Raw genomic sequence first — 141,357 nt, forward strand, 5'->3', positions numbered from 1 at the left:
TCATCTCTAATCTTCATCCCTATCTCTCTACCTAATCTTCAGTGGCGTCTCTCTCTGAGTCTCTCCATATAGAGCTGTCATGTTAAACCTGGCCTATAATCATTCAAATTAAGAATATTAGAAAGGATGGCCTGTCCCTTGGCGCCCACGGAGCGTTCATTTTGAGAAAACTCCTGGATTTGCTTGTAATCACTAGCTCAGTGACAGTGTCACTTCATAACCCATTCATGCGCAGAAATCCACCACTGGGGGAGGGCCCTGGGATCATTTGTCATCTGGAAGATGATGACCGAGCTGTCACTGAGCCCACGCTAAGTGACCTGCCTTATCTGTTTTGTTATTGCACCCAGTAATTTTTACATTACTTCTAGAGTTCACTCGGCATCCCCGGAGTGGGAAGCAGGATGAGGATCCTGGTATGGTTTGAGCATGGGCCACAAAGTCAGTAGTCCTGAGCTTCATTACCAGCTTTGTTGGCAGCATGTACTAGTGGTTAAAGCAGCCAAGAGGGGGTCTAATGATCAGAACACCTCAGGGTTTTTTTTTTCATTTGTTTTTGTCTTTTACTAGCTGTAGAGGGAATGTGCACAGTGTTTGGAGCAAGGGACTGGGAATCAAAGGACTCCTGGGTTCTCTTCTTGGCTCTACACCTCACTTGCTGGTCATGTCCCTGCTTTGTGTCTCAGTTTCCTCAGCTGTAAATGGGGGTTAAGTTCTTTGCACCCACCTTTTGCAAAGCACTGTGATCTCCAGCTGGAGGTGTGGGATTGTCAAAGAATTCTAAAGAAGTTAGGTACCTGCAACCAGTATTCTGGTTTTTTCCCATCCAAGAGTGGAATACATTTTGTTATGTGCACTAAGGCATGTGCAGATGCGCACCACCAGTAGCAGCCCATGCTGCCCATTGTGGGTGGCTGTGGGCGCTCTGCCAATCAGCTGGGCGGCACCTGAATTGCTCCTGGATGGCCACCCAAAGGCTCAGCTTACAGTTAACACTGCCAGCTACTCCTTCTGGGCTCCTAATTCTCAGAGGCCCACTGCAAAACCCAACTGCAAAGTGCCATATAAGGGCCTGATCCAACCTCCATTGAGGTCAGCATCTGTCATTCTGTTGCCCTTAGTGGGCTGTGGCTCAGAACTGATGTGCGATGCGCTCTTAGGGTGATTTTCATTCATACTTATCCTGAGCAGCCACCAACATTTCAGGGACACACAGAAAGCACGCAAGAAAAAATGAGTCAAGGGACAAAAAGAGGCAATCAGCACTGCAATTCCTGCACATGTTCCCTTCCAGAAAATCCCCTGGCCCCCAGGATACCAAAGAAGATACTGACCAGCAGGACACTTTAAAAACAAGCAGCTCTCTTCTTGCCTCAGTTTCTCTCCTCTGGACCAGGGCGACCACAAGTGTGCAAGCAAGAAAGCATTTGGGGGAACATTTTTGTTCCTCTCTGGAATAACGATGACAACCCCCACCCCAAGTCCCTATTGAGGCCTCCATGAGCATACTAAGGCTGTCAGATTCACCGTTTAAAGCACAGACCCCGATATATAGTTTACATTATTTTTTGTCCTGTTGCTACAGGCCAACCCTGCTATGCTTGGTGCTTTTCCCAGGGGCTGGTTCCTACAAGGCCTCATGGGTGGATGATTGTTCTGTATCTCAGTAGCACTTAGGAGTCCATCACAGCTTAGGGTCCCAAGGTGCTAGGAGATGTACATGCACAGAACAAAAAGCCAGCCCCCGACCCAGAGATCTTACCATTTAAGTGTGCATCATGGACAACTGCAATGTTGATGGCTCCTTTAGAGCCTTTCCAGTGGTGATGTGGAAACCCGGAGGAGTGGGGTGGAGTGCGTGGGTTAGAAATAAAAGGAGATGATGGGAGCCTGACCCCAGGCTGGAGTCAGTGGGTCAGCTCTCCAGCTGGTGTCAATGGGGCAAAGCTGCATTCAGATCGATGGGCCAAATGCTCAGCTGTTGCCAATTAGCGTTGATCCAGGGATGTTCCTGGAGCTGTGCTGATTTACGCCCCCTCTGGATCAGGCCTGCTGCTGTGTTCCCTGTAAGCTGAGCGTTTGGGTGGCCGCCCAGGAGAGATTCGGGTGCTGCCCAGATGATTAGTAGAGCACCCAAAGCTGGCAGTGTGTGGTTCTGTTGGTGGTGCACATCCACCCATGCCTCAGTGCACGTACAAAATTTATTCCATCCACAGATAGAAGAAATTGAAGGGAACCTTGGCCCATTGTGTCACTAGCCTGGGATGCTTTCTCGACCTCCGCACCCACCGCTGATCCTTTGCCAACGGAAACCCCACCCAACCTTTGGGCCCCATCCTGTATGCCTTTACAGACTTGACCCCTATGGGAGCTTGGTTCCAACAAGGTGGGTGGAATTGAGCTCTTGCAGGCTGTATCTGCTATGCTGGGTGTCACCTGGGTAGTCTCAGTCACTTCTATGGATTCCCCAAGTGGCAGCAGGTAGCCGGGGGCCTGATTCACAGGCAGGGCGTTCCTATTGACTGCAGTGGGCTCAGGCTCAGCCCATACTCCTGCGAGTTCCTTCTTATCCTGTCGGGAGTTAGCGGAACTGCTCAGAGTTCAGAGGTTTTTAAGATCACGAAGTCTGGGTCGGACCCATTTCTGCCTTAAACACCCTGGTTCCACTAAGGCACCTTGGTCAGTTTGTTGTTGTGTATCTCAGTAGCACTTAGGAGTCCATCTTCATGGGTCAGGGCCCCAAGGTGCTAGGTGCTGCACATCCAGGATACAATGTTACTCCCCTATATCTATGTAGCTTTTCCCCATCAGCCTTCCCCTGTGCTCGTCACACTCACAAACAGATTTTAGCCTTACCTGCTGAGGTAGAAGTTTATCTCTGTTTTGTACATGGGGAGCTAAAGCCCAGGAGAGATGAAGCAATTTGACCAAGGTCACACTGGGAGTCAGTAGCAGAGCCAGGAATTAAACCCGTGTCTTTTGGATCCTGCTCCAGTGTCCTCCCAGTGAGAGACCACCACCCCCTCCAGCCCAGCTACTGTCTCAGTTTCAAAGCTGTGTTGATACACTGCCTTCCATATTTCTAGGGCTGTGAGAGAATGAAGAAGAAATTACCTCTCTCATTCCTATGCTTTCTTTCCTGAGTTCCACCACAGGAAATCCACGAGAGCCCTATATCATATCAGAAAAATCCATATGTCCTGCTGAGGTGCAATAAAGCAGCCAATTTCCTGTCAAGGATTCTGTAAATCCTTCATCATTTATTGTCCACGAACACAGGCTAAATAAACTACTGTTTGGTAAGATCTTGCTTTGCTTATCCCCGGAGGACCTCTAAGTATAAAAAGCTGTTTTTCTGATGGAATCTTTTAATGACAAGTACCTGGCTTTTGGGTTAAAAAAATAAAAAACAAACAAAAAAAACCCCCACACCTCTTTTCAGAAGATGAAAAAAAAAAAAACCCAAAACCAAAAAAACCCAAATCCCTGAAGAGCAATAAGGCTTCAGGAAACAAAGGATTAAAGCTCTGACAGTGATGCTGGCTATAAAGGCATGCAATGCATGAAAAAAGGAGAAAACACACAGGGAAATGCCAGATTTAGTCTTTGCCGCATCTTTGCAATTTTGGGTCGCAGCTGGGAAAGGAAGGGATTCAGCTATTGGCAAATTGCTACGGAGATGAGCTGGGAATACCTAGCAGATTTCAGTGTAGAAACAGTCTAATGGGAATTGATTGGAATCAAAATTCTTCCAGTGATCTTGGTCTCTGGGGTTTTAGATATAAATGGGGTTTCTTGGGGGAGATGAGATAGAGCAAACGAAAATATTCTGGTCCAAATTAGTAGGAGATTTCACCTACATTAGCTTATATAACCACATAAAAATGAATGCAACCTACTGAGTGGAGAGAGAGAATATATATAGATAGATAGATCTATGCACACATATATGGAATGTAAGGAACATGTGATGCCGAATATTATAGTTCACAATGGATACAATGAGTGAGATACCTTTAAATCAAGGAATAATTCAATTCCTCTTCAATTGCTATTTAAAGCAATGGACAATTCTATTGAACAGGCAGATTTAAAGCAACACATGAGCGAGTGGCAATAAAACGTGATTAGATTTTGGTATAAAACCGATTTCTGGATTGGTTTGGCTCAGCAGATAGCAACGCCAAAGGGATGCGTCTGAGCAGAAAGACACCTGAGTGGACAGCTAGCCCCAGAGAAATGAATTATTCGTATGATGAAAAAGCAACACATTTAATAGTAATAAGAGCTAATCAATTAATCATTAATTACATAAAGGCAACCCAACAATCGCAGAGTTGCAGTGCAAGTCCAGCTGTTGTGGAAACCAGCAACAGCTGAAGAGTGGGATGTTAGGACAAACTGACAAGTTAATGTGACAGACGGACAAGCTCTTCAGACTGGCTTTTTTGCCCATCTCTGAATTTCAGACTAAGCGTTGGACCCAGGTGACCAACCTCAGCCAGAAGCAGGCTAGGGGCTTGCTCCTTTCAGCACCAGCTCCAAGGGACATATAAAGCCACTCTATCACTCCTTGATACCCCGCTCCCGGTAGGAGCTGAGACCACGTCTGCAGGGGACACCCTGGCTGGACGTGCGTTCTTTCCTAGACAGAAGTAACCCTTTGGTTCAAAGGCTCCCAGCCCCCCTTGCTATAGAAATTGGTCCTGCACCCCAGTCGCTCTTTTAAAAGCAGTATCATACCTGGTGTGGTGGGACTCTCCTCCGTCACCTGCTGCCGGCTCTTCCAGGCCTCATGCTTCTTTTTTGGGGAAGCGGAGCAGAGGCCTGCCAAGTTTACCTGGCGTGAGCTCTTTGCCACCCATTTGGGCACTGGGTGTGGGTGAGTGTTTCAAGGTGAGACAGGAAATCAGTCCCATGCCGCTCCAGCCAGGGAATCAAACCAAGCAGAGCTGATTAAGTCAGGCCATCAAAGCCCTTCTCTGCATCAGCAGCATCCCCCACCGGCTCTGGTTGCAGCCCTGCAGAAAGGTGACTGAGCCGGTGTCTTCTCCTTACTGTCACAGCCTGACGGGCTCCTCCTCGCAGAGACAGAGCTGGGCTGCTATTTTTAGCTCCCTTCCCATAGAGCAGAAGTAGCTATTCCATTCAACTACACAGAGCGATAACACTGCACCAAGATACATGGGAAAGGGGCCCGCCTCTTCCACCCCCCCCACCTCTGCCGCCCACCCTCCCTGCCACTGCTTATGAATTATGCTCAGTCCTGGTCTAATCCCTTGAGCCCTTGCTGGAGGAGGTGGGTGGCACCCTCCTGGGGGGTTGGAACAATGTGGAGCAATGTGGATAGTTGGGGTACCGAGAGCTATTTGAAAGACCCTGTATAGGATGGAAACCCCATCAAGCTGCGCCCCTACTTCCAGCACCTACCATCCTATAAATACCATCCCCTTGCTGCTGATGCACCCTTGCTGCCCTGGTCCTTTGGGTTCCCACTAACACCCACGCCAAGTCACCTCCAGCAAGGCCAGAGTGGGGATTGGGGCCCCGTTCAGGGGCAGTATGGGGCCTCAGCAATGGCAAGGGCCCTCCAGTCGGCAAAGGGCCCTCCGGAGGTGGTGATTCAGCTACTTCTGACAAAGCCAAGGGGAAACGCAGCCAGAACCGTAGGCGGAACTGGGGTGGCCACCACAGGCCTCACACTGTTGGGGGCCCCGGAGTGGCCGCCCTGACTGTCCTATGGACAGGAGAGAGGGTAGGTCACCAGCTGCCGTTATCCAGCCCTCAGCCCTAAGGAATCCCAATGCTCCGTTGCCTGGCGGGAGGGAGTAAAGAGGCGGGGGAAGGGTGGGGCCTGTGGCCCTGGGGAGGTTGGCTTGGGCCCCATACCAGTGGCATTGGGGGATGGTTGCCCTGGCTGGCACACTCCACCTCACGACGGCCCTGAGTGCACCTCCCCCACTGCTCCCCAGGATTGATGATGCAGGATGTAAACCCCATACTTTTGGCCCCTCACAAATTGAGCTTTGTGGGGGCCCACTAATGGGGACTGGAGCAATGGGTACAGTGGGGTGCCAAGAGCCATGGCACTGAATGGTAAGCCCTGTATGGCAACCACTTCATGCCAGCAGGCGTTCCCACCAGCCCATCCTGCCCCCTTGCACCCACTAATTCAAAGCCTCTACAGTATAAATGCTCCCACTGGCTCCATCGTGCCAGGCCTTGCATGGACCCCACGTGAGAGATAGTCTTGGCTCCATCAGGGCTTCCACCCCAACTAAATCAGACAATGGGGGAAACTGAGGCACGGAGTGTTGGGGGGAGGGGAGTGACTTGCCTAACATGACCCCAGTCAGGACAGTGACAGAGCCTAGAATGGAGCTCTGGTCTCTCAAATCTCAGACCAGTGCTTTACCCCTTAGGCCACACTCCCTCTCAGCAGCTCTGTCAACAACTTCACAAGCCGCAGCGCAAGAGAGCGGTTTAAGATACTCAGTGCCCTGCCAGGGTCTGTCTCCACTGTGTTGTAAAGCCAGGTCTGTGGCTTCCAGGTGGGGGACTCAGCTGTCCTTGGTGCATTAGAAACCTGTGTTAATAGTCGCTAGCCCCCATGCAACCCAGCTAGGCCAGGTTGCTTCTGACTCAGGTCTATGGCTTGAGATGTGTCCACACTATGCAGTGACAGGGCTTGGATCTCCGTCTCGGTGGCACTCAGGCTCAGACCAGCCATCCCTCTAATTTTTAATTCCATGGGTGGAATAAATTTTGTTCTGTGCACCAAGGCATGTGCGGATGTGCACCACCGACAGAAACACACGCTGCCAGCTGTGGGCACTCAGCTAATCAGCTGGGTGGCACCTCAATCTCTCCTAGGCAGCCACCCAAGCTCTCAGCTTATGGGGAACACTGGCTCAGACACCCCCCTGCTAGAGGGATGCTAGGATCTGGCTCCTGCATGTCTGTTGAACATGTCCTTACAGCTTTGTGTGCAGACAATACTGGGGGTGGGGCTCACACCAGCATCTAAGCCCAGGTTTACAGAGCAGTGCAGACATACTCCCACTTTTCCCATTCCCACCCCTGCCCCAGAGATTCCTCTCAGACCCCATCAAGGCATATGTGGGAAGTGTTGGCTAATGGTTAGATCAGGACTGGCAATTCGGACCTCTGACTTCCATCCCCAGCTCTGTCATGTGCTCCCTACATGCTCTTGGGCAAGTCCCGCACTCTCGCTGTGCCTCGGTTTCCCCCATCTGTAAAAAGGAGGGACAGCCACCACCCTGCTTGCATGACAGACTTTGAGGTGCTCGGGTAGACCAGGCTCTGTGTTTGTGTGGGAAACAGGGTCTCGGGGGCTGTTTGTAGGAACAAGACCTCACAAACTCTGCCAGATTCTTGGTACCTTCTCTGGGGGATTCAGTAGTGCCAAGGGAACACAGGAACAGCATCTAAGTTTGGAGGCCACAGTCCATAATGGGTGGGTGTGCAGGTACGTGTGGTTGGCTCTCCCCTCAGAGGCTGCACCTTTCATAGGCACCTCCTTGGAAGCTTTTGTAATCCCTCGTGCCTGTCCTGCACTGTTGCCATGGTTACCTTGACGAATTGCATTCCTATTGCTCCCTGCCCGGTCCTGGTGTCAGGGAGGAGAGTCCGTTCCCTTCAATCCTTCAGCCCTGGAACACCGCTGACTTCCCTCAAACCCGGGCGGTGGGCTGGTTGGTATAGTGCGGCAACTTTTGTATAGAGAAGGCCTTGGATTGTGGGTTTAAAACTCAGCTGTTACTATTGGAGTAATCAGAGAATGATAGAAGCAGGACCAAGCCCAATTAAATCATCCCAGCCAGGGCTTCATCGAGTCTGGCCTTAAAAACCTCCAGTGGAGATTCCACCACCTCCCCAGGCAAACCATTCCACTCCCCTAGTGAAATATCCAACCGAGACCTCCCCAACTGCGACTTGAGAACATTGCTCCATATTCTGTCATCAGCCACCACTGAGAACAGACTCTCTCCATCCTCTTTGGAACCGCCCCCTCCACTCCCCCCCCTGGCGTAGGCAGTTAAACATTGCTGTCAAATCCCCCCTCACTCTTCTCTTCTGTAGACTAAATAAACCCAGTCCCTCAGCCTCTCCTCATAGGTCACGTGCTCCAGCCCCCTAATCATTTTCATTGCCCTCTGCCGGACTCTCTCCAGTGCATCCACATCCTTTCTGTAGTGGAGAGCCCAGAACTGGGCATGATACTCCAGATGTGACCTCCCCAGTGCCAAATAAAGGGGAATAATCACTTCCCCCAATCTGCTGGCAGCGGTCCTGCTAATGCAGACCAATATGCCATTAGCCTTCTTGGCAAAAGGGCACACTGTTGACTCATATCCAGCCTCTCATCCACTGTAATCCCCAGTTCTTTTTCGGCAGAACTGCTACGTAGCCAGTTGGTCCCCAGCCTGTAACAGTGCATGGGATTTTTCTGTTCTAAAAGCAACACTCTGCACTTCTCCTTATTGAACCTTATCAGATTTCTTTTGGCCCTATCCTTCAGTTTGTCTTGGTCTCTGTGGACCCTGTCCCAACACTCCAGCATGTCTATTTTCCGCACATCTGCATCATCTGTGAACTTTCTGAGAGACAGCATCCCATCACGCAGGGCATTAATGAAAAAACCTGCCCCTGGACTGACCCAGGGCGCACTCTGCTTGATACAAGCTGCCAACGAGGCAGCAAGCCATAGATCCATGGAGCCCAACTATCTAGCCAGTTTTCTATTCTCCTTATAGTCCACTCATCCAGGCCATGCTTCTTTAACTTGCTGGCAAGAATACTGTGGGAGACCATCGAAAGCTTTGCTAAGGTCAAGGTGTATCATGTCTGTCTCTTTCCCCATACCCACAGAGCCAGTTATCTCATCGTAGAAGGCAATCAGGTTGGTCAGGCATGACTTGCCCTTGGTTCCTGATCACCAGCCTCTCAAGTGTTTCAAAACAGATGCCTTAAGGACCTGCTCCAGGGACTGAGGTGAGGCTGAGCAATCTGTAGTACCTTGGATTCTCCTTCATTTTTTAAAAGATGGGCACTATATTTACCCCTTCCCAATTCCATTCTAATATTAGCAGAGATTAGCGCACCATTGTGATAGGTGCTGTACAGACATATATATTGAATTTAGAGTCAAGAGAGAAGGGAAGAGGAGTGACTTGACCAAGGTCTCATAGTCAATAAGTAGCAACGCTAGAGATCAACCCCCCCTCCATGTCTTCTGATTTGTGCTATTGTCTCCAGCAAACAAACCACAGGGTGACATTTAAGAGAGGTCCTGACTTGATAGGCTTGCAGCTTGGAAACTCATTTCCTGCAGATTTCTTGGCTTTGTTCACCCTGTCTGCTGTGTGATTCGGCAGGCTTGGTCAGTGTTATTGGGTTCCTATGACTTCATACAGGATGGGCTGACACCCAGGTCCATGACCCATGGAGTATCTAAAGTGGAGAGACAGTGAAACACATATGGCCAAGATGGTCCAGCAGGACTCATACTCTGTGTTAGCTGATTGCCCTGGTAAGTTACACACAGGCTAACGAGACGGTAGGAGAACTGGCCTGGTGGAGAGGGCACAGAGTAGGATTCAGGAGAACTGAGCTTAAATCACTGCACTACCACAGATCTCCTGTGTCAAGTCATTTTGCACCACCTGTAAAATGGGTACAATCCTTCCCTGCCTCTGAGGGATGCTGTAAGACAGAAACCCATTAATGATCAGGAGACATTAACGGAGGAACACAGGAGTGCCACGTGGACTTTTCCCAGCCATGCTGTGCACCTGGAGAGCAGAACTGCATCATGTAACCGCCAGCATGGCCAAGACCTCAGCCGCAACACAGAACTGATCACCAGTGGCAGAGGTAGCACCACCTCTTCTTTAGTTCCTATAATAACACCCTCTTCTCAGTTGCTCGGTGGAACGTTGCCAGCTTTAACCATCTGGGCTGAAATTTCCCATGCTGCAGTGTTTGCCTCCAGGTGATTCTGTGGAGAGAAACATTATCATCCGAAGCCTCCTGGGATGTTCCGAGAACGACATTAGCTACAGAACGTCGAGGCAGCTATTTTTAGCCTCGCAAGCCAGAGTCAGTTGATCCAGGCCCTGTGGCTTGCGGCCTCGGGGTGGGGATTTTGTTTTTTGCAAGGTAGCTGCTGACCCCACCTGCCTCCCTAACTCCTGAGCGCGTCCTGTGCTGAGGTGGCCGGCATCACACCAGAGTGAGAACAGCGGGTCGGAGACTATGGACTCTGGCCTGGTGCAGGCTTGCTAATATCTGAACCCGTGTCTTCCCCTCCTCTCACAGACACCGTGCCCCCCCCCCCACCCCCTAGCGTTCTTCCATGGCTATTTTTAAAGGCTGAAAGAATTGGGCTTCTTTAGGTTTGGAAAAGAGAAGACTGAGAGGGGACATGATAGCGGTTTACAAGTACCCAAGGAGGAGGGAGAAAGATTGTCCTCCTTGGCCTCAGAGGACAGGACAAAGAGCGGTAGGCTTAAACTACAGCAAGGGAGGTTAAGGTTAGACATTAGGAAAAGCTTCCTAACTGTCAGGGTGGTTAAATACTGAAACAAATCGTCTGGGGAGGTTGTGGAATCTCCATCACTGGAGACATTGAAGAGCAGGTTAGTGAGACATCTAGCAGGGGTGGTCTAGACCTGAGGTGTCCAATACGCTCCCGGTTTGCCACATGTGGTGAACAGGGCAGCAGAGCGTGGGGACTGTGGGGTGCCCCTCCAGCTGCTCTGAGCATGCGCCCCACCACAGGGTGGGACAAGCATGTGGCGGCAGGCGTGGAGGCAGCTCCTCTGGCCCTGGCAGGGTTCAGCCCGGGGTGGCTCATGCGGCACAGCTTCAGCCCCAGGGTGGCTGCAGTGAGTAATCTTGTGGGGAGGGAAGCTGCCTGGCTGGGGGCGTGCCAGACTCGAGAGAGGTGGCCCATGGCAGGGGGGCGATGGGGCTGTGGTGATCCATTACATTTGTTTTGGGCAGCACTGGTCTGCACATGCTTGGTCCTGCCATGAGGGCAGGGGACTGGACTCAGTGATCTCTGAAAGTCCCTTCCAGTTCTAGGGTTCTTTGATTCTATGAAAGGGATCCAGGCGCCTGCCTGCCAGTGAAATCCAAGGGCCATCCCTGGGTCCCTTGGCCCCTTTCACAGGTGATATTCAGCCGGGGCAAAGAGGAATGGGGAATGTGAGGGCCAAAGGGAGAAAATGAACTATAAAACTATAAACCGGCTGCTTCAGGAAACTTTCTTTCTTTCTTTCTTTCTTTTTCTTTCCTTCTTTCTTTGTTGCCAAGGCAACTTCGCAGCTGGGCCTGCAGCATGCAGGCTCTAGAGCCACACTTCTGCTACTGATTGTGACCGGAAACCCAGCTCCCTGGGAGCAGCAGGCAGGAGCCAAGCGCATCTCTCTCTGCTTCTTCTCCCAGCCCCAGCCAGGTGCTGGTGGTTATTTTGGGTTCTCCCCTTCCCCCCTCATTGCTATTTTCGGCAGCCCTGTCGGAATAGGGGGGGAGGAAGGAGATGAGTCACCCCATCTGCAGCACAGCCAACTCGGCAGAAAGCATCATGTGGGTGCAGGGCTGGCGTCAGAGGTATCAGGGATGCTGCATCATGCTGTAAAGAGCAGCACGGCATGGCTGGGATCTTTCAAAGAGGTGCCTGCACCCAGGCCTGGGTCCTCAAAAGCAGTCAGCACCTAGCTGCTCTCCCTCCCCTGGCGAGATATCCCAGCCCATGTGTGCGCCTCGTTGGAAACGCCGACAACTTACCCCACTGTCCAAATGGGAGCTGAGCCCCTGTGAAAAACTGGCCCACTTTCATCGTCCCCCTCCCCTTCTCACACACATGCTCCGACAGACGTGCACGAATAGGCCAAGTCCCTCGTGTGAGCCGGAACCTAGATACATGACCACAGGCAGACCCCCAGATTTAGTGCTAGAGTCTGGTACAGGCATCATTGCAGAAAATTTCATGGGGAAGGGGAACTGTGACAGCTTATAGGATATTACAGAAACATTGGTAGTTTTTTAAAAGCTCTGCTCTAAGTGTTATTTCCAGGCAGATCTTTAGCCTCTGCTCTACAGGAGGGTCAGACAAGATGATCGCAGTGGCCCTGTCTAGCTTTGGAATCAGTCCATGTGTGATGTCCTGCAATGTACCAGTTAGGGATGTTAAGGGGTTAACTGCTAAGCCTCACGCTAAGCAGAGGAGGCTTAGGAGGTACAGTTCACTTGTGGGGACTGAAACAGCCCCCTGCCTGCCATGCTCCAGCCCAGCTGGAACAGCCCTCACTCTTGGCAGGCCCAGCCCAGGAGCACTATGGGTGGGGAGCGCTTTAGCCTGGCCAGAGCAGCCCTGGTCCACGGTGACCCCAGGAGCACTGGCAACAATGGTGCTCCAGGCTGGCTGAAGCAACCCCCACCCCCCCGGTTCTCTCACCCCATCCATGTTTAATTGGGTAACTGATTAAACTTAACATTAACTAATTAAATGGGATTTTACCTCCTTAGCTGGGGTTGGGAGCAAACAATAGAGGGTGTAATGGGGTATACAGACCTATAATAAATGCAGGGGGCCAAAAGGAGGTTGGGGTGCCTGCCCCATTGCATATGATGCCCTTGTAGTCTAGCCAAGGCCAATGGGCACACAAAATGTATCTGTGTACATGCAATGCACACACATACACACACACACACATCTGTGTACACACACACGCTTCTATCAACACATCTGCGTGCACACACAGAGAATCAGGCAAGTCTCAGCTCAAAGACTGCAGATCAGTTTAGCTAGAAGTGGCTCCCCGCACAACCCCCCATCTGCTTCTCAGGGCCAGAGCAATGGAAGAGCCATGGCCCAGGGCAAGGGAGAGCTGCATCGTGTGCAGGTGTGAAAGTTTTAGCCAAGAAGCCCTGGTCCCTGCTCTGCACGCAACCTGCCTTAGCTGCAGTGGGCTTTTCAGAGCAGTGACCCACGCGGGGGTGGATCTTGCTGGGCTGGAATGGGAACAACCAAAGGTACATCCAGGCTTCCTGCAGCTCCCCCTCCAGCCTGGAGCCCCCCTCCTTCACACCATAAAACTGTTAGCAGCCACAGCCTAAGTGCCTGGTGTGAGGAGGCCAAGCCGCAGCATGTGATGGTTTCTTCCCTTGCAGCTTGCCTGTGGAGTCTGACATTTGCCCCCCTTGTCTCTCCCCCACAGACTGCATCGCGTGAGGATGGAAGCTGCAGCAGAGAGAATGGCCTGGTGGGGAGCCATGCAGATCTGCAGGCAAAGGGGATTTTAGCCTCTCCTTGATTCCCCAGATAGAATAGCTGTCACCTTTCTGGGCTGGCCCACTGGAGCTGCCATAAGAGCCACTACCAGCCCTCAGAGTCAGCCTCCTAACCATCATGCCCACCTTCCCCTACCGGCCTTGGAATCATTCCTGCAAAGACAGAATGAGCCGGGGCCTGTTTACATCCACAAGCAAAGCAGCCAGGTTGTGAACGATCAGCGGAAGAAGGGGAGCCAAACTTCATCTCAGAACAAGGAGTACAGAAAAGCTGTTCCTGAAAGCAGCCTGTTCCTTGTGGTGTGGCTTGGAACTGATCTGGCGCCCGAGACAACAGGAGGAGGAAAAATCCTGTGCAGCTCTCTGTACTGCCAGGAAATGGATGGTTTTGTTCTTATAATAGAGGAAACTTCAGGAAGAGCCAAAGAAAGGAACTACAGAAGAGGTACAGCTGCAGTCCTGTATGGCTGGGTCCAGCGAATGCTTGGATGAGAGAGCTACAGTGGGCCACATAATATGTAATAGGCATTTGCCCCTGTGGAAAGCGTAGTAGCTCCCTTACTTCTGATGCCCTCTGTTTCACCATCGGAGGTCGTCGGTCTTTGGGAACCGATGCCTTTGGATTCCGCTCTGGCCGTCTGGGCGGGAGAATGAAGGCCTCTGTGGGGATCTAGGCTGCTTGTGCGAAGCTGAGCTGTTAGCAGTGTTCCCTGTAAGCTGTGTGCTTGGCTGGCCACCCAAGAGAAAGTCAAACGCTGCCTGGCTGATTAGCAGAGTGCCCATAGCCGGCAGCATGTGTTTTTTACAGGTGGTGCACATCCACATGTGCCTTGGTGCAATAATAACATTTATTCTGCACAAGAGTGGAAAAAATTAGAGGGACCATTGGCTGTTAGGATGACAAGCAGGTTAGAAATGCCACAGAGAGATGACTCCAGGTCAGACCGTGATGTCAAACCTGCCACCACAGGGAACCTCTGTTCTAGAGGCTCTAACTACTGGGGTAGGTTTAACAAGGACAGTAGGAATTTAACTCCCCTGCCAACAGGGAATCAGGGGGTTTCTCCCTTTCTGCCTGGCCTAGCTCTGCACATGGCAGCTCCCTAAGCCACCCTAACCCTCTCCCCAGCAAACATATACTCAACAGGAGCATGTAACTCTATGTTCTCTCCTCTCCCATGGGCTGGCAGTCCTCCTGGCTGGGAGGGGAGGGGAGGGGACGGCAGGACAGGACCGAGCAGTGTTGGAAGGAGAAGGATGGTTAAGTAGTAGTACAGCAGAAAAGGACCTGGGGATTACAGGGGGTGAGAGGATGGATATGAGTCAACAGTGTGCCCTTGCAGCAAAGAAGGCTCATGGCATATGGTGGTGCATTAGGAGAAGCATTTCCAGCAGATCTAGAGAAGTTATTATTCCCCTCTGTTTGGCACTGGTGAGGCCACACCTGGAGTATTGCTTCCAATTCTGGGCTCCCAGGTATAGAAAGGATGTGGAACCATTGGAGCAGGTCCAGCAGAGGGCAATGAAAATGGCTGGGGGGCTGGAGCACGTGACCTATGAGGAAGGCTGAGGGATCTAGGCTTATTTAGTTAGCAGAAGTAACAGAGAGGTAGCTGTGTTAGTCTGTATTCTAACAAAACAAACCAGCAGTCATGTAGCGCTTCATCACCTAATTATTTTTTTGTCCGTCTTTAAAGTACTATATGACTGCTGGTTTGCAGAAGAGAAGAGTGAGGGGTGATTTGATAACAGCTTTCAACTTCCTGAAGGGGGTTCTAAAGAGGATGGAGACAGGCTGTTCTCAGTAGTGACAGATGGCAGAACAGTGGTTTCAAGTTGCAGTGGGAGAGGTGTTGGTTACCAAGGAGGAGGGCTAGCTTGGTGGCTTGTGGATTGGCCTGCTAAACCCTAGATGGTGAGCTCAGTCCTTGAGGAGGCCCTTTAGGGGTTAGAGGCAGGTAGATTTAAAAACAAAAAAAAAATTAAGGGATAGTGCTTGACTCTGCCAAGAGGTTGGAGGACTGGACTCAATTATCTTCCACTGTCCTTTCCAGCTGTATGAGATGGTGAAACACTGGAATGTGTTGCCTAGAGAGGTGGTGGATTTTCCATCCCTACAGGTTTTTAAGTCCTGGCTTGACAAGGTCCTGGATGGGATGACTTAGTTGGGGTTGATCCTGCTTTGGGCTGGGGGCTGGACTGGATAACCTCCTGTGGTCCCTTCCAGCCCTCGGATTCTGTGATTCTAGGATTAAGGCAGGACAGAAAAGTGCTGGAGGCTTCCCCACCTCCCTACACTTCTCTCTCCCTGCTTCCCACGCACCCACCCTTCTCCTCCCCCAGCTTTATCTCTCTCTTCCCTCCCCACCTGCCCCTTACTCATCTTTACCTCCCTCTGGTCTCCTCCCAGCAAAAGTCTCTGGCTCCGCCCTTACCCTACGTCCTCTAATTGGCTGCAGCGCGCGCCAATGAGCGGCCGGCAGGCCGCCTGCGGGCCCCGCCCCTTTGGAGCTTTGCGAATGCGATTCGCTTCCGGGCGGAAGGAACCCACGTGGAGGCGGGGAGGCCGGCGTAAGCCCGAGTGGCGCGACCCGGGTAAAGCGCTGATTAAGTTCGGTCCGGTCCGGTCCGCGGCGGCCCAATGGGAGGCGGGGGACGGCCGGCAGCGCCCCGCCCCTACGTAGCCCGTCCCCGGGCCTCGGGGGGTATTTATAGGCGCCGGGCACAGACGTGCGCCACTGGCTTGGGACTGCGCCCGGAGCTTCGGCCTGTGCTCTCCCGTGGGCGCTGCACCGCGGGTCCTGCGTTGCGCCCTGTGCCTTCTTGTGCTGCCTGGGCAAGGGGACCTGCAGTGGGGCCCAGCTCTGTGCACCACGCGGCCTGGGCTCAGCGCCACATGGCCTCAAATCTGAGAAGCGTATCACGCTCCTCGGGCCCTGCGTTCTTTACTCTGAGCCCTGCCTTTTATATCCTGCCTGCTGATTGCCGCTTTCAGCTCCGAGCTGTGTGCCCTGAGTCCCCCCATTGTCCAGGTCCATGTGCAGTTTCTCACATCAGGGCATCTTGGGTGGTTGGCCAGTGTGTGGGTTAGGCGTCATTAAACTCCATCACGTGCTGCTAGGTATTAAGAGCTGGCTGCAGTGGGTTTGCAGGGGTGAGTCCACAGACCAAAATGGCAGGTGTGAAGGGTTGGTTGCGTTGGAAGAAGCATGGGATAGTGGCTTATTCCTTAGCCTGGTATCAGTTTGTTTCATCTGCTAATCAAGCCCTGTTGCGGAGAAGAAATAAATGACAGACTTTGAGATGTGGGAATGAACTCATAATTGTGGCTATGTAAGTACCTAAGCTAGAGAGAGTGGTTAATTGCCTACAGGGTGGCGGTGGTGTAGCTAGCAGGGTGCTCTGTCTAATGGCTTTAGGAAGAGGTGATTCTCTAGTTTCCCAAGGATCACAAAGGGCTCTTTTGTCCCCTGCAGGCCTGGTACATTGGATTATAGCTCTATGTCCGCGTCTTCTCGGCGAGCAAGCCATGGCTGGAAGAGGAGGCAGAGGGAGGGGTCGGGGCCGAATGACCTTCAACGTGGAAGCTGTGGGCATTGGGAAAGGAGAGTCGCTGCCCCCATCCACCCTCCAGCCATCGCCGCTGTTCCCCGTGAGTTCCTGTGAAAGGTGTTGGATTGGCAGCCTTGGAGCAGGGAGGCTACTGTGCACACAGCAGGGAGAGTGGCCGGGCAAGTGTCCTTTATCAGCTACCGCACCTGTGCCCTGGGGATATGGGCATGTGTGTTTTGGGAGTAGAGACCCACTCACTCATTGCACTTGTGTCTTTCCAGGGCATTGTGGGGGAATTGCAGTGACTCTGGGATGCAGAGTCCATAATGCATCTGTAAAGTCTCTGTAACACCCCTCCTCCCACAACCACAGACGCACGTGTGCCTATACTCCCTGATATATGCACATGCCAGTGCATATGCACTGCCCCCACCCATACATGTGTACATCGTCACCCCCATGTTTATATCTCTACATACACATGCACCAGGGTTCCCTCCATCCAGGGGCAGAATACAGATTGTTCTGTGCACTGAGGCAGGAGCAGATGTGCATCACCAGTAGAAAAATACTGCCGGCTGTGGGTGTCTGTGGGCGCTCTGCTAATCAGCTCGGTGGTGCCTGAATCTCTCGAGTGGCCACCCAAGCACTCAGCTTACAGGGAACACTGGTCCGCACCTATGCACATAGAATCATAGAATACTAGGACTGGAAGGGACCTTCAGAGGTCACCATGTCCAGCCCCCTGCCCTCATGGCAGGACCAAATACTGTCTAGACTTTCCCGGATAGACATTTATCTAACCTGTTCTTAAGTATCTCCAGAGATGGAGATTCCACAACCTCCCTTGGCAATGTATTCCACTGTTTGACCACCCTGATAGTTAGGAACTTTTTCCTAATGTCCAACCTAACCCTCCCTTGCTTCAGTTTAAGCCCATTGCTTCTTGTTCTATCTGCAGGGGCCAAGAAGAACAAGTTTTCTCCCTCCTCCTTATGACACCCTTTGAGATACCTGAAAACCGCTATCATGTCCCCCCACTTAATCTTCTTTTTTCCAAACTAAACAAGCCCAATTCTTTCAGCCTTTCTTCATAAGTCATGTTCTCTAGACCTTTGATCATTCTTGTTGTTCTTTTCTGGACCCTTTCCAATTTTTTTGATCATTCTTGTTGCTCTTTTCTGGACCCTTTCCACATCTTTCTTGAAATGCAGTGCCCAGAACTGGAGACAATACTCCAACTGGGGCCTAACCAGCACAGAGTAAAGCGGAAGAATGACTTATCTTGTCTTGTTCCGAACACAGCTGTTAATGCATCCCAGAATCATGTTTGCTTTTTTTGCAACAGCATCACACTGTTGACTCATATTTAACTTGTGGTCCACTATAACTCCTCAATCCCTTTCTGCCATACTCCTTCCTAGACAGTCGCTTCCCATTCTGTATGTGTGAAACTGATTGTTCCTTCCTAAGTGGAGCACTTCACATTTGTCTTTATTAAACTTCATCCTGTTTACTTCAGACCATTTCTCCAATTTGTCCAGATGATTTTGAATTTTGACCCTATCCTCCAAAGCAGTTGCAACCTCTCCTAGCTTGGTATCACCTGCAAACTTAATAAGCGTACTCTCTGTGCCAATATCTAAATCGTTGATGAAGATATTGAACAGAACTGGTCCCAATACAGACCCCTGCGAAACCCCACTTGTTATACCTTTCCAGCAGGATTGAGAATCATTAATAACTACTCTCTCAGTACGGTTACCCAGTCAGTTTTGCACCCACCTTATAGTAGCCCCATCTAAGTTGTATTTGCCTAGTTTATTGATAAGAATATCATGCGAGACTGTGTCAAATGCCTTACTAAGATGTACACATGTTCCTAGATAGTCGTGCTTATACCCACGCATACACTTCTCTGCATATACGTTGGTAATCCGTATACACACCCAGCCACATGTGCATATTTGTCAGAGCTGGTCTTACACCAAATCTCTGGATCCTAGCTCCCTCCCCCAGCTCGAGGGGGTTTGAAATCCCAGTCTGGCTTTCCTAGCTGAGCTCCATCTCACTCATGATGCTGGACTCCTGCCTAGATACCATCATCTTGGCTGCCCCAACCCAGTTCTTCATCAGAAAGGAATAAATGCTTCTGTCATGTCTCTGTAGCCCATGGAGTACAAGCCCGTCCCTCTGCAGACGGGTGAGGAGGTGGAATATGTGTTGGCGTTAAAGCAAGAGCTGAGGGGAGCCATGAAGAACCTGCCGTACTACGTCAAGCCGGCTGTGCCCAAGAAAGGTACCGGAGGCATTGCTGGTTGAGATGAGACCCAATTTTGAGCCCAGTAACGGGAGAGCTGGTGGCCCTGTGCAGGGAAGGCCACAGGCTTGTGTCCCTGGTGCCAGCTCCCTGGCCGGGGCTGGAACCAGCTTCTGAGGGGCCAGTGGCTGGGGCTGTGGCCATGTGGAGTTGCGGCTGGCGGCAGGTAAGGGGGCTGCTAGAGCTGGAAGTGAGGGGACTGAGACATGGAACTACCCTTCATCCAGCAAATTCCCTCATTCTGGACGGATCGGGTCCCAAGGGTGTTGGATGAGGGGGGTGCACTGTACAGGGGTGGGTGGCAGTACTCCACCCAGACAGTGAAGTGTATAAACTCTGTCTGAGTTGAACAGCAAATTCCGAGTCTGTTTCTGTGATGTTTATAACACTGAAGTTTTGACCCTGATTGTATGTTTCTTGCCAGATGTGGAGCGCTACTCCGATAAATATCAGGTGTCCGGTCCCATTGATAACGCTATCGATTGGAACCCAGGTATGCCTGGAAATATGTTACAGTCTTGCTCAGCTTCCTCTTCCGAGTTTTATTCCAGGAAGACTGTGATTCGCAAGAGATAGGGCTAGATCTGTCACCTTTCTGCTAACACCGGAGGCACAGCAGTATGTCGAGGCTGATGGAGGTCTAGTGAAACTGAAAAGCAACACACAGAGAAGTAGTGTGAGAATTGTTACATAGTCTGTGGAATTCAATGCCACCAGATATTGCTGGAGTAAAAAGTTTCGACATGTTGATAACAATCTTCACAGTTACATTAAATAAATAACAAATGATGACAGGTAAATAGATCATAGATCTATGGGTGGATAGATGAGCACAGCGCCTGAGGGGAGTGAATAGACAGAGATTATTAATCCTCGTGCTTCAGGATACATGTTAATCACTAACTATAGGGGACAGGAGGAAACTTCTGTTATTCCATCATTGTCCACTTTCATAATATAGCATCCTCTGCAGCAGCTGGTTGGCCACTCTCCCAGCTGGGCTTTTGGAGTAGTGACCCATAAGTCTGACTCAGTCTGGTGATTCCTCATTTGTCCTTGCAGATTGGCGGCGGTTACCACGGGAGCTAAAGATCCGAGTCCGAAAGCTTCGGAAGGAGAGTGAGTATGAAGGAAAAGAATGGTTTATGCGAGATCAGCCAGCAGAGCCGGGATCAGAGCTGCAGCCCCTGAGCACCTGGCCCATGCCTTAAGCAGTAGGCTACACAGACTGGGGAGGGGTTGTGTTTTATTCCTAACAGAAGGAAAACAAGCAGAAGGCAGCCTGGGCTAACAAGAGTTTCCTCCTAGTCCTCTTCTGGTCCTCTTATGCCCAGACTTGGAGGTGAAGAGCCCCAGCTGCTCTGGCTTCCGTGTGAGTCATCACACTAACCCCACCGGCCCAAATCCAGCCGGGTGACCAAGCACAGAACCCAGCAATGAAACCCAGTCATTATCCAGGGGCCTGTGTCAATGTTGGGACCAGCACTCACCCCAGCAATGGGAGCTGGCCAGGTGCTGTGCAGTGGGGCTTGAAAGGTATCAGGCAATGGCAGCTGTGTTGTGATGCATGAGGGTAGCTAAGGCAGGAATGGCGCAATGTCCGGCCAGGTTCTGACCTTCTCTTCCTCGGGGTAGGGACCACCTTCCTGATTCCCAAGCACAAACAGCGGCTCCCAGTGGACAAGGAGGAAGCCATAAAGAAACTGGAGGTAATGGTGGATTCTCTCAGATTTCCTGGGTGGGGAATCTCTCCGCTCCCCACACCCCTTCCACTCCGTGGCACACTCATTTGGTAGCCAGGTGTGGTGCTGCGTGGGGGAATCAGGCTTGCCATCACTCACAGGGGCACCCTGGGTGCATGGTACAGGTGGCGGGGTGTGCTGGCATGGTGTGGGTAGCTGGCATGGTGTGGTGGGATGCGTCGGGCTCTCAGCTGATGGATATGCAGGATGGGATGGATCCAGCAGGACATGTCAGGGGTGTTAGCTCTCCCGCTGCCTCTCTTGGCATGTCACTGCAGCTTGATCGTCCACTGGGCCTTTGTTTCTTCTGATGCCCCAGACCCTAGAGAAGAAGGAGGAGGAGGTGACGTCAGAGGAAGAAGGGGAGAAGGAGGAGGAGGAGGAAGGCAAGGAAGAGGAGGAAGAAGAGTATGACGAGGAGGAACATGAGGAGGTAAGGCGTCTCTGGAGAGGCCAGCCAGCCAGGCACTCTGCAGAGCTCTGGTGTTCTGGACCCAGTCCTGCACCCATTCATCTCAGTGGGAGTTTGGGCAGGGCAAGGTCTGCAGGCTTGGGGCCCAGGGGACAGCTGGGTTGAGTTAGGCTGGTCTGGTCCTAGTTTCCAGTGGGCAGGTGTCCATGTTGCAAAAGTCACCGTCCTGGTTGGCCCTAATCTTGTCAGACAGGCTGAATGAGAATCCCCCTGGGTCTCTTTCCCCAGTGTTGCACTGCAGTGGCTTTGCCGTATCGGCCAATTCCATTCTGTCTCCCTGACTCCTGACCCTGGTGGCTCCAAAGTGAGGTGCCCTTCTCTTCTCCTTCCTGTCCCAAATGGCAGGGTTGCTGCGCTCTGTTAAACAGCCACCCTGTTCCCACCCAGCAGCGGTTGCATCGTCATGCTAGGCACAGTGTGTGTCAGCCTCTGGGCCTCTCGGGGCCAATGCCATTGCTTGCCCAGCTGGGGCCATCGACCCTGCCCTCCCCAAGACTCATCCTCCTTCTCCCGACTGGTTCCCTAGGAGACCGATTACATCATGTCCTACTTCGACAACGGGGAGGACTTTGGGGCCGACAGCGACGACAACATGGACGAGGCGATATACTGAGGGGAAACGGGCTGTGTGGACAGTGCTCAGTCACCTGGGGCCTCAGAGCCCAGGACCTCTGCCATGGTGGTGGCAGCTGCTCCCCCAGGGAAGGGCAGGCTGTGTCTGGGCTTGCTGGGGACACTTGCATCCTTCCTCCTACTCAGTCCCCATCTCTGCCCCTACGGTGAGAGGCATGGGCACAGATCAGCTGCCAGGATGCAAGCCTCCACCCTGCACCAAGAGGGCCAGCAGGGGGTGCTGATGGGCTCGCACCCTCAAAGAGGCCATCAGCGCTGCAGGGGAAGATCTCTCGCTTCACCCCTAGGTGGTGCCCTTGATCTATTTTTGCACCAGCTGCTTCTTGGAGGAGGATGGACGATTCTGCGGGGATGGAACCAGCCTGTCCAAAGTACACCCTCTATCTTCACATCCCCTGTGACTCCTCCTGGGAGTCCTGCCTGCAGGACACCCTCTGCCTCCAAATACCCCACGACTCCTCCGGGGAATCCTGTCTCACTCCGCTGTGGGAGAAACTGACCAGGACAGCACCACCCTGCAACTGTAACATCCAGCGTTAATCGGCAGCTGCCCTGAAGGAGTGGCTGAAACCAGCACTGAAACAGCAGGGAGTGGTGCGCAGATGCCCTCCGTCGCCCGACCCGCCTCGCTCCCACCCGCCTCATCCTGCTGTTCGGAACTGAGCTCTGTCCCCGCTGTTTTTGCTGGGAACACAGAGTCAGTGTGTGGGTCTATTTCTGAGTTAGTCCAGGTTTTTAATCGGAAACTCCACTGCACCAGCAGACTCATAGGGCTACAAGGAGCAACATGAGTAGAGCTGTTCTCCAGCCCCATGTCTCTTCCCAGTCCTGGGCTTGATTCTCCTGTGCCTGATCCCTTGTGCCCTCCTTAGCCCTGCGCAAAACATGGGGGCAGCCAGGAGTTTGCATCAACGTGAATGGCCTCGTAGGGTGCAAAGCAGGAGGTTGCACCAGCATTTTGCACTGGGGTAAAAAGTTGCACGAGATGCAGGATGGTGGAGAATCAGGTCCTCCCTGGGATTTCACAGATGATTTTAATCCCATTTCAGACCCAGGGCAGCTGCTCACTTCCTTGTGAGGGGAGCCCTCACTTCAGGGGAGTCACCTGCTGACTTTGAGGGATCCCCCCAATCCTGGAGCGGCTCTCCCCTGATTCCCATATGGCTGGAGCCCTGCAGTGCCCCCAGGGCTTGTCTCAGGATGGGCTCTGTCCTTTGCATCAGCCTGGAAGTGACTCGAATCTCCCCAGTTTGCCAAGTTTTAGTAAAGAAGAGAGTTTTTACTGTACTTTAAAATATTTAAATTTAATTAATCACACTCCTCCTTGCCCCCCCTGCTGATTTTATGCTGTTCAGTGGCTGAGGATGGGGGTGTTGTAATGAACTCTCCCCTGCCTCGCTTAGAACCCACACTCTCTGCAGTCCCCTGTCTGGAGCAGAGCCAGGCTGCAGGGACAGGATGGCTGGGTGTGGGGAGGCTCCTTGGTTTGACCCCTATTACATGGAACTGATGAGTTCCCCCAGAACGTATTTAGATGAGTTTTAAAGGAAAACTCTGAACACAGGGTTGTCTCTGTGTGGGGCGGTTGAAGGGGAAGGTGACGGGTTATTTGTATAAAGGGTCTTTGTGCGTACATTGTGTTTTGTTGCGTACACAGGTGTGTTCGTGGCATTCTTGCGTGTGACTTGTGCAGTGGCTGGGTGTGGTGTGGACATGCGTTTCTGCTTGTGGCACTTTTGCACATTTGTGAGGGCAGGTGTGCGTTGTGAATGTCTGCACAGGGTGTGGGTGTGTATGCTGTGTGCTGCAAGGTTTGCTGGTGGGTGTTTCTTCGTTGGGTTGGTGCTCTGCACAGGGGTGTTGGTGCATGTTGTGTGTAGGTGTTGTAGGTGTTTGGATAGGTTTGTATCTTGTGCCTGTTTTTGTGGTTCCACGTGTTGTGTTTTACACAATGGTATGCGTCTCTTGCATGTGTGTGGGTACAGGAAATATGTGTGTCTTGTTTGTGGCAGGGATGTGCATAGATGTGTATGGTGTGAGTGACATGGGTGGTGTGTGTGTGTGAGAGAGAGAGAGGGCATTGAATTGGCGTGAGCAGAATTTGGACCTGTAGATTATTTTGAGGGAAAGAGATGGATTTAGAATGGAAAATAACATAAAATTAATTTACCTAAATTGGAAGCTCTTTGAGGCAGTGGCTGTGCAGCACCTGCTCCATGATTCCAGGGTATGTAGGCCACTGATAATAATAACAACAGGCGCTGATTCTGAGCTTATTCTGGTTAAATCAGGTGTCAGTAAGACTATGCAGGTGTCAATCCAGTGTGAGATCTGCTGTCAGTCTGGCGCGAGATCAGAATCTGAAATTAGGGGAAAACAGAGTCAGACGAGGGACTAGACTCTTGGTGAGGTCAGTCGAAAGTTACCACTGATTCTGCTGGGACCCTGGAACAGCCAAGCACCTGTAAGTGGGAGGAAGTGGCTTGGATTCCTCTTTGTGAATTCGAAAGCAGGGCTGCCCCCTTTGTGTTCAGAGCCGAGCTGTTGGTGTCAGGGAGAGAAGCTGCATGTGCGGGTGTGCGTGGGCATATGACTGTGTTAACTGCAACATCAAAACCCACCCATCTCCACAACAAAACAAAACTCACCAGCTCGAAAGAGGCCTTCATTGCACAGACTCTGCCAGGTGTCTTTTTAGAAGCAAACATTGTTGTCCATCTTTGGCCAGTAGGTGACGTCGTGGCTTAGTCGACTTGTTTGCCAGTTTTAACATGGTCTCTTTTTAAACGCATGGGTTGGAATAAAAAAATTTGTCTGATTCTCAAACCCATTTCTTTATTTGCGGGCCAAGCTGGTGGGATCATCCCCCAACCGCTGCCAAGTGGGATGTGAGCGACACCTAAGCTATTCCTGGCTTTGCTGTGGACCTTGGGCAACTTCTGCCTGCTCCGTGCCTCAGTTTCCCCTTACACCTTTGGTGTGTCTGTGCTAACTTGTTTAAGTTAATGGTATAGCAAAAGCAGCCCAGTCTGCCCCTAGCCTGAGTGTGGTTGTTCCAGTAAAAAAGGTGCTCATATTGTGTGTAAAAGGGAAAGGAAGGGAAGCTATACTGGTATAAGGCCTCAAAGGTGAAAATGGGATAGCAATTAAGATAGAGAATATCTTACTGCCTTTGTATGAATCCCTGGGATGCCCACATCTTGAATACTGCGTACAGATGTGGTCCTCTCAGCTGAAAAAGAGATATCTTGGCACTGGGAAAGGACAACAAAAACAATGAGGGGGTTGGAACAGCTGCCGTAGGAGGAGAGATTAAAAAGACAGCGATGTCTAACTGAGAGAGACTAAGGGGGGGATATGAGAAAGATCTGTAAAATCATGATAATTTTGGAGAAAGTGTACGTTCATTATTTCCTTTTCCCGTAGCATAAGTACTAGGGGTCACCAAATGAAATTAATAGGTAGCAGATTTAAAGCAAAGGGACGTTTTTCTTCTCGCAGCTCACAGTCAGCCTGTGGATCTCCTCACCAGAGGAGGTTGTGAAGACCAGGACTTTTAACAGGGTTCAGAAAAGAGCTAGAGGTTAGGTCCATCAGTGGCTGTTAGCCAGGACGGGTAGGAGGGTGTCCCTGGCCTCTGTCAGTCAGAAGCTGGGAAGAGGTGACAGAGGAGGGATCATTTGCTGATTCCCTGTTCTGTTCACTCCCTTTGGGGCACCTGGCACTGGCCACTGTCAAAAGACAGGACACTGAGCTGGGATGGAGTTTAGGTCTGACCCAGCATGGCCGTTCTTTTGTTCCTAAGGTGGTTGTAACTCCCCCAGCATAGCTAAAGGGGGACTTTTCTGTGCAGAGGCCAATCCTTGGACTGGGACACTTCAGGCTGGGGGTTTTCTCAGCATCTGCTTCTTCCAGAGGGCCACTCCCATGGGTTTGACAGGAGCATTCTGGGTCGCTCTCCAGTCGCAAACCTTACTAGCGGGCGAGCCAGCTTCTCTTTTGCCAAGTGCCTGGCGAAAGAGGCTGTGTTTACTGCCTGTTTCCTCCAGTGTGTCCTCTAATCTTTTCCAGCCGTGCACAGATTGTTTTCCATCCATGTGTGGAATAAAGTTTGTTATATGCACTGAGGCCTGTGCAAACGAGCACCACCAGTAGAAACAGAAAACCTGGCCGTGGGCGTTCTGCTAATCGGCTGGGTGGCGTTCGAATGTCTCCTGAGCAGCCGCACAAGCGCCCAGTTTATGGGGAATAGTGGTCCCTTGCCCTTCCCCCATTGTCTTTAACTCAACCTGCTACCTTGTGGGCCGTACCCAAGTCCATTGTTGGCACTTGGATTGCAGCCGGTGTTGAGAACACAGCTTTTGTTACTTGGGGATGTCCATGTTCAGGCAGGGATGTAATTTCCACCTTGGTGCCCTGCATTAGCTCAGCACAGCCATGAGAGACCAGCTGCCTGGCTATATCCCGAGGGTCTCCGTGGCTAGTGGTTGGTGTCAGTGTAGCTACACTTCTATGGCTAGTGTTCAAGGTGGATCAGAGCTCTGTGCAGATACATCTGCTTGCATGCAGAGTGACTGAGACCCACCCAGCCTTTCCTGCCATTGGCTCCTAGCCCCAAGGCTCAGCCATGGAACCGAGCACACGTGTGAAATTCATCCCCAGTGGTTTGTCTCCCTCTCCGAGAACAAGTCCCCGGACCTGAGCCTGCACTTGATCAGCTGTCAGTGGCTGGATCTCTGGCTGCAGCTGGCTCGCAGGCTCTGTCAAGGCAGGAGCCGGCCCTGGCCACTGGCGCTGGAGAACAGGCGGGTAGGAAACGGGAGTTGTTTACAGAGCTGCAAATGCCTTCCTCTGTCAGTGCCCGCTGGAATGTCCTCTCAGCCCCATTTTCCAGCCACTTTCCAAGAACTTGTATATTTAGCCTCTTCCAAGAAGCAGCAAGGAGGGCAGAAGAGAGAGAGAGAGAGAGGAACAGCCCGTTCGCTGGGGCTTACTCCATCGAGGCAGAGCAGCTGGATGCAAACAGGACGAGGCCAGATTTGCATGGGGCCCAGAAAACACCCAAGCGCTCTGCCTTTGCGCCAGAATCTCAGCTGGTGTCTAGCACTGGTAATATCACTGCCACTGATTTACACCAGCACAGGATCAGGGCCCATTTACCAGCTGGGAATTTGTCCCCTTTTATCCTTTCTTCCCTTTTCTGTTTTTCATTTTTCTCCAACTCAGGTTCCTTTGTTCCCCTTGTTTTGCTCTCTCGTTCTCAGGCCTTGCCTACCCACAAGCTGTGCCCTGCAGCTATACCAAGCTAGTTAAATCAGTATAAACCCTAGCATGGAAGCTGTATTAGCAGTATAGTTTATTCCCCTGGTGTAAGCCAGTGGGATTTAGGCACCTCAGCCCCTTAAGCACATTTGAAATCTTTCCCTCTGCCCACTTAGCACTGGGATAAGTGGCAGCGTTCCTGTAAGTGGCCACCCTGGAAAGATTCAGGTGTCCCCCAGAGGATTAGTCAAGCGCCCTCAGCCGGCAGCGTGTTTCTACTGGTGGTGCACATCCACAGATGCCTCAGGGAACACAACAAAATTTGTTCTGCCCATGCAATAAGTCAGTTTCAGTCTGGCTTGAGCGAAACCGAAACACCTGCAGGAAATTTACAGAGGCGAGAGAAAGCTAAGGGTTAGCTCAAAGAGGAATGAATTACAGATGGGAGGTGTAAACCCAGCTAGGTGAGTGCAATTGTCTCCTCTGGTTTGAACATCTGTGAATCTGCGCCATATGCCTGCTCTGGCTCTCAGTCCACAGTCAATGGCCAGTCGTGCATTGCGCAATGTGATTGCACATCACTCCCATGTTCTCTCATCCTCTCCACAGAGACGGAGAGCGCAAGGAATCTATGCAATGGGGGGAACGGGGTTTCAAGAGAGTGACGAGGCTGTGTACAAATATGCACCAGTAGAGGGGCCTTGGTTTTTTTACACTGGTTTCCATTAATTTAGTGCAATCTCTGTAGGAAATAGCCCCCGGGATATAGATGCATGTGCTGGATTCCCTGTGTTCTCTTAACCCCCTGGGTCCCTCCTCCCTGCCCTTGTGCAAGAAGAGGGGAACTCAGCATCTGTGCACTGCCCAAGAGGGGCCAGCAAGGAAGGGCTGCTAGTGCTGATGGAAGAAGGGCCGCTAGTGCTGATGGTGCTGGTGGTTTTGGGAGGCGGGAGTCCAGCTGAGGCTCCCCAAACTTATTGCGGCGAGAGGGGGACACGCTCGCAAGATGGGGATTTGGCTGCAGAGGCAGTGCCGTTCCCCAGACACGTTGCCTTATCCTCGGCGCAGGTGGCCTTGTTTACGTGCCCTTCTGTCTACGGCGCAGGGAACAGGGAGTCCAACAGGAGCAGCTGAGACTGGTTTGGGATTCCTGGAAAGCTGCCCCACCCATCCAGGGCACATCGCCATTGTTTATCCCAGGCTGCTGAGCAGGAGCCTACGTGCAGGGTGCTGCCAGGCTGGGCGGAGCAAGCAGGAGGGACTAGCAAGAACATGAACTCCAGGTTCACAGTGCAAAGCACAGCTGGTGAGGGGCCTGTGGGTCAGAGCCATTAGCCCCCAGCCTTGGGATCTCAGCTCCCCTCCCCTGCCAGGTCACCTCACTCACTCCCAACCCTAACCACTCCCAGCACTGGTTTGTTATTGTAGGGTTGCTCATGCGCCGTGATCAGCACATGCCAGTTTGTTATTGTTGGGTCTCTTGTGAGCACAACTACACGGCAGCTTGTTAAGTGAGCGAATTCGTGAGCACCGAGTGGCACATACAGTTGGTTATTGTAGGGTCGCTCGTGAGCACCGAGCAGCACGCACCGGTTTGTTATTGTAGGGTCGCTCGTGAGCACCGAGCAGCACGCACCGGTTTGTTATTGTAGGGTCACTCGTGAGCGCCGAGCAGCACACCCCGGTTTGTTACTGTAGGGTCGCTCGTGAGTGCCGAGCGGCACGCACCGGTTTGTTATTGTAGGGTTGCTCATGAGCGCCGAGCGGCACACGCCGGTTTCTTATTGTCGGGTCGCTCATGAGCGCCGAGCGGCACGCACCGGTTTGTTATTGTAGGGTTGCTCGTGAGCGCCGAGCGGCACGCACCGGTTTGTTATTGTAGGGTCGCTCGTGAGCGCCGAGCGGCACGCACCGGTTTGTTATTGTAGGGTTGCTCGTGAGCGCCGAGCGGCACACACCGGTTTGTTATTGTCGGGTCGCTTGTGAGCGCCGAGCGGCACGCACCGGTTTGTTGTTGTAGGGTCGCTCGTGAGCGCCGAGCGGCACGCACCGGTTTGGTATGGTCAGGTCGCTCATGAGTGCTGAGCGGCACGCACCGGTTTGTTATGGTCAGGTCGCTCGTGAGCGCCGAGCGGCACGCACCGGTTTGTTATGGTCAGGTCGCTCATGAGTGCTGAGCGGCATGCACCGGTTTGTTGTTGTAGGGTCGCTCGTGAGCGCCGAGCGGCACGCACCGGTTTGTTATGGTCAGGTCGCTCATGAGTGCTGAGCGGCATGCACCGGTTTGTTGTTGTAGGGTCGCTCGTGAGCGCCGAGCGGCACGCACCGGTTTGTTATGGTCAGGTCGCTCATGAGTGCTGAGCGGCACGCACCGGTTTGTTATGGTCAGGTCGCTCGTGAGCGCCGAGCGGCACGCACCGGTTTGTTATTGTAGGGTCGCTCGTGAGCGCCGAGCGGCACGCACCAGTTTGTTATTGTAGGGTTGCTCGTGAGCGCCGAGCGGCACACGCCGGTCTGTTATTGTAGGGTCGCACATGAGCACTGACCCTCCTCCCACTAGTTTGCTGTAGTGTTAGACGTCACAGCACTTCCCAGTGGGCGCCAGCCCAGCTGTTCCTGGTGAAACCCTGCCGCTTCCCTTCCTCTTCCCTCACAGACCTAAAGACACCATCCCTGTCCTGTTACCACGTCCCTGGAGCAGGCACACTGAGTTTTCCCCGATGCCAACAACCGGGGGACAGACTCCTGGGAATACAAAGGCCAGGTGTGTCTGTGCATCTGACACTACCAACAACTTCTTCCTGCAGGGCAGGGCCGGGAACAGCCCCTGACCTTGATTCCCACAGAGCCAGCTGAGGCCAAGGAAGCACTGCTCCCGAAGCCTGGGTTTGTCCCTGAGCCAAGCAGGGCATTGCCCCTTCCAAACCTGCCTGGTTGAGAGCAGCTAGGAAACCCCATGGAGGGTGGGGTGTAAGCTCAGCAGGGAGTGCTCTCCCTTCTGGGCTGGGCTCATCCCCAGAGATGCCATGCCGCAGGGTGGCAGATATGGGACAGGCTGACGGCATCGGTGCTGAGCTGGGCTGGCTGTTAGAAGGCTCTGCCTGACTGGTGGTGACATAGTCCTTTGAAAGGCCACGACCTTGCAGTGCTGTGACCTGTGGCCTCCAGGCTCGCCCGAACCCCCGTGCGATTTGAACTATGTCAGCATTCAGGGACCCCAAATGGGTCCATGTCACCACTGGTGACAACAGAAGTGATGCTGATGTACAGAGGTCAAGATCCACTCGTGTGGCTAAGGCTGGAGCGGGCACTGGGCGTGAGTGTTTTCACTTACCGCCATGCTCTCCCCTCTTATGGGCGCCCCGCCGGCCTGGAGTCTGGCACAACTTGGGCAGGCTGATGTGTGCTTCAGCTGCTCCACATTCTTGCTCCACCTGGGTGTGACTCACAAGTACCCAGGGCCTGGAAGGTGCTGCCAGGAACTTACAGGGCATGTTGCCTTGCATGCATCCAGCTGGGCCAGTTCCACCTTGCTGGCATCGGTGAAGCTGACGCTAGCCCCAGCCTGTCTGCAGGTCCTTTGTGCTCAAGTGCTGGGCTCTGAGGAAGGAAACCGTGTAATCAGGATTACTAACCAAGGCTCTTTGGCCTGGGGCAGGGGTAGCGGCTGGCACGGAAAGCCAGCCAGGCAATTGGAAAGTGTTTCACATGGACTTCCGTGCCCTTGTGTGTGTGGTGCTGTACAAACAGGTGCACTGTGGGTTTGGCTTATCTGAATGGAAGCATCGGTGTTAACAGCTGCTGGAAAGCAGGTACCTTGTGTGGCAGGCTACAGGCAGTATGCAACAAGAGTTGGGTGGACGGCAGATATACTGGGAGCTGGGTCGGTGCCTTTTTATTCCCCACCTCGGCTCACAGAGTGTGGCCCAGCAGCCAGGGCAGGCAGCTGGGCTCGTTAAGAATCAGTCTGCAGCAGACAGGCTACTCAGACACCTGCGGCCAGTTAGGCCTCCTGGCTCGTTATAAAATGTTTCCCCTAGGCAGTGCTGGGGAGTAGATGAGGAGCGGACCAGGAAGAGAGGCTGGAGGACCGAGGTTCGGAAGAGAGATGCAGCTCAGCCAGGTACAGGGAGAAGGTGCTAGAGGGAAGAGGTGGGAGAAGCGGCCCAGGGAAAGGCTGCTGTGTCTGGCGCAGGGGAAAAGCCCCATCAGTTGCCTCCCTTCTAGGGTCCCTGGCCCAGAGCCCAGAGTAGTGAGTGGGCCTGGGCTCCCACCACTGCCTTGAGAGCCACCCAACAGAAGGATGGGGCATCAGAAGCCTCTGAAGGGGGCTTACTCCCCCTCTTGTGACTTGCCTATGATGAGAGTGGCTCGGTAAGCAGAGGCCCTTGCCTCTGGAAAGACCCAAGGCTGCAGAAGGGCCACCCAGAGCCCCTCTGAGTCTCTGCAGCGCCCAATAAAAATCAGCCAAGAAGTGCAGAACCCCTGGGGGCCTGACAAAGGACTTGTTACACTTGCTCCATGGGACTACTGAGCTAGAAGCAGGGGCAGGGAGGATTAAGCATGGGGACCCTGAGAAAACACAGGCACAAGGGGCCTTCCCTATCTATGAAAATATTAATATAATCTCATTATTTATGCTTTAAAATCTGTTCCTGCTTATTATTACTCATGGTGCGTAAGACAATTACACTTCAATCACGTTTACAAGAAGAATGAGGTGACGCATTTCTTTCGTTCCATTAAAGCAAATTGTTTAAACACAACAGTTATGGAGCCCGGGGGCCCTGGGGCAATGGCCCCTTTTGCTCTTACATTAATCCACCGCTGAGCAGGGTGCAGACTGAGTCACTAAGGGTTTGCGCCAGCCAACTAACCACTGTCGAGATTTTTGCAGTCTGATTGGCAAAGACACCAGCTTATTGGCTGCCTGGAAGCAGAGCCAGAGGGGACTAATAGTGGAATCCCCTGGGCATGCAGGGTCTGCCCCAGAGAGAGCCTCCTGCCAGCGCCCTGGTCTCTTTGGCCTTATGGAGAGATCTGAAGACTTGTCTGGAGAGAATTATGAGATGTAGGCCTTGTTGACTGCCAGCCAAGAGTGCTGCACTTGATCAGTTCCCTGTCGTGGTGGGGGACATTGTGAACCAGGAGGTCCCCCCAACCTTTTGACAAGCGGTAGTTGAGTCTCCTGAGGGCTGTGACCCTTTTGTAGGGCTCGGGTGGCATCTGGTGGCCTGTAATATAGAGAATGTCAGACAGGACAATCTGACCGTAGACTCTCATGTTATGACGAGAGGCTTCCTGAGGACATGGGGAAAGAGGAGGTGTGACAAGACAGGTACTGTGTCTCATTGGTCCTTGCTGTACCCAAACCGGTTGGCTTCCAGGAGAACTAATGGGCAGCACTGGACCCAGCCCAGGGCCACTAGCACCGGGGCTTGCAGCCCGTTATGTGGGTTCTCCTGACCCCTTGCTGTGGGAGAGGACTACTTACGGCCTTCAAGTTCTCCAACAAACTGTTTCAAGTCCCTGAGTTCTCTGGTTACAGCTTGGTGACGCTTCCCAGATGGGATGGCTAATCAGGCTGATTCCACCCAGGGTTCCCTGTTAATCTGGGCAAAAAAAAAAAAAACAAAACAAAATCAGCAAAAAATCCAGAGACAGTGGCACTGAAACATTTCACCAAATCATGTTGGTTTCACCGACTTGTTCCTGTAATCCCCGCACCAAAAACAACAAAAAATCAACTTTCTCCCCAAAAAATCCAAAAGAGGCCCTGAAATTTTGATTTTTTTTTTAAGACTTCTGTTTCAAAATTGAGGTCAATTTTATTTTTTTAACAATGCAATAGTCGATAGAATCCTAGATTGCAAAGCCAGAAGGGATCACTGTGACTCTTTGATCTGCTCTTCTGGAGAACATAGGCCAGAGAAGAGCCTGGAAAAAGACACCGCTCAGAACTCAAAGGGAAAAATTTCATTTGAGCAGATGTGGGAAAAGTACCCCCAAAAGTTACTTGAGTAAAAGTCCAGCTGCTTTAGGGGCAAATGTAATTAAGTAAAAGTTGACCCATCCATCTGGAAAACTACTTGAGTAACAGATCATGCATGCCACAGCTTGATTATGCTCAAGTATCCAGAAGTACCCATCAATGTCCATAGGGTGACTGTTTTTCACTTCTGGATACTTGAGCATAAGCAAGCTGTGACACTGTGAACTTTTACTCAAGTAGTTTTCCAGAAGGACAGTGTGACTTTTACTCAATTACACCCCCAAGCAGATGTATTTTTACTCAAGTAACTTTTTGGCTACTTTCTCCTCCTCTGCATTTGGGGTTGAACAAATGGCTTCCCTTGAGCCGCAGCTGTTTGTTTCTCAACTTTTCGATGTGCCAAATCTTTGCGGGGAAAACAAAAAAGCTTCCTTTGGCATTAACATCAAACAGTTCCCCCGCCCCTGACTTGCGAGGGAGCTAAAAAATCTGCTGCACCCAGCTCTTCCTCCAGGGCTGCGGTCCTAGCTCAGTCCCATGACCGGTGTTTCTCTGCTTCACTCCACCACAGAGCCAGCCTCACTTCCGCATATGTTGTTTCTGCATGTTCTGCTGAGGTGCCTCTTTGCACAGGAAAGAACATGTTGTTCTGGATGGAGCTTTTCTCCGTCTTCCGGAGAAAGGCAGAACTTCGCAGAGGCCAGAGACGGGCTTGTAGGCTGACGCTGCAAAGTGTTGTGTGGGCAGGAGTGTGTTCTCATTCTGAGCTCTGGCGGTTTGCATCCCAACTTGGGAGCGTGCATGGGGAGTGGGCCAGAAGAAATCAGAGGGGAACAGAATGGGGAGGCAGAGTGGATGGAACCTGTCGTTGTCCTGGGAGGAAGACTAATGCCCCTAGTGGTGTAGCTACTGCAGTGATAAACGCCTTATTGACAGCTACAGCTGCATGTGCATTCCTCTTTCGAAAGAGGAATGCAAATAGGGAAACTGAAAATGCAAATCTGGCACTGATTTACATATTATGTGCTTGATTTGCATAATCTTTTTGGAAGAGATTCTTTCTTTCAAAAGAAAAAAAGCAGTGTAGATGGGGCTCTTTCCATAATAAACCCTGTCTTTGAAAAAAGCTTTATTTCTAATTTTTTTTTTTTTTAGGAAAAAGATTATGCAAATTAAGATTGGGATATGTAAATCAATACCTCATTTGCATTTTCAATTTCCCTTATTTACATTCCTCTTTCGAAAGAGGAATGCGAGTGTAGATGTATCTGTCAATAAGGTGTTTATCACTGTGACTGTGTTTAGCCGGTAGCTTCACAAATAACAAGCAGGCCTGTGGGACCTTAGAGACTAACAAATGCATTAAGTTGTCAGCTTTCATGGGTAAAACCCACTTCTTTAAGTGGAAATGGAGGATAAATACAGAATCCAAGGTTTATATAGAGGGGGTGGGGGGGGGAAGTTACTGGTCACTAGAAGGACCTGTTAATGAAGCAAAGTAGGTTGGATATGTCTCATTCCTGAAAATGTCAGAGGTGGGGTAAGTGCCCTTGTCATGCACAAGCCATGTAAGATCTCTATTGAGGGCAAGGTTAAATGTGTTAAACTTGTAGCTGAATTCCAAGTCAGATGTTTCCCACTGTCAGCGTGTGCTAAATCTTTCTGGAGAAGAATGGCTCCTTTTAAATCCTCTATTGAATGTCCAGGGAAGTTAAAATGATCACTTACAGAGTTGTGTGTGAGCATCCCCGATGTCAGACTTAGGTCCATTTATCCTTTGCTGCAGAGACTGTCCGGTTTGTCCGATGTGCAAGGCAGAGGGACATTGCTGGCACATATCACATTAGTGGATGTGCAGGTGTATGGACTCTGCTGGTGTGGCTAATGTGGTTAGATAGTTACTCCATCGCTACATCTACACTTGCATTCCTCTTTCTGAGTCTGTGATTGCTAGGTATCTTCTTAAGCATTCATTTGCTGTCAGTCAGAAAAGCACCAATGTTTGAAGGGTTAACCCATTGTCTTTCTACTACGGACTGAGTGGGTATCTGCCCACTGCTAAGATCTTAGCATATCATGTGGCAGAGAGTTCCACAGCTCAACAGTGTAAGTAAAGTCTTTCCCTGCCTCAGGTATACCAGCCTGCTTCGTTTGCCCTATTGTATACCTCATATCAGGCCCAATATCCACAAGTACAGTGACAGGTCAAGCATCACACAGGTCACCCACTGGCCTGCAAGCAGGGAGTGAAGTTTACCAGTCACTTCCAGCTTGCTGGGCCAGATTCATGCCCATCATTACCAAGTCAGGTTAGGTTTGAACCAGCAACATGAGGGGTCACTTCCTCAGCCAGTGTAAATCAGCCATCGCTTCACAGGGGACACTGTGTAAGCTTTTTAGCTGATGATGCCTATCAACCCCACTTCACTGCAGATAGGGTAAGTGAGACCACCTGAGGATCTGGCCTCTGGAAATGCAACCTTGAAAAGTCTCTGCAACCCACTGGGAGTGCCCATCAGTCAACCATGTGCCACCTAAGCTAGTGAGTGGGCTGCATGAGTGGCTCTCCTTCATCTCCATGGACAGCAAGGCTGTTGTAACCAAGACGGCCTCCCTGGATAGGGCGGTTTTGCTAATGGTGTTTGTGTAACTAGGCTCTGTGGGTGTGCTGACCGACCCGTAGCAGTGCTGTGATTGGCTGCAGAGGGAGCACACAGCTCTCACAATCCCTGTGGTGTGCAGTTAGCACCCACCTCGCTTCACGTGTCCTGGATTTACACGTGTGTGAGTAATGCCGGTAGGAAAAAAACTCTGCGGCCAAGAACCAGCAGAATCTGGCAACCCTGCACATGGGCAACAGTGAACAGAGCATCTCGCAGGCCACTTGTCGAACTCTGAGGATTGCCCACCCCTGCCAGAGGTGATCTGGTCCATCAGTGACAAGGGCCACGTAAGGATCCTGGTAGACAGATCCTCCCAGCTCCCATCCGTCACACACACGCGGAGAGCTTGGATTGTAGTTTGGGATGCTTTTCCCCTTTAATAAGTTGCATAATTTAATTGCAGTTCACCTCCCTCACTAACTTTTGGGCCACTCCCTCGACGCAGCAAGGCTGGGTGAAAGTCATGAGCAGTCAGGGGAGCAAAGCAGTTTAGGTACAGGCACCTTTCCCCCGCACACCCGATTCTGGCTGCGCTTGCCTCGGGCAACAACTGTTTGATAATGTCACTCAGCTGCATCTAATTCACAGGCACCTTGTGGCCTCTGCGCCTGAGACAGCACATCCTGTACTGCAGTGTTTCACCCAGCCCACAGCTACGTCTCACGGGCTGAGGAGGGGAGCTGGAACGTAGCGCAGGGGTGGGAAATCTCTGACCCGCCAGCCGCATGCAGTTCATTGGGGCGAGCTGCTGGCAGGCCGCCAGACAGTTTGTGCACTTCAGTGTCCCTAGGCATGGCTGCTCAGGGCTCCCAGTGGACGTGGTTCGCCATTCCTGGCCAATGAGAGCTGCTGAAAGTGACGCAGGCCAGGCCACTGCTTCCCGCATCTCTGATGGGTCAGAAATGGCGAACCACGGCTATGGAGAGCTGTGGGGCTCCGTGCCTATGGACCCTCAAGTTAACGAACCATCCGGTGGTCTGCCAGTGACGGCAGCCAGCCTGCAAGAGATTCCTCAGCCCAGACATACCAGGATGGGACAGGTTGGTGCTGGAATCTAGATCAGAGCTGGCTGTAGGTATAGAGACTAAGCGATTGTGTAGGGCCCTGAGCAACTCAAGGAGGCCCCCAACTAATTGTCAGGATGGGTTGGGGAGGGCAAATATTCCTCTTTCTGTCTCTCAGTGGACTAACACCAGCACTACGCTGGATCCCTTGTATACGGGTGGAACCTCTCTAGTCTGGCACCCTGAGGACCTGACCAGTGCCGAACCAGAGAATTTGCCAGACCACAAGAGGTCAATATTGTCCAGCAGCATTATAAACACTCCCACTGCTTCCTGGGCTCATAGAAGACATTTAGGGGTAAATTACAGCTAAATAACAGCACAGAACACTGACAGCCAGGGCTGGTGTCTGGAAACAGACTTTATAGGACCACAGGAAACTTGGCCTCATCCATGCTAAGTGGTCATCCAGCTAATTGAAATCATGCTAGATCACGGATGTTATCTGATTAGAGAGGTTCTGTATTATGATTTTGCTGTCCTCTCCCTTCTTTCTTTCCTTCCTTCCTTCCCATTTGTAAATGCCCACCAGAACCACAGCATTCCAGCTGGCTCTATCTATCCCACCTTTGTTTCCAGAGGCCAGATTCCCCCTGCTAAGCTCAGCATGTCATTCTCCTGTCCCCCTAGCATTATCACCTGCCAAAGTGACTCAGTGTGATCACGCTTGGTGCCTCTGCAGTGGGTTCCAAGGGCTGGAGGAACCTGCTTTAAGTAGGCCTCACGGTGTGTCCATGAGGTAGAGGAGTTCATGTTGTCCCCAGCTTATGGATGGGGAAGTGACAGAGAGGCTGATAAAATGCCCAAATTCATGTCTGTGAGACAATGGCAAAGCCAGGAAACAACTTCAGGAATCCAAAATTCCCTGCTGAGCTCATCAGATCATATTCCCTCCCAAGAGAGAACTCAGGAGTCCTGCCCAATCCTCTGCTCTAACCACTAGAGATCACTCTTTACTAGAGCTGTGACCTGTGCATGTGTAGTACCCAGAGGCGCTGAGACCTCATCTGGGGTGAGTGAAGTCTCTGCTCTACAGTCTCAGCTGAGAGCCAGCTGGTTGTTAGCTTAGGTGGTAGAGTGCAGGGCTTGAGCCCCTCTGCTCCCAGGTTCTATCCCTGGTGCCAGCAACCCAGGTCTGCTAGTGTTGCATGTTTATGGGGCTGCAGCAGGTGTGCACCTGGGTAGCAGTACAGGCACTTGGGTGTGTGCAGACATACATGTATGTCTGTTTGTGCACATCCACAGGCCCCTGTCTTCAGGGCCAAAGAGCAGCTGTGCCTTGCTGATAAGAGCTCCCAGCCCTGGCAGGGAGGCCCCGTGACCACAGCTGGTGGAACCACTCCAGCTGCACATTCAAAACCACCTGGGAGGAGAGGGCGTAATTGCCTGATGGTGATGATCAGGGAGAGGCACTTGGGGGAGCAGGAAGGCTGGGAAATTATTCTCTCCCTGTCACTGCTGGTTCCACTTGTCATCAATCAGGTGCTGTGTGACTGGCTGAGAGGGAAGTGCTCTGGGCCCCCTCTGCTCTCAGCCTTTCAGTGCCCCCCAGGGCTCTGGATTAACCCCTGGAGTGCTGGGCTGAGACCCCAGTGCCTGCTCTGGCCACTCTACAATCCGCCCCTATGCCCGGGGTGCTGGGAGAGGGGGGCAGGGTCGAAGGCCCCTCTCCACACTGGCCGGGGAGCATAGGGGGGATTCTCAGGGGCTGTTTTCACCCACTCTGAGGCTTGTCACGCCTCCAGAGAAACCAAGAGAGGCCTGAGAACGAGGCTCACCGTGTAACCAGAGAATCAGGCCTGCAGTGTGACCCAGAATCAGGCCCTTTATGCCTCCAGGGCTGTGACCAGCCTGCATTTCCCTGCAGAAACACAATGTCCCAGGTAGGCTCTGCTGTCCTATGCCTGCCCCATCCCTGCATGTTTACTTGCCCTCCCTCCTAGCCAGCTGCATAATCACAAGGTTATTTCCCAGCAACGGCAGGGATTTCGCAATCCATAACTCAGTGTGAGAAGGAACAGGTTCCCTGGTGGGCTTTCTCTGAAAGACAAGCCAGCTGCCTCCTGTCCCTCTTTCTCCTGACGTCTTTGCCCATCATGGGGCTTGCTTTTCGTCTCCCCTCCTAGCAGTGGTGCCGTTCAGCTGGGGCCAGTGCCCCAGGGGCAGCTTGCGAAGCAGATCTGGGGCCAGGCAGCCCAGTGCTGTTGGGCAGAGGGCCATGCAAGGCTTTCTTGCAGCGTGGAAATGACCCCGTCAGCCCAGCAGGGAGCGCTGGTGCCTGGCATGGAATTCTGCAATCTGTGGCCATCGAAACGTTTTGTGGGACTGTGTGGGTCACGACTGTAACCCACACACCTACTGGATGTGGTTCACTCTTCCATATCATGGCATCTAGAGCGCTTAAGAGAATGAGTCTCTGCTACGGCCTGATCTGAAAGCCAGCTGGCTTTTTGCTCAGACTGCAGAGGCTTCTGCACTAAGCTTTGGAGGTTCGAGTCTGCGTGTGGGTGATTACACAATGAAAATGGAGCTGGTTCCCTGTGGCTGGAAACCTGGAGGCCCTGGGGGTACACCGATAGGATAAAAAAGCCCTACAGCTGGCCTATTAGAATGGAGGGTCCCAAAACTTGGGCTCCAGGCCAAGCCTTAATCTCTACCATTTTCAGCCCTGCAGCCAGAATCAGCTAACCAGGCCAGTTGTGGCTGGGCTGGGGGTCTTTTATCCCTGTGTAGACAGGGCCAGTGAATTGTGGCTCCCAACTCTTTAAAACCCCAAATTCCAAGGGCTTTCCATTGTAAATGCCCACAGGTACACTTGAACCTCTACAATTTAGTGCAGGCACCGCTACAGCATGAGCTAAAGGCTAGCTAGCACTCATCTGAGGCTGTAGAGGACATTTATTCTTTCCTCTGTGAAGTGGCCTCAGTACCACTACATGGGACAGTGAAGCAGACATTGGCATGTGGGTTACACAATTAGCCTATCACTGGGGGAACTCACCATGCCAACAGTCCTGGCTCTGGGGCTTTGTCACATGGAAGGGCCCCCTGCTAGCCACTTACCTGTGAGCTCACTCCCAATCTAATGACTGCAGCTGGGCCCTGATTAAGCCTCCAGATTGGCCAGCTGCTTGATTAAGTGAGAGGATCAGCACCCTGACTCTTAAAAGGATTGTGGCTGCTTAAAATACTTGCTCAGGAGTGTCTCAGCTTCTGTGTTTGATCCAGTCCTGGTCTCCTAGATCCCAGGTAGGGACCTTCTGGTTCTGACTTGGACTTTTCTCTCTTGCTTTTACTTTCCTGCTTTGACCACTAGGTGAAACTCGCTCCATCTCTCAGGCAAAAGGGGTGGTGCATTTTTAAATGTTTGATGTCTGTTCTGAACTAGAATGAAGCCAAGCTTTGAAACTGGCCATGAAATGAAATTTCTGTTCTTGGCCTGGTACTAATTATTTGCAGGTGGGAATGTGTTAACCTCACACCCCCTGTCTCGTCTGGCTCCGCAGGTTAATGTCCGTACTAGCCTGTGATAATGAGTTCCGTGACTGGTTTACGGCTTTCTCCCCATCTAATTATTATTTCCCCCTTGCTGCTGTCACAGCAGCGTCTGTACCTATTCCTATAACCCATGAGAAGAGGCTTGTTGAACCCTTCACTGTATTATTTTTATACTGCTACTCAGCCGAAAGTAGCTATTAAAAGTTCCTTCACCCACTCTCTGCTATGACACCAGCTCAGCAGCCAGTGCTGAGCTAAGCAAAGCTGTGGAATCTGGAAAGTAACAGAGAGGGAGCCGTGCTAGTCTATATATGATCGAAACCAAAAGCAGTCAAGTAGCACTTTAAAGACTAGCAAAATAATTTATTAGGTGAGCTTTTGTGGGGCAGACCCTCTTCTTCAGACCAGAACAGACTCAATATTTAACGCACAGAGAACCAAAAGCAGTAATCAAGGAGGACAAATCAGAAAAAAATGATCAAGGTGAGCAAATCAGAGAGTGGAGGGGTGATAGGTGGCGGGGGGAAGGTCAAGAATTAGATTAAGCCAAGTATGCAGACGAGCCCCTATAGTGACTCAGAAAATTCCCATCCCGGTTCAAACCATGTGTTAAGGTGCTGAATTTTGAATATAAAAGACCGCTCGGCCGCTTCCCTTTGAATAGTGGTGCGAAAATTTTTTTTCAGTAACACACATACTCTTAAGTCATTAACAGAATGGCCCATTCCATTAAAATGTTGACTAACTGGCTTGAATCTGGGTTTGCAAGGGACCTGCAGAGAGTGCTTCAGCCTTGCCCTATGAAAGGAACGCCTGGCACAGGGAACAGGCTGTCTCCCTGCCTCAGGGGCCAACAGGTTGGGGCCGTGGCTATGAATGTGGAACAGCAGCTCCTTTGGCAAGGCAGGGGAGGGTGATACTGGGTTACTTCCACCATTCGAACAGTGGAAAGGGATGGATCGCTTGGTGATTACCTGCTCTGTTCATTCGCCCTGGGAAACCCAGCATTGGCGGCCATCAGAAGGCAGGATATTGTTCCATGTGGTCTGCCCCAGTACAGCTGTTCTCGTGATCTGACTGATTGATACAGAGCTGGGCTGGAGACAGAAAGCACTGAAGTGGGGGTATTAAAATTGCCTTGCTCTTAAAGCATTTTACAAAGGAGGGTGGGATCCTTAATCCCACTGAACAGAAGAGAAAACTGAGGCACTGAGCGGAGCAGGGACTCGGCCACAGTCACACAGCTGGTCAGGAGTCTGAATGGCTACCTGGAGCCAAACCCCTCTGGAAGGTGTGTGACAGTGTTATTGTCTTCACCTTCCCAGCCCTCGGCTCGTCTGCAGGGTAGGTGCAGTTTGTTACAGAGTAGATATCTGAACCTTGCTCTCACCTACAGACTTGATGTTGGTTCTTTCTTTTGTCCTTTTCCTTAAACCAGGACAAAACCCTGTTCTCTTCCCATGGAGGGGAGAGGCCTGACTGGCTTCTCGCCTGTGGAAATACCTAGGGCTTTCAGCCTCCTACCAACTGAATTAGACACTAGTTTTGTGTTGCTATCTACAGAGCAGGAGTTTCCTGTTCTGTCCGCCTCCTGCCTTCCTCTTCCTTTGCCCAACATTTGTTTCAGTTCTAGGGAGGGGATTTTCCTCTGCTAGGTGGGGGCAGGGCTGAAATCACATCCTACCGTGCTTCCCCGGCCTGTTTTCTAGGGGATTGCTAACCAAAAAAGGAAACATCTGCTTGTTTCCTAGAGACCTGGAGGGCTATTGGGAACAGGAGATGTTGTTGTATCATCAGGGATTAGGGGCACAAAGACGGACAGACAGAGCAGTGGCCACCAAGGGGCAGGGGTGCCTAGTGGGTAGCATGCCACCCTGGGGTTCTGGCATTTTGGGTTTTTGTCTCTGGTGGTAGGTGACCTTGGGCAAGTCACAGCACTGCTTAGTGCCTCAGTTTCCCCATTTGTGAACTGGGACTGATGTCCTATTGTCAAGTGCTCTGAAACCTACATCTGTCCTCTGCTCATGGGCTTCACTCCTGCCTTGGCGAGGGAACTCCAATCTCCATGCTCTGTTCCTTCCCATGGAGTCAGTAGCATGATGGCGTTGGGATTTTATCACACAAACAAATGTTCTCTCTAATTTTTTTTCCATCTGTGTGTGGAATAAATTTTGTTATATGCACTGAAGCATGTGCAAATGCACACCACCACTAGACTCCTGTGCTGCCAGCTTGTAGGCATGGGGGAGACTCTGCTAATCATCTGGGAGGCATTTGAATCTCTCCTGGGTGGCTGCCCAAGCACTTAGCTTAGAGGGAACACTGATACGGACCCTGGCCCACTTGGGTCTGGACTCTGGGTGAAAGCTGTACTTTTCAATTGGAAGCTGGGCTGAGACCAGAGGACTCATTTCATAGAACCACCATCTGCTGAGGCAGGATTGCCTAGTGGTTATGGTGCTCAGCTGCATTCTAGGAAATGGGTTTGATTCCTCAGGTTCTGTATCTCTGTGCTTCTGTTTCCTGTTTGTAAATGGTGAGAAAATGCCCCCAGGTCTTCCTTCCCCTGGGACCGTAAATAGACCATAAATGAAATCCATCGAGACTGCCAGGGGCTCAGATATTCTGGGGAGGGGAGGACAGTTAATGGACAGACCCTTGATCCAGGGAGCAGGGCCTGGAGTGTTTCACCTCTGTTCTTACCAAGGTTAATGGCTTCAACGAAAGCCATAAACACAAATATCGAGAAGCCAGTACATTTTTAAGCCTCATTTAGCATCACATGCTGCTCTTGTGACTGATCTTTGCTCTCTCTGGCTCTAGGGAGGGACCTTTCTTTTCCCTTAGTGATATACAGCCTGTTCCGCACAAGAAAGCGTCACTGGTAAATCTTGCCTCTTTGCATGGCCTTGATTAAAAAAAAATATATATATATTTTTGGTCCATCTGTCACTCATTTCATCGAAAGATCTCAACGTATGTCACTAACATCGCTTCGCCCACGCCACAGTTATCATGGACCTTTGTTTACAGGTAGGGAAACTGAGGCACAGAGCAGCTGTGTCACTTGCCCCACATCTGGATTTTATTTCCAGCTCTCAAAACCAGCCAGGCTGGGACAGACCCAAAGTGTGCCAACCTAGGGCCACCTCTCTGATACAGCGGGGGAAGGTGAAAGGGGATAATCGCTCTCCCTCTCCACCCCGAAAGGTCACAGCCTGATCTTCAGGCGTAAGTCATGAAGCTCAAATTTTAATATATCTTCCAAAAGTTGCCTCTAGGGAAACAGTGTAGCCTAGCAGTTATGGAGCACTGTACAGGGAGTTGGGAGTGTGGGCGGGGGGGGAAGGAGTTAGCTTATCTTCCTGTCTGTGCCACTGGCCTGCTGGGTGACCTTGGGCAATGTGTGTTGCTGCTCGGTGCCTCAGTTTCACCATGTATGAAATGGGATTCAAAGCAACTGACCTCCTGGGTAAAGTGCTGTGAGATCTACTGAGGAAAAGTGCCTTGTAGGTTCTAGGAATGATTCACTCTTATTTCAGCCCAGCCAGCCAGGTCTCTCTTGAACCTCTGCCTTCCTAATAGTCTGGGAGGAGCCTGTGTCCAGCAGAATCCTATGGGCACAGCACAGTACCTGCCTTTGGCCCATTGTAATGCAGGTGTTTTGCTGCTAACATGTAGGAGCTTGTAGTAGCCGCAATGTAAACCAGGTGGCTTCTTGTTCCCCACCCTCTTCTCGCCCCAACACACCTCTGTAAAATTAGGTTCTAATCTAATGTGTTGAACCAGGTTTCAACTGCAAACCCACTTCCTTCCCCTGCCCCCCGCCCCCGCCCCAGTTCAAAGGAAGGGTTGGAGCCAGGGGGTTGGGACCAGCTCTGCTCTAGCTCAGCACAGGTTTATATTGCATTGTTTCCTGCCGGCCCTGAGTGAGATCAAGGCCCTGAGTGCTGCTCAGAAAGTGAGATAGCTCCCTAGACCTTCAGAGCAGGGACTAACCAGGCTGAAGCTGTGAGGGGAAACCGAGGCACAAAGCAGGGGTGGGTCTTGCCCAGCATCACCTGGCAGGACAGTAGCAGGTGGATGGGAGCAGAGTGAGCAGCCAGTGCAGATCTTTGTGTGATGGCTTTTGTCGCTCCGCATACCACCCTCACGGTGCCCTCTCTGTATCGCCATATCCCAGGGTGAGACATCTCAAGGAGTCAGTGGTGGAAAATGCCACCTGGGTGGGTCCCCGCAGGCCTGCGGAGGCAGAGAAGAATTTTTTTTCTTCCTGACTCTCTTCTAAGCTAGTTCATAAGTAGTAATTGGCCAAGGCTATGTGCCCCATGTTCCCTATAAGGAGAGTTCTTGGGCAGCCGTGAGGAGCAGTTCAGAGGCCACCAGCTGATGAACAGAGTGCCTGCTGCTGCCTGCAGCCAGCAACATGTCTTTCTACTGGTGGTGCACTTGCACGCATGCCTTGGTGCACATAACAAATCTTATTCCACCCCAGATGGGAAAACTTAAGGTAACTACAACAAGGCTGCTGTTCCCTCTATCTCCTGGCTCTGCAGACCGTATTCATGTAGATCCATTTTTTGGTTTGGTTTGAGTTCTGTAAGGAATTCTGCCCCCCCCAATCACATCCTGCAGCAGGGAGTTCTACACATTACTAGTAACACCCTATGCTAACTGGCTTATCGGTTAACCTCCCTAAATTTGCATCAGTGGACGCTGCACCCACTCCAGCTGGCACTCTGCCCTTTAGGGGTAGCTTGGCCGCATACAAAATCTGCTGCCACCGGGGTAGCAGAAATAACCAGAAGTCCTGTGGCACCTTATAGACTAACTGATACTTTGGAGCATAAGCTTTCATGGGCAAAAACCCGCTTCATCAGATGCAGGGGTAACAGAGGTCTCTCTTAAAAGCTTGAGCCTCCATTATACCCAGAGTGCCAAGGATCAATCCCTGCAGCCAGTAACTCTTCTGGGACACAGTGTGGCTGCAACCTATTCCATAGATTGCCTTATTAATACCCCAGAGCAGTAAATTCTGCAAGAGACCCTTCAGAAACATTCTGAGTCGGTAATACCCTGTGCATATGAGTTCCACTACATGACTTCAGTAATGTGCTATGGCCCTGAGTTCTACAGCTGAAGCTCAGGCATACCCAGCAGCAGTGAGTTCCACAGGTTATAGCTTGCAGCTGGGGCTCCCCCAAATCGCTTGATATCCTTGACTGTCTAATTACCAGAGCGTCTCCTTTCAGCACAACCACCTTGTGTGACACAGAAACTGGAAGTAAGGGGTTTTAATCACTAGCGTACCTCATGTGATTTGCAGGCTCCCTATCTCTGCTCACACTTGTTTCGGGTTCTGGTTGCTACATGTGTGTTTCAGGGCTGCGGTATTTTTCACTTCTTGCCCAATAACCTGGGTCATATCCATGCAGTTGCCATCCATATATAGAGGAGACTTGTCATTGGTGGCGTCTTTAAAATCAACAAGCAGCATGCGGCGGATGCATGGCTGATCATGTGGACAGAGGGCGCCCTCCAATCAGTGTGTGTCTGGGCTGAGCCAGGCAGGGCTTATGTTGCATGTGCAGAAGGTTGTAGAAAGATACCAAATTGTGTCTCTGCCCAGAATGTTCTGCTTGTACCCTCCTCCTTTCTAGTGAACAAGTTGTTGAGGTTTGGCTGTGCAACCCCAGAGGGAAAGGGATCTGGGAGTCATAGTGGACCTCAAGCTAAGTATGAGTTATGTGACACCGTTGCGCACAAAAAAAAAAAAAAAAAAAGCAAACTCCACTCTGTGCTGCATTAACAAGAGTGTTGTGAGCAAGATGTGAGGAGTCATTCTTCTGCTCTGCTCTGGATTGATTAGGCTTTAGTTGGAGTATTGTGCCCAGTTCGGGGCACCACATTTTAGGAAAGATGTGGAGAAATTAGACAGGTGCCAGAGAAGAGCAACTAGAATGATCACGACAAAAAAGCAGCCCAGTAGCACTTTAAAGACTAACAAAATAGTTGATTAGGTGGTGAGCTTTTGTGGGACAGACCCACTTCTTCAAACCAGTCTGAAGAAGTGGGTCTGGCCCACAAAAGCTCACCACCTAATCAACTATTTTGTTAGTCTTTAAAGTGCTACTGGGCTGCTTTTTTGTTTAGATGGAATAGAGACGAACATGGCTCTCTTACCATTCTAGAATGAGTAATGGTCTAGAAAATATGACCTCTGAGGGAAGAGTAAAGGAATTGGGTTTGTTTATTTTAGAAAAGAGATGGCTGCGAGGGGACATGATCGCAGCTTTCAAGTACCTAATAGGGTGTTAAAGGAGGAGGGAGAAAAAATATTCTGCTTAGCCTCTGAGGAGAGGACAAGAAGCAATGGGCTTAAACTGTGGCAAGGGGGGTTTTGGTTGGACATTAGGAAAAAATTTCCTGTCGGGGTGGATAAGTGCAGCACTAGAATTGCCCAGGGTGGTTGTAGACTCCTCATCATTGGAGATACTTAAGAGCAGGTTGGATAAATACCCAACAGGGATGATATAGATGGTACACAGAGTCACCAGTGCTTCCTGCAATACCTTGGTTTCTCTCCCACTCAGGTGCAAGACACAGCTAGCCCTGTGCTTTGGAGATCTGCAGAGGGCATCATAGGAGACTAGAACTGGCAACGACCCCAAGAGGTCACCAAGTCCAGTCCCTCACAGCAGGACCAAGCGCCATCTTCTTTCCTCTGAGTCGCTCCTGAATCACTGCCGAGGAGAGGCTGCTGCAGGCGGTCGTGCTCAGTAGGGGTTGCTCTTTTGACTGAGTCCCTCTAGTCTGACGCTCGCTGTGATCAGGGCCATCTTTCCGCTGAGTCCTGACTATGAGATCTGAGTCCCTTTGGATCCCACTGGCTCCCTACACATCCATAGTGCAGTGTCCTGGCCGAATTCCAGTTGGCGTCATAACATTTCTGCCATCTTAAATGTGCTCCCCACTACTTCCGAGAGGATTTAACACATTTTGCTTCCTGTCCTAGACTTTCTGCTGAGCTGGGCTGGACCTGGCGCCAGGCAAACTGGTCACATGCAGGTCACCGTCACGAGGGGGCACTGCAGTGGGCCTGGACTTCCCCTTGTTGGCTGCTACGGGACTTTCTTTGACTGCAGCATGGTCCAGACTCCTCTCTGGCTGCCCTCCTCCCAACCCCACCATTGGGCCTGCACAGCTTCTCCTGGATCCTCATCCCCCTTGACTCTCCCCTCTGCCTGCCTGAGAGCTCCAGCTCCATTTTCAGTCCCCAGCGTGGTGTGGCCCACCAGCGCATGGAGCAGAGCGGAGTCCCTCTTGCCCTCCCTGCCAGCATTCCCTTTACTTTTCTGCATCCATAGAGAGAATAAAGTTTGTTATGCGCACCAAGGCATGTGCAGCTGTGCACCACCATAGAAACACAGGCTGCCAGCTGTGGGTGCTCTGCTAATCAGCAGGACAGCTGCTGAATCTCTGCAATGCTGCTCCTTGCCTGCATGGCTCTGCTGCCAGAAGGGATGGCTGGGCCAGAAGTGAAATTTTCTCTCCTGGTGACCCAACCCTGTGAGTTTGTGCAGGACGTCAGGGGAGAAGCCCAGCAGGGCTGGGAACAGAACAGGGGGGACATCCTGGGAAGTGTGGGTGGGGGTGAGGAGCAAATATGCTGTGCTCCAAGTCCTAAATAAGGGTGGAGGTGAGAGGTGGGTGAAGAAGCACCAGAGAAGGGGAATGGACCTGAGAAGGTAGGGGTGCGTGGGGAGCTGAAATAGCCACTGAGTTCTCAATGGAGCGGGAGAGGCTTGGACAGGAAGGCTGGGAACAGGGAGGTTTCCTGGGTTTGTTTCTCATTAGCACTGATGAATTGGTTCCTATTCTTATTAAACAGCACAGCCAAGGCATCTGTTCCCTTTTCTGGCTTAAAGAGAAACGCTCTCTTTTATGGAGACAAACAAAAGGCCATTTGGGAGCCTGAGGGCTGGACTTGGCCATTGGTATCTGCTATTTCTTTTCTGTCATTCATGGGGATTTGGGGCCATGGCCCGGCCATCATGGAAGATGCCTCTCTGTGGCCTTTTGACATGCATTACAGAGCTATGTCAGGGCCACATCCCTCTCCTGGAACACTGGGGGCAAGGGGGTGTCTGTGGATGGAAGCTGTATTCCATCTATGCTGAGCCCTTGGGCAGCCACCCAGGAGAGATCCAGGGGCTGCCCAGCTGATTAGCAGAGTGCTCACAGCTGGCAGTGTGTGTTTCTATGGGTGGTGCACATCCACATGTGCCTTGGTGCACATAACAAAATTTATTCCATCCATGGATGGGGGAAAATTAGAGGGAATCCTAGATGGGAGGGTGCTGGGCACAGGGATTTGTGGTGGAGATCTCTGGGTGAGGGTGCCTGGCCATGGATGTTGCTGGCCATAAGGGGTGGGGGTATGGGGCCAGGGGGTGGTGTGGCAGAGTATGCTGGCAGCTCAGGGCTGGGGTTGGCTGCTCAGGCCTGAGGGAAGTGCAGGCATCAGGAGGTGAAGCTGGTACTGTGCAGAGGGTGAGGCAAACAGGGTACAATGCATGGGTTAGTGGCAAAGGGAGCCCAGGAGAGGGATGCAGGTGTTGTGGAGCTACTTAGTGCCAGGGGAAGGGGGGGCACCATTTTCCCTGAGGCTGGCCCTGCCACAGAGTCATAACACTGAGATCTCAAATCTCAGCTGTTCTGTGCCTTAGTTTCCCTGGGGGGATGTCACTCCTATTGCTTCCCTACACTTCGATAGCACTGGTGACATGGCCAAATTCCAGTTAGGGTAACAACATTTCTGCCACGTGACATGTGCCCTGTACTTTCAACTGGATGTAGTACGTTCTGCTTCTGGTCCTAGACTATCCTGCATATCTGCATTTGCTCTGTGTTAAACAGCTATCATGTCCCCTCCCCAGAGCTGGCTGCGTTTCACAGGTAGGACCATGATCTCTGCATGCTTTGCAATGTGTTTCAGCACCCTTTGGCACCTGGCTGGGGGCTGCAAAGTTGTGGTGATCACACGTGGCGCTTTCCAAATGATTTTGCTTTATGTGTGAGTGAGGTTTTTAGGTTGGAAGAAATTCTTTAGTCCTCTGACCTTGGTTATAAAACGTTCTGTATAGATGGCTCTGCCCTGGGCTTTGATTGGAGGCAGGGCTGCTCTTGGGGACCGAGGTTCGGGATTCCTGGGAGACTAGCTAGCCCAGCCATCCATGCTGTTTGACTGACTCTGTCCTAGGACTGAGGCGTGTTTACCTAAATCCGTTATTGTATCTAGCATTTGCTCCCTCACTTCCTGCTACTGAGCAGGCAATGTGCTAGGCCCTTGACAGCTGTGACTGCACAAGAGTCCGGCAGTGCGGGCGCAAGAATGGACTGTTCTTCACAGAAGAAGGGCCAATGTGATTAGAACCAAGTCTGGGGCTGGCCAGAGGCGGATGGCTTCTGTGTGCCACCCTCCAAGACAGGATCAGTGGCTGCACACAGCTCATCAGGGTAAGCTGCTAGTGGGCTGCTGGACAGGTTGTTTACCTTGTGACCACAGGTACGGCTGCCTGCAGCTCCCATTGGCTGGAAATAGTGAACCATGGCCAATGGGAGTTGCAGGTGGCTGTTCCCACAGACACAAGATAAACAAGTTGTTTGGCAGCCTGCCAGCAGCTTACCTCAATGGGCTACAGGTTGCCCCCCACTGCTCTAAGGCCTCAGATGAAATGGGATTCAGCTCATTCTCGTAGAAGGCATAAAAACTACTCTCCCAGGTTGGAGCGAAGGGCATATTGCCTGGTGCACACCCTGGGCGGAGAAAGAGCAGCCGGTGTCCCTAGACTGGCTGTGTGGGGCAGCACTCTCGGTGAGTCCATGGCTTAGCTATGCAGAGTTCCCACCTCAGGCTGTGTGCTCAAGATCCCAGGCTGACACCTGCCTGACTCATTCTGGGATTTGCATAGGTCTCAGCTTCATGGCATGAACTGTGGCAAGTTGTGGAAATACCTGGAACTTCAGCCCGGAGAACAAGCTCTGCTCCTGCCCTGCCTTCCTGACATCACTTGGCTTTATACACACTGGGGTGCTGGTGGCAGCGCCTCATTTAATCTGATACAATTGCAAGGGGCACTGAACTTCCCTGGCCTCATGGGCTACTTGGCCAGCTCCGAACAGGCAGCATTTTCTCTGGCCCCATGCTGGGATCTCCAGGTGCTACCTGGGCAGTGTTTTCTGGGTTTCCCTTTTCACTTCAGCCAACGTCCCACTTCCCCAGAGGCTGAATGAGAAGCCCAGAGCCTTGATGTTTTCCATCCAGCATCTTAGTCTCCAGGGCTCTCTTCTCCTTGTGCCCAGAAGAGCCTTTGTTCTTGTGCTCTAGCAGATTGGCTCTGGTTACTGTAGTGTCTGAGCAGTGCCCCCTCTTGAGGTGGGGCAGCACTATCAGTGGGGAAATGAGCCCCAGAGAGATGAAGGCAAGGGGCCTCTGAGATATTTAGGTGGGTAACTCTCAGAAATTAATGGGGATGAGACCTCCAAACAGCATTTCTCTAATTTTTTTCAATGGGTGGAATAAACTTTGTTATACGCACTGAGGCATGTGTGGATGTGTACCACCAATAGAAACACATGCTGGTGGTTGTGGATGCTCTGTTAATTAGCCCCCAATCTTTAAAGGTATTGGGGGACAGTGATCTCTGTAAGCTGAGCACTCAGGCAGCTGACCAGGAGAGATTCAGGTGCCACCCAGCTAAGTGACACGGGTAAGGGTCACACAGGGAACATGTGGCAGAGCAGAAACTGAAGCTGGGTCTCTCCCTCCACCCTGTTAGAGGTGACAGCCCTACCCCCCAGGAAAGGCTGCAAAGCGCTCCTGGTTTTCCCCCTTATTCTGAGGCTCTGGCCAATCAAATTCCTTTCTGAAAACTTTAGAACAGTTCCCCTTTGTATGCAAGCTTTCCTGAGGCTCTCCCTCATTCTGTTTATAACACATGGCCCTTTTTTGTATGGCTTTCAAAGATCCTTAGTTCCCCTTTGAGGGGTAGAAATACCCTCATTTTCCAGAAAGGGAAACTGAGGCATAGGTCTCATAATGAGTCAGTGGGACAGCTGGGAAGAGAACCGAGGCATCCTCTGCCCCCTGAGCAGGAGGCTGGTGCTGGCTCACAGCATGGTGAACCAAAGGGCCATCTAGCCCAGTGTCCTGTCTGTTAAGAGTGGCCAGTGCCAGGTGCCCCAGAGGGAATGGACAGAAAAGGGAATCCACCAGTGATCCCGCCCCTGTCACCCATTTCCAGCTTCTGACAAACATTGGCTAGAGACAGCATTCCTACCCATCCTGCCTAATGGCCATTGATTGGACTTAACCTCTATGAACCTTGTTACGTCTTTTTTGAAACCTGTTTGTCTTGGTCTTCACAACATGGGAGTTCTACAGGCCTACTATGCACTGCAGAAAGAAAGAAAATCTCCCTTTTTTTTTGTTTCTTTTAAACCTCCTGCCAATTAATTTAATTTGGTGACGCCCTAGTTCTTCTGGGACAAATAACTTTTTTTCCAATTCGATTTTTTTCACATCAGTCACAATTTTATAGACCTCTATCATATTTCCCGCCCCCCGCCCCCCCGAGTAGTCTCCTCTTTTCTAAGCTGAAAAGTCTGTGTCTTTTTTAATCTTTCTTCATGTGGGACCTGTTCCAAACCCCTCATCATTTTTGTTGCCCTTTTCTGAACCTTTTCCAGTGCCAATGTATCATTTTTGAGATGAGACAACCACACCTGTATGGTGACAAGGATCAGGGAGGTAGCCGTGTTAGTCTGTAGCTTTGAGAACAACAAGAAGTCTTGTGGCACCTTACAGACTGACAGATATTTTGGAGCACAAGCTTGCTTGTGCTCCAAAATATCTGTCAGTCTGTAAGGTGCCACAAGCCTTCTTGTTGTTCTTGCGTCTGTATGCTGTACTCAAGATGTGGGTGTACCATGTATTTATATAGAGGCAATAAAATAGTCTCTGTCTTATTTTTATTCCATTTTTTTTTTAAGATTCCTAACATTCTGTTTGCTTTTTTGATTGCTGGTGCACATCGAGGGGATGTTTTCCAAGAGCCACCCACAATGACTCCAAGATCTCTTGCTTGAATGGTTTATAGCTAAATTAGTCCCCATCGTTTTGTACGTAGAGCTGGAACTATTTTTTTTCCAATGCACATTACTTATGATTTATCAACATTAAATTTCATTTGCCATTTTGTTGCCCAATCACTTAGTTTTATGAGAGCTTGACACCTTTTCACTGTCTGCTTTCTTCTGAACTACCTTGAGCAGATCTGAAAAATCTGAAGTGGGTCTCATTACCTAATTAGTCTTTAATGAGCTTTCATCGGTAAGACCCACTTCAGCTTTTCAGATGTGCTCAAGGTAGCTCAGAAGAAAGCAGACCGTGAAAAGCATCAGGAAGACCTCAGAAGACTAAGTGATTGGACAACAAAATGGCAAATGAAACTTAATGATGTATCAGTTTAGTATATGCCCTGAACTCAGTGCACTTTGCAGCATCTGAGCCCCCGGCCAAAGACTGGCGGTGGTGCTGCTTTCTCAAGCAGATACTCATCCACCCTTTCCCATAGCTGGCCTGGGATCCGGTCTTGCTCCACTCATAGGACACGCAGTGCAAGAGGACACCGATTGGCCAGTTGGTGGGTTCAGGCGCCTGCTGATTGGTCAGGGCCCTCTTTCACATGGGTACTCACACATCCTCTGCATGCTCTGGGCTGGTTCTTCCAGCCTCCCTGATGCTTTTGATGCGGTGTGTGCTTGAACTCAGCGAACCGGCAGTTTCCACTCCCTGCCATGAGTCACACCCCAGAGGGGAGTGCTACTGGCTTTGGAGAGCCTTGCAAATGCAGGCAGCTGGGGGGACTCTTGAGAGTAATTGTTACCCCTCCAAGTACCTTCTACGGGGACTTCCAGTTACTGAGTCTGTGAATCCCTTCTCAAAAAATCCTGCTGTACAGCCTCATTGTAAACCAAGCCAAACGCTCAGCTGCAGCTAGGGCTGCCGGCTCTGCTGGGATGTATTTCTGGCAGTTTCATCCTGTGACATAATCTTTAATTAAAAATTAATCTTTGCTGGAGATTCCAGGACAACCCTGGTGAGCTGGCAGCCCTCTCTGTGACTGGCATTAGGTGCGGCTGCTGGGTTCGAACCCCCATGGCTTCAGACTGCCCTACTGCTCGCCCCTTTTCCCCATCCCTGCAACAGGGCTCACTACACTACAAACTGATTGGAGCTTTATTGCTTGTAGGGGCTGCCTCTTCTTAGGGTTCGTTTAGTTCTGGAAAGGAAGCAGAATAGCTAGGAGTGGGACTTGCACTGAAATAGCCATTCCAGAAACGTGTTTCTGGTAAATTTCCAAGTGCAGACAAGCTCATGGGATCGTACCCATTCAGAAAGTGACAGGGAGCTGAACTCCAAACAAGGCCCATAGGAAAGAGGCACAGGAGAGAAGGTGTTTAAAAGCTGCAAAGACAGTGTTGTGTAGTGGGTTGAGTTGAGGACTACTGGGCTCTGTTCCCCAGTGTGCCCAATACTGGCTGAGTGACCTCAGATCAAATTGCCTTGCCGTGCCTCCATTTTCCCCTCTGTAAAATGGGTGTCCTATCACTCACCCACTTCACGGGGGGCGGGGGAGGTGGAGCTTTGAACCTACTAATTAAGATGCTGTGAGATCCATGCAAGAAGGGCCCCATGTTACAAATTCAGTGTTTCCCTGAGACAGAGCTGCAAACTTTGACTCCAGATTGGATCTTTCCCTGAAGTTTTTGGAAATGAACCTCGTTGGTCAGTGGAAATGTAAGCTCCACCCCCACTCTCCCAGCCCTCACTGCCGCACCCCTGCCCCTAGCATCAGACTGTAGGGAGCAAGCTGTCTCCATGGGCCGGTTCAGGCCTCGGACTATCTGCTGACAGATGCTAGGAACAGGTCCTCTTCTTCTCATCCCCTCCCAGGCAGAAAAACAGACTGTGCTACTAGAGATTCCTGGCATACCTGGCTCTGCTGGGACAGCTCCCTTGGCAGGCGCTGCAAACTGCAGTTCCTAGGACTGCACAAATCCAGCTCCTGTGGGCACCCTGCTGGACAGAGGTGAAGGAAGAGAGTGGGAGAGGTTTAGATTCTGTTTGATACAGGCCAGGGAGGTGGTAGGAGAAGGGAATCCAGTTAAACAGGGGCAGGCTGCATGTGCAGGGCAAACATCTTAGGCCTGGGACTACTACATCTAAAACTCAGGCCAATGGAGCTCTGTCACTCAGGTCTGACCTGTGAGATGTCAGGGAGCTGATACCAGCGCCAGGTTGATGGAGGAATTCTGCCAGCCTAGCCACCATCTCCCCAAGAGACAGGTTTACTGCTGTAGCAGTGTAGTGCAAACACCTGCAACAGGTTGAACCTCTCTAATACTGAACTCTCTTGTCCCTCAACAATTGTAATCCAGCACGATTTGAGTTAGCCAGGCACCTCTTATAGCTGTGGCCAAGTTCCCACGGTCCTATAAAGTTTTTCTGGCCACCAGGCCTGGCTCTTGGTGTGCTGTGCTGTTATTTAGCTGTGATTTACCCCAAAATGTCTTCTCAGAGCCAAGTAAGCAGAGGAAGTGTTGGTAATGGTGCTACTATATGGACGTCCCATCATCTAGCAAATTCTCTTGTCTGGAACCTGGCAGGTCTCAAGGGTGCCGGATGAGAGAGGCTCAATCTGTACAGCCAATGACTTCAAGAGGCAAGTAAAGGGCAGCTAAATTCAGTGCAAAACAATGCTCCAGTGATGTGCTAATGATAAGCAGGATTGTTTTATTATAGCCTTAGTGGCATTCTAGGTGCTCTGCAGCCCAGCCTGATTCTGTCTCAGAGTTGACCGTTTAGCTCCACAGATTTAAGGACTTGTAGTGAACACATTGTACTGGGCTGCTGGAGAATTGGGCTCATGACCCTGTCTCTGCCACAAACTCCCTGGGTGGCCTTGGGCAAGTCATTTAAGGTAGGATGTTCAAAAGAGCCAAAAGGGGTTTTGCTTAGTGAATGTGGCACCAAAGTCCTATAGGCAACTTTGCAAATCTCAGCTGCTCTGTGCCTCAGTTTCCATTGGGATGACAATCCTTTGTCTATTTAGACTGGGAGCTTTCAGGGCAGGGCCTGTCTCTTGTGTGGAGTCTGTGCAGGGCTCAGCCCAGTGGGGTGCTGTTCTCGAATGGGGGGGTCTCTTAGTGCTAAAAATAGGACTTTTTGGAGTTCCTTGTACTTTCCCTCTGAAGTATCTGGCAGGGGGGCTGTCTGTTGGATGAGGACTCACGAACGGGAGGAGTGGGGGCGGGGGTCACAAACATAAGGGGATGGGAGATGAGCTATTGAAAATGTTATCCCAGGCTGAAGCAAAGAAAATCTCATTGCCTGCGCAATGGGCAGCCTTCCTCTTCAAGGCCAAGTCACTCCTGCTGATATCTCTGCCCACAAAAACTAGACGGTCTCTTCCAGGGAAGTCGTGTGACCTTGGGCAGATTACCCACTGACTGGAGTGGCGGCCTGGCTGTGACAGACCTGCAGTCTACTCTGTTCTGATACAAGTCATGTTGGTGCTCCGTGCCTCAGTTTCCCTAGCCTTAAAGGGTAGATAAAGACATGGAGGTGCTCTGTGCCTCAGTTTCCCTAGCCTTAAAGGGTAGATAAAGACATGGACCTCCTTTGTAGAGCACTTTGTGATTTCCGTGGGAAAACTACTAGGGATTATTGTTCTGTCTCTTTGCAAAGCGAATGGAAGGCAGTCATGGGAAATGACTTATTTTGCTTTGCAAATAAAGGGTTGCTAACCTGAAAAGGAAGAGAAACATCAGCAATCAGCGTTCCCTGTAGGCTGAGTGCTTGGGTGGCCATCTGGGAGAGATGCTGCTGCCACCCGGCCAATTAGCAGAGTACCACAGCCACCAACATGTGTTTCTATTGAAGGTGCGCATCTCCACCTGCCTCGGTGCACATACCAAAATTTATTCTGCCCATGGATGGAAGAAAAATAGGGGGAACTCTGCCATCCATTTCTGTGTTTGTACAGAGCCCAGTGTCATGAATTCTGGCCCATAACAGAGGCTTCAAGTGCTACCATAGTACAAACAGTGAGAATTATCCCTGTGCGCCTGCCCTGGGGAAGTGCCAAAACCCAAAGTCAGCAAGAGAGGCTTAACCCGTCTCATCAGTTTCATGTTTGTATACTGCCTGTCCCCTTTGCTGGGAGGCTTCCGAATGTCTCTTTTGATCACACGCCACATGATGCGGAGCTACAACATACTCAAACCACTGGAGAGCAGGGTTTCATCAGTAACCCCCTTGTTCTCCTGCTTCCTCACACATGGGAAACGTTTCCCGAAATGTTCCGTCCATTCCGGGTCGCTTAGCGACACTTTGTCTATTACTAAACATATGTCCAAGGATAAGCCATGCCCCCACGTGTTGCTGTAGTGTGGATGGAGGAGAAGCAGGGAAAATAAGACCCCACGATCCCTCGCTCGCTCTAAAACACTGAGTGGATGTTGCAACTCGGCATAGCTTATGCCCTAATAAAAATTATTAGGTACCACTGGACGCCTGGTTGTTTTTGCTGAAACAGCCTAATGCAGCTGCCTCTGGAAAAGGATCCTGCCGAGCTGAAGAAGTGGGTCTGCCCCATGAAAGCTCATTACCTAATAAATTATATTGTTAGTCTTTAAGGTGCTACAGGGCGGTTTTTTAATCTTGTGAGGGCCGTCTACGAAAACTGAGGCTGCGTCTGCTCTTGTAATACACCCAGGGGGAAAAGTTTCCTGGCTTGGCACGTCTCCACCTAGGGCGCCTGATGTTGGGCAAGAAGTCAAGGAGACGATCTACTTTTCACCCAAGCCCCAAGGCGGAAAAGAAAACTATTACAAAACAGCCCTCCCTCCCCTCCAGAAGATCACGCAGGCAGCGAGTGCTGTTCACATGCAACACCCTTTGCTCCAATCGCCTTGCGGCTGATCTTCTGCCAGCCAATCAGGGCCACTTCCCATCCCAGGAGCATGAGCTCAGTCGTCATAACTGTGTCTAGCAGGGAGGGCGGAGGAATTCTGACTCATTTGAAACTTTTGCCTTTCTATTTTTACCACCTGTGTCGTTGTTGTTGTTTCGTTTTTCTTTCTTTCTTTCGCAAATAAGATTCAGCATCTGCTCTAAAGAATGAAGGGCCAGATCTGCAGCTGGAGTAAACTTGCACTATTGAAATTAGCTGAGCCTATAATCCGGGGCTGCCTTTTAAAAATTCTTGTAGTATTGGGGATGGGGATGCTTTTTGAGGCACGGAGGAGATTTGCCAGAAATTGCTCAGTGAGAGTTGATGTCAGTGTTCCTGCTGACTTTTCTCCCCCTTTCCTGAGTGGAATAAATTTTTATGTGCACCAAAGGATGTGCACCACAGGTAGAAACACACTGCCAGCTGTGGGTGCTCTGCTAATCAGCTGGGTAGCGCCTAGACCTCTCCTGGGTGGCCACCCAAGTGCTCATTTTACAGGGAACAGTGCTTGATGTGCCAGCACTGGCTGTTCTCCTGGGGCTTTTCCTTTTGCTGTTTTTAGCTGAAGTGCACTCAGCGCATTTGGTTTTGGTAAAAATATGGCAGAAGGAATGAGCGAGAACTCCTAGGTTCTGCTACTTTCCTGCTTGAAATTACCCCCTGGAATGGGTCTCAAGCAGCCAAGGCATAAAGAACGAGATGGGATGATAACTGAGCATCGTTTCTAGTACCCATAAACTGTACCCATCTTTCCCCCCACTTCTCCCTCATGAGTGTTCTGGGGCTGATTCTGACCAGTGTTTCCTCTATTTTTTTTTCCACCCATGGGCAGAATAAAGTTTATGTGCACTGAGGCATGTCTGGTGGTGCACCACCAGTAGAAACACATGATGCTGAAAATCCAGCCCCCTTTGAAGTGCTGTCACTAATGACAAGTGAAAGTCCTGATGGACTGTGTATTTAAGTCCAGATTACTTATCACATGCATGGCCATGTCTAGGAATTCCAGTCTGAGACCAGAACCCAAGGTACCAGGTGCTCTGTAAACAAAGACAGCTGTGTCTCATGGACCTGCCCATCTCAGCATAAGCTGAGAAACGAGGTGGATCCCAATAGGAGAATATGAGAAAACATTGTCTTGTCCTCCAAAACCTTTTTCAATGTCCCAAGGAGCAAAACAGGTGATTTGGCCTCCTTCTGCCATTAGAGGGAGACAATCCCGCATATGGCCTACTTTCTCCACTGTTTCAGTGCTAGAAATAGTTCCCTAGGGCAATAAATGGACCTTCAGGTGTACGATCCACCCACCTGTAAAACAAGGTTAATCCACATTTACTGCAGGGGCTGCAGTGGTGATGTGCTTTTATTAATCCATGACTCTAAAGAGCTTTGAGAGGCTCTGAGAAGGGCAAGTCATTTACAATTTTTATCAAATAACAAGGAGTCCTGTGGCACCTTATAGACTAACAGATATTTTGGAACATAAGCTTCTGTGGGCAGATCTGACAAAGTGGGTCTTTGCCCACGAAAGCTTATGCTCCAAAATATCTGTTAGTCTATAAGATGCCACAGGACTCCTTGATTTTGAAGATATAGGCTAAATTGGCTACCTCTCTGATACAATTTATAAACATCCCTGATAGCCTTTAAAACCCTCTTGGCACTGCTCTACTTTTCTGTAGCATGATGCCCAGCCCAGATGGCACAAAATGAGTGCTTTGGACAGTCCAAGGGATTTGGGGGCAGTGTATTTTGCAAGCTGAGCACTCGGACAGTGGCCCAGGAGAGATTCAGGTGCTGCCCAGCTGATTAACAGAGCACCCGTAGGCAGCAGCAGCAGCATATGTTTGTATTGGTGGTACACATCCGCACATGCCTCTATGCACATAAAATTTGTTTTTCCATCTGTGGGTGGAATACAGAGCAAACAATGCTTGGGGTAAGGATTTTTTAGGGAAGGTGTTATCAAACACACACACGCACAGATCTCTTTCAACGGCTAGTACTAGTTTAGAAGGTAGCAATGAACCTGTTATATGGTAACTGGCTCTGATTTTTTTTTCCAGTGGGGCTGAGTATCTGTGGGTCTAGCTGAATCAGACCTTCATATTACCATCTCTTTTTTGGGTTGCCTGGTACCTGTGGGCAGGGTGTTGAATTTCAAGTCAAGAGACCTGCCCTTTAATCCCAGGTTGTTCTGGGCAAATTATTTACCCCATCTGTGAAGTGGATGATTCCAAAACTTACATGTAAAGTTGCTATATATGAGCTAAGTTATTGTGAATGCTTCTTACCCCCAGAGGTGATAGTAAGGGGGCACTCCAGCAAGACCTGGCTAAGCTGTGGCAAAAGCCAGATGGGAGTTACTTCAAGAGTTGCCAGGGACCAGGTTGCAATAGGACAGGACCTAAGAGAAATTTTAAGTTAATTTCACCCCTGCTTAACACCAAGGATCTTGCTTGCTTTCGCCACTCCTGCTGTCCATATCTGCATTGCACAGATGCCTCTCTGTCGTGTGATTGGAAAGACTCTGTCTCCTGCTATGACGCCAAGACTGGCAAAACACATCACATGGCTGGAAAAAGCACACCTTCCATGGAGCCTCTAGCAGAAAGACAGAGTGCATGCCTTTTACCCAAAGTGGTTTTGTGCAGGGGCGAGACAGCAAAACATTGAACCTTAACCACCGTCCTGGCATGCAGCATTAGAGCTTGTACCATGTTTTAGTCTCTGAATGGGGAGTGAGTGGCTGTTTTCAAAAAGCACATGAGGGCTGGCTGAGAATGACCTTGTACAGTTGTCTCACTGGCAAAACCTGGGGGATTAGTGATGGTCCTTGGCATTCCCTGGGTATAATTCATTTGCCTTTTTTTAACATTGTTGCTTGTTCCGAATGAAGAATTGAGCAGGTTCGTTGCTACCTTAAAAATTAGTGCTAGAGGTTGAAAGGGGTATGAGTGTGTATTACAGCCCCATCCCCAAAAAATCCTTACGCCCAAACAATGTTTGCTCCATTTTTTTCCATCCATGGGTAGAAGAAATTTTACTATGTGCACTGAGGTAAGTGTGGATGTGCACCACCCATAGAAACACATGTTGCCTGCTGTGAGTGCTCTGCTAATCAGCTGGGCAGCATCTAAATCTCTCCTGGGTGGCTGCCCAAGTGCTCAGCTTACAGGGCCACTGCCCCCAAATCTAATTTGCTTCTTATCCTTTAAAATGCTTTTTTCCTCTTTAAGTTGGAAGATGATACAGGATTGGTCAGGGTCCTTTCCGAGTCCAGCCGGTTTCATCTTTCTAGCATATAAGCGGTACCCCAAGGATCCTTGTGTTTCCAGTAGCAGCTCCCACCCTTCTCCCAACTCAGTTTTCCGTGAATTGCAGAAGAATTCATTAAATATTTCTGTTCCCATTTGGTTTGTAAGATTATTGTGGGGGAGGAATGTGTACGTGTGATATGAATTGCTGGTTTAGGCCATGTGTGCCTTCTGGTCCCGCAGGAATTCTTCAATTGGTTGCCTTTGAAGCCACAGTAAAATTGTAGAATTTCCCTAGGACTCACTTAGGAGGCCAAACTGATCTGTACTAAATGTGATTTCTGGTGCAACAGAAGCCAGGAAAGATGGTGAGTGAATTGCATGTCAGCAGCTGATCAGCCTGAATCCTGCAAATACTCTACTGCAAGGACTAGATGGCTCTTTTTTTGAGTAGCCCCACTGGCTTCTAACCTCCATGGGATGGTAAATATGGCAGCACCTTGTTAGAAGCCTCCTTTGTTCTAAATCAGTGGCTCCCGATCTTTTCATTAGTGCAGACCCCCCACCCCCTCCACCCCCCCAAAAAAAAAACATTTGCAAAATCCCATCTAAGCCAGTTCTAGCCACCATGTGCATTTCAAATGAAAAAGAAAACCACAACACAGATTTTCGGACAGCGATTTATAACATGATCCAAAGGTATTTAATGTAAAGATAACTGAGCAATAACAGAGAGAGAGCCATGCTACTGGACTGCTTTTTTTGTTATAATTGAGTAACTTTGCAATTTATTTAAAACTTATTTTCTATGATCATTTTTAGTTCCTTTTTGCATGGAGCCCCTGGGGGAGCCACTGTTCTACACAGGCAGCTTCTTCAGTGGCGCAGGGCAATGGCGAACTGGGCCCTGCACGTTTAGCTGCTGCTCTGTGCATGTGCGCCCCAAAGATCAGGCTTTTGCCCCTTGCGATGGAGATCCACCTGTCTCGACATTCAGAACCTCTGTAAATGGGGACACAGCAGCCAGGAGGAGACGGTCTGTGCAGCAGGCTTAGCGGTTCATTTGCCCCAGGCTGTAGAATTTGGCTGGATCAGGTCCCTCAACCCCCTCTCTTTTGAGAGGCTGTTTGCTGTCCCATCTCCCCTACCCAGAGCTGTGCAAACCCCAAGGCAGAGCCTGGCTTAGATTTGCTTCTATCTCTCAGGTGATCCCTTGGATGCAGCATGCAAAGCAGAGAGGGCATCTCTCATTCACCATAAGAATCAGCAAGCAGCATATGGGGGGTCACTCTCACTTTCTGATAGCTGCAGCACCCCAAAATTGGGCGGGAGAAGAGAGCTGCTAGGCAGCTGTCCAATGCAGCATGGAAGGTTGCTATGGTCAGGCCAACAACAGAGACACGGACAGTCCTTTGGGATGGAGGCCGGCAGCTGCTGCAGCTTTGACATCCCAGTCCCCTTTGCCCCAGATCCTCTCTGGCAGGAGATGGAAACAAGCTAAAACCAGCCGAAAACCCCTCCAGGAATAAAACCTGGCAGCCAAATCCTAGGTCAGGGAGAACAAGTTCTCTTCCACATCCCTCCGGTCAAGGGCTTAACTCGTCCTGTGCCACTTTAACTCTCTATCAAGAGACAATCAGGTGCCTGAAACGGCTTGAGAATGGCTTCCACCTGGGTCAGTTTTGGTCCGTCCCCCTTGTTCAGTATCTGCACATATGTCCTTCCTGCAGTTTCCTCCCATAGTACCTGGCATGTTCTTGGCACACCAGGAAGTCACCGGTCAAGCTACACCTACCAAAATTCACCGGCAGAAGGAAGTAGTACTTCACCCAATGCACAGTCAACCTGGGGAACTCACCACTGGGGGATGCTGTGAAGGCCAAACCTATACCAGGGTTCAAAAAAGAGCTAGGTAAGTTTGCGAAAGATAGGTCCACCCAGGGCTATTTGCTGGGGGTGGGGGGGCAGGGATGTGATCCCTAAACTCTGGGCGTTCCAGTCTGCCAGAAGCTGGGGGAAGATCACAGGGGATGAATTGCTCAGTGATCTGCCCTGTTCTGTTTGTTTCCTCGCGAGCACCTGGCACTGGCCAGTGTTCCCTGTAAGCTGAGTGCTTGGGCAGGCCCCCCAGAAGACATCCAAATGCCTCTCAGCGGATAGCAGAATACCCAGGGTTAGCAGTGTGTGTTTCTACTGTTGGTGCACATCCTCCTGTGTTTTGGTGCATATAACAAAATTCATTCCACATGAGGATGGAAAATAATTAGAGGGACCATTGCTGGCCACTGTCGGAAGACAGGATGTCAGGACAGAAGGATCATTGGCCTGACCCTTTACATTTTTTGTGATTGGTAGTGAAGTGGCTTAAGTCTCTCAGGCATTTTCTCCAGCCTCACATATCATTTGTGGCTCTTTTCTGCTCCTTCTCCAACTTTTCAACATCCCGTCAAACGTGCAGGGAGCAGAAGTGGGTGCAGCATTCTGATCTCCAGCTCACCCGTGCTGCATACTGAGGTGAAACTATATCCCACCTCCTTCTCACCCTCCCCTTTCTACCTTCACGCACTGCATTGGCAGGCTCTCTCAGCGGTCCAGACAGGCCTGGGCCACTTCCAGCTTTTGAAGCCTCCAGCCCTAATAAAGACACTAAATTATTACTATTTTCTACCATTCAACACACCCTTGATCCAGCGCCAGCCACCTGTAGTGATTTATTTATATCCTCAGCTGATTGCTGAGCGTGCTGCGGCCACAGTCTAATCTTCTGCCATCAGAACCGACATGAGGGACAGACATTCTTGGTCCTCGATAGGATCAGAACCAATATATTGTTACTACTATTTAAGAGCATATTAAACTCTTGTAATATGACAAACTCTAGATCAAGTAACAGAAGAATGAGGTCTTTTCCCAAAGCCCATCTCTGCCTGACTGAAATTGGCAGCTCTAACGTGAGAAAGTCACGTTTTGGTCCAAGAGGGAGACACACAAAAACAAGCTGCAAAACTTATCAAATGCCAAAAATTAATAAGCACATAAAGCTGAGGTCCCCTTTGAGCCTGAGGCCAAGGCTAAACAACCCTCCAGCTCCCCCCCACCCTTCTCTGATTGGCCCTATTTCGTGACTGTGACTTACGGACAGCTGATCTCTAGAACAGACAGGGGTGAGCAAATGTTTTAGTTGGGTTCCACTTTTCGTCTCTGCAATTAGCAGGGTCCCCCTGACCTGTCTAATGTCACCCAAACTGATGGAAATTTCAGCTATGTACATATTTAAAAACAAAAAAACAAAAAACCAAAAACTTTTGGCACCTGTAAGAAAATAAGTCTGGAGAATATAAAATGTTTATTAATCAGTATATGAACGTGAGTCCACAGACACAAAAACCGTGCCAAAGTTCTACATATCAATGAGATGGTTGAGCCTGAGATTCAGCAGCAGATTGTGTCACGCCCCCCCCACCTCATGACATTTCATGTCCTCAGAGGTGGGGGCCATGCCCCACTTTGTGCACCCCTGCTCTGGAACATTAATTTGACTGACTGCCAGGAAAGCCCCAAGATTTGAAGGTTTAACGTGAGCTGTTTTCAAGTCCTCTTATTTCTCTAGGTGCAAGGGGGACAAGGCTGCTGTTTATAGTCACTTTCCCAGGAGGAACTCGGGCTTGGACCAGCTACCACCCTGATTTAGCCACAGAAATGGACAGTTGGTTTGCTTCTTTGCCTTTGGAACAAATGCAAGGCCCAGGGTCGCATTGCTGTGGGTGGCTCTGGCTCTATCTCCTTATAGGGCTGCCTTAGACCTGTCCCCCATCTCAAACCTCCCTCCAGCTCAAGCCTCCGGGGCTGTAAACAGCTTCCTGGAAAAAGGCTGTGTTCCCTCTTGGGTATCTTTAGAATTAAGCTGCCCAAGGACAGCTGGGCTGGTTGGAATGAGTCAACAGATTGCTGTGGATGGCTGGAGCGGGGAGATGAGATGCTTGGTTGTTTTTGCTGATTGAACACCTTCAAAAATACCCTCTGTCTCTGGGCCAGGGGCAGGCTGTCTTGGAGGGTTGTGCGGTTTGAGTCCCAGCCTAGGAGACGCTCTGTGGAATGAGGAGCAAAGCCTTGTGGTCCATGATGAGAGTCCATAGGCTCTATGGTAAACATATGAAGACTTATAAATTATTATTTGAACAGATAACCTGCGGAACTCACTGCCACATGATCACACAGAAGCTAAGATTTTAGTAGTGGACAGCTATCCAGTCTAGCCCCGGCAGAGGCATGGAGGGTCAATGGGCACAGGGACTCAGCAAGGGTTCCCTCTCATTTTTTTTTCCATCCATGGGCAGAATGAATTTTGTTCTGTGCACCCAGGCATGTGTGGATGTGCACTGCCAATAGAAACACTCGCTGCCGGCTGTGGGTGCTCTGCTAATCAGCTGGGAGCACCTGAATTTCTCTGCCCAAGCGCTCAGCCTACAGGGAATACTGGTCTCAGCCCCCATTTCCCCTTCAGATCGCAGTAAGGCCCATCAGATGGCATGGGAAGTTTCCTCGGCAGCTGACCCTGCTCTGGAGGTCGGGTTCAGCCTCCAGAGCTGAGGAGCCCAGCATGCCATTCGTTGGGAGCTTGGGGGTTTGCAAGGCCCTGAAGCACCCACCTGAAATTCTCTGCATTGGGCCCCAAGCTACTGCAACCTGATGTAGCTGTCAGCTGGCCCTGCCTCCCTCTGTGTCTCTTACCTGCCAGTGTCTGAAACGCCAGGAGCAATCAATATAACCAGCAGCCCCCTGAATCCAGGTGAGCCGGGGGAGGTTCAGAACAGCTCCCGTTAATCCCAGGCAGTTAAGCAGCGTGTGGAAGACGTGTCTGTCCATCTCACTAACCATAGGTCCACCTGTCTTTCCGGGAGATTCTGCTCAGAGAGGGTCTGTAACTTCCCCTGCTTTAATATGTGCAGTGCATTGTGGGATATGATTACGGTGACCAGCTGTCTCGTTTTGGGCCGGGCAGCTCTGTATGTCAGGTGCCAGGAACGTGTCCCATTTTACTGTAACCAAGGGGCTAATTGCCCTGTCTTTTCATGGCTGCTGGGAACCGGGAGCACATGGGTGTGGTTGCCTCCTGCTTCCCAGCTCCCCACAGCTTGGGGGTGCTGCACCGGCTTGGCTGCTGCCTGGCTCCCTGCAGCTTGTGGGAGCTGGGAGTACAGTGGCTCAGCTCGGGAGAGTCGGGAGCTGGACTCGTACGGCTGCGCCTGGCTCCCCACAACTCATAGGAGCTAGGAAACTGACCGGTGCCGCTGCACCTGGCTCCCAGCCTCCTGCTCCTGGACCGGCACGCCTGTGAATGGCTCCCGACTCCCCATGGCGGGTGGGCCCAGAGAACCACCGGTGGGCTCCTGCCCCTTTCCCAGCTCCCAGCAGCTCTGGGGAGCCCAGGAGGAGCACCGGTGTTGGGAGGTCACCCGTGGGGCCCGAGCCCGTACCCAGCCCCCCAAAGCATGGGGTAGCCAAGAGCCATGGCTGCCCCCCACAGCCAAGGAGCACCTCACCACCCAGCAGGGTGGCAGTTGCCACAGGACAGCCACTGCCTGACTCGGGGTGACCATTTGTCCTCTTTTGGCCAGGACCCCCCCCCATCTCCCGGCTGTCTGATTTTTAGCCTAGGGGAATATGGTCAGCATAGATATGATGCTATCTCTGGATTAGCCATACGATCAAAACCACAGTCCTATTCACATGCACTGCGCCTCTTGAATTATTGATTTTTTTTTTTTTTTTTAACTGAATTTGAAAAAAAAGGCGCTTCTTGCTATTTGGTGATGGATCCCTGGTCTAGTTGTTTGTGTAGACAAGGCCCAAGTAACTCACCTAAGGAATCTGCAGCAGAGCAGGGGATTTAGTTCTGTGCGTTGTCCAACATGCAACCGTCTTGACCTGCCATCTACCGTATGCCATGGCCCGGATGCCCCCAGGTTCCTTTAATCCAGGGGTTCTCAGCTGTCCTCTTTCTGAGGCTTGCCTGTACCACAAAACTCCATGGCCCTTCTGTGGCACACTAACGGCATCGTACAGGCAGGAACAGCATTGGGGAGTAGCAAACAGGGTAATTGCCGGGAGTCCCATGCAACAGAGGCACCTGTAAAACTACCTAGCTCAGACTTTGGCTTCAGGCCCAGGTGGTGGGGCTCAGGCCCTGGGCTTAAGACCACTGCAGTGGGGCTCCAGTTTTCTGCCCGGGGCCCCAGTAAGTCTTACACTGGTCCTGGTTGCTGGCTCCCCAAAACCTGCTCACAGCCCTGCAAGGGGCTCCACCCCTGGCTGAGAACCACTGACTAGCCGGCTCTGTTCTGTCCCTACCAGGCAACTGAGCTCTTGATCTGGATCAACCTTGGGAGGCTCAAATTTCCTCTTTCAGCTGCAGAGGGGTTGCAAAGCACCATGCCTCTCAAATCGGAGCCCTGGAACAACGGACAGTTCCGCCTAGTCGGCCCTTGCATGGGACTGCTATGGCACAGCTGTGCCACCGGCCTTGTCCTAGCGATGAAGATCCATGGAGCTGCACTATTTTAGTAACTGTAGCTCATCTTGCTATTACTTCTCTCTGTTTTGCATTTCAGTAGCACTCAGGAGCCCCCTTGGTGCCGTGTCTCTGGGGACATGGTGTCCAACCGGTTCTGAAGCAGTAGCCACTATGGTGAACTAGCTACTTTATTCTGAACATGTATTTATTTTTCAAGCCACCTAGCCACACTCAACTGTCCAAATAGCCACACGTGGCTAGTGTGTTGGATTCCACAGCTCTAGGGGATTTATTGAAACACCCTAGTGTCTCACATGCTTTAATGCACTCCTATGCAGTACAGCCGGTGAGGCAGGGTAGCCCTCTTAACCCATTCAACAGCTGGGAGAACTGAGGCTCGGTTCCTCAAAGGTTTTTAAGCTTCTACATCCCATTGATTTCAGGGGGCATTAAGCACCGATGTACCTTGGAGAATATGAGCCAAGCAAAGGTGTTTGGGAGTAAAGAAGAGAACTAAGGCGGGTTTCCTGGGGACATGGCTACCAGACAAGGAATGGATTCAGGAGGTCTGAGTAGCTGATCAGCAAGATGCTATGCAGGCTCTTACCCAGAAGATGGCCCCTTGTGTGGGGAGCCAGCTGGCTCAGATCATCAGTAAGGGACCACCAGTTTGAATGTGGATCAGGGCAGTTAGCTAGAAAAGACCATCTCTTCCAAAGAGCTCGAGGCCAGATTTACAAGTGCTCCCCGGCCACACCAAGGGTCTCAAGATACTCAGTTCCCAAGATGACGCTACCACCCAAACTTTTCAGGGACCCCTCGGTCTCTGTTAGATAACTCCTGTGCTGTGCCTGGGGAATTGCGCGGGTGGGGATTTCAAAGGACTTCCAGAGAATAAGGGAGGCTGGCAGTCTGGCACTTGATTCTCTTAGGTGCCTTGGAAAACCTTGCAGGGCCCTAACCCAAGTGCAGGGTGTGGCAAAGTACCTGTTTAAAGCCCTGTCAAAGTAACAAGTAGGTGGGTGGGGCCAGGCCCCTGTGGCTTTTCCTTCCCCAGCTGAAGAAAGCATTTCCATCAGGTTGGAACAAAACAGAACCCTTTAAGCTTGTTAACCAGAATTAGGGCAACCATATCTCCCTGTCCCAAATACAGGACAGGGAGATATGTGGGGGCAGGGACGGCCGTGGGTGTTCCCACCCCCAATCCCCAAGGGCCTAAATGTGTGACAATTCATCCCTTTTAAAAAATAAGTTGGGATGCCTTTTTGGCATCCCAAATGCAGGACTATCCCACCAAATATGGGGTGGTTGGTCACCCTAACCAGAATGCTTTGGGGGTATTTTTTAAGCTGAGACGAGGCTGCATGACACTTTTTGATCTATTTTAATATAAAAGTTGATACTGGAATGAACCATTTTCATTCCATCTAAACAAAACCTTTAGGTCAAATCTCCCTGGTTTTGCTTCTGCAGCTAACTTGGCTTCCTTGGCCACGTGTTCCGTTCTGGAACACAACAGTATTCAAAACTTGCAGGATTCCCTGTGAAGCGAGACATCCAGTTTCCCCCTAGTTCTGCTGGAGAACATTCACCTTTACGAAGCGTAGGTGGAGGCCAGAGGAAGGGAAGAGCAAGTCAGTCTTGTCTGCTTGGGCTGTGATCTTACCAGGGCCTGTCTATGCAGCAAGAAAAGAGCCCAGATGAACTATTTTCAGCCCTGCAAACTCACCTGTTAACCCTGCCTTTGAGCCTAGTTGCTGCGTGTGGTGCTCCCTCTAATTTTTTCCATCTATAGGTGAGATTAAATTTTGTTCTGTGCACCAAGGCATGAATCGAGGTGCACCGCCATTAGAAATAGAGGCTGCCGGCTGTGAGTGCTCTGCTAATCGGCTGGGTGGCATCTGACTCTCTCCTGGGTGGCCACCCAAGCATTCAGCTATCAGGGACCCCTGAATCTGTGTGTGTACACACACACACCCTCTACGTCTGTGCAGCACCATGCACAGTAGGGCTCTGCCTTCGGTGGAAGCCGAGATGCAGCCCTAATACCCCTCCCAGTGGGAAAATCATCCTCTTGTAGAGAGACACCCTGTGAATTTGTGGGGAGTCGTAGGAACTTCTCCAAGAGGTAAGGGTTCCTGAGCGCAAATACAGATGGCCCCTGGCAAGTGTACCAGGGCAGGCACTGACCACCAGCCCCCTGAGTACCTTGTCTTTTTTTGGTCACCCTCTGCTGCCGCTGCACATCTTATGTAACTTTCCCGGTGTCTCTTACTGAAGCTTGGCTCTACCCGGCCCCCTGGCCTTGTGCATTGGTATTTGTAATGACGTGTGAACCAGAGGCTTAGGTTGCAGGAGCTGAGTTAGCAGGAGCCTTGCAGAGGGGGCAGAGCAGGCAGTGAGCTGCGCCGAAGGACTGGCTGGTGGATCCTTCCCTGTATTCCCCTCCTGTTGTATGATATCCGGAGTTGTGGCTTTTTGAGGCCACAAGGGGCCAACACGCTCCTCTAGTCTGACCTCCTATCTCCCTAGAAGCAAACTGAGCTCTGGGCTTCCTCGGGTTAGCTTCCCTCTTCTGTAGGCTCAGGGAGGGACAGTGCTGGGATGCCAGCTGTGGGACTCCAGATTTGCAGGTTCAATGGATAAACATTACAGGATCAGTTCAAAAGGCTCCCAGCTCGCCTCTCAGGTCAGCAGGGCTGGATCCCGCTGCAGAGGGACACAGGTGAGCCTTTTGCACTATCCCTGTTACATGCTCGGGGTTACGTCCTTGCTCTGCCACAGCTTCCCTGGATGACCATGGGCAAGCCACTTAGGATACGGCTACATTGTGATTAAATACACATGGCTGGCCTTCATCAGGGGCTCCAGAGCTGTAAAAATGCCATGCAGTGGCTCAGGATGGAGCCCGAGTCCTGGGCCTTCTCTGCTGTATCCCTACTCTGCTGGCTGTAGAAGGGGCATAATCCCTCCTGTGGCTGTCACATTGATTGAGACTGTAAAACTTTTGGGACGGGGACCAACTTGTGATGTGTATATGCAGCAGCCTGTGCCCCTGCCCTCTATTATGGGTGCATTTCACTGAGGAGCACAGCCACTGAGGAGTGTGGCAGATGGACCCAGAATTGTGCTGGTTGTTTTAAGAAACTCTAAGACCCAGTAGACTCTTTGGATGTGGCTATGAGACCTGGCAACCTTGTTCCATGCCAGGCAGCAAACGGCAGCCCTGTGAGAATGGCCTTTGATCATTGCTGGAGCTTGGATCCAGTGGGCAAACTCTTTGTCCAGTACCAGAGTGGTCTCTGCTGCTGCCCTACCTGCCGGAGGGTGACTGTGTGGTTAACTTTGCTTTCTGCCCATACTTGGCCACGTCTCTGGCCTCACCTTTCCCCTGGTTGGCCACGGCTGTTGCACCTGTCCCATGGGCTCAGGGGCTCATGCAACCGGATCAGGACTATTATACAACTGGCAAGCCAGCCAAAGAAGGATGCCAGCCTGCCACTCATGGGCAGTGCAGGGTTATCAGTTACTGTTTGTCCCCGCCATAAAGCATGTTGTACAAAGTTCACAGCATCCTCTGTTGTGCCTGCTCTCAGATCTGTGGGTCCCATCCAGCAATGTTCTCTCTCATCTTTTTCAGTCTGTGTGTGTATTTTTTTTCCGTCCATGTGTGGAATACATTTTATTATATGCACTGAGGCATGCGTAAATGTGCACACTAAGTAGACACACAGACCGAGCCATCGTGCTTTGAAATCAGCTGGGCAGCATTTGGATCTCTCCTGAGCGGGCCACACAAATGCCCATCTTACAGGGAACACTGCCTGCAGTATTTAAGCATTCATTAATTAAATCTCCTTGTACCCTTGCACCACCAAGGGGAATCTAAGGTCCTGCAGCTGCAGGGACACAATCCCGGGGCCGGGACTGGAGCCAGCATTGCTTGGAGCAACAAGCACGGCCAGTTGTTCCGGCTTGAAAGAGCCCATGAGATGATCCTTATCTCCCATCTCCTTGAACCAGGGCAGGCTGCAGTGCTCCTTTCCAGTGGCGTCAGTGCAGCTGCAGTGGGTTAGCCGGTCCTCCTCGCCAGGGCTCCCTCTAATATTTTTTAACCCATAGACAGACTAAATTTTGTTATGTGCACAGAGGCGTGTGCAGATGTGCAGCGCATAGAAACACAGGCTGCCGGCTGTGGCTGCTCTACTGATCAGCTGGGCGGCCCCTGAATCTTGCCTGGGTGGTCCCCCAAGTGCTCTGCTGCCGGGGGATATGGCTTCTCACCATGTCCCCCCACACAGGGTCTTCTCACACCCTGTGACCCAACTCTGCAGCTCACCTCCCTGTAACATCTGTTTAGAAATGACCCATAAGCCTCTGCTGCAGGCACTATGGCTGGGTGCGCCAGCAATCCCAGAGTGCACTGGCGCAGCCTGGGGCTGTATCCCAACAGACAGTGCAGAACCAGAGTTGAGGTGTCACGCCCCTGCAGAAGTGCTGCAAGGACAAAGGATCCAGCCCAGCCATTGCCTGTGATCTCAGCCTTGGCAACTGGTTAAATGGATCCCAGCAGCCCCAGTCTCCTGTCTGTCTGCCTGTTGAGTCTGTAAGGGGCCTGTCCCTGGGGCTGTCCTTACAAATTATGGGTCGCCACGCAACTGAGCTGCCCCTGACCCCCAGGCAGCTTCTGCGCAGGGGCTCAAGGCTTCCCTCCTCCCCCCACACGCATCCTCCCCCTACCTCCACACAGCTTCTAACAGGGCCCCAGGGGCCAGAGTAGAGCTGCAGAGGTGAGGGGGAGGGTCCCCTCTGACCCCCTAGCTTGGCAGCAGGGAGCCCTCACTAAGCAGTTGCTACAGGCTGAGAAGAACACGTGAGCGTCTCAGAGGGGTCGCCGTGTTATTCTGCAGCTTCACGAAAACCAAGCAGTCCTGTAGCACCTCAAAGACTAAACTTTGGAGGGAGGGCACAGGGAGAAGCCCTGAAGCAGACAGTGGGAGCAGTTGATTTGGGGGAAAGTGCCAGAGAGGAACCAGCAGAGGTGATCAGGGCTGTCCTCAGACATGCAAGTACACATGGCTGGGTCGGGGCACCTGAAAATTTGGTGCCCTGAATTTTTAGGGCCCTACACAGTGGTGTATTTCATGTGTGCCTAGGGACGGCCCTGCCTGCCACCAAGGTAGCTGGTAACAGGAGAGGCTGTGCCCAGCAATAGGCTGATATAAATGATGTGGCTGAAAGAATGAGCCTGTTTAGGGGGCTAGCCGGCTCCCCTGGCAATGGCATAAACATGTGAGTGTGTGTGGAAGTTACTCGAAGTTAATGCCATTCAAAGACCAATTGGTGGCTTACGTGCAAGAAGAGCGCCCATCTCTGCTAGCGGGTGAAAAGAGCGTCGGACCTGCAGTTAGAAGGTGATTAAATTCTGGTGGTGATGCGCAAGTCAGACTAGAAACCAGCTCCGATCGCCAGAGCTGGGGCGGTGCTGCGGGGATCAGCTGCAGTCCTGTCCATGCAGGACTAATACTAGTACTGGTTGAACCTCTCTTGTCTGGCAGCCTTGTGACATGACCAGTGCTGGAGGTGAGAATATGCCAGATGCAGGGAAGTCAATGTTGTCTAGCACATTACCAACTCTTCCACTGCTGACTGGGCTCTTAGAAGACATTTAGGGGGTAAATTACAGCTAACTAGCAGCACAGACCACTGAGAGCCAGGACCGGTGGCTGGAAACAAACTTTATGGGACCGTGGGAAACTTGGCCGCACCTACGATAAGTGGGTTGTCTGGATAACTAAAATCATGCCGGATTATGGATGTTGCTGGACAAGAGAGTGCTGGGTTAGAGAGGTTCAACCTGTACAGGCATAATTAGCTCATTCCTGCACTCAGGAGAAAATCCAACTCAACTCCGAGAGTAAATCTGGTGAGGCAGCAGGTGTTACTTCTATGAAGTCTGTTTTTGGAACAGAACCAAATTGTTTGTGGAGCTGGCTGGGGAGGGACTATTTCCCCACTGAAAAATTCCAGGTTTTGTTGAAAATCAAAACACCTGCCCTCCCTGCTTTCTCCCCCACTTCTGTTTGTTGGGCCATGTTGGTGAAATGAGATGATTTTTCTCTCTTGCCACAGGAAGCCATTTTCCATTGAAAAAGAACAGTTGCTGGAAAATCCCCATCTCGCCCTGCTCGTTTGTGGTTCCCCAAAGCTGGATCCAAGGTGTTCATTGAAAGAAAATCCTTTTCAAAGCTCATTAGTGTGTGTGTTTTAAAACCCATCTGGAGCTGTATCGACTGCAGAGGATGCATGCAAGCGAATCTGTTGCTCGGTAACCAAAACCTGACAACTTGTCTTTTGCTGCAGAGGCCCATCCCTACAGGCACCAGGCCAGCCCTGGCAAGAAGACAAGTGAATGATCTAATCAGAGAGCTGCTTGAGATAAGGGTGCTGCCATCATGGGATCAGTCTACAGGGTAATAACTTGCAATCGGATGGGAACAGAGGGAGCTGGCTGTGTTCCTATTGGTTGGGGTTGAAGATGCAGGTTTCCACAGGGGTGGTGGACGTGTCGGGAAGCTACTGCTCGAAGCCGACTCTGTGTGCGGTGAAGAGATAACGAGCACTTCCCAGAAATGCTGCCTTTCCAGCTCTCCATATGGCTCGTCAAAAGTTGCGGCTAGAACGTTCCTCCTTGAGGTTCAGAAAAGGGCAACAAAAACAATTAGGGGTTTGGAATGGTGCCATATGAAGAAAGATTAAAAAGACTGGGACTTTTCAGTTTAGAAAAGAGGATACTAAGAGGTGCTCTGATAGAGGACTATAAAATCATGACTGGTGTGGAAAAAGTGAATGAGGAAATGTTATTTACTTGTTCCCATAACATAAGAACTAGGGGTCACCAAATGAAATTAATGGGTAGCAGGTTTAAAACAAAAATTTTTTTTCTTCATGAAGCACATAATAGCACTGTGGAATTCCCTGGCAGAAGGGGTTGTGAACACCAAGACTTTAACAGGGTTCAAAAAAGAGCTAGATAAATTGTTGGAGGTTAGATCCATCAATGGCTATTAGTCAGGATGGGCAGGAATGGGGTCCCTGGCCTCTGTTTGTCAAAGGTTGGAAATGGATGACAGGGAGGGATCACTTGATGAGTACCTGTTCTGTTGATTCCCTCTGAGGTCTCTAGCCTTGGAAGACAAGATTTTGGGCTAGGTGGACCTTTGGTCTGACCCAGTGTGGTTGCTCTTATGTTCTCCTGCATTACACCAGCCTCTAATCATTTTTGTCACCCTCCACGGGAATCTCTCCAATTTGTCCAAATCCTTTCTGTAAATGGGGGGCCCAGAATTGGACACAATACTCCAGATGCAGCCTCACCAGTGTCAAATAAAGGGAAATAATCACATCCCTAGATCTGCTGGCAATGCTTCTACTAATGCACCCCTGTATGCTGTTAGCCTGCTTGGCTCCAAGGCCACACTTGGCTCATACCCATCTTCTCATCCACTGTAATTCCAAGGTCCTTTTCTGCAGAAATGCTGCTTGGCCCATCAGTTCCCAGCCTGTAGCCGTGCGTGGGATTCCTCCCTCCTGAGCGCAGGACTCTGCACTTGTCCTTGTCGAACCCCATCAGATTTCTTTTGGCCCAATCCTCTGATTTGTCTAGAGCAACACTGTAGCCAAGTCACCCTTGCTTCTGGAGTGCTGCTGTGAGTGCCGGGCACCTGGAGAATAAGTTGCTAATGGCCTAGCTCTGCAGGCAGCAGTACGGAAACAAGAGTGGCTATACCATCCCATCCCATCCTTCCTTCTGCGCTATTGCTGGAGGTGGCTCTACATTCAGGTCTGGCTTCCGGGCCAGTCACCACCGCTCTCCAGCTGTCCACCTCTGAAGGCAGATCTATCACTAACAGCAGCACAGAGGGGCAGCAATACTGCATGCTCCTACGATAACCTTGTGACTCTCAGACAACTCCTTTGTGGGTCAGGACCCAACCCCTGAAATTCCAGAGTTCAATACCTGAAACTGTGAAATTTACCTTTTTTAAAACATTGACCATGAAATTGACCGAAATAGAATGTGAATTTGGTAGGGCCTGGCTAAGGAGCAGCTGGGTTGGGGAGTAATGGCCAGGAATCAGGGATGGATACGGACACAAAGACACTGAAAGCTGAGCTATTCACCTCTGTGACTGAAGCCATTTGTCAAGGTCACTGCCGCATTCTGAGCAGCACGTGTTGTTTTCCTTTCCCGAGTCACCTGGGCCCTATTCGTGTCTGGGAAAACAACCTTGCGGCAAGCACCCAATACTTTCCATTAACTTTCACCCACATCTCCAGCTGTGCGTGAAAGGACAGGGGGGGCTCTTCCATGAGATCCCAACAGGGCGGAGGGTCTGGAGGGGGGTTAATCAGGAACAGGTGGAGACAGCTGGGGTGGATGTGGCAGGGGATCTTGTTGCTAGGGTAGTTGTTGGCATGTCTCCTGCACTGTTGATGATCTCTGTGGGCTGTATTTTGTGTTGCCTGGCGTGTGGCAGGAATAAAAGGATCTTTCCCACACCATTCCCGCCTTCCTGCTCACCCCTTTCTCCCCGGGGTCAACTTCCCTCATCCACTCCAGCTGTGTGGGCCACATGGCCCAAAGCCTGGCCTGGCACTAGGGAGACCTGAGTCCTTTTCTGGGATCCGCTGTGACCTTGGGAAGCCACATCCCCTCTATTTGTCCTCCCAACTTCCCCTAGATTGTGAGCTGGGAGGCCCAAGGACAGCCTCTCACTAATGTGTTTGTCCAGCACTCAGCTGAGGTTTCTAGGTGTTAGCCTAATACAAACAGTAGCCACTAAATCTGCACCACATCTGACTCTCAGTCCTCATTCTCAGAGATACCTGGAAAACATACAAGCCTGGGATCCTAGAATCGGGGACTCACTGAGGACACCTGACCTGTGCTCATGACAACACACTAGAACCCACTCACCCTCTTTTTTTCTAGGCCAGAGAGATTAATGGCCCACTTCACCTCCAGTGGGCTCTTGCAGCACTTTTACTCCCTAAGCTAAACAACCTGTTCCACCTTGGACTGAGCTGTGACCCCCGAGGACCTGAGGAAGTGCTCTGGGTAAGCTTGAAAGTTTGTCCCTTTCCAGGGGCGCCAAAGGAGGGAGAGGCAAGAGGAGCAATTTGGGCAGAGTCTTGGGATTTGGGGGAAGAGGTAGGCAAGGACTTGGGGAAGTGGGGAAGGAGCTGGGGCCATGGTTTCGGCACTGGTGGGGGCATAGGTGGCTGGTGAATGCCCAGCTGGGAAAGGCAAACCCCAGCCCTGTTCCCCCCATGAAGCCAAGCACCCCCACCCCAAACTGATCCTTCCTCAGCACGTGGAGGGCTGGGGCTGCCACGCTCTGCCCCCAGCCGTGCCGGGAGGTGGGGTGAGAATGTCGGCTTCTGACACTCCTGTCTCTTTCACCAACAGAAGTCCAACAAAGGATATGATCTCACCCACCTTGTCTTTCTAATACCCAGCCCTATGGTGAAAGTACATAGCACCTATCCGTATGCTGCCAGCTCGTCACGCTATGGGCCCAGCAGTGAGACTGTTTCCCCACAAAACATTTTTAAAGCCAGGTTCAGTACGTGTCCAGAACAGAGATGTGCTATGGTTCAGTGCTTAGCCTTCTGACCTGTCTACCATGGTCTCCATCTCCTGCTGTCTTTAATCATGATGCCGCACCTTTCTGGAACAGATGTTTTCGTCAAACATAAGTCATTGGGCTCATCACAAGAGTAACTGGGTGCAACCCTCTGGGCTGCCGTAGGGGCACTCTGGCCATGTGCTCTAATGGGTTCTTTTGGCCTATAAATGTGATCTTGGAGTGTAAAATGTAAGTCGTTCCATATTCAGCAAGGACTGGTGATTTTTTTTTTATGCTAGGGTGAAGTTCCACCTGCTTGATGCTTAATCTTTCCCATCTCATCTCTTCCTTGTCCCTAAACCATTTTGTATCACCTCCTGTGGCTGTTTTATTGCCACTTTCCATCCTGAAGCATTTCAAATGATGGGCCTGATCCTTCTTCTATGGATTTCTTCGCTACAGTTGGATCCCTTAGGGAACAGCCCTTGTGAAACGCGGCCACTTCTGGGGTAGCAAAAGGGCAGGTGCCTGGAGGTGTCAGTTTCTTTGGGTTTTTTTTGTTTTTTTTTAAATCAAGGCTAAAGCAATGAGACGTGATGGCCATACAAAATAGAGAGGCCCTTGAGGTTAAAGTTTCTATCTTAAAATACCTGTACATTTCCCATCACAAGATATTTGCTTAAGAGAAAGTGCTGTTTTGAAGACCTCCTTAATGCAGAATTTGCTGAATGGGGAGTAGGAGGTCAGTTCTGCAAATCTCGCTCCTTCACAATCATACACATGACTAACAGAAGGGTAACATACCTTATGTCACATACTTGCCTTCTCACTAATTATAATAATGTGAGCTAATAAGAACACCCACTGACTAAAGTTGATGCAGCCCCTTGTAACAGTCTGGGTAGGTCTATGCTTAAAATACAGAACTGCTTCAGTGTCAACCTATTGATTCCTGCCCCTGTTGACACCCCAGTTCTCCAGGAGACAGTAGCTATGTGGACAGAATTCGCCCATAAACCTTAATGGTGTCTACAGTGGCAGTGGGAAGAGACCTAAGGTTGGTTTAACTGTCTCAGAACTGTGATCATCTAACTTCATAAACAAGCAGTCCTGTGCCACAGTATTGCCTGATTTTTTTTCCCCCATGGGCAGAATAAATTTTATGTGCACCAAGGCATGTGGATGGGCACCACCAATAGAACAACAGACTGCTCACTGAAGCTACGTCTACACGTGAAGCTTATTTCGATGTAGTGACATCGAAATAGGCTATTTCGATGAATAACGTCTACACATCCTCCAGGGCTGGCAACGTTGACCTTCAACATCAATGTTGCACAGCACCACATCGAAACAGGCGCTGCGAGGGAACGTCTACACGCCAAAGTAGTACACATCGAAATAAGGGTGCCAGGCACAGCTGCAGACAGGGTCACAGGGAGGAATCAACAGCAAGCCGCTCCCTTAAAGGGCCCCTCCCAGACACAGTTGCACTAAACAACACAAGATCCACAGAGCCGACAACTGGTTGCAGACCCTGTGCCTGCAGCATGGATCTCCAGCTGCCGCAGCAGCAGCCAGAAGCCCTGGGCTAAGGGCTGCTGCCCACGGTGACCATAGAGCCCCGCAGGGGCTGGAGAGAGAGCGCGTCTCTCAACCCCTCAGCTGATGGCCACCATGGCAGACCCTGCTATTTTGATGTTGCGGGACGCGGATTGTCTACACGTGCCCTACTTTGACGTTCAACTTCGAAGTAGGGCGCTATTTCCATCCCCTCATGGGGTTAGCGGCTTCGACGTCTTGCCACCTAACGTCGATGTTAACATCAAAATAGCGCCCAACATGTGCAGCCGTGACGGGCGCTATTTTGAAGTTAGTGCCGCTACTTCCAAGTAGTGTGCACGTGTAGACATGGCTTGAGAGTCCCATGGGCTCTCTGCTAATCAGCTGGGGTGCACCTGATTCTCACCTGTACTTGCCATTTGCTCAAGCACTTGGCTTACAGGGAACACTGGGTACAATCACTTGTTTTGTGAATAATCACTAGCAAATAACAATCCTATCCATCACCCTAGATTTGAACCCCGTGTTTGTTAAAGAGTTTATCTTCCATAATGAATCAGGGAAGTATTCTAGTGGATTATCTGCGACATGACACATCTCTTAATCAGTAGCAGAATGAACTGTAGAGCTCTCATTTAGACTCTTAGCTACCCAGGCAGGCACAAAAGTAAACCCAGATTTTCCTGATCATGTTGTTTGAACTCCAGTACAATCTGCATCCAAGCTCTCTGTTTGTGTGAGACTAGGGACTGATTCTCTGTGATAGGGAAAATGAAGCATAGCCTAGATCACATAGCCTAGATCACACAGCTGGCTAGCTGACAGCTGGAAATAAAAAGGATAACCCTAGACCACCACTGGATCAAGTAGTGTAAGCTTGAATGCAAGTGCTATTTTCAATGGGATTGGACACAGGCTTCTCTGTCTTCTGTAAAAATGGTAGGTGCCTTGGGCTTTAAGAAATCAAACTAGGTCAGTGCTTTAAGAGGCAGGAACTGTCTCAGGCCTCAAGTAATCAGCCACAGAAGGACTGCTTCTCTTCTCCCACTTATATTTGCAGCTCCCCACCCACTCCATCCCCTAGGGCCAGCTCTAGCAGTGGAACTGATAAAGTTGCAACCTCCCACAGCATCCTGAAGCTCACCCAGCTATAAAGCTTCAGTCACCCTCCCCCATTCCTGAGTAGAGAAGGGTCTGCAAGTTTATTTCAGTTGTACTAGTCTTTATTAAAAATATCACCCCATGGGGGTTATTATAGCCTCTTTAAATTGTACAAATATAAACTTTTCCAGAACAAATACAAAACATTAGAAAAATTCAGTACACCTGACTTGTGTCATGACAGGCCAAGACAGCTGCTGTGGCTTAGAGTGCTTGGCTCTGCCAAATACAGATAAGTAACACTTAGGATATGCAGTGCTGGCTTGATGAATATATAAAAGTGGGAGAAAAAAAGTGCTTTGTGTCGGGAAGGATAAACCATCCCCCAAACCTCACATCCACCAAACCTTCCCAGCCAGTTTTTGGTTTAACATTTGCCTGAGCAGACAATCAGAAAGGTGGCATGCGCCTTTTTCCTCCGGGTGTCCAGGCATTGCTTAGATCCATGAAGTTTGATAGACTAGGAAAATTCTCAGGGTTTGCCTGGACACAGAGGTTTGTCATTTCTTGGGCTGTCCTGGATATGGACGTCCTACCCAGGCTCCTGTGCACCTGCTGATGCCAAATTAAACCCAATAGTAGTGATGGCTGGATGGAGTGTTGGGGGGCCACTGGCTTATCCACACAAAGGAAGACAGAAATAAAATAAGGCCACCCCTAAAAAGGATGGAGATAGTGATTCTTCACAACAAGATCATGGAGCTTAGCTTACACTTTTTTAGCAGCTTCAGGAAATGCAGTAAAACAATAAATGCTATCAAATAAAGTAAGACACTGCTTTGAACTGTAAAAAGGCCTGCTTCTGGGGCACTTGCTCTTCCTCATGTTCTACCAAGCAAATGAAACAGATCACCAGAAATCCCTCATGTTTAAAAACCCCATAAGTTCTTCCTCTTCTACAGGGCTGTGGCTTTCTTGCTTTGCAAGCCTACTGGTGCCTTCAAATGGTGACTGTTCCCTTCCGGTGATAATTGCTATTTGATTTCTTCATTTTTACCTATTGCAAAGGCATAGAAGTGTTTACACAAACACCCCAGGACTCTACAAATGAGGTTTATGGTGCTACTCAAGCACAAGCAACAGCCCTGCTAACAGAGCCATAAGCTCACAATCCTAAGCTAGCAAGTTTCACTGAAATCTTCAGACATGCAAAAAAACATTGATAAATAGGATCAGGTGTTCAAACATCACTGATCAGTACAGCATAGTAAGATTCAAGGCACGGTGCTGGTTGTTTTTCTGGTGTAGGAGTCTTTTTTTTTTTTTTTTTCTTTTTCTTTTTTAAGGTCAGAACTGCTGCTTTGTGCCCCTCCCTAACCAGATCAACTTGTAAGTGCTCTGCTCTCCACCCCACGCAACCATCTCCCATTACAGTTTCCATACAGAAACACCTGTTTATTTTTCAGGGAGATGCTGAAAGTCTGAGTCTCTGGAGTGCAGGCAAGGCCCAACAGCCTCTCCCCAACATGGCGTTTCTCGCGTAACATGAGGACAATGCACACAGCACATCTTAGAAGGCAGATTTTTACACTGGACTTCTTCAGTACTGGCTGTGAGTTTTCAGCACGGTAGGAGCTGCCCTACCCCTCGCTTTTTGGGACACTTCCTTCCTGCCCCAGGAAAGGGGCTTGAAACCCCCCATTCTGAACATCAGCTAGGTGTGGTCACTGCAGATATAAAGTGAGTCCAAGAAAGTGAAAGGAACAGCTGCTTCTTTGGCACTCACTGTCCGTTGTTGTTAGCATTGCAAGGATCCACCTGTGGAAGAAGAAAAAAAACCCATTAATACTTGCTAAAGAATACCAATTTATTAATCTCAAATAAAATTAAGGTCCACCCTATCTAGAAAACTGTAGTCATTTTGCTAAACATGCAAACTCCAGAAATAAGCGACAACTCAAAGTTAAAACCAGACAAGTAAGCTGCTCCACCCCCTGCTCCCACCCCCAAACTACTGGGTACAACCCCTTACAGTGGAGGTTTTAATGCATCCCTGGGAAGATCTGCACTGGTATCACAAGAATCATTTAATCTCCTCTAGTCTGCCAATTTGGCTTCTTGACAGAATAGGAATCTCAGTCTGAGCCACCTAGATATTGGTCTGAATGCTAAGTTTTCCAACCAGTGTTCTGCCCAAGCTCTCAGCTTACAGGGGTGGGTCCCATAGAGGTTCAGGTGCAGTCCAGCTAATTAACAAAGCACCCACAGTGGGCAGCATGTTTCTACAGGTAATGCACACCCAGACACAAAAAATTTTTCTGCCCACAGGCGGAAAAAGTTAGGAGAACACCACTTCCAACACCAGCTAAATCCCCTTCCATCACTATTTCCTTTGTGGCTGAAACCATACATGCCAGAAACCATTTCTCCAAGTCTCACCTCTGTGTAAGTGGGAGGAGGCATGAATTTGAACTCTGGGGCATACATGAAGATTGGGCTGTCAATGGAACTGTCAAGATCATCTAGCAAGGGTGTAGTGGGGCTCTCCAGGCGGTGGTCTTCAGGTATGATGTCCATGTAGCATGGAGGTGCTGCAAAAAAAAAAAAAGAGAAGCTTTTGAGTCCTACTGCTGTGATCTCAGTTTTATGCCTATTTTCAGGCTGCTGTAATGAAGAACGCCACTCTTCCTCCCCACAAACATGGTCCTTTATAGAAGGCTAAGACTGAGCACTGTACTGCACTTCAAACCATGTCTCAGTTTACTGGAAGATCAGAGCAGACACCCACACACTCCCCCACCCCCCAGCACCTTTAGTAAGGCTCAAGCCAACATCCCCACAGCAGCCTAGTGCTCAGCTCACCTTCTGGAGCATCAGGGATATTCAGGTCCACCCAGCTCATCTCAGAGCTAGCCTGGCTGGCCATGCTGGAGTTGCGGCTGGCAAACCCAGATCGGCTACCGATGACTAGAGGCAGCTCCAGGATGATCTTCTTGGAACCAGGGACGCTGACGTAGATCTGTATGAACAAGACCAGGGAACAGGGGGTTACTACATCACCGGTTAATGTTTTGCTGTTACAAGAACATGACTGAGTCAGGATATAGTTCTAGTGAAACTGCAGTGATGTGGGGAAAAAGAACTACACTATAAATTTAAAGTGTAATTCAGCCTACATTGGTCAAAGCAGGCTTGTTTTCAAGGCATCTCCAAGATACGTGTTCTAGTGAGCTACGGGTCTAGACTCCCATATAAAAGACTATGGCTATGGACAACATCGCATGTCCCACCCAACCCCTTATAAGGGCAGCCCTCATGTTTACTGAGGCAGGAAGCGCTCAGAGCAATGCGGAGCTGCAATCCAAACAAATGCAAGACGCAGTGTGGAGTACAGGAGTGTCCTGATAGAGACCCTTACCTGCAAGAAGTACTCCACACGCAGGATATTGCAGCCCAGGATGGACGGTTTGATCTTCTTCACCCGGAGAGTTTTGCCCCGCCAGCTCTCGGACATGCCTGAGATGATGTGGTTGCCTCGGACGCAGGAAAGTTTCTGGGTGAAAACCTTGGTCTGCCCATTTGCCAGGTAGGTGTGCTTGGAAACAATGGCTGCTTTGGGCACCACGATGCGCGAGCAGGTGTTCTCGAAGTCTGCATTGATGCAGATATCATCACCTGGAAAAATGGAAAAAAAAAAAAAAAAAATGGGAGCTTAGTTATGGAGAAGACCTGAGGTCTTAGAGTGGAGGGCTCAGCAGTGCTCTGGCTATCTCATCCTATTATGCTCTCCATACTACACCCACCCAGATCCCTTTCCCTCTTGCATTTGCAGCTTTCAAATAATCCTCCCATCTTCAGAGAGGCAGATTCTTGCTACTTTCATGCACTCAGCTTCTCTTCACACCCTCTCCTGTAACCAGCCCATTGCCAAAGGAAAGGAATTGATCTTACCTTCACAGAATCCCTTTCTGTCAATTCTGGCACTGACAGACACATGTCCATCAGGAATAAACATGCAGGACACCTTCTTTTCTTTCTTGGCAGCAACTGGTGACTGGAAGAGATTCACAGGGAGATTGTGTTACAGGGATGACACCAAACACCGTAACTCCCCCCACTACCAAATGCTGTCTGTGTTCCCTGTTCTTGCAACTTCTATGTGTCAGCCCCGTCATCATCTGTGTGCCAAGCCTGCTGCAGTTTAGTTTTTAGGTCCCAGTTAAGCCCTAACTTCCTGCTTTAAGAACATTATGGAAGACTGACCGATGCCTAAATGGCTACCTTCCAAGCAACCGGTCTCATGAAACATTACTACATCACTCTATTTGAAGTCTACACTCAAGATTCCCCAAGACAGAGCTAACATCCTTGTCTAAAGGACCTTAGTCACCATATAACTCCAGCCACTAACTGAACACCACCTACACATGCAGACACAGAGCAGATAATTACCATTAAATCTGGAGTGTTGACATCAACAGGATCCATGACCTCAAAGTACTTCTTGATCTCTTGAGTCGGAAAGGATGGGCGATCCAAGAAAGCTTTAACCCAGTAATCCACACAGCCATACTTCCCCTTGAATGAGGTCCCCAAAGGCCTGTAATACAAGACAGCAGAACAGTCTGTTAGAGACATACAAGATAACTAGAAAGGAAAAATTTAAGATGAGGATTTTAGTAGCCACTCTGAGCCAATACCTACCCCTGGGGAAGCTCAAATCCAAATTTGTATTCATATTTGTTCCCGGGTCTCAGGATCACTGAGCCATCACCATCTAGAAAGATAAAAGAACAGAAAAGTCTGTAAAACCACATGGCACAACTTGGAAAGTTTAAACTTTGTTATGTTTGTCCTATTTCAGAGCATGTACAAGTTTATAAGGAAATCAGTACAGTTGTGGCATTTATACACCCTAGCTAGGTTGTTTCTTAGGAACAGCCAAACAATCCTCCTATGCCTTTTTGGCAGGGGAGTAGCATTGTAGATCTAGGCTTGATATTACTTATATCATCTCCTTTTAAACACAGACCAACACTGAATTCTGCTCCAATAAATCACTTTTCACCTTTGCATTCTCTCCCCCTCCCCCACCATCTGTCTGCAACTAGACTGTTGGACCAGCCAGCAGAGGGGAAAAAAAAAGGAAGTCACTGAAGGCATTTCTCATGCCCACAGCTCTTTCATCTCAGTTTTCTCACCCTCCGTCAAGGCCCTCTGCCAAGTTTGACAGCTATGCTCCCTCATAACTTCCTGTTACAAAGATCCAGAGTACTCCAGGCCAAGGACCTAAACCTGCAGTTCCCCTACTATGACACCTGTTCTGGTAAATGAGTACAATATCCAGTACACACTATACCTACACCTTTTTCTAAAGAAAGTAAAGTAGCCACTGCAACTGAATCCAAGACTTAAGACATGGTCATTCCGAGTTGTTCTTACAGCCTTGGAGGCTGCTCCCTATAAACAAGTAATTAGTTATGCTCTCTTCTCTTCCTTGGCAAGATAAGGACCAGCAGTAGCTAGTTTTATTACCACGTTAGAAATTTCAGCCCTAAATTCTCTAACTTCAGTCCATCTTTTGTTCTTAGCCACCTTAAGTCTGCGGGGTCTGAGATCAATGGCCAGCATCTTCTACTGCCAAGAAGTAAAGACAGAAAGATCCAAGTACTATTTGATTTTGCATCTCTCCAAAGTCTTTGGAGTTCTTTAAATGTACTAAGAATCCTCCCTTAAAATCAAAAGTCCCCATCTCTTTAAAACATCCCCATTGCATCTATTTAAGCCTGTAAGAGTAAAATCCAGTGGGAAACCAGTTTGCCCATCAAGTTACCAAGGGAAGACTGAAACCAAAAGCTAACCATCCCTAACCTTCATTTGACAAAAGATGATTATCCTTTGCACAACATCCACAACCACAACTCACAACACTGGCACAAGAGACACCACCCAAGAGACTTTTGCATCAAGGTTCTCACCAGCTGGCTGATCATCCAAAGTGAGGACATCTTCATAACGCAGATACTCCATCTCCTGCTTGCACTGTTGGGGTCCTTTGATCCAGACCACCTTGGCCTCCCCACAAGCCAGCACCTTCACAGAGCTGACCCGTGTGACTTCGTTCACTTCCACCACCACACGGCCAGCCACCTTTTCTCCGCTGTTATAGACCTTTTCAGGCTCGCTGAAGACCAGCTCAAAGATCTTGATCTTTTTGAACACCACCATGGTTGCCAAAAAGTTGGGTTTCGCTCCCCAAAAAGAGGTTTGTTTGTTTTTTTTAAGCAAGTGGTTTTAAGTCACAATCGGGAAGTTTTAAGCAATTGCGACTTTTTTTTTTTTTCCTTGAAAGTTGCTAGTGGCAAAAATTTACAAGCTTTTCATAAATAGATTCACCGCGATGGGATGCAAAAATTAATCAAGTGCGGCAAGATTGGGTCTCCACAGATGGTCTAATACACCCCTACAACGGCTCAGAGGTGCAAAGAAAAAGCAAGCAACAATAAACAGGCAAACGAGATCTTGGTCAATAGCCCTCAGCAGCAACAGCACCAACCAGCGTCGGCTCCGCTGCGCTGCAAGGCTCTGAGCCAAAGGAAAAGCCCAAGGCTGGTTTTATAGTCCATCTCCCCCTCCCGTCTCCTGTTGATCTCAGCTCGCCACGCTGAGGGCTCGTGGACAAGCGTGCACGCCGCGTGATCAACGCTCCCATTGGCCGCCGCGGCCTTGTTTACATCGCCACCGGCCAATCGCCGCGCCGACCGCGGAGCGTGGACACGGTGTGTAAGATGCGCCGGGAAGCTGCGAAGGGAGGGGAGGAGTGGAGGAGAGAGCGAAGGGGGAGCGGGCCAAGGAGAGGCGAGGAAGGGAGGCGCCGTGAGCCAATCAGAGGTAAGAGGGCGGGGCTTAATGTTCCTTACGGCAGGGAGGAGACGGGCGGAGGCGGGGGGTTTTGGTGACTGGGTCGGTGTGCCACGGGCATATGGCACCCCCCCATTCCTGCTCTAGTCCCACAGCCCCGCCTAGCCTTCCCTGGGGGACATATGGACGGTCCCACCGCACCCCAGCACTAACCCCCCCCCACACCGATCCTGGAGGGTATCGATTGCATGTCCCCCCATATCTGCCCCCATACTAACCATATGGGGGGTCAATTCCACAGACCCCGCCCCATCTCACACTAACCATGAGAGGGGCAATTCACATCTCCCCTCCACACACACTGAGCATGGGGAGGGTCAATTCCATATTGCCCCCAACACTGGACCCCACGGACCATGGCAGTTCCTTAACCCACCACTGACTATGGGGGTCCATTCAACAATTTCCATGACAACTCCCCCACCCCAGTGACCATGGAGGGAGTGAATTCTGCTGCCCTTCAGCAACATCCCCTACTGGCTATGAGGGGCACTTCTACAAGCCCCCTAAAAACTGATCCGGGGGGGCGTCTCTTGCTAGATCTCCCCTCACACTGTGGAGGGGAAGTGGCACAATCTGCCAGGAGCTCCCCACATGATGGCCCCCAGGGAGCAATTCATCAGCCCCTTCCTCCAGACTGGCTTGGGGGCAATCCCACTTTCCGCTGATCACCTATTTCACATACTGACTGCAAAGCTTTGTAGCCCCCAGCAAACCAACACTACAGACCCTAATGGGTGGGTGGTGGGGACAGATCTCAGCCTCTCCTAACCCATCTATTGATTACGCGTGGGGGTTACTCCTCTACCACATTCCCTCATTTCCCAAAGAGCCCCTCCTGCAGTTCCAAAATGTGTTAGCCCTCCCCCCCTCCCCCAGCCCCCTGATCCCCATTGATTATACAGAGGATATCACTATACACAGACTTCCCCTCAGGAAAAAATCATCCTTGCGTAACCGTACTGAGAACGTTTAAGAGTTGCAAGAATTCTGCCCCCTCCTCTGACTGTCTTAAAAGAACTCTCTATGTGCAATGCCAGGCTGACTGCTCGTCATACGGGAAATGGGAACGGAATGAAAAATAGGACACCAAACTTATTTTTCAGTGGCTTGATGTCACATCTTGTAGCCTTCGTGACAAGTTTTGCCTTGGGATCACAGCATCTAGTCCTTTGCCGAGGGGGATTGTTGAAAAACAGGTTTATTATCTGGTCCAGTGCGGGCTCCTTGAAGAATTTGTGTTGTGAGATATTAGACATCAAATAAGCAGTGCCCCCACGTTCCCTCCTATTGACCACATGGGCAGGGAGCAGCTTGAATCCCCCACCAAGCATTTAAGGTGGGGAGCAGTGAATTATTGTACAAAACCACTCCCTGACTCTTCTGGGTATATTTTAATACAGCATCTCCCAAATTCTCCTTTATTTTTCCAGCACTGGTTAGCTACTTCCCTCATGGAGATGGTTTATCTGGGAGAGCTCTCTCCCAGTGTTGGTGCTGTGACCACACTACTGAGCGTTAAACTTAGAAATGTAGACAACCCTACATAGTTTAGGGAGACAGTAAAGCAGTCCCTGGTATCAAAAAGGTAGAGACACACTGCTCTAAATCAATACAATCTTCACCCAGAAAAAGCTGTGAACAATGTCATTAATCAGCTGAAAAATGATTTTGTAATGGTCATGAGAAGAGGGAAATCAGAGACTCTCTTTTCCTTTTGTTTCTAGAACCTCTGCCCCTCAACTGGGAAAAGGGTTAGTCAACTCCTTTCACTCTCCTTCACCCTTGAAATGGAAACTGGGCTGTATTTGTGTTTGTAGCAACGAAGCCCATGTACATGCTCAGCCTGGAATTTGGCTTGTGTATCCCCACTCCGTATCAATAGTTCTTCATGTGGTAGGATATAAAGCGATCACCTGCTGGGCGGAAGAAAGAATTTCCTTGCTCTGAAAGAGCAATGGGGCCAAGGGGCACCTGGCTGCCTGGGCGTGCAATGCAGGAGCTGCTCCTTTTCCATGAACATCTGCTACCAGCTAGTACTGGACATTGGATACTAATTTAGGCATACTATTAGTCTAGTCCTACGTGGTAGGTGGAGGGATACTGGACATTATTGTTGGGTCTAACTTGGCAGGAGCTGGAATATCAAATTAGTTGGACCACTGGTCCAGTCCAGTGTGGCAGAAGATGGGATACTGGACTCGCTGGACCATTGATTTTTTGTGAATGTAGTTCTTTATCAGAACATCTAGTGTCCCTCTAAAAGCAGCGTTAAATCCTGCCTCTCTGGTTCCCTTCAGTGTATGTATCTCCTAAAGGATTATGTTTTCTCCAGCTGTACTGCCCAGCCTGTACAGAGCTGCAGTCCATTGCTGTTTTCTCTCAGCTGGTGATAACACACATTCCATGGATGTCCCAGAACATTTCTCTCTGGGCCAGGCAGCCAGCCAGAGCTGTGGTCCAAGGCACATTCCAAATACTGAATCCTTTTCTCCCTGCCAAACTACTTTTGGTCTTTGCCTCCCTGACTTGTATTTGGCTGAAAATGTCACACTCCTATCCATATTTCTTCTAATTTTTCTATCCATAGGCAGAATAAATTTTGTTATGTGCACTGAGGCATGTGTGGATATGTACCACTAATAGCAACATATGCTGCCAGCTGTGGGCACTCTGCTTATTACCTGGGTGGCACCTGAATCTCTCCAGGGTGGCTACCAAGTGCTCACCTTACAGGGAACCCTGACTCCTATCCTGCCAGTGGACAGCTAGCTGTGATGTCCTCAGGAGAGCGCTAGATTAAGAGTAAAACTTCTAGGGCAACAAACCAGGTTTGATGGCAGCAGAATTTGGACATGCTTGGTTATGTTCGTAGAACAAAATCTTTAGTTTGTCACGTCAAGGCGAAGGAGAAAATGCCAAAGAGATGGGCACCACTGAACTCTTATCTCCCTCTGCCTGACCCCTTCTGTGACTCTCAAAGGAGTTCCTTTAGGGCTTGTCTGCTCTGGGCTGTGCCACCCTGGCCTGGTTTCAAACACAATTCAGGCTATCCCAGCTCAGACACAGCAGTGAGGGTCACAAACTGTGTTTAAATCAAATGTAGGCTATTTAGATGTACCCTTAGAATCCATCTTCTAGTCTTGATTCCTTTTGCCCCTAGGTGATGTGAATTTCCACTGTACCAAGGATCTGATGCACAAGAGAGGGTTGCTAAGGAACTTCATCTCCTGGCCTAAATTAAACCAGAGTAACAAAAAGTTCTACTTCTGTCACATGATAGGAATCACTCATTCCAGCATGACCCTTGTTGCTTGCTCATCCATACCACATAACACCAGTCTCTGAGGGGTGCTGCTTGCAGGCTGTTGCTGCCATGCGCAAAACTCCAGGGAGTTGTTTACACAAGAAGTACTTTGGCCATATATGGTTTCCTTCCAAAAGTACAGAGACACAAACTATTCACAATGGCCATAGAACAAGGGACTTGACTGTCACGCAAAGGATCTGCTGTTACGCTGCCCCCTCCCACAATGTTGTTGCAAAAGTAATTTCCGCTGGTGGGGTTGGGAGCTGATTAATAGGGGGCTGTGGTTTGAAAGTCTTACCTGATTGCATCACATGCATAAGCATCTCTTTGCCACCTGAACACTGAGGGATCTACTGCTTCTGAATGGCTACTCCTATCACTTGCTTTGCTCCTTTTTTCTGTATCTGATCCAGGTTCTCTGTTTTCATCACCCAAATCCTTCAAGGATCACTGTCCAGTGGAAATGCTCTTCTGCAATAATAGGATAAAGCAGAGGTACCCAAAGTGGAGGGGGGGGGGTAAAATTTCATAAGGGGTCCTGAGACCCATCCATCTTATCCACCTCATTAAAAAGTGTACTATGCTGGTGTTTTTACATAGGTGTATTTACATTTCTATAGTAACAAATAAAGTTGTACATTCCACAGGCTAATTTTCTTATATGTGCCAAAAGAGTTTTTTTTTTATATGAACATAACTGAAATTTCCATCAGTTTGGATTACATTAGACGGGGGAATGGGGGCTGAATGATCCGAGATGGGGGCTGCGGTTGACCACTCCATTTCTCAGGCCCAACAGAACTTTCTAATTGCAGGGATGAAAAGTGAGGCCCATTGTAAAAAGTTTGCTCACCCCGGGGATAAAGGATCATGGGCTGCCTAGGTTCAATACTGAGCAGAGAAGGGATCTATGCAGCTTGAATTTCCTAGGTCCCAATTCAGTTCCTAGCACAGATTAGGTGTCTTTGTCACACCTCCTTTCGAAAGATTGCCTTGCTGCTTATTAATTTGGTGAATAGATTTCAACCTTGCTGCCACACAATAGAACCCCTCTCTCCTTCATTTTCCCCAGCAGCACAGGGTAAGTGCTTGCACCGATACAATTTGGACGTTCTAGATTGCAAGCTCCTGGCGTGAATGCAATTGACAAACCCTTTCTAGTGGATGGATTTGTGAGTCAATTGGTGCTTCTTTTCCAAATCCTTCCCATGTAGGGGTTTTCTGATGAATTATGTATGAGCCAGAAACTCATTACACATAAGTGGCCCGTGACTGGGATGTCATCCAACTGTGTTATGCAAAAAGAGATGTCATTTTAGAGTCTGAGAAAGGTCACATCACCCCTATCCATAAGAAGCAGTGAGAAATAGCTCCTGGAGAGATGGCTATGTTCTCTTTGTTTGGCTAGTAGAGACTGACCTCTTCTGGTATGACACCACATGATTCTAGGTTGAAAAGAGGCAGCATCAGCCTACTTACCAGCTGGCAGTTGTGCCTCACCTTGTTGTTGTGGTTTTTTAACCTTATTGACCAATTACTTTGTGAAACCAACCCAGTGGGCCAGCTCTGCTTTTGGCAGCAGTTGCACTGCATTCTCCTATTAAATAATAATGAAAGAAGAAGCTCTTATATACCAGAAGGAGGACTGATGGGCAAGAGCCCTCCTTTTCCTCAGCACTGGGTCTGTTATTTGTAAGACCTGCAAAGAAGAACCAAACCACATGTAGCTGGAGGCAGCAGGGGAGAGTTGACACCACATCTCTTCCATAACCCAGGTTACCAGGAGCAAATCAAAACCCTCTTCCTTCCTCACTGGTTTCCTGTAGAATAGTGAGTCTAATTCAAGACTTCAGACCTTGATTTGGGGGGTTACTCAGTGGCCCCAAAATATTTAAAAGAGACTAAATGATCTGAGATGGGGCCTGCGGTTGACCACTCCATTTCTCAGGCCCAGCAGAACTTTCTACCATCAGGGTAAAGCTCAGCTGTGCAGGAAATGGCATTTCCCAGCGGCTGGTCCCAGCCTGTGAAACGAACTCCCACAGGCAAAGTTCCCTCTAAGCTGTGCACTTGTGTGGCCACCCAAGAGAGAGTCAGGTGCTGGCCCGCCGATTAGCAGAGTGCTGGCAGCTTGGTTTGTGTTTCTCCTGGTGGTGCACATTCGCCTCGGACGACATCACAAGGTTTATTCTGCGCATGCATGGTAAAAAATCTGCACATTAATGGAAAGGATTAGAGGGAACATTGCTCATGGGGATGAAGGATCACCACACTCCTCCTCACCTTCTGCTCCAATTGCACGGTGTTCTCATTCAATCTGCCTTTGCTACCCTAAACTTAGAGCCATGTGGCCGTAAAAACCCAATAACAGCTCCCTTCTCCCTCCCCCACCAAGAAAACCAGCCGCCAAAAAGAAACCCTCCCAAAACCACTCCATTGCAGACACAATTCTCCCACCGGGTTGAAGAGAGAGGAGAGAACAGATTGCACAGGACAGGTGTTAGTCACGCTCCTTCCCGCATGACTGCAAGGTGCTCAGATGCTATAGTGAAGAGTGTGATAAAACAGCCCCTCCAGAACAGAATAGAATCCACTGCTGGAGAGGACAGTCAGAGCTGGGCTTTGAGTATCCATGCTAGTGGATTTTGCTTGCAGCACGTTGGTGATTCCTCCCATGCTGCTCTGACAGCTAGTAGAGGAACCGAGGGTCAGGCATTATCTGTTCCAACCTGCTGCTGAAGGTGGTGATTGGGGTCAGATGAAGAACTTGTTTCTCTCCTGGACTTGGAGGTGAAATTTTCCCTCCTGTTCCCCTGCTGTGATATTGCATCAGTACTGCCAACCATCCAGCTAGGCAGACTGGTCCTGGGTGGTAGCTCTTTCTATCCATATATCTCCAGGTGCTTCACAACAGTAGATAAGCAGGATTATCCTCATTTTACAGAAGAGGAAACTGAGGCACAGAGAGGGACAGCATCTTAATCCACATCACATCACTAGACAAGCTGGGACTGAACCTCACAGCTTTCCATTTCTAATTCAGTGTCCTGCAGCCACACAGTCCAGTGTGTCTGTAGACAAGGTATTGATGGATTTGCATCACCAGGAGATCTGAATTGTACTGGGGGCCTTTGCTCCTGTGTCTGTTCTTTGTCCCCCGCAACCACGTCTCAGAGGTAATCAACAGGAGTTAATCACAGGAATATTTCTCCATTGTGCTGCCAATGCAAAATGCCAAAATTGGTGAAGGACACAGAGGTAGGGATGCATTATACTCCTACTTTGAGGCTAGGGCACCAGAGTGAAAAATGTATTGCTTTTTGTGTAGGCATTTCCTGAAGCTTTTGATAGGTGAACACATACTTTGGGGAGTGGTTCTCAACCAGCTGTACATGTATCCCTGAGGATATGCAGAAGTCTTCCGGGGGTGCATCAACTCAGCTAGGTATTTGTCTAATTTTACAACAGGCTAGATAAAAAGCACTAGCAAATTCAGCAAAGCTAACATTTCATACAGACAATGAGCAGTTTATGCTGCTTTATATGCCATACACTGAAATGTAAGTACAAGATTTATATTCCAACTGATTTTTTTTATATCATAGAAATCAGAAAGTCAGCAATTTTTCAGTAATAGTGTTCTCTAACACGTGTAGTTTTACATCTAATTTTTGTAAGCAAGTAGTTTTAGGAGAGGTAGATCTTGGGGTATGGAAAATTAGACTCCTGAAAGGGGTACAGTCTGGAAAAGTGGAAAGCCACTGTCTTAGGAAAAAGGAGCAAGATTGTGTATCAGCCCAGATTCCTTTTGTGCTGTTGACAGCTGGCCGTTATTTCTGAGTGTGTATGGACCTCTAGAGGCCTCTCGCAGAACAGCAGACAGCACTGAGCCACGGAAAGGATTTTACTCCTCTGCCTGTCCTGACTGATAGCTCAGAAGTGATTTTGCCCACTTTACGCCAAGGGGCCAGTATCATACTGCTACAACCACATTTAAACACAGTTGATGTGAGCAAATTTCTAAAACGCTGAGCAGTGTGGACAGGATTTATTTGTTAATGTCTTTAAACTCTGCATTGAGTATTATGGGATTCTAAGGAGGAAAATGGCTTTAAGAAATTGTGCATATCTGGTTTCAGATGACTGGGGTTTTTATGAGCTGTGGAGCAGCCGTGTGGCCTAGTAGTATAGTTTTGGAACTCAAGAGACCTGGATGCCATCTCCAGCTCTGCTACTTAGCCTGCTGGGGTGACCTTGAGTGTGTGACTTCACCTCTCTCTGCCTTAGCTTCTCTCTCTGTAAAAGCAGAATGGTGACAGTGATGAGGTATCTACCCCATGCTGGTATAAAAGGGATTAATGGGAGCTTAATTCCAGCACCTGAAAGATGGGCCAGGCTTGATTAAAGATGAGTCCCAGCTGGGAGGGGAGCCAAGTGGTTAGTTTGAAGAGTAGAGGTCTGCAGCAGAAGAGTGGGAAAAGTGCAGCAGCTACTTTCTAAATAGAGGGCAGAGAGCCAGGTGTGAGCTGTTAGGGAAGGCTGAAACTGGCTGAAGGTGGAATGGTTCAGAGAAGAAGTTGATCTCAAGAGATGTGCTCCGCTGAGGAGGACTCACAGACAGAGGAGCCTGGCATGTAGAACTTTGCTAGGGGCTGTCTCACTGGGGCTTTAAGGGGAGGCCTGGGGGCATAGCCAAGGGTGGGATTATCCTGGTAGATGCCCTAGGAGGCTTTTCTCAGTACAAGAGCCTGGAAAGGGGCAGGGGAGAAGTGCTACACTAAGAAGGAGTTTTAGGAGGCATCAGCAAAAAGTTGGCTGAAGCAGAGCTTGGCTGCCCAGGTTTCCTCACTAGCCATGGAATAAGGTGGCAGAATTTCTCCCTGAGGCCAGGTGGTGAGGACCCCACAGAACCTGCTGAGAAGGGTATAAGGCCAGCTGGGCCCAGAATCAGGACCTGAAGACCTGTCAAGGAATTATTATTTGGACGTTTTGGTTTCTTGGCTTTATTGGCACCTTGCAAGTGGTGGGACTAAATCATAACCTGGCCACAAGGCTGAGTCACAAGAAGAACTGGTCTTGTGACTGCTAGCAGGAGATGCTGGAGGAGAACCATCTAAGCCACATCCAGTAGGGAGGCGTGTATGCCAGTGGTGAGTACCTTCTTTTACAGTAATTTGCTGAAATATTTGGTGCTCTGCCCTTAGAAGAACCATGGAGATAAAAGCCAGGGGGTTAATTTTTCAATAGCTGACAGCGAAAGACCTCAGTATTCAGTTTTATCCTCCTGTGGTATTAGCTCAAGGTTATTGGTTTCCGGTGTACTTTTCAAACTGATTGTACCCTGCTCAATACTAGGGAAAACCTGGATGTGAATTCTGTATTTGGAAGCCTACCTCCAGTTAATAGCATGTGCTGTGGCATGGTTAACATAAGAATGACTATACTGGGTCAGACCAACGGTCCTTCTAGACAAGTGTGCTATCTTCTGACCAGTGGTCAGTGTCTGATGCCTCAGAGGGAGTGAACAGGTAGTCACGAAGGGATCCATGCTCAGTCACCCATCTCCAGCCTCTGACAGAGCCTAGGGACATGATCCCTACCCCTCCTGGCTAATCACTATTGATGGCTATAACCGCCAATCATCTGAAGAAATGGGTCTTGCCTATGAGAGGTCATGACTTAATACATTTGTTAGTCCTTAAACTGCTATTTGTTGTTTGTGAGGCTATAGGCTACCATGGCCACCCCGAGGGCATCCTCCATGAATTTATGTAATTCTTTTTTGAATCCTCTGGCGAGGAGTTCCACAGGTTAACTGTACAATGCATGAAGAAATATTTCCTTTTGTTTTTAAACCTGCTATCCATTAATTTCATGTGGTGATTCCTAGTTCTTCTGTTATAGGAACAAGTAAATAACTTTTCCTTATTCACTTTCTCTGTACCTGTCTTGATTTTATAGACCTCTATCGTATCTCCTCTGAAAAGTAGCTTCTCTGAGGCTGCATAATAGCTAGTGCTAATGGGAATTCCAGAAGGGCTGTTAAACCCCATGATTCAGGACTTAAGACAATTCGCAGTTTTTAGAGATCGGGAAGTGAATTGATTGGGGTGGGGGGCAGAGTGTTTACCTCCATTGCTGACCAGCGTTGGAATCAGGGATTTGGGGGGGTGGATGCAATTCAGTCAGATGCTTCCTGTGCTCCCACATATCGGGTGTCCTAAAACATAGGTTGCCTGAAGTTTGCAGCTACTTTGGAAAATGTTGGCGCATGCCCTGCCCCTACGCTGAGCTCAAGCTTGATCTAAGGCTGGCGTGGATGGCTCTCGTTCCTATCGGTGGGTTTTGCATCCAGGCTTCGGTGTGGCTTCTCACTGCAGAGTGAAATCTGCTGGCCATGGACAGGCCTCTTGTGCTTGGGTCTCGCTGTAGGAGCCTGGTGTTGCTTCTGTTGAAGACCTGATGTGAGCAGGCTGGATGAGAAATGTTCTCTGTAAGCTGAGTGCCTGTGGGGCCACGCAGCAGACTCCAGTGCCACCCCACTGATTAGCAGAGCTCTCGCAGCTAGGTTTTGTTTCTACTGGGGGCACACAGTTGTGTGCACTGAGGCACAAGACTTATTCCATACATGGATGGGGAAAAAAATCCACACATAGATGGAAAAGATTAGAGGGAACATTGCAGAAGAGTCCAGTTCCTCGCTTTCCTCCTCCCCAGGCTGGCTGATGTGGGGCAAAGGTGGGACTTACCCTGGTGCCTGATGCTTCAAAAGGGCCAGCTCCCAGCTGCTCTTGAAGGGCTGCCTGAGGAAGGTTATTCCCAGCCTTGCCCCTTCCACCTGAGCCACCCTCCCTCCCCTGCCTGGCCCAGGGCTGGAAGAGGCTGTCAGGCCCACTGTCCCTCCCCATTGGTCTGGTCTGGCAGCACTTAGCAATGCTTCTGCAGTATCTCTCCATCACACAGTTCCTCTCCTCTTTCCCTGCAAAACCCTGCTCTTGAAAGCTCTGACTTGTCCTGCTGGGCTATCAACCACAGCTGCTCCCATGACAGAGTGTTAAAGAAGGATGACTGAAACCACACACACACACACAGTCTTCTCTGTGCCTATACCAGGCCTAGCGCATTAGGGCCCTGCTGCCTGTCCCAGCTATTCTAACACAAATTGATACTAATAACTAACCAGATTTATCCTTCTCCCCACCACTCAGTCACTTGGATGCTGTAGTGTAGGCAAATGATAATTTCAGAACCTTCTGCTGCATTTTGGAGAGAGGGAGGATGCCTAACAGAGTGGATGAATGAGCGTCACCAGGGCTATGGCCACGCAGCCAAGTTATTTTGAGATCAAGCTGTTATGTCAAAATAACTGCTGTCAGCTGCACTATGCAAATGCTATTTTGAAATAAATTCAAAGTTGAAATCAGTAAACCTCCTTGCAGGAGGAACAGTGTCTATTCAAAATACCTATTTTGAAACAGGGGCTTCTATGATGCAGAATAGCACTTGTTTTGAAATAAGCAGGGAGCTATTTCAAAATACACGTGTGGGGTGCCCCTATTTCGCAATAGCTATTTTGGCATACCTATTCTGGAGTACCTTATTTTGAAATGAGGCTACTGTGTAGATGTACCCTAGGACACCCTTTGTTGTATGCTGGCAGGATGCATGGGCTGGTGGATTCTCTTGCTGCTCTGGGAGACACATTGTGACCTAGTGGTCAGGACTTCCAGGTTCAATATCAACAATGCTACTTGCTCCCTGGTTAGATTTAAGCCATTCATGTCGCCTCTACATGCCTTGGTGTGTGGTTTTTTCTTTTAAAACTTCTCCATGAAATGGGGTGAAATTTGCTCCCCTCTTACAGGTGTGCTGGGGGAGTTAAAATACACATGTACTGGGTGGTCACCCTACCCCGGGTGGAATAAGGGTTAAACCCAGCCCTGGAGCAATCAGGTGAGGGAAGGTAGCAGCCAATTTGGGCCCAACTGGGGCAATAGGAAGGTTAATGTATTTAACAAAAAACACTCCTGCTCAGGGGTGTATCGGTATCTACCAACTAATGTCACATTAACATTAGGGTGACCACCCGTCCCAGTTTTGGCAGGACAGTCCTGTATTTGGGATGCCGAGATGGTGTCCCTATTTATTTCATCAAAGGGACCAATTGCCCTGCATTTTCAGGTGGCTGCCACCCACTTCCCCCAGCTCCCCTGCAGTGGCACAGCTGCCCCCAGAGTCCCCCGCCTGGTGGAGCTGGACCCAGCCGCAGCTACCCCACCCCCAGCTTCCCTGGGTTCCCCTGCTACTGTGCGGCTGCCCCCCCAGCTCCTCTCAGCTGGGGAAGCAGACAGATGGACCCGTGCAACAGCGCAGCTGCTCCCTGGCTTCCACTGGCTCCTCCGCAGCAGCATGGCTGCCCCCCAGCTTCTCTCAGCTGAGGGAGCCAGGACCCAGAGCACCAGCATGGTGGCCCCACCGCTGGTGGAAGCTGGGTCTCCCAGATAGGATGACTGTCTGTCCCATTTTGGCCAGGCCGGTGGCATTCCCCTCGTCCCATATTTGGGTAGGGGAGATAAGGTCACCCTACCTAATGCACCATATATACGCATACACTCTCTCTCTCTCTCTCTCAGGGGTGTCCTTTTTTTAAAAGGGTCAAATATGGTAACCCTGGGCAGTGTGAACAGCAGCTGCTAAGTTCAGAAACACACTCTCATGCCTGCTGTGGAGCAGGAGGGGCCTGACTGCCCGGTAAGCTAGAGAGAGCACCTGAGTCAGCCTGGAGCTGGGGAAGGACCTGCAGAGCTGAGGAGCTCCACACTGAGGCCTTACTTTATGGCAGATGAGGGCTGCGAGGAAGCAGCAGGTCTGCCCCTTGCCAATGATGGGTGGCCATTTCAGACGGCATTTTCCCCCTGAGGCAGGGGCTAGATGACAACTGGCAGTAGGTCACTGAGGCAAGGTGGGCGTAGGGAGCTGGGTTTTCCTGGGAGGACCCTAGAGCATGGGGGTGCTTCTGAAGGGCAGTATTGCATGGAAAGGGTGCTGTGGGCTGGGGACCCAGGGCCTGAATTAGCGCAGAAGAAGCGACGGGTGAGACACCAGACAACAGGGGGCACTCCAGAGCTGAGGGAGCTAATTCTTGGCTAGACCAGCAGGAGGTGCCCTGCTGCTGAGTGAAGGAACCCTTACAATACACTGGGTGAATGATACTGTAGAAATGCAAAGTGCCCAAGGAAGAGATGATGGGTTGAGGTGATGTCCCGGAATGCCACTCCTCTGCCCGTCCTCAGTGAAGAGCAGCTCTGAGCTGGGGGATCATTGGCAGTTGTACTATATCTTGGAGAGTATTTTAGTGCTTTGATGGAAAGCTCACTGAAATTGAAGGGAACGCTTCCCCCTTCTCCCAATCAACCACAGTAACCTTTGAAACAGAGAGCAGTCAAGTAGCACTTTAGAGACTAGCAAAATAATTAATTTATTAGGTCATGGGCTTTCGTGGGACAGACCCACTTCTTCAGACCATAGCCAGACCAGAACAGGCTCAATATTTAAAGCACAGAGAATCAAAAACAGTAATCAAGGAGGTTCTCTGTGCCTTAAATATTGAGCCTGTTCTGGTCTGGCTATGGTCTGAAGAAGTGGGTCTGTCCCACGAAAGCCCATGACCTAATAATTTTGTTAGTCTTTAAAGTGCTACTTTTTTTGGTTTGTTTTTTGTTTCGATAGTATACAGACTAGCACAGCTCCCTCTGTTGCTTTGAAACAGAGCTATTTCTTATCAAAGAGTGACATCTGCTGGTTAAGTAACAGGCCAAGGACCAAGTTCCATCTGGGTGGGAATCGGCCACCATGGTGTACTGGAGTCTATTACAAAATGGCTCAACATAGAGCCAGACACCGGGCACTGGTGGACAAGTACTCTGTGCCATCAGGAAGTTTGACTGCCCTGTAGTTTGTGTGCCTCAGGCAGGGAGAGGATTACATAGTACTCAGAGGAGAGCCCACTGGGGGACAGCAGTCGGAGCATCTGAGGTTCATAACACACGGTGCGTTACCTCTCACTACAGAACCAACACCCCACATAGCGTTAAGGGACACAGAATGGGCCAGGGTCTGTGGCACTACTACCCTGCCACTATGCCAAGGGCAGCACTGGTAGCTCTAGTGCTTCTGCACTGGTGGCTCCCCCCACCCCCGCCCCCAGGCTATTCTGGCCCATTATGCCACTGGAAAGGTGCGAAGAGGTCAGAGCTGGGGCCAAATGCCAGTGGCTCTGGAGGAGCCATCTTTCAGCCAAGACACTGCACCGATCACCTGGGGTCATTAAAAGAGCCATTGGTCATTTCCCTAATTATAGGTTCGTTAGCTGCTGAATCTTAAGTCCAAATTCTAATGCTATTCAGCATCCCTAAAACTGCCCCGGGCACTGCACATAGATAGCATGTTGTTCTGTAGTTCCTGAAAGTAGGGTAGTGCTACTGTGTGCCATTAAATGACTGCTGCAATCTGTTCCAGAGGTGGACACGTTTCTGTGATGGGTGCAGTAAATCCTTATGTATAGGAGCTAACTGGACTCTCACACGGTGGCTCAGTGAGTTCCTACAAAATAGACATGATGAAAAGTATTCCAGGATCTAAAGTTTCATTTTAACTGAAGAAAATAAGTTTCTGGTGTGTATATTTGCTAAGGGAACCTTGAAGATGCAAACCAGTGCAGGGCTGCCTGCCTGCATTTGCAGAGAGCCTGAAACCATTGTTCATTGCGACTTGCTTTTGTCCACTTCTGAGGAATGTTAAGCCTGGGGCCTAATTATGATCTCAAGTGTTTTACTGGGAGGAAGAATGGTGATTGTGTGGACTTCACAATCTGATCCAGTGCCTGTGGTGCTGCGTTTTGATATCACAAGTGGGTGGCGCTTGGTGATAGGCAGAGCATGAAGAGGGTATCCTCCATCATTTCCTCTCACCCCGAATGCATGTGTGTATATTTAGATCATGAAGCACTTTGGAATGAAAGGAGCGAAGGGCTGGAACAGAAGATATAATTATCTTCACCTGTTTCACGCCAGCCCAGGAAATAAGAGACAGATGACAGGAAATGAGGACTTCAAAAATAGACACCTTTAATGTCAAACGTTCATGGATCAACGTTGCCAGGGTACAAGAACCACAGAATCTCTTCTAGGGAAACTGGGGGATAATGTGTACGGGGGCAGGGATGTACTCTAGAAGATCTCTTCTACAGTGCTTACTGTAACTGTGAGGAGCCAGGAAAAAGCAGGACTGCACAAATCAGGTACTGCTTGGAACATGAGCCATAAAAAGTAACCTTGTTTTAGTTGGTTCGTAAGCCATCCCTCACACTGTTTCAATTTTCCCACCCCTGGAGCAATGTTTACAAACCCTACTAGATTCCTCCAATGACTCTTCTTTTTCCTACAAATGCCAGCTCTGTGATGCTTCTCACAGTTCAGTAGGAAAAGAACTGCCAAGTTTTTTTAGAAGACAAATCCTCTTGTTTCTTTGCACATGGAAAATACTTGCGAACAAATAGAACTCTATCCACGTCTCTTAAAACCTCAAATATATTAAACATTTAACTTCAATCTCACAGCAGTATTTATGTACATTTGCATCAGTGACTAGGGAAAATTCTAAGGAAGCCGCTAGCTTTGGCCATTGTGGCTTCTGGGGTGTAAACATCTTACTCCTGAAATCAAGCCACTGTTCTTGGTTGGGTTTCCGTGGGGCTAGGGGAGATGGAACAAGATGAGCTTGTGCTACAAAAGCAGAAAATTGGATGGCTTTTTCCTCTCATTGAAACTCAACATCAGCCCAAAGTCTGGGATTTGCTATATTCAGTCCTAGACTAGCTCCAAAAAGAGAGTGCAATGCTTCGATGACCATCTTAAAGTGAAACTTTGGAAATCTGACATTTTGTAGACACACAGGCTACAAATTAACATTACACCAATGGGCTACAAATAAATATTTTCTCTTGTTGTTTAGGCTAAGTGGTTCAAGGAATTTCAAGCCATGAGCAAGACATTCTGGTTACCATCCTGCTGCTTTCTACTTCATTCCAAGAATGTGTTAAGATACAAACCAAAACGTTTTTCTAGCTAAAAGCTGAAATCCAGGCCTGCAGGTCCTTCATTTCTAACTCTATAAGGTTCCCAAACCAGTGTCTGCTACAACAGTGCTGGAAAGGAAGTTTGTGTTGAGTGAGTGGTGAAAAGTCAAGAAGGCAATTTACAGTAATCCCTGTCTTGTGTGCTGTGTCTTGTTGGTAGAAGCTCAGAGGATCAGGAAGGTGTCCACATCCAGGTTTCAGACACTTCATTAGAAGTACAGAAAATAGAAGTTAAGTCCCTGCATGTGTTTTCTGCCCCTCCCTTCTCTCCATGTGACAGCAGCTTCCCCATTCTTTTTCAAATAAAACAGAACCCAGGGTAGAAAACTCCACTAACATTCAGGAGCAGAACAGAACTCGACTACTCCAGTCCTCTGTGTGCTTGAGACTGGGAGGTGTGAGCTGCTACTTCCAGGCCTTTCCTCTAAGACCTGAGCCTTTTGCCAGGCTGGCTCACTTCATTCCACTCCTTGTGATGCTGGATTTGAGGCAGAGCACAGTTTCCTTTCACTGACGTCTACCTCTCCCCAGTGCATATGTGTCAGAGCATCTAATGGTTCTTGGCTCAGTGACGCGCCTTCTGTAAGGTCCTTTGTGTTAGCTGTAGCCCTTGTACCTGCTGGACAAAGCTAAAAGTGCAGCTGAATAGCCAGGAGGTGAGCACTGCTGATGACCAGGAGGAAGGGTAAGGGGACAAGCTGGCAGCCTGCCCCAGTCTGGAAGATGTGCAGTTTCTCAGCGTCTGGGTGGAACATCTTTGCATCCTCCAGAGCCCCATGTGCGGCCAGTGTGAAATTAGCATCCCCTGAGGTGACCACATCAAAGACGCATGACTGGAAGTAGACGTCCTCCACTGGCAGCTTCTCCTTGCAAAGCATTCGTGCCATCTCCGTGGCAATCTCGCCACGATGGCAGTTGCTGCGGGAGATGCGCTGGCTGGGCGGGCAGCCGCCCACACACAGCTGCAGGTCCTGCTCTTCAGTGAAGGACCGCGCCACCTCCTGGGCTGCCCGAATGGAGAATGACAGCTGCCGGCCCGCTTGGCGCACGGCGATGGTGGTGCCGATGTAGGCGGCCCGGATCTCCACGTGCTGCCCAGGCATGTGCTCCTGGATGGTCAGGCTGCTCCCCCCTGGCCTCTCACCCCCGTTCACTGAGCCATCCTCAAAGGCAGCCGGCAGGTTGTCTATTTCAGCCTGGAAGACCTTCTGGTCGATGCATTCCTTCATGTTCTTAAAGATGATCGTGAGCTGCAGGGCAAAAAGCGGCAAAGCTGGATCAGAGGTCCTACGGTCTAGTTTGGGTTAACTAAAGGTTGTGGATATCTGTCAGCAGGTCACAATCCACCCTGTCCTTCCCCTGCAGGAGGCAGATCAAGGTTAAGAACTCCTGACCAATTTCCGGAGCACTGGACTCAGTCTCAGGACCCTGGGTTCTGTTCCTAGTTCTCCCACTCGCCAAACTGCTTCCACTCCTGGCCCCTGTCTTGGCTATTTAGATTGTGAGCTCTTTGGAGGACTGAGGCTCCATCTGTGTAGCACCCAGCACAGCAGGGCCCTGCCCTAGGCTGGCATTGTAATAAGAGATCAGGAAATTGCCCTATATTATGCACCCAATTATCTTCCTGGGGACTCGAAGCAGATCACTGTAACCCCAAGGACGGCGGGTTTCTGCTATGCCAGTCTTGACGCTACCCTGTGGAGGTGCTCCAGGATTTGGGGTCTTCAGACCCTCCCGCTGGTCACCTGATCACCACTGGATGGAGGGTCTCTCAAACCAAAATCACTTCTATTGCATGAACCCCACCACCCCTGATTTAGGGCTGTCTGCCATGCCCTACGCAACCAGTTAAAAGTCCCATCAGGAAAGTACTTAGTGCATTTTCCCCAACTTCTCCAAGTGCAATTTGTGCAGTTGGCTATAAAGAGCAGGGGGCTTGCCCCATGTGATCAGCCAGTTGTAGCTGGACAACCAGTGCATCCACAGACGGCCATTAGAGAGCTGCTCATCTAATCTAGCCTGCCCTGCCCTAGCTCAGCAGCAACTGGCGAGCATTTCTGCTATTGCCTGAACGTGTCTTACATTTGTTTGGGCCTCTGCAGTGCAAGAGGCTCACGGCATGGGGAACCCCAGGTGCCAACCACGGGCTGTGATGTTACCTTGCTGGTGGCAGTGGCATTGGAACCCTTTGCCACTGGGTAGCTAGTGGCTTGCACAAACAAGTAGTTATTGTCTAGGAGAGGCCAGGAGCCCTCCACTCGGCAGGTATGGAACTCATCTTGGAAGGTGCGGACGTGGGGGTCCCCAAAGGCGGCGCAGTGCTGGTAGGTGGGGGGTTGGCCATGTTTATAGAAGAAACTCTTCTCATAGTTGCAGATGTCCAGGGACTCAAAGCCCTGGGGGTTGGGTGCTGGGGGCCGGGGCGGTGAGGTGGGGCCTTCCTTGGAGCAGTTGTGCTGGATCATGAGGTCCTCGATGCCGTGGACGGCCGAGTGGTAGACCAGGTCCCCCCTGCAGGTGCGGGCTGTCTTGCGGGTGCAGTGGGAGTAGGAGCGCAGGGCGTTGCAGTAAGCCGCATCCTTGTTGGTGCCGCGCAGGTTGAGGGTGGCGGCGACGTAGTCGGAATTGCACCGCAGGATCTTGCACTGGCAGCAGGCTGTGGGTGAGACACAGGTCCGTGTTTGTTACTTTACCTGTTCTGCTGAAAGCTGCTCAGGGAGTCCATCAAGGACATCTTTGATCCAAGGACAATGGTGGACCTCCTTGAAGTCAAGGGCGGGGCTAAGCACTCTTTGTGCCTGAGCAATTTGTAATGCCAACAATGGAGGGATGTGCCCTCTGCACCCCCTTGCCTTCCCTAAGGCACCAGCAGGTCAGAGCTGAGGGCTGGTGTCCACTTACGGTGCTGCTGTAGCACACAGGGCTTGTCTAAGCATCCTGGTTCCTCCCCTGAGGCTTCCCTGCTCCTTCCAGTCTCCACCAACTGTTCACTGATTTGGTAGCCAGCCCTGGAGCCCTACCCAACAGTTTTTCCAGGAGCAGCCCACTGAACACCCTTATTTTTTTAACATGGATGCTCGAGCCCCAGAGCTTGCACCTAGACGCAGGGGGGTATGTCTACATTACAAACACTACAGCAGCACAGTTGCTCATAAAATCCACCCCTCCAAGCAGCAGGAGCTAGCTGTCCAGAAGAACTACTTCTGAGCTTCTTGGGCCAGGGGCTTCCTCAAGGAGCAGACACGGCGACTTCTGAGCAAGGAACCAGCCTGTTGTGTCTGTCTCCTATGCTGGAGGCATGAGGACTCTGCACACTTCCCCCCCACCCCCCCGCCTCAATAAATGAGAGCATCTGACCCCCTACTGTCAATTTCTTATTATGGAAATAAACCTGGGGGGAAAAAATCTTGGGTAACTGTTTGGGCTAAAGGGGGCACCAGGGTGTTTATAATGGTCTATCTCCTCCTGCCCCAGGCACATTACTACACCACATTAGATAGCAGCAGTGTGTGAGAGCTCCCAAGAGACACAGGGCTTGGCCTGGTTGGGACAGGAGATCACCAAAGTAACCTTGAAGGTGGGGCAGGAAAAGGTGTAAGCAATTCACCAGGGGAGCTCTCCTCTGAGGCAGCAGTGCCTTAGCACTAGAGAAGGCACCAGATTCACCTGGTGCGCCCATGCCATGCAGTGTCCTTGTGGATCTGGAGTTTTCCCCCAAGGTTGGAGCCCGCCCCAGCGAATGGGAAGTGGGTGGCTGTGGCATATTGGGTGTTGCAGAATGAGCTTGGATCTCAAGCATGTCCTGAAAGCAGGCAGGGAGCTGCTGGGTGAGGGACTGAAGTGTCAATGCTACAGAGTCTCAGCAAGGGGGGAGGAGGAGAGAAATGGAGAGCAGAACCTTGGTCCTGCTGAAATCAAGGGCAAAGATGCCCAGGCAGAAGCTTTCCCATACATCTGGAAAATGCAGGCAGCTGCCCTTAGGATGTATGGGCCCACTGCTGACTGATACACTAGTGCCCCACTGCCCAACAGCAGCTGGGAGGGGATGGGTTGTTTTTTTTTTAAATAATCAGCAAAAGACCAGTGAAATACTTTAAAATTTGCTTTAAAAATAAGTTCCTGTCAACTAATGGGGCAAATTCAGTAACCGACAGCACATACCCGGGCTTGGCACATGCATATGGAATGGCTCTGTTACCACTGGAATGGCTCTTTCACAGGCTCAAGGTTCTGCTAATAACTCTGGCAGGTTTTTTTCCAGTTTTAAGTGTGGGCGGTAAGTAAGGTAGGCAAAGCTGCCTGGGAGGGCTGGGACTGCTACGCCCCAGCCTTCAGGAGGCCAGGAAGGATTGGGCTGGGGTTGGGTGGGGCTTGGCTATAGGAGGGTGGGAAGGTGGCTGAAGGGGTGGAACCTGGAGTGGAGCATTGGGGTAGAAGGGGTGGGGCTAGGGGTTGCCTTTCTCAGGTGGGCCTTCACCTGCTGCCCATTGTGTTAACTAGATCCTCTTCTGAGGAAGCAGAGCCACAGAACAGGGACAGGAAGAGGGCATTAAGACAGGGGGTGCCCTATGCCACTGTATATTCCGCCTGTGGGGCATGGATGGCCAGGTCACTGCTCCGTTTAACAATTCAAAGAGCCATCGGGCTCCTGCCTCCACTTCAGATTAGCTCTTGGGAGCTGCAGCCGCTACCGAGGCTCATCCCTCTATTGCAGCAAGGCCCTGGCTGTGGCAGGTGCAGGCTGCCTGGATTCCCATTGGAATGCCTGTTGCTGGCATGCAGATGACCCCCAGCCTCTCCCTGTGTTCAGCTCCTCACCATGCCTGCAGAAGAGGAGGAGAAAGAGGGTCCTGAGGAGGAAGCAGGTGTTTCCCAGTTGCTGTAGACTCGGGCTGCAGGCTGACTTCCCCATTCCAATCCATCCAGAGCCTACAGGGATCAGGCTGCCTGTTTCCTCTCCTCCTTTCACTGGTTCCCTGGAAGTGAAGCAGAGGGAGGGACTGGGCTGAATAAATCATGTGCCATTGGATAGAAGGGCTCGGTGCCCTTCACTCCCGGTGTGAAACAGCCAGAATCCCTAAAGCCACAGATGTAAAATTCAGCAGGCTCAACAATGTTTCCTCTAACTTTTTCCATTTATGTGCAGAATAAATTTTATTATGTGCACCAACATATCCACAGCTACCAGCTGTGGGCACCCTGCTAATCAAGGGGGAGGCACTTGCATCTCTCCTGGATGGCTGTCCAACCACAAACCTTACAGGAAATGCTGATCAATGACCGTCTGCTTCTCTTCCTTGGAGAGAGACACTTATAGTGTGTGGTGGTTTTTTGCTCTCTTTTAGTAGAACAGTTAATAACGAGGCCACGTCTGCTGTGTGTGAACATTAGTGACCCTACAGCATGTGACAGGGGAGTCTCCTTCATTCAAATTGCCTTTCTCCCCTTTCCTGTTGTTCTGTGTCCTAATGGTCTCTGACATCCCGCCCCAGCAGTAGCTGCATTTCTGTGGTTTGGAGTGCTCTGGGATCCATCAGCAGAAACTCACCACTACCAGAGGATGGGATACAGTTGTCAAGCTGTATTGAAATTCAGATTTTTTTTTTTTTTTTGACCAGAAATAGGGCAAATAGGTGCTAGGGTCTCAAAGATAATTACAGACCTGGTGTGTGTGGCAAGAGAGCGTAGAAACGGCCCACTTGCTATGTGGCACATGTTGGCTAGGCAGCATTAATGTTACTTGGAAGGGACCAGGGCTGAGAGAATCCATTCTCCATAGTCCACTCCCCTCTTGAACTCTTATGCCTCAATCAGCGTTTCCGAAATTAACTAGGCCACAGAATACTTCTGGGCTTGGAATATATTGACGGAACATGTACACATTGGTCTGGGGCAGGGGCTGAGTTTAGTATCAATATTTGGAAACACTGATTTTTCTCACCAAAAATATTGATATGATAAAGACAAACAATGTAAAATACACAAGTTCACAGCACAAGCCTCATTAGCACACTAAGGCTGCGTCTACACTAGCATTCCTCTTTTGAAACAGGCATGCAAATCAGGTACAGATTTACATATCTAGCACCTCATTTGCATATTCTTTCAAAATAAGAAAAGCAGGGTAGACACAGCTCTTTTGAAAGTAAACCCTGTCTTCGAAAGAACTACCCCCCCCCCCTTTTTTTAAGGGACAAGAGTTCTTTCAAAGATGGGGTTTACTTTTGAAAGAGCTGCATCTACACTGCTTTTCTTATTTCAACAGAAGCTATTTCAAAAGAATAGGCAAATAAGGTGCCAGATATGTAAATTAGTGCCTCACTTGCATTTTCAGTTTCCTTCATTTGCATGCCTCTTTCGCAAGAGGAATGCTAGTGCAGATGTAACCTGAGGTTGTTGGCCTGATGGCCTATAGCAGCATCGTGGTTTCTCTGAACGCCACTTGTGCCAAAACAATCTGAATAGACTCTGTTCTGGCACAAGTGATGTAATAATTATACTATAAATGTTTATAAATATATTAATATACCTACAATCTAAATACTATCCAAATATTAGTATTTTGAATACACATTTAATATGTTGGAAGGAAAAATAGTGCTAGCCGGGGAACTTTTTCCACAGAACCCCTAGTCCCATCCTGTGGAACACCAGTGTTCCACGGACCACAATTGGGAAACAATGGTCTAGATTAAGCTGAACACTCACCAAAACTGGGGCACTGGCTTGTGTGGTAGGAATGGTGGTCTCTGTCCAATTTCCAGCAGCCCAATGTTCCCTCTTTTTCCAGCCATGTGCAGAATAAATTTTATGTGCACTGAGGCTTGTGAGGATGTGCACCACCCATAGAAATACATGGTGCCAACTGTGGCAGAGCGCTCACAGCTACCCAGTCAGCTGGGTGGCACTTGAATCTCTCTTGGGTGGCTGCCCAAGCACTCAGTTAACAGGAATGCTGAGCCCCACCAAACTCATGTCATATAGGCCACCAGACCCGATAGCCGACAACAGTGCTTCGTTATTCGGTTGCCAGGGTAAATGCTCCATTATGAAGCTCTGTGAGCTACTGTGACCTACAGTCTGCTGCACTTCTTGCCCTCATCCAGAGGGCCAGCTAGGATCTGTGGACAGTTATTTGCAGCAATCCCCTGAGAGGTGAGGTACAGGCTGGACCCTTCTTGCAGAAGAATGTGTTACTAATGGCCTTCAGCTGTGACTCTAGCTGGTGAAAAGCTCCACTGAAAATGTAAGGGAAGGAAAGAAGCTTAGAACTGCAGATTTTGAAGGCTAGAAGAGACCACTTTAGGCTGAGCTGTACTGCATCTTTGGAGGGGGTGGGGAAAGGCATCCGGTTGTGATTTTAAAATCTCTAGCAACAGAGAATCCACCACAGCCCTGGGTGCCATTGTTGCAATGGCAAAATTACCCTTTTAATAGGCAGGGGTCTATTATGTAAGTTGCACTTCAGTGACTGCTATGCTGAATTGACTCTAGGTTCCCAAAAATAAGTATCCCAGAACCAAGGGGGTCTTTCCACATTCACAACATCTGTCACTCACACACAGACACACCCGTGTGAACACTACAGCAAGAATTTCTCTAGAAACAAAGGGATTTTTCTCCCCCTCTCCTTTTCCATTTCCATGGCATTGCTGCAGGCTGGCACTGGCTTTACTGAGGAAAGAAGCTTGGTTTTGGGGTCTCCAGCAGAGCTCCCTGTAAGTGGAGTGCTTGGGAAGCCACTCAGGAGAGATCTAGGTGGTGGTCGACTGATTAACAGAGTGCCCACTGCTGCCAGCATGTGTTTCTGTGGGTGGTGCACATCCAGACATGCTGCAGTGCATAACAAAATTTTTCACCCACTGATTAAAAATTAGAGGGAATGCTAGTCTTCAGGGAGTGCTAACCTGAAATGGATTATGTTGTATCAAAAAATCTAGGTACAGTAGCTAAAGTTGTAGTCCTGCATTTGTCTTAGTTTGACTTCACTGGGATTGCTCTCTCTGACCTAGAGGAACATTTCACAAACATGCCAACGGTTTAACTAAGTGTCTCCTGCACTGGGCTGGGACAGGAAGCATTCTAAAGTACTTAGGGGTTAGGATGCAAATGGTCTTTTAGCTAACTGTTAGGCTCAAAGTGAGGAATTTCTTTACCCTGCTGCTAGATTTAAGGAAAAGCCTGGGTGGGGTGCTGACTCCGGTAATCAGTTACATGCATCTTTGGTACTGTCAGGAACTAGGAGGTGTAAGCAGGCTTGGGGTAGTGATAAGGATGGATAATGCACATGCAAATAAAGGCTATTATTTTTTTTTCCAAAGCTTCACACGTTTAATTTTGACTGGCCCATCTGCCAGTGAGAGTCTGATCTCCACACTGGTAGGGTTTGCAAGTTTCTGAAAACAAAATAAAAGTTTCTGTGAAGGATAGAGGATTTTGGAACCAGTCGGGTCACAACTGCTAAATGAAGGATTATTAGGTTGCCGTACCCACGGCTAGACCATTTCTTATGCCACATTTGGCCATCTAAGAAAAATAAAGTGAGATTAATGGCTGTGGGGGGCAGATGGTTTGAATCTAGCCCAAGTCAAAAATAAAACAGCTACTCCTTGGCATTCATTAACAACATACGCTCCGTCCTTCTGGCCAACACCTGTCTGAGAACAAGGACTATCTGATATGAGTGTGGTGGAGGTAGGACCATCAGTCCCTGCAGGTCTGGAGCATAGCTATACATAAGATTAGATTTCTATAGGTTTATACATAACTGGTGTTGAAAGTCTATTTTATATAGTTTTATACCACACTCATTGCTATTGTATCTGAGCATCTTCTGGTACCGCACTAAGCAGTATGGCTACACCCCACTCCTGTAGCATTTCTTCTCTCCCCGTCCCCACAGTGGGAGAAGCGTGTGCAGAGATGGTTTGTTTTGACAGGATACTTAACTAGGTTAATACACCCATCATTGTGCGTCTGGGTTAGAGAAGTCTGGGGCCAAGAAATGCACCGCACATATGCAGTAGAGAGGGCTGTGGTTTGTGATAGTCCTTAGTGGGAGAATTTACCCCACATTATTAGACCATCCCTGTGGCTCCAGGCTGGGCTCCCTGTGGACTGATTCTTGCCTATTTCTGGTGGTTCCGCGTGGTGTTCCCTGTAAGCTGAGTGCTTGAGTGGTCGCCCAGGAGAGATTCAAATGTGGTGCAGCTGATTAGCAGAGGGCCCACAGCTTGCTGCACACTTCTATGGGTGGTACGCATTCGCACACGCCTTGGAGTACGTAACAAAATTTATTCCACCCACGAATGGCAGAATAGAGGGAACCCTGAAGTGCAGCCCCCAACCCCCAAAAGCATGGGACCTGCGGGGGGGGGTTGCTGTGGCTCACGCATGCACAGGATGGCTCTGAAAATATAAACGCCAGCATTGCTTCTCATTGGGCACGCTCCTTGGGGGCTGCCCAAGGGCACCACTTAGAGGGCCCCTCCCTGCTCTGTCCCACAAGAGACACTAATGCGGTTGCCTCCCTTTGTACCTCTGTCCCTCAGAGCGAGCGCTGGGCCCGAAGGGGTATGAGCAGATGGCTCATTCTCCTCCAACTCCCTCTGCAGCAGCTGGCCTTCCGCGTCTGCTTTCTCCAGCTCTGCCTGTTGCAACCGAGCTTGAACTTTGGGGTGTTTGACTAAGCCGATAAGCCACCCGGGAGCACCTGCCAGCTCCCTCTGGACTTGCTGCAGGAGCTAATGATCAACCCATCGTTCACCACCAAAAAGTAGCCACACAGCCATGAGATCCACCTCCATAATGGGGCCTGGGTCTCGCCATTGTCCTGTCCTCCAAATCCTCCCAGGGTGGAGAAGCTTGTGCTTTCTAGAGCTGAAGGCCATAAGATCCTCTAGTGCAGGAGCTCTTGAACGTTGCTCTACTGCAACCTCCTGCTGACAACAAAAATTACTGTGTGACCCCAGGATGGGGGTGGGAGGGGCAGAGCCTGAGCCAGGTCGGGCCCCGCAGCGTGGGTGGGGAACCAGGGTCAAAGCCCCAGCCTCGCTGCCCTGGGGGAGGAGCTGAAGCCAAAGGTCCTCAGCTCCAGGTAGACAGCCTGTAACTGCCGCTCTTGGGTTGGCTTCAGCCCGGGCAGTGAGGCTAAGCCTTTGGATTCAGGCCCAACCCCCAGCAACCCTAATGCCAGCCCTGGTGACCCCTTTTAAAATAGGATCTGTGAGCTGAGTGCTTGGGCAGCTGCCCAAGAGAGATTCAGGTGCTGCCCAGCTGATTAGCACAGCACCCACAGCTGACACCATGTGTTTCTATTGGTGGTGCACATCCACACATGCCTTGGTGCACATAACAACATTACTTCTGCCCATGGATGGAAAAAAAATAGAGGGAACGCTGGTCACAACCACAGGGGTCGACTTTCTGAAGGGCGGGCTGGGGGGCATGTTTGATCCCCTGGCCATACCTCGGGCCCCTCCCCACTCCATTCCCTCCACCAAACTCCCACCCTGCCCAGTCGCAGCACACTCCAGGGAGAGGGGAGAATCCTTGCTTCCCTTCCCAGCCTCCCGAAAGTTGCCAAACAGCTGATTATAGTGGGTGGGGGAGTTGCTGATCCATGCTGGTGGGCTGCACTTGGGGTGGGGGGGGAAACCATTAGGCATGCTGCTGGTAGGGGCTGAGTACCCACCAACTTCCCCCTCCCAAGGTGTTCCAGCCCTGAAGCAGCCATACGCTCAGCACCTATGGTTAGGACCCACTTTGGGATCCTGACCCCCCAGTTTGAGAGCTGCTGATTTCTAGCGTGACACCCCTAGGAGCCCCACAGGCTGTGATTTGGCTAAGGCATCTCATTATGGAGACCTGATCTGAAGGCACGTGGAGTGAGACCCTCTTGGAAGGAACTGGGGGCTTGTGAGAATCCACTAGAGTGGATGGGGTCTGCTGATCAGAGCAAGTGCGGGGAGTAGGAGCCAGGAGTCCTGGGTTCTTGTCTCATGCCTGGGAAGGAGCTAGGATTAGTGATTAGAGCAGGGGTGAGCAAACTCTTTACCTTGGCTTCTGGTTTTGTCCCTGCAGCCTATCTAATGTAATTCAAACTGATGAAAATTTTGCTTATGTTCATATACCTATAAATAAACTTGGCACCCGTAAGAAAATTACATAGAATGTAAAAATTTTATGAATGGGCGTATACATGTGAATACGCCACCATAAACGCTAACCTATTTCAACATTTTAAATGAGCTGAGTGAGCCTGAGATCCAGCAGCAGATCGTGCTGTGCCCCCCACTTATGAAACTTCACACCTGCCCCCCACTTTGCACACCCCTGCATTAGAGGCCTGTGAGTGAGCAGTTAAGCTGCTGGGTTCTAGTTGCTTGTCTACTGCTTATTTGCTGTGTGGTTTCAAGCTAATCACATATCGCTCCCAACCCCCAGCCACCCCACTCTCCGCCAGCACCAGAACCAAGCCTGGACAGCGCACGACAGCTGCGAGACCGACAGATTTTCCATCCTGCTTTGCTTGCTGTTCGCTTTTTCCTCCCTCTGGAGAGAGCCCAACGGTGACCTGGGCCAGATGCTCCAGACCTCCCCATCCTCACTTCACCTCTGGCCCAGATTCTGCTTCTGCTCCAGAGAGAAGGTCTTACCCAGCTCCTGGGGCGTAGTGTTTCATCAGCCCTGTGCTCAGGGTTAATAGCCAAACGCGCATGGAACTAGCTGGCTTCTGCTTTCCAAAGACCGGCCCATAGTTCTGACTGGCCAAACCTTTGAGCAAGGCAGCAGCCAGGTGACCTGTGCCTTCCACCTGCAGGAGAGTCCTGTGTCAGCGGTGCTTATTCCCATTCCCTTCAGTGTGCTCCCTCATGGGTACGTTCCAAGAGGCAGGCTCAGGAGAAGATCCCCACCTCTGGCAGCAGGAAGAGCCAGGCTGCTTCCATGGACCCCACAGGGCCTCTCTGCCCTTCTCATTGCCACTTCCACGCAGCCACTGCCCCTCCTGTTTGCAAGACAGGCAGAGCAGGGGACTGGCACTGAAATACATCAGACTAAATTTAGACCAACTATGACCCAGCCAAGAAAAAACAAGCACGTGGTGCAGCACGAGGAGCCCCAGAAACAGTTGCTAGTTCCCAGCGGGAGACAGGCCATGTGCTAACTAGGCACCAGCAAGCCTTGCAAGGATTCACCACTCTGCTCACTAGCCTGACAGGGAGCCGGTTTTGCAGACCACACGTGCATATTTCCACATGAGCACAGGAACCTTCTGTGGCAAGTGTGAAAATTCCACATTCCCTTCCTATCTCCCACCTGGCACAATCCCATGAATCTGCCCTGGCTGGAGAGACTAAACCTAGATCATCCCTGGCTGTGTCCAACCTGTTCTGAAAAACCTCGTGTAATGGAAATTCCACAACCTCCCCATCTTGGTTCAGCAGAGCTCAGCTTTGCTGGCCTTTGGTGTGCAACACAATAAGAATAGATCTTCTAAATGACTTTTTGGTCATAATTTCAAAGCTTTTTCCAAAAGAGGGTCAATATCACTGTCCTCGTTTTATTGCTGGGGAAACGGAGGCACAAGGAGGCACAGTGACTTGCCAAAGGCGACACAGCTGGCCATCGGAAGAGAACCCAAGTCTGCTGAATTTCAGTCCGGTGTCTGTCTATTGGAGGGACTTATATATGGCTAGATTTGGTGAAAAGTGCTTATTTAGGATAGGTAATTTTAGAAGCTGCTAATAGAGTTGGTTGCAAATTTGTCACCCATTTTTTGAGACATAAAATGTTGTTTACATGGAACTCCAAAAATGCATAGAAAAAGATGGGGATTTCCACCAAACACAATTTTGAAACAAGGTGTTTTGATAACATCCAAATTTCCAGCGTTGATGTTTTCGGAAGGGAACATTTTGATTTGTCCATTTCAGAATGGTGGGCATGAGGTTATTCGCACAGATGTGGAAAAGACTTTAAAAAGATGGGCACCACCGTGGAACATTCAGATCCCCCAGAAAGGCCGCTTTTTTGGAATTTTGTTTCAGTGGGAGCTTTTTTGGGAAAAGCCATAGTGGCTTTGGACTGTTTCAGAATGGAAGAAATTTCATAATAGCAGGATTTCCCTTACAAACCCATTCCCACCAGTGCTAACAAGTAAGAGGAAGTGTTATCTAGTGGATAGAACACTGGCCTAGAACCAAGTAGACCTTGGGGTCTACTGCTCTTCTGTTGGCTTGCTCTGTGACACAGGATTAAACCCTTCCATCCTTTGCCCGTCTTGGCTATTTAGGCCACAAATTCTTCTGAGCAGAGGCAGTTTCCTTTGGCGTGTCTGCTCAACACCCTGCATGATGGTATTTTAATTGCAGGTGATGGCCTACATATGGCCTATTGTAACATAACAAAGTGGAGAAGTGGGTAGGCTGGGACATTTTACACATGCTGATCCATGTGAAGGTCTGCATGTAGGTTTTGTACACTGTGCGTGCCACGTTAGCTCCTTAATGAACCAAAATGAGACCCATAAGTAGTGTGAAAAACATTGACGTTCCCTGTAAGCTGTGCATTTGTGTGGGCACTCGAGAGATTCAAATGCTGCCCAGCTGATCAGCAGAGCACCCATGGCTACGTTTGTGTTTCTATGGAGGGTGCACATTTATACCTGCCTTGGTGCGCACAAATTTATTCCACACATGGATGGAAAAGATCAGAAGGAGTATTGCAATGCAGTATTATTCACTAAGGTTTCTCACCAGGGACAAGAGCTAGACATTCCATTACACCCATTGGGAATCTTGCTGTTGGAAATCTATTTACTTAGAAGGTGGCCAGATACTCTGGTGATGGGCAGCGGTACAAAATCCTAAACTAGCTAGCTTGCTAGGGATAAACACCACATCCCTGGGCTGGGGAGAGAGGAGGGGGAAAAAAAAATCTGTGATTGACGTCTCCCTTTAATCACAGCAACTCTTGTACGCAAAGAGACAAGGCTGCTGGCCAAACAACCTCCCACGAGGTGGTATTTTGCTGGAAAGCTTTCTGTTTGGCTCCTGATGTACATAACAGCCTAATTCTCCCCCTGCACTCCTTGTATATCTGTGCAGATATGAGTTCCTCTTGATTTGGAAGAGCACCTATAGATACTCAGTGTCCTCAATGTGTAACTTGAGAGGGGAATGAAAAGACTAAGAACTAAATAGTCTTACCTCTCATTTTTTCCATCTGTGGTCAGAATAAGTTTTATGTGCACCACTAATAGAAACACATGTTGCCGGCTGTGGGTGCTCTGCTAATCAGCTGGGCAGTATCCAAATCTCTCCAGGGCTGCTGCCCACGCGCTCAATTTACAGGGAACACTGGACCCAAGCGTGTTTCATGAAAGGTACTTCAGTACCTTGGTGTCTGCTTCAGTCTGGTGTTCTCCAATGGCACGGCTTCACGCAGAAGAAACTTGTGTGGATGAGCCATTTCAGGCACAGAGAAAGGGGATGAATTCACTCACTGCAAGAAAACTATCCCAGCTCACCTTACAGTTAGGCTGCAGGACTTTGACGGAGAGCGCTGCACAGACTCCACTAATTACGTCAGCAATTCTAGGTTCACGTTTCAGGCAGTGCCCAAAGAGGAAGAGGCAAAAAAAAAAAAAAAGCACCTGAGATAGCAGAGATCTCTGAGTTTAGGTTAACAAAAATCAAGCAATCCTGCAGTACCTTAAGGACTAACAAGTTTATATACTGTATTAGGTAATGAGCTTTCCTGCTCATTACCTAATACAGAAACTTGTTAGTGTTTAAGGCACTACAGGACTGCTTGTTGTTTTTAGTTTTTTGTTTTGTTTTGTGCAGTTACAGATCAACACAGCTACACATCTGATTTTAGGTTATAACTCCAGTTTAGCCAATAATTTTGAATTGATGGTCCTTTAAAAACACCACCAAACCAACCAAAAATCTCACCAAGTTTCCCGTATTTTCAGCATTTAAAATGTGTTAGATTAGAGCATCACTTTTTTGCACAATTTAATCTCATGCTTGGTGGTTGGCTGTGGTTTTGCTCAGTCCCAGCTCCTGCAATTAAGTCACTGTGGGAGAACTCTTGCTTTTTTAAAAAATAAAAGTTAAATTTCTAGCCCTTGTGTTCACCCCAGGCAGGCTGAAAGACTAAGCCCCTAGAGGCTCAAACAATAAATAAACTTCCTCCACATTTCCTATTTAAAGCAAAACACACACATTTCAGGACCTGATGCTTGACTTTTGAATGCAACACCAGGGCTCTATATATTGCCTCACTCTTGCCAGCAGCATAAAAGTACATCTCTGATTGGAAATTCAGCCTGTCTGAAGTGCAGGCAGATTAAAGTGGACTGGAGCGAGACAGACTGGTAAGGGCTGCATTTGTGCCAACTGGCTGGCTGTGCAAAGCTCATGCACCAAGCAGCTGCTGGCTCCCATGTGCTAGGCACCTTTTTCAGCCGATTTAGAGCAGATTTGCTGTGGACTGCCAAATGCAAAGCCATCCCTACTGGGGCACCAGTTTACTTCAATGCATTTTCATGTTGAACCCTAAGCAAATACCTGAGGCTAGCAGGGCAGGACTTCAATCAGGAAACAAAGCCCAGGCAAGACCTCAAACTTTTAAGTCCTCCCAAAAGAAGCCACCCCGCTAAATCCCTTAGTACCGTAATTCACACAAGAGGGGCCCAACTTATTAGGGAAGGGTGGGAGAACCCACATACAGACCAGTTTACCATAAACTCTGTAATAGCACAACTCTTCTGTGATCCAATTTCTTTTGTTCAAGCAAGGCAATGCTTAGAAAAATGGCTTTGGCTCCCTGTTTAGCTGCTCTTATCCCTTTTTAATGGCAGCTGTCCCAAGCCTGCTAGCCTTGCAAGGCCAGTGCAGCTGATACTGGAGTGAGTTGAAGTTTAGTCTCCCTGGTGCACCCTCTGCTAAGATCCAGGGCAGATCCTTTATTGCTGGTGAGGGTCATGGGAAGCCAAGGACACAGCTTGGGGCTCTGAATCCCAGGTGGCGTTTGCCTTGTTGCTGTTAGAAAAGGAAGGGAAACATCTTTGGACTCCTAGGCGGCCCTGGGCTTTCACTAGGGTGCCTTCTGCAAAGCGTGCCTGTGTCCCCTGGGGTCTGAATCCCCAGACGTTTCACAATGTTCTCCCTGCTGAGTAGTGGTATTCACGTTGCCGTGGCAGGCAGAGGCCCCTGTGGGGGGATCAGGGCCCCGTTATGCTAGGCACTGTGCAGAGACAGCCCCTTGCCCTGAAGTGCTTAAAATCTAACTGGACAACAACCCTTCCTTTCGCTCTCTTGTCTGCAGATGGGGAAACTGAGGCACTAGGGAGTGGTTTGTCAAAGGCTGTGGTGGGAGCCAGGGATGGAATTATGCCCCACTGCCTCACCCACAGAACACCACCTGCATTGCCCTGCCCTGTCCTTTCAAACACCTAACAAACCAGCAGTCACGTAGCACTTTAAAGACTAACAAAAGGGGTTTATTAGGTGGTTTGTTTAGTACAGCAAAAAGGGCAGAGGGAGTGGGGCCTAAGGTAGTCAGCCCTTGGGGGCCTTCCCCCTCCATCACAGCCCCACAGAGTACCAGAGCAGAATTTCCATGGCACTTCAAAGGGAGGGGCCTGGAGCTCCAGCCACTGCCAAAATAGGAGCAGCAGCAGCCATATCTCCAGGCCCCTTTTGCAGACTGGGCCCCAGTGTAACTGCTCCCTTTGCACCCCCATTGATGGGCTTGTCCAGTGTCCCAGTGCATGAGAGGTGCATGGAGGTAGGGGGCAGACAAGGGGGTCTGTGGGCTGCAGGTTGAACTGCAGGGGGCTGCATGTGGCCTGCAGGTTGCTCACCGTTGCTTTAAATGGACACAGGGCTCTTTGTTTTTGCTCAACCAAACTCCCTTAGAGATTCCTCTGTCTAGTGCCCCAAGACCCTTCTTCTCTGCACTTCCCATCCTCTGGAGCAATTCCCCATCTGCCTGCCCCTCTCATATGCCTCCCAGTTAAAAACATCTCTCCACTTCCTTGCTGGTGCCTCTTAGTTTCTTCTTTCCCCAGGAGCTATTTCTTAGGTGACTGTCTCAGTTCACCCTCAGAACTCGTGGGCGGGGAGCAGCTTGTGTTTCAGCCTTGTGTGGCGGGTTTTTCCCCTCCCTAATTCCACCTTACCATGACTTGGGCTGCCTGGTCTTTGCTTCATCTGTTGATCTCAGCTTCCCTGCCACAGAGCTCCAAGCCATGGCCGTGCCCTGTGCGGGAATCAGTTACACTGAGGGTGGGAGGAAGCGCAGGTGGAGATTCTTCTGCGAACAGAGGAAGGGACCATAGGGGCCGTTCAGGGCCTGAGCCTCAAGCAGTCTTCTGCAGACCTGGATCATCTGATGTGTCGTGGGAAGGGAAGAGGGAGGTGAGAGAGCCTTTAGGCCAGGGGTTAATAACCTTTCCGAGATGGAGTGCGGAAATTTGACCTCTTTGCAGGGTCCGAGTGGTGGTGGTACTTTTTAAAGTCTCTAATAGTCCTACTGACAACAGCTTCATTTCTAAATAACTGAAGGTGCAGAGCTTTACTGGTTAGATGGGGGTTAGTAGCATGAGCTGGTCCTTTGTTACGCCACAGGGTGGCCTGGTTTTGAGCAAGCTTCCAGCTGCGTGGGGGAGAAGGAGCAGGGCTGAGCACCCCCCTTGTCTGCTGATGAAAATCAGCTTGCTTGCCACTCTTGGCACCTGTGCCAGGGCTTGCTGACCCCTGCCCTAGGCCAGCTCTTTAACCCCTTAACTGCTACCCGAGCCCCCAACTATCTCGGGCAGTAAATAGAACTGCTATGCTGGCATGCACATGTCACTAGACACCGGCTCCTTTGTGCATCCTCCCAGACACTACCTAAAATCCCCTTGAATTCAATGTCGCCCAGGGCAGCAAAGCAGGACGCTTCGCGCCATAGGCCGGGCAAAGATCTGCAGAGATCATGCAGTGAGGTAACATCCTCACAAAGGCCCGTTCTGCACAGCCACGGACTCCTGTAATCTTTGCCTGCTCCCAGGCAGGTAAATAGAGGCCCTGGAGAGTGTGGGTGTCTGGTGGAGATGGGTCTGTGACAGCCCCGGTTAGAGAACTTGAGCAGCTGATGCGTTTCGCTCCAGCTGTCTGCTCTGCGCTGGTGGCCATTCTGACGTGATATCATTGTGCTCCCGCTTTGCGTGGGTGGGGTTGGCTGCGCAAGGTGCTAGAGGAGGGCCAGTCAAGCCGATGTTCTCCGTGCGTCCAAGCAGGGCTGCCCTCGTTTTCTTAGGCAGCTTTGCCCCTCGCCATGTGGACACAGAGCAAACCCTGAGAAATCGCCAGCTTTTGCACAGAGTGGAGCAGCACCACTTTCTTTTCTCCTGTGCAGTCTGGGGTGCTCTTTGTCCACTAGCAGCTGGGCCCAGGCACAGGCTATGCTCTTGCCCAACCCATGCAACAGGGCTTGGCCTGTCGCTGGAGCCCAGGAGCTGGTCACAGCTTCCTTCCACAATCAGCCCCAGGGTATGTGTGATTTCCTGTGCCCTGTCCATGCAGTCACAGTATTAAAGCAGTGCAAACCCCTCTCGCCTGACTGTGGTTAGATCCAGGTGCTTATTGCTAGTGCCGTAGGGGAAGAGCAATAAGCTATTCCAGTCCACACAGGGGTGAGAGTAACTTAAATTTCTTAAAGGTACTGTTCTGTGGTTGCAGTCCCCATTGGCCCAGGAAGTGATCTGCCATGGATGCAGCAAGCCCAGAGGTGGGAGCTATGAATTGCCAACCACAGAGGTGCTGGGGCTCAGATCCAGTGCAAATGAAGCTTTACCCCTCGTCCTCAGTTGCACCCAGATTGTTTGGCGCCTCAGCTGCACTCAGGGACCACTCTGAAGGATGTGGCGCTGCGGCATTCGCCTAGCTGGTCTATGGACCCCGGGGAGAAGCTAGTGTGAGCTCTGTTTCCATTCACTGGCTTGGAAATCCCAGAAAGAGAGTGTTGCTAGGTCATATCTGATGCTGGACACTGTGGGAGGGGCGGCAGCAGGCAGGAAAATGATGGGGGGTGGAGGACATGGGGCTCCAGAGTCTCCCCAAAATGTTCTGAGTTCAAAGCAAAGCTTGTGGCTAGACTGAAAGGTGGTACCTTGGGTCTGGCTGGAGGGGCATCTGCTGAGTTGGAGGAGGAAGCCAGGCTCTGAACTGCAGGTGACCTGTTGCAATGAATGATCTTTGTGTGAGATCATGACTGCAACAGCTGGGCTGTGTGGTGGGGAGGGCACCCCAGAACTGGAACAGCGCGAGCTGTAGCAAATCGGGGCCCAGATGCACGGCCAGAGCAGCAAAGGCTGCAGGAGAGCTTGAACCAGAAGCATCCACCCTTCACAAGCGCTGAATTCTCCCACGACGCAGAAAGGGCAAATCATACAAGAAACCATTGCTCTGACTTACCTTGGCAAACTTCTCGCCCACTAACTAAGGGGCCTGGTGGCCAATCCTCCGACACAGTGCTCGGACCAACTGCCTGAATACTCCTGGGATTTCACCGGCCAGCCAGAAATGGTGGAGGGGAAGGAATCGAGTGTGTTAATGTCCAGGACTGGATGCGGTGGGAGCAGCAAACAGCTGAATTCTCCCACAACCAGATCTCTCCCCCACCCCCGAAAGCCAGAGGCGAAGGCTCTAAGTTGACACTTTAAAAATAGCCATCAGTATGTTTGATCCTGGAAGCGGGATTCTGATGGGAGGAGGGGGCAGCCTGGGGAATCTGGCAGCAGTAGATTTTCTAATTGTGTTCGTTTCCTTATCGGAGTCTGTGGCCAGGGCAGGCGCTTGAGAGAGCCCGGAGATCCCGTCTGAACCGATACTCCTGGCAGACCGTGCAAACTGCTGGCTGTGATGGGATTCCACTCGCTCGCTTTTCTGGGAGACCTGCTCTGAAGAGAGGCTTTTACAGAATCAATTCCCTCTGCCCCAGCTTTGGAATATCAGGGGATCCACTGGTCCCAGGCTGCTGGGAAGAATTCAGGTGGGATCCCCTTGTAAGCAGTTTACTTGTTTTTCTGCCCAGGGAATGGAAGAACCAAGATGCATTTCAAAAGGAGAGGTCTCAGTCTGTGGTCTCTCTCTCTGGTTTTACCTAAAGTGTGGACCAAATCAATGAAGTTGAAGCCCACCTATGGTCCATCTGCCAGGCGCAGACCTCAGGTCCTAGTGCTTTTCATGAGTCGCAATCTTTCCCCCCCTCTTAGGAAAGCTCAGATCCTTTTTCTTCCAGCCTGGGAGCTCTCAGGTCTGAATGGAGGTGGGGTAGCTTCTTCAAAGCCCTAGGAAAGCTGGCGTTGCTCCCATCCCCTGAAGTTCTCGAACAGCCAAAGGATAAAACTGTCTTCCTCATCTCCCTCTAGGAACAGGGAGGGACTGAACAGGAAGGTGGAAAGGCAGGTGTATGCCTGAGACCCAAACTCCCCCTGTATTTTTCCTCTGTCTCCTCCAGAATGCCGGCAGTCAATCCGCGAAGAACGGGAGTCGTCTAGCTGGCTTTGCCGGAGAAAGCAAAGCAGGAAGCTGCAGTCAGATGTTAATTCATCTGTCCTGCTCCTCGACTTGTAGCAGAGGGTGGCTGCACAGTTTCACAGAGGGATTTCAGGGATTCCACTGTACAGATAAATCAACAGACAGAAGCACCTGCTCCTGGACTAGCATAGGGGAGCCGAGCCCAGCCCCGCAGCAGGCTGTCCCATGTGTTTAAAAGATGAGCTGGAGTTGGGTAGGGGGTGGAGATTTGTCCAAAAAAAGATGCAAACAGAAGTAGCCAGTGCCAAGTTGCCTCTGCTCTGCCACGTCTCCCCTGCTGGAAGGTTGGGTCCCGGGGAGCTGCCAGTTTCTGATGCCCAGTGTGTGGAAGATGGGGCAATGCCCTACAAAACCAGGGGGGCCATGTGGTGCACCAGCTGAGGATAAGGCCCTGGTTTTTTCAGAACTCGTTTCAGCCTGAGCCAGGAGTGTTGTGCGGCGACAGTTCCTCTTCTCCCTCCACTCGAAATCAGACCACCGCCTCTTCTCTTCCTCCTGCGCACCAGACCTGGCAGCTCCGGAGGCTGAGACCCTGGGGCCGGATAGAGATGGGACATTCCTATTCGCTGCAGCCAGTGTAGCCTGAACTTCCCTGGGCCAAGGGCACTGCAGCCTTACGTGGTGCACAGCTGTTCACGGCAGAGTGCAGCGGGGCTCAAAGGCTGCTGCAGCAACCGGGGTATGTTGCACACTTATGTTGCACCACTGTGAGAATCAAGCCCCTGGGGTTGGGGCTCAACTCCAGGCTCACTGCCTCAGCTCACACTCCTTCTGTGCAGGGTGGTGGTGGGACTTAAAGAGCCAAGCACAGGGCTGGGACTCAGGAGGCCTGGGTTTGCCAAGCGACCTAGGGGTGAGGCTCTGTGCCTCAGTTTCCCTATGGGTGTAATGATGTTGCCCTCCTGTTGTAAAACGCTGTGTGAACTACTCAGGAGATAAGTGCGGTCAAGTGGGTGGAACCCTGGGCCAGCCCTCAGGAGACCTTGGTGACTATTCCTGGCTCGGACCTGCCGTGTCCCTTCTCTGTTCCCCTTTCTCCTGCCCATTCATATGGAAAGCCTCTAACTATCCTATGAGCAGGGCCTGATCTTGATCTGCTGTCATGCAAAGTACCAGTATAACAACCCAGTCATCTAGCAGTGAATGTTTAGAACAGTGCAGCGATCGCCGTGGCAGGAAACGTTTCTAACCACCACCCTCGCCAGTCGCAGGAGACAAGAACGCAGAGGCCTAGTGGTTTTGGTGGGCATGTCTACACTACAGAATTATTCCAGAGTTGTTGTTTCAAAATAAACTCTTCTGGAATAACGTGCCCACGCTACAGGGAAGTCCCGAAATAAGCAAAACTTATTCTGAAACAGTGTGTCCACACATAATAAAACTTACTTTGGATGACAGCACCTGGAAGCCCATAAAAGATAGGCACTTGCAACCAGCGTTCTAGGTCTACACAGCAGCATTATTTCGGACTAAAATATTCCAGAATAGCTTATTTCAAAATTACTTCAAAATAGCGGCTTTGCTGTGTGGGTGCTCACAAAGGTATTTCAGGATAGTGGCCCTTATTCTGAAATAACTTTGCTGTGTGGACACACCCTGCTAGCATTCACTGCAAGCTGACCGCTTGTGTGGCCACACAGGAGAGATGCAAATGCTGCCCAGAGGATTAGCAGAGTGCCCACAGCTAGGATTTGTTCCTACTGATGGTGCACATTTGCACATGCCTTGGTGCACATAAAACTTATTCTGCACATGGATGAAAACTATCTGCCTGTGGATGGAGAGGGAACATTGGCCTTGGTGTCGCCTCCCATGTGGGGTGTGCGTCCCTCCCAGACCTGCATCCAGGCCTTTGAACCATTTTACTTTAAAAGGAAGGGGAGGGAGAAAACTGTGGAGCTATTGTGCTTGCCAAATCGAGGCGGGATTTGCCCTTTTGGTCTCAAGCTGGCACTGCTTCCCCCACCATGTTCCTTTTATGGTCTCCTAGGCAGTGAGATGGCCCAGCACTGGGCTCAGTGACCATCTCTAGATGGGCCAGTGCTGATGGGTCAGAAAGTCCAGCCCACCTGGCAGGGGGATGCTTTAGGGTTATTTACTCTCCACCGACAGCTGCTGCTGCATCCACCTCACCCGTGCTCGGCACTGAGTTTGAAATACAGAACCTGCTCCATCAGGGGCAGCTCACTGGGGTCCTCAGGCTTCAAATAAGGAAACCAAGTAGTACCTGGAATGGTTTCAACAGCCCATTGGGCTACTAATCTGGCCCTCCACAAGCTACTCCACCATTGTCAGTAGGCTGCTGGGAGACCCGGCACATCCACAGCTCCTCAGGGCCTTCTACGTGGATGCAATTTGGCGGGTATATCTGGGATCTCCAGCAGCTGCCCAGGTGCCATGTACCTGTGTGATTTGGCAGGTGCCTCTGTGTGCCTTGTGCTGGGATGTACCTTTGCAATTCATTGAATCACAGGGCTGGAAGGGACCTCAGAAGGTCATCTAGTCTAGCCCCCTGCGTCAAGCAGGATCAACTCCTACTAAGTCATCCCAGCCAGGACCTTGTCAAGCTGGGATTTAAAAACCTCAGGGGATGGAGAATCCGCCACCTGTCTAGGCAACACATTCCAGTGCTTCACCACCCTCCTGGTGAAGTAGTTTTTCCGAATATCCAACCTACGCCTCTCCCTCAAACTTCAGACCATTGCTCCTTGTTCTGCCATCTGACACCACTGAGAACAGTTTCTCACCCTCCTCTTTAGAGCTCCCCTTCAGGAAGCTGAAGGCTGCTATTAAATCACCCCTCAGTCTTCTCTTCTGTAAACTAAACAAGGCCAAATCCCTCAGCCTCTCCTCATAGGTCTTGCGCTCCATCCCCTTCATCATTTTTGTTGTCCTCCGCTGAACCTGCTCCAGCAGATCCACATCCTTTTTATACTGGGGGGCCCAGTATAGCTGCGTGTCCTCTATCTGGATGTACCTGGGATATCCAGCGCTACACAGGTGCCTTGTAGCTGGAGGGACCTGTGCAATTCAGCAGGTGTGTCTGGGTGGTATCTACCTGGATGTGCCTGGGCCGGTGATCAGAAAGGTGATAGAGAAGTGTGTGGACTCTCTCCCCAGCCCAATGTGTTGCCTGCCCTCTTCCGGTCCAGACATCAGGGCAAAGAGATCTGGGATGTTGATGAGAATAACTGTGATCTTTTGCTCTTGGCTTGTGCCTGTCCTCTGAGGTTCTCAGCCTCGTGTGGCCTCCCCAGGATGCTAAATTGCCTCTTCTGCTCCCCACCCCAAAATTGGTATCCTGGCTCTCTGGGACCCTGAGAAATGAGATCCAGCTGATGATTGTCAACATCATCCCATCATTTCCTGAGAGTTATTTTTAGCATACTAGAGTGTGCTCAGACTGAGACATACCCGGAGGAAGAAGCGGTCCTCTCCCAAGCGAAATCTGATGTGCGCCAAGGTGCAACTAGACACAGCAGAGCTGGAACCCCCACCCTGATCCAAACTCTGGCCCATTGTGGTGGCCGACACAGGCAGGGGAACCAATCAAACTTGAGAGGAGGGCGCATTTATTTGCAACCCAGTAGCTTCCTTCTTGCCATGTGCTCCCTGTCTCTTTCCACCTATTGTGTCTCAAGCGTTCACTGTCTTGTTCGGGTGTTTGATAGCAGGGGAACAGTCTGTATTTCTACAGCCCCTAGCGCAGATCCCTGCTTCCTGGGGTTCATAGACACAAACACAGGATGAACCTCTTTAGTCCAGTACCTTCGGGACCTGACCCATGCTGAACCAAAGAATTTGCCAGACCATGGGAGGTCATATGTCTAGCAGCATTACCAACATGCCCACCGCTTCCTGGGCTCTGAGAAGACATTTAGGGGTAAATTTGCAGCTAAACAGCGCAGAACAGAGAGCCAGGACTGGGGACTGGAAGAGAAAAAATTATGCAACCATGGGAAACTGGGCCACACCCATAATAAGTGATTGTCTGGCTAAGTAAAATCATGCTGGATTGCAGATGTTGCTGGACCAGAGAGTTCCAGATTAGAGCGGTTCAACCTGTGCAGAAAAACGCTAAATAATATAGACACAAATATGCTTCTTTATGGGGCCAGGGTGTTGAACAGGCAGCTTTGTGTGATGGAGAAATAACTCCTCAATTCTTCTTCCCAAAAAATATCTCAGTAGTGATGTTCTTCTGGTTTCTTTTTTCTTTTCTGCATGTTAGAACAAAGGGAAATAACAATATAAGTCTTTTCCTTTCTGTTTCACTGTCTGGGGACAGCTTTGTGTGAGAACTCGGGGCTTGATTTCCAAATGCCCAGTGCCCACAAACGGTACTACATTTTCTGTCTCATGATACCCTTCTGGTTCCCATGAACAGCATAACATCTGAGCCTGGCAAAATCATTTCAAGGTAATTATTCCCATCATCTGCCAGGAAGGCAGGGCTGTGGTGTCATTCCCACTTTACAGATGAGAAACTGGGGGGCTGAATGACTCACTCAAGGAGTCTGGGGGAGAGCAGGGAATAGAAGCCAGTTTTTGAAGGCACAGGCTAGTGCTCTAACCACTAGCCCATACTTCCTCTCTTTTCAACCAGCTCAACTCCCTTTAGACACCATCTTTTCCAAGTATAGTGAGTGCCTCCCCGTGGGACGAGGGTGAGTACATTTTGCAAACAGCTCAGCACCCAACGTCCTTTGCTTTTCCAAAACACTGACTCCATCTCAGGGTGAACTCCAGCCGGGCCACATTACAGAGCTTCCTTTCCAGCTGCCTTTGACGCAGCTTTGTCCCCTGTCCCCTGTTTTTGGGGCACAGCTTATGAATCAAACAAAGTCCAGCCCTCCCTGCGATTTCCACCCCAAGGCATAAATAACCCCTGCACTCACGCCGAAGCTTGGAGAATCATAGAACGCCTGAACCAGAAGGGACCTCAAGAGATCATCAAATCTAGTCCCCTGCCCTCACCGCAGCATCTAGACTGGGGTGTGCAAAGCAGGGGGCTTGCCCCCTCAGGGAGGGCATGAAATTTTATAAGGGGTGGGGTGTGGCATGATCAGCTGCTGGGTCTCAGGCTCATCCATCTCATCAAAATGTTGAAATCTGTTACTGTTTTTATGTCTGTGTTTTCACATTTATACACCGATTTAATAAAGATTTTACGTTCTACAGCCTAGTTTTCTTACGCACACTGAAAGTTTTTTTTTTTTTTTTTTTTTTTAATATGAACATACAACGGAAGTTTCCACCGATTTGCATTGCATTAGATGGGCCGGGGGGTGCCCTAGCTACCTGCAGGGACGAAAAGTGGGGCCTGACATGAAAAGTTTGCTCCTCTAGATCGTCCCTGACAGATGCCTGTCTAACTTGGTGTTAAATATCTCGAATGATGGAGATTCCACAGCTGTCCCAGGCACTTTTTATTTCAGTGCTTCACCTCCCTGACCCTTAGGAAGTTTTTCCGAATGTCCAAGCTAAACCTCCCTTGCTGCCATGTAAGCCTCCTGCTTCTTGTTCTATCATCAAAGGTTAAGAAGAATAATTTTGCTCCCTCCCCCTTGTAACAAACACCCTTGTAGGTACCTGAAAGCTGTGATCGTGTCCCCTCCCAGACTTCTCTTTTCCTGCCTTGCTTGAAAAGGGGTTTTCTGAAAACCATCCCAGCCCTGTTCCTACCTTCTCCCCCTTTTAGCTGGGTGGGTTGCAGACCTAGCTCAGGGCTTCTCTCCTACCCCCCATGCAGCATCTATCAAGGCTTGGAGGCTTCCCTGGGCCCGGAGTGGAGCCGAAGGGCTGGGAGCTCCTCTCTGACCCTAGTCTGACAGCACGGAGCCCTGGCTCACTGGCAGCTGCTGCCCAAGAGGAGAACAGGTGAGGGAGGAGGGGCAGTGCAGGAGAAGCCTTGCGGTGGACAGGAGAGAGCAGCCATGGGGATGGGACAGAGAGGAATCAGCAGAGGTGCTCAGGGCTAGCTGCAGATGGCTTTGCAGGGGTACTTGAGCCCTGTGCAGCTGCATATCCATGTAGGCCTAGGACAGCTCGGAGGTGCACCTCCAACAGAAGGAGGGGCGTGCGGACGCAAAGAGCCTCCTTAATTGCTGCAAGGGACTGCACCTCGCCCTGATGCGGCTCTGGTTAACTTTATAGCTTGGACCTGTCCTGATTCTTGAGCCCAGGGGGGCCCATGCAATGTGAGCCTCTCACCACGTGGGGGCAGCAAGGTTTAAAAAGTGGAGCTGCTGGTGCCTAAAGGCTCTGGAACTTCTCTGCTTAGCCATTTGTCCCCACGTGTCAGGAACAGCTTCCTATGGGCGGCTGCACCTGGCTGCCAGGGAGGTGCAGTTAAAGGAGACCAGCCAGCTATTCCCTGAGCACCCCACTGCCTTGTGCCCAGGAGATGGGGGGTGGCGGAGCTAAGGCAGTGGAAGGACCAGCCTGTGACGGGGGGGGGCAGGGCTAGTGCTGGGGAAGATGCTGCAGTGGTTCCCAACTTTTTCACTGGTGCAGACCGCACATCACCCCCCGAACGGTCCACAGATCCCCATCAAAGCCAATTCCAGCCGCTCTGTACACTTCACTAGATGAACAAGGAGACTCCAATGTAGATTTTCAGGCAGTGATTAACAACATAATTGGAAGATTTTTAATTTAAAAATGATAATTGGTTGTAACTTTGCAATTTATTTTAAACTTATTTTTTACAATCATTTTTATTTATCTTTTATCTTTTTCACGGCCCCCCCACAATACCCTCGCAGGCCCCCTAAGTGTCCACAAACCCCAGCTTGGCAACCACTGCTCTGCCCTGTACCGAATCACACTTGGCTTGTTGCGAAGCTGCGGGGGCCCGATCCTCCAATGTACTTAGGTACTTTACCCTAAAGGGAGTTCGATGCCTAAAATACCTTGGAGGATCTGGGCCCAGGACTTCATGCACACCTGACTTTGGTCCACAGTTCTCTGGAGCTGCTGGAAATTGGCTGCTTTGTTCCTGGTTCTAAACAGCCAAACCCCTCTGTAAATTTGACCCAGGTTGCTGGATCTTCCCATACAGGTGTCATTCTCTGTCAGTCTCCCCCTGCTCGTGTGCGCCTCAGTTTCCCCTCCCCGTCTGGTGTATTTTGTTTGCAGGATTTTTGGGTCAGGCACACTCTCTCATTAGGTGCGGGTGCAGCACCCAGAGTAAAGGGGCCCTGATTTTAGATCTACTGGGCGTTAGCAATGCAATCGCAATCATTAAACAAGCCGTGAATTTCACAGTCTAGACCCATCTGTATGTCACCTCCTAGCCCTGCATTCCGAATTTGCTGGAGCCACCTGGTCCTCTGTCTCCCCTCCCCCCCATCCCTGCCTTCCAACAGCAGTTCTTCTGTGAGGGAGGGGAGGCATCTGGGAGGTTTTGCCTCCTGATTGATTGGCAGGTCTCCTTCCCAGACCTTTTGCTCAGAACCCCTGTTGCAGTTCAAACCCGCCTCATCTGGCCTCTGGGCCGCACAGTGAATTAAGACAAAGCCATCAGGCTGCAATTAGAGATAAGGAACTGTTGATAATTATCCACGGCGAAGAGGAGAAGGATTCCAACTTGGGCACCCAACGGGAGAGAGTGGGCGGGAGTGGACAGTTTGCCCGAGACATGGAAATTTGCATGAAAATGCACTGAGCTGAATGAGGTTCCATTAATATCAGAATCCCAATGACTCAAATGTCATCGCCCATTATCAGAGGGGGTTTTATTTGAATTCTCTTTAATTTTTTTAATTTCAGTTTGATTGATTTCCTCTTGCATTTAGCCGATGGGCGCACACAGACTGACAGTGCCGATGTGGCCTCTCTTATAACCTGGGGCGGAGGAGGTGGGGGGAGAGAGGAAAGAGGATTTGATTGACAAAGAACGAAACTCGCGGGCCTGATTCATTTCCATTTTGCTCCCTTCACATTCGGGTTTGCACCGGTGTGAAATGGCATGCATTGTGGTAGCTCTCATCCACGCAGCACTGGTGCGAGCGACTGCGCTGAGGCAGAGGGATGGAAGATGGAATCCATTATGTGCGTGTTGGCTGATGTAGGAGCCAGAGCATTAGATTGGGATTGAGGGAACAAAGGTCCTAATCCTGGTTCTACTAGTGGTTTGCTGGATAATCTTGGGCAAGGCCGTGCCTCGGTTTCCCCATCAATAAAATGGGAACAATGACGCTGCCCTCCTTTGTCACACATTTTGCTTTCCACTGATTAAAAAGTGCTCTGAAGGAGCTAGGGACTATCTTTAAGTGAGATCAGCAGTGTTGGCAAATCTCTCTTTTTACCATCAGACTTGTCACGTTTATTTGTTTTTTCTTAAAGCCCCAGTGGCTCCAATCAAAAGTCTGAAGACCTCTGCTTTTTCTTTTTTCTTTTTTCTTTTTTTTTTTTTTTCTTTTTTAATTTGCTACTGTGCGGGCGCCCAGAAAAGCTTGAGAATATGAATATAGATTGACCTCCCAAGGCTCAGAAATTAGAAGAGAAATATAAATAACCAAATAGTATTAGGAAAAGGGGCAATGGGCTTAAACTGCATCAAGAGAAGTTTGATTGGACATCAGGAAAAACTTCCTAACTGTCAGGGTGGTTAAACACTGGAATAAGTTGCCTAGGGAGGTTGTGGAATCTCCATCACTCCAGATCTTTAAGAGCAGATTAGACAGACACCTTTCAGGGATGGTCTAGATGGTGGTTGGTCCTGCTGGGTGAGCAGGGGTCTGGTCTCGACCACTTGAGGTCCCTTCCAGTTGTACTGTGCTATGACTCTATGATTAACTTTTTACAACTCACGATTTTTAAATCAGCCCCATGACTTCTGGATGTCTGCGGTTCATCCTGCTGGATCAGAACTTGGCCCATAATGCCTTGCTCCCCCGCAACACGCATCACTGTCCTTATAACAGTGGGAACCATATAAAAATTCACCCAAGTGCTACGTGATCAGGCCCGTGAGAAAACAGATCCAAAGAAAATAGCCTCAAGACCTGGGCGAGGATGCGGCTTGAGTTGTGAGCAGTTATACTTCCTCTACTATATTGTCCTCCATCCATAAACTGGAAACCAGCATGGACCAGTCTCTAAAGTTAGAGGTTACCTGGAATTCTCAGACCCACCTGTCCCAAAAGAGAGATCTCTTTGGAAGCTGCTTCTGAAGCCTCAGACAAGGCAAGTGGGAGTTCTTGATCTAGCAGCTTATCCTCGGATCCCAGCCTCTGCAGGATTCTCTCTCCATTGAGAGAGACTAAAGAGAGATGGAAAATTCAGGCTTCTGGAGTATCTTGGTTGCTCCCTCTTTGGCTAGCAAGCAAGATTTATAATAAATCAATACATGGCAGTCTCCCCCCACCGCCCTCAGAATTATCAGGCATGAAGACCCCCACCAGGGCTCCCTCTAATTTTTTCATCTGTGGGTGGAATAAATTTTATTCTGTGCATGGAGGCATGTGTGAATGTGCACCACTAATAGAAACACGCTGTCAGCTTTGGGTGGCTGTGGATGCTCTGCTAATTAGCTGGCAGCACCTGAATCTCTCCTGGGCAGCTGCCCAAGTGCTCAGCTTACAGGGAACACTGGCCTCCAATCCAGCATCCTTAGAGAAACTTGCCAGACTTCTTTGGGGACAGATTTTTAAGGGTTCTGCTCCCGTTTAAGCACCTAACTGAGAGGCCAACCCAGCCTGAGTCAGTCAAACCTGATCGGTGAGACCTGCCGCTGGAAGGTCTTTTTTTTTGCTGAGTAGATGTAGAGAGACTCCAGTGATGGGGATGAGAGAAAATCCACACGTGCCCCGATCTCGCCACCTGTGCATGATACAAGCGAAATGAAGGCACTTATTGATTCTGTTTGCACCAGTGTAAGCCCAGAGCAAACCCACAGAAGATGGATTGAGTTACTGCTGAGTTGCCTGGGTGTAAATAACTGGAAACAGAACCCAGCCCCTTATGTGTATCTTTTATTGGGCAGCTGTTTGCACCAAGGTCATTAGGTGAGAGAATCAGAACCCTGGTTATCAAAACTGAACTGGCACCTTGTAAACCTGAAATCAGCACTAGGATCCTTCTGCAGGTTGAACCTCTCTAGTCCAGCAGCCTCAGGGCCTGACCAGTGCTGGATGAAAGAATTTGCTGGACCATGGAATGTCCATATTGTCTAGCACATTACCAACACTTCCACTGTTCACTGGGCTCTTAAAAGACTTTTAGGGGTAAATTACAGCTACTTAACAGCACAGAACACTGAGAGCCAGGACTGGTGGCTGGAAACAAACTTTATGGGACCGCGGGAAAGTTGGCCACATCCTTTGCAAGTGGTCGGCTGGCTGCTGAAAACCATGCCGGATTATGGGTGTTGCTGCACAGGAGAGTTCCAGACCAGGGAGCTTCAATCTGTGCTGCTTTCAGCAAAATGATTCGTTTTTGCTCCCGAGTTGTGAGAACGGTGATCCTTTTCCCTATGGGCATCCAGCTGCCTCTGTGATCTGCCAAAATGTGTGTGTGGTGGGGGCTGGGGGTGGCGAGGGGGTTCCTCTAAACCCTCAAGTTCTTCCGGGGGTGACGTTAACTCTTGTAAGGAGGCTAGTCTCAGAGGGGTCACTGTGTTAGTCTGTAGCTCCACAGGGGAAAAAATAAGGAGTCCCGCAGCAGCTTAAAGACTAACCATTTTATTTATTAGGTCATGAGCTTTGATGGATAAGATGCACTTCTCCTTGTTCAAAATGTTACCAGATCAGGAGGCAGGGAAATAACCCAACCCTTGATTTGAGACCCGTGACTTGCCAACAGGGGAGAAGTGGATGCAAATGGTTTGGATGATTTTAGTGTACGTTACAATTCCACGTAGAGTGAATTGGATTTGCAGAACAGATCTTTGTTCCCAAATCCTGATAACTAACTACGCTGTGTGCAAAGTGTACAATGCTGCAGATTCTACCTTAACTCATAACATTCTGCTTCTCTCAGGTCCATCCGTTACTGTCTCTTACTCTGTACCCGGCAGCCACAGAGAGATCACTCATCCCCCCCTCCTGCCCCCGCAGCATCTCGGACCAAATCTCCATCTCCCGCAATGATTTGGTTGAGAGAATTACAATTTTAAAAGCATGCGGAAAAGAATATTACAAGGGAGATATCACATGCACTAAGGACCAGGGAATGCTACAAACCCTGCGTCTGACCAAGTGGGTTTTTGCCCAAGACAGCTGATGCCCAAATAAATTTGTTAGTCCTTAAGGTGCCACAGGACTCCTCGTTGTTTTTGTAAGCGCTTAGAAATGGTGCAGTCAACCACTGTGTCTTTGTTTCAGTTGTGGCTAAGTGACGCTGGAATCTTACACATTTTCCTGATAGGGCAGGGTGAATATTTGGCCTTGGAGCTTCCAAGAGATTAGTGTTCTCTGCGCCTGCTGGTTAACAAAACAATGTGAGCCTTTGGGAAACAGACTGCTGTTAAGATCTATCCATCGATCTATCTCTGCAGTGTCCAACCAGTTCTGAAGCAGTAGTTGCTATAGCAAATGAGCCACATTATTCTGAAAATATATTTATTATTCAAGCCTCCTAGCCACAGTCAAATAGCCACATGCGGGCAGAGTATTAGACCCACAGCTCGATCTATGGATGGATCAATCTATCTAATTTATCATAGGTATGTGCAGACCTAAAATGCAGGCCACAGTCTTGCAAATCCACAACTTTTTGGTTGAGCCCTGCTCATTTTAGTGTGGTTACTCACATTGAAAGCTAAGCAGGTGCATCAGCACTCGCAGGATCGGGGCCACAGAGCCCTAGTGATCTGTAATATTCTTTTCCGCCGGCTTTTAAAATTGTAATTCTTTCAACCAAGTCACCGTGGGAGATTTGGGCTGAGGAGCTGGGAGGATGAGCCATCTCTCTGAGGCTGCCATGTATGGGGGTAAGTATCAGAGGGGGAGCCGTGTTAGCCTCTATCCTCAAAAACAATGAGAAGACCTGTGGCACCTTATAGAGCAACAGATTTATTGAAGCATAAGCTTTTGTGGGCAAAGACCTGCTCTGTCAGATGTGTCTCGAGGGCACAGACCAGGAAAGCTTATGCCCTGATAAATCTGTTAGTTTCTCAGGTGCCACAGGACTTCTCGTTGTTTTTAAAGTATGGTACTAAAAGAAGCAGGAATGTTATGAGTGAAGCTAGAAGATGTGGTTAGTTTGCACACAGTGTGGTTAGTTATCAAGATGTGGAAATCTAGATCTCTACCACGAATCCAATTCACCATAAGTGGAATTGTAATGTACACTCAAATAATCCAAAACATTTCAATCTAAATCTCCCTCGTTAGCATTTCACTGGGTCTGGCTTCCCGGGGAGCAGATATCAGTAAACACAAATCCGGCCTCTGCCACCAGGAATGCAGCAAAGGAGTGAATTCAGTCGGATCAGAGTTGTGTTTTTTTTTTCCGCCCCCCCCATCCACAGTGCCATTCAAGGCCTGGAAAGGCAGTCTCTGTCCCCTTGCGCCAGTCCATCTCTGAAGCACTGCTATGCAAATTGGTCATTCCTTTTACAGGCTACATTAAGACTTCGGTAAGCCGCATCTGCAGGGGTAAGACACTCGCTTTGAGGTTGTCGGGCTATTTTAATTTTTCTTAATTTCTTTGATTACACAAAAATCAGGACAGAGCTTGATTTTATCTTCTGTTGTTTTTTTTTTTTGTTTGTTTAATTGGAAAAGGGTTTTGGGAAAAGTGTTTATTTTCTGCTTCTGAATATTTCCAATTTGAATATAGTTAATTTCCAGTTGATATTTAACTTGAGGTCTCCAAATGCATTTGTCCCTAATTCATACTGCACAGTTTAAGGGCTTTGTACATCTTCAAAACTCTGCTCCCATAGTTCCCAAATGAAGCTGGCGTTCGGAGAGCTGGAGATGGCATACAGATGCACGACACTGCTTCTTACACTTTCAGAAATAAATCAAAGCACTGCATCCTGAGAGATAAGGAGCAGGGATGCAGTCTAGCAAAGCAGCAAATTAAATTCACACGCACTGAATTATAAACATGGCGGGGTGGGGAACAGTGCAAATTACACGATCAGCTTTTGAAAGACACATTTATCAGTTAACAAATCACTTGCTCACAATAGACCTCTTGCAACAATAGGAAGAGTCTGTATCATTCCCGTATTACCATGGTTTCTTTTTGTTGCTGCAACTTTCTGGCTGCTGAGCAAACTTTTAATTGGTGCACTTGGAAGAAATTCTCATCTGCTGTTTTTCTGGCTTGGTTTTGTTTCAGTAAAAGCATATGCGGCAGATTTTTTTTTTTAAAGCAGGCAACCTCCTTTTGCACACAGCAAAAACTCCTTGCTCCATTCTCATGCTATGAGTTGCTTCTTTTGTACACTGACGCTTTAGGACTGCAAAGAGTTAATATGCAAATGATTGGATAGACATGGCACGTCCATCAAATACACATCCCTTCGTGGTGATGGATTTTTTTAAAAAAAATTAATAGACTTGTCAATCACCTCACATTCCTGGGACCTTTTGGCTGCAAACTCTTGCAGAACTCTTTCTTTGTACGCCAATTTCTGTCTCTCAGGCTTTCCTGGGGTCTTACAAGCCAGCTGTGAACATAAGATCTATCCATAGGCAGGTAAACAAAAAAAAATCATGTACCACAAATGAAATTTACAAGCAAAGAGTATAGCGTTTTACACTAGGGGGATAGCTCAGGCTCACTGTTTGTTTTCATGTGTTTATAATTTCTTTTTTTTACGGATGCACTTGTGAAACACTTGTACCCAGAAAAGGAAAGTTTTTAGATAGAGCTAATTTAGAAAGTGGGGTGGGGGTGGGAGGGGCTGTCTGAGTTGACATCAGTTACTATAAGCATGATGGCAAATAAGTAAAACAAACTAAGAAAGAAAGAACAAGGGACTGAAAGTGGAACAAAATCCGAGCCTGGGATTCTAAAATCCCGAGAGAAAGTGATAGACATGGGAGCTGTTCCGCAAAGTTGGAAGCCGTTTTGGGAAAAAGGTGTAAATAAGCAACAGGCAACATTGCATAGGGGGGCTGCTGAAATGTTGTTTAACATGTTTTCGGAGGACACAGATTTTGCTGCTCCTTAAAAGACGCTGGTGGCAGGGAGAGAGGTGGAGGTAACATCTCTCCTGAGCTAAACCAACTATGAAAAGAGACGTTCAGGTGACCAGTGCTCAGACTTATTTGAGTTGTGCCCATGCAATAGAAGTGCAATAAGGCAGAGTAAGCCCATGCAAATGGTATATGCAAGTGCAACAATATGTTGCATGCAGGACAGATAAAATGTGTATGAAGTTTGCAAAATCCAATCTGCTCTTTTGCTTGGGGAATGCTTGTTTATCATGGGTGAGTAAACAAGACATGTCATAATGGTAGGACAGGTGAGGAGCTCTGGGCCTCGAATGAGCCTTTTTCGTGACAGTGTTGCAAGACTGCTATGTTCCCTTAGTTCCCGATCCTGCAAAGGCTTTTTTTCATCTGGTTCATTTCACACCTGGCAGTAGTCGGCTGACTCAAATGGGGTAACTTCCATGGGTTGGTGTTTCAAGACAGTGGACAGGCATACTCCAGCTAGGGCACTACACAAAAGTCACCCACCTCGCCAGGGGCGTGTGATGAAAATGACGTTAAAAGGGACTAATTTATTAGGGCAGATTCAGAGCTCTGCTTACACCCTTGGAAGCCTAGGGAAAGTCGCTGGGGGTCTGTGAAACTGCTTCAGAATTACACTGGTGTGGCTGAAAGCAAGAGCCGTCCAGTGGTCTATACCCTTTCCGGAAAGCTGTTTGGACTAAAGTAGGTAGATGCAAACACAAGAACTGCTTCCTGCAAACCCGGCCACCCAGGTAAGGACCCGTCCTGAGCTGTCCTGAGCAAAGCAACTCTGTTTGTAGTGTCAAGCCCTAAATTTATCATTACGCCTTCATTCACGGTGATACCCTGCGCTTGTCATCTTTTCCTGCACGGTTCATTTGTACATCTCACCCTGTCCCTGTTTTCAAGGATCTGCTACAGAGACAGCTGGATTGTTATTTTCCAAAAGAAGCCCATTTTTCAGGCGAGAAGAGAAAACTGCACATCTGTATCAACAGGGCAGATGCACTGCAAAGTGATCAAATGGAGTGTCAATATCCCAAGACAGAAATGTCCTACTTCCTTCAGAAACACTTACATGAAAATAGGAATATTTCCTTTTACAGTAATGTATCTTTAATGCAACTAAATATACCTGGGACATATCACTCATGCAACTGATCCTAAAATTGCATCAAATGTACTTATTTTGTTACAATTTTCTTCCAAAATGGAATCTCAGTTTTCAGTAATGTACTGTTCACTCTAATAACTCCTCTACATAGAACTCTTCAAAGGTACTTAGCATGAAAGACACTAAGCAAAATAAATATTGAACCTTGTAGCATTTTTATCAGAGGTGAATGCTTTTCTTTTCAGCTGCTAAAAGGCTTGCATATACAAAAGCGGCTGAAAGAAAAGTGATCTTTTAAAATAAGCAAAAACAAACAAGGTGGTTTAATTTTTGATTCTTTTTTTTTCTGTGAGAGATTTGAATGCAATCAGTTTGTCAAGATGATGATCAGTAATGTAACGTTGCATATATTGTCCTGTGACTGAGGGAAATAAATCCCATTAGAAAAAAAAATGGAATGAAAAACGGACAGGATTAAGGAAAAAAAAATATTTAAGGTGGAACGAAAAATCTTGCCCCTGGTGCAATAATCGAAAAACAACCTTTGATTGCCAACTTATGAATTGATTGTTGCTTAAACCTAGATCAGATCATAGCTAAATGTCCCTGAAGCTTGGAAAAGTTTGAATTTGGGACAGAACTTCTCAACCAGGGCTCCTTGCTACTTAAAATGATTATGAAATCCATTCAAAAGTGAAATAATAGCTTCATTCCTGAATCCTCATGGAAAGCAAGGGAGGGGCCTGTTAATTTTAAAAAGTTTCTCAGGGCATGAATAGGTTAGAAAACCAGTCATTTGCTTTCTCACATTCCTCTGTACTCTTTGCTTCTTGCACACTTTGCTTAGGTGTGGCTTTAGCAATCCTTTAATTACAACTTACTCTTTTTACTGTGTAAGCCAGTACTAGACACTCACCTCTCAGTGTACCTGACTGAGCACATTTCAATCCTGAAAGTACTGTATATTTCATACCTGTTAATCATCTCACTTTTAGCATTGCAAATGGTTTAGGTTGGAAATTGCCAGTCACAAAGTTGAGATTTTAAGGAGTTCCTTTATGCCCAAAGAAGGAATCTTACAGTTTCCTGCACATGTAATTGTTTAAAGATTGCCCTTCACGTGGGGGATGGTGTCCCCCATTCAGCCACAGAGAGGTACAACTGGACAGGGGAATATACCAGAATCAAACCCAAGACCCCCCCCCCCTTATATGATGTGAAACCTTTGGGCACAGAAAACCGTTCTGCTTACAGACGTGGAGCTATGAGATACTTGACTTGAAAGGTGTTTTTTCAATGGGCATCTTTAGAAGCTTCTGAATTTCTCAGATAACTTTATTGCTGGGTTTGCCTGGAGGATGTGGTTGTTAGGTAGTTATTGCAATTTGTAAGGCATGGTAATTTTATCTATTGCTGATGGCAGAATAGGGGTATTTATAAGGGTAATCGCTATGTATTAAATCTGAGCCCTTTAACATCTCCTTTACTGCAATCTACTTTTTGGCCCTTTCTGGCCTGATTCACTTTAAGCCTCCTTTACACCACTCGGATGGTGTAACAGGCACTTAAACAAAAGCCCCTTTGTACCATGATAGTTCTCTAAGAGGCTTCTGTGGAACTAAGAATCTGGCCCTGCATTTGTGTTTTCTCTCAGCTGGTTCATTTAAAGGGACTCGAGTGACAATTCTGGAAACATTCAGCCTGATTCTACATCGCCCTGCCTCCTGTGTGGTCATTTACGCCAGGTGTAAGCCGATTTGGTAGCATTTTGCACTCCTCCTGCTTTGCACTGGCGTAAAAGACTGCACACAAAGTACAGGGCAAATGGAGAACAAGACCCATAAAGTACAATTTAAATACAAATCCTTCAGCTTTGTTCAAAGACATGCTAAATACCCCAGGCGCATAAGGGCTTTCCATGGTCGGGAGAACAGAGCTGATTTATTATGAAGAGAATTATCCGCCCTCAATTGCTTTATTTTTTTAAATCCTACTTAATAGTTATTTATGTGCAAGTGTCTTTTATGCGCTTTTCCAAGGGAGCTGCAGCTACACCCAGCGCTGAAGAACTTGCTACTTTTGCCTTCGATAAATAGCAAAAGTTTGCTTCAACATGTGCAGAAAATACTTTGTCAATTGCAAATCAAGAGGTAATGTTCAGGTTTATCTAATGTAATTGTAGAAAACAAGCGATCCCTGTATAAAAATGCACATGCTGCCGAGAAAGTACAATATATAAAGCGTGCTGTGGCAGTTGTGATCACTGTATAAAATATATACTGGAGATAAAATAACAGCCTTTAAAATGTTCTGTCACAATTAAACACAATTCTTTGTGTTGTGTTTTAAAATAGTTTCTTGGTGTTCCATCTTTGGGGTTTTTTTGTTGTTTGACTTTTGCGTGCAAGTTTTAAAAAATAAACACAGCAAGAGGAGGGTTTGTTTTGTTTTGTTTTTTTAAAAGAAAAAGTAGGTATTGTCCTTTTATGTGCTGGTTTTATTTTGGTTTGTTTCAGAACATTATAAAAAAGATTCCCTGGGATAAAAAGATTACGTTTCTCTGACATAAGAGGTGTGAAATGTCATGCAGCTGAGAATCATTTACCACTATGCAGAGTGTTTTAAAATACAAATTAATGAAGTCAAGACTGATGCAACATTGCTGGTCAATGTTTCCTTTCTATATCGCTTATCTGTTCTGGCTTTTTTCTGCTGCCTATGAAGGACCTGAAGAACTATGCAGGCTGAAGAGGGGGAAAGTTCACAGTCCAGAAAGGTGGATTTTAAGATAATTTCGTACAAATACATACTTTTGGCAAGATAGTGGCATGCAAAATCCCTAAGATATCAAAAGGCAAAAACAATTTGGCTGGGGGGTGAAGGGAAAAGTAAGACTCATATTCAGGATGAAATTGAATTGTTCTAGTATACAAATAAAATTGATCTAAGGGAAAACTAAGTTTCTGATTATACAAACTATCTTGTTCACAGAGAATTCTACTTTAAAAAAAATGCCCCTATGTATGTGAATTCCCCAAAGGCATGGTTCGCTTGAAATCTTGTCAGTTTTCCCCCAAAAATGAGTTAAAAGCAATGTCATGTCCTCAACCTGTCCCATGAAGCCATGTGTCAAAGTTTGAGGTTTTACCATCACCTTTTTCTTATTTAAATTCTTTTTTTTTTCCCTCTGTCTCTCCTGTGTAAAAAAAAAAAAAAAAATCCAAACATTCTAATTGACAATTCAGGAGAAAAGATGAAATGGTCAGAGTGCTATCAAATGTAAAATCAAAACAAAAATAAACAATTTGGTCTCCGATATCTTTTATCTTAAGGGCTTCTTTAACAACTCCAAGTTAATAATATTCAGACAGAAGTGAAGTTTATTAAGTTGATTGCGCCCGTTAGTCATAATTTCCTCTTTTATTACACAGCCCTTCTGAGGCATGCAAAGTCCTTTATAAACACTGGC

At 49.6% G+C, this 141,357-nt stretch overlaps 3 protein-coding genes and 1 long non-coding RNA gene across 8 annotated transcripts; 2 read left to right on the plus strand and 2 right to left on the minus strand.

Annotated features, from left to right (window-relative positions):
- Positions 1-15,862: 15,862 nt before the first annotated feature.
- Positions 15,863-24,858, plus strand: POLR3GL (RNA polymerase III subunit GL). The gene is made up of 8 exons (XM_074980691.1): positions 15,863-15,915; positions 16,797-16,972; positions 19,042-19,171; positions 19,617-19,685; positions 20,255-20,311; positions 20,828-20,901; positions 21,254-21,367; positions 21,933-24,858. The coding sequence occupies exons 2-8, from the start codon at positions 16,850-16,852 to the stop codon at positions 22,017-22,019; spliced, it is 654 nt and encodes a 217-aa protein (XP_074836792.1). The 5' UTR covers positions 15,863-15,915; positions 16,797-16,849; the 3' UTR covers positions 22,020-24,858.
- A 15,275-nt stretch (positions 24,859-40,133) lies between these two features.
- On the plus strand, positions 40,134-77,253 carry LOC142003774 (uncharacterized). Of its 3 annotated transcripts, none has more exons than XR_012642881.1 (4): positions 40,134-40,269; positions 73,503-73,843; positions 76,366-76,491; positions 76,843-77,253. It is a non-coding gene; the product is annotated as an uncharacterized LOC142003774 (long non-coding RNA). The 3 variants fall into 3 exon arrangements; XR_012642882.1 differs by lacking the exon at positions 40,134-40,269 and adding an exon at positions 40,933-41,001; XR_012642880.1 differs by lacking the exon at positions 40,134-40,269 and adding an exon at positions 62,641-62,768.
- Positions 77,254-79,766: 2,513 nt separating this feature from the next.
- TXNIP (thioredoxin interacting protein) lies at positions 79,767-86,256 on the minus strand. Its single transcript, XM_074980750.1, has 8 exons — positions 85,645-86,256; positions 84,371-84,443; positions 84,119-84,266; positions 83,618-83,720; positions 83,085-83,341; positions 82,529-82,685; positions 82,106-82,257; positions 79,767-81,484 (listed from the first exon to the last, which is right to left on the minus strand). The coding sequence occupies exons 1-8, from the start codon at positions 85,892-85,894 to the stop codon at positions 81,449-81,451; spliced, it is 1,176 nt and encodes a 391-aa protein (XP_074836851.1). The 5' UTR covers positions 85,895-86,256; the 3' UTR covers positions 79,767-81,448.
- Positions 86,257-101,008: 14,752 nt separating this feature from the next.
- On the minus strand, positions 101,009-122,733 carry HJV (hemojuvelin BMP co-receptor). 3 transcript variants are annotated; one of them, XM_074981290.1, is made up of 4 exons: positions 121,506-122,733; positions 106,852-107,009; positions 104,193-104,689; positions 101,009-103,283 (listed from the first exon to the last, which is right to left on the minus strand). In XM_074981290.1, the coding sequence occupies exons 2-4, from the start codon at positions 106,943-106,945 to the stop codon at positions 102,663-102,665; spliced, it is 1,212 nt and encodes a 403-aa protein (XP_074837391.1). In that variant the 5' UTR covers positions 106,946-107,009; positions 121,506-122,733; the 3' UTR covers positions 101,009-102,662. The 3 variants fall into 3 exon arrangements, with proteins under 3 accessions (XP_074837391.1, XP_074837390.1, XP_074837392.1); XM_074981289.1 differs by lacking the exon at positions 121,506-122,733 and adding an exon at positions 113,691-113,998; XM_074981291.1 differs by lacking the exon at positions 121,506-122,733 and adding an exon at positions 113,949-113,991.
- Between the last annotated feature and the right edge of the window lie 18,624 nt (positions 122,734-141,357).

The sequence above is a fragment of the Carettochelys insculpta genome, chromosome 30, assembly GCF_033958435.1.
Source record: "Carettochelys insculpta isolate YL-2023 chromosome 30, ASM3395843v1, whole genome shotgun sequence".
Classification (NCBI taxonomy): domain Eukaryota; kingdom Metazoa; phylum Chordata; order Testudines; family Carettochelyidae; genus Carettochelys; species Carettochelys insculpta.

Excerpts from the sequence above, each read along its gene's own strand:
- POLR3GL (XM_074980691.1), top strand. The coding sequence starts at position 16,850 with ATGGCTGGAAGAGGAGGCAGAGGGAGGGGTCGGGGCCGAATGACCTTC. Across the intron at positions 19,686-20,254 it reads CGCTATCGATTGGAACCCAG|ATTGGCGGCGGTTACCACGG; the intron begins GTATGCCTGGAA and ends TTGTCCTTGCAG. Across the intron at positions 21,368-21,932 it reads ACGAGGAGGAACATGAGGAG|GAGACCGATTACATCATGTC; the intron begins GTAAGGCGTCTC and ends CTGGTTCCCTAG.
- HJV (XM_074981289.1), bottom strand. The coding sequence starts at position 113,752 with ATGCGCGTTTGGCTATTAACCCTGAGCACAGGGCTGATGAAACACTAC. Across the intron at positions 107,010-113,690 it reads CACTACGCCCCAGGAGCTGG|GGAACCAGTGAAAGGAGGAG; the intron begins GTAAGACCTTCT and ends CTTCACTTCCAG. Across the intron at positions 103,284-104,192 it reads ATGCCACTGCCACCAGCAAG|CTCACGATCATCTTTAAGAA; the intron begins GTAACATCACAG and ends TTTGCCCTGCAG.
- TXNIP (XM_074980750.1), bottom strand. The coding sequence starts at position 85,894 with ATGGTGGTGTTCAAAAAGATCAAGATCTTTGAGCTGGTCTTCAGCGAG. Across the intron at positions 84,444-85,644 it reads TTTGGATGATCAGCCAGCTG|ATGGTGATGGCTCAGTGATC; the intron begins GTGAGAACCTTG and ends TTATCTTTCTAG. Across the intron at positions 82,686-83,084 it reads GTGTGGAGTACTTCTTGCAG|ATCTACGTCAGCGTCCCTGG; the intron begins GTAAGGGTCTCT and ends TTGTTCATACAG.